The 136296-nt window shown below is 42.7% G+C and overlaps 4 protein-coding genes, 3 long non-coding RNA genes and 2 other non-coding genes across 13 annotated transcripts; 5 read left to right on the top strand and 4 right to left on the bottom strand.

The window, feature by feature from the left end:
- Nucleotides 1-15447: 15447 nt before the first annotated feature.
- OR10V1 (olfactory receptor family 10 subfamily V member 1) lies at nt 15448-19601 on the bottom strand. The gene has a single exon (XM_078383545.1). It carries the CDS (start codon nt 16775-16777, stop codon nt 15839-15841), a length of 939 nt encoding a protein of 312 aa, XP_078239671.1. The 5' UTR covers nt 16778-19601; the 3' UTR covers nt 15448-15838.
- A 12125-nt stretch (nt 19602-31726) lies between these two features.
- Nucleotides 31727-63553, top strand: PATL1 (PAT1 homolog 1, processing body mRNA decay factor). Its single transcript, XM_020792377.3, has 19 exons — nt 31727-31872; nt 41506-41617; nt 42295-42509; nt 42622-42696; nt 45319-45513; nt 46265-46366; nt 47155-47244; nt 47492-47697; nt 47817-47906; nt 49189-49372; nt 49600-49723; nt 52680-52777; nt 52943-53002; nt 54048-54196; nt 56021-56183; nt 59357-59512; nt 60102-60193; nt 61244-61393; nt 62412-63553. Exons 1-19 carry the CDS (start codon nt 31744-31746, stop codon nt 62431-62433), a joined length of 2412 nt encoding a protein of 803 aa, XP_020648036.3. The 5' UTR covers nt 31727-31743; the 3' UTR covers nt 62434-63553.
- An 8656-nt stretch (nt 63554-72209) lies between these two features.
- On the top strand, nt 72210-100523 carry OSBP (oxysterol binding protein). The gene is made up of 14 exons (XM_020792345.3): nt 72210-72711; nt 82053-82261; nt 89316-89566; nt 92551-92749; nt 92960-93059; nt 94365-94419; nt 95304-95435; nt 95676-95921; nt 96310-96430; nt 97057-97160; nt 97369-97464; nt 97822-98000; nt 98144-98364; nt 99307-100523. Exons 1-14 carry the CDS (start codon nt 72356-72358, stop codon nt 99447-99449), a joined length of 2412 nt encoding a protein of 803 aa, XP_020648004.3. The 5' UTR covers nt 72210-72355; the 3' UTR covers nt 99450-100523.
- Nucleotides 90210-90735, bottom strand: LOC144586019 (uncharacterized). The gene is made up of 2 exons (XR_013540701.1): nt 90629-90735; nt 90210-90269 (listed from the first exon to the last, which is right to left on the bottom strand). It is a non-coding gene; the product is annotated as an uncharacterized LOC144586019 (long non-coding RNA).
- A 5409-nt stretch (nt 100524-105932) lies between the features above and the next one.
- LOC140703063 (uncharacterized) lies at nt 105933-106781 on the bottom strand. Its single transcript, XR_012082365.2, has 2 exons — nt 106663-106781; nt 105933-105979 (listed from the first exon to the last, which is right to left on the bottom strand). It is a non-coding gene; the product is annotated as an uncharacterized LOC140703063 (long non-coding RNA).
- A 1052-nt stretch (nt 106782-107833) lies between these two features.
- TRNAR-UCU (transfer RNA arginine (anticodon UCU)) lies at nt 107834-107919 on the top strand. Its single transcript is given in 2 exon segments — nt 107834-107870; nt 107884-107919. It is a non-coding gene; the product is annotated as a tRNA-Arg (tRNA).
- Nucleotides 107920-110405: 2486 nt separating this feature from the next.
- Nucleotides 110406-110488, top strand: TRNAL-UAA (transfer RNA leucine (anticodon UAA)). Its single transcript has one exon. It is a non-coding gene; the product is annotated as a tRNA-Leu (tRNA).
- Nucleotides 110489-110507: 19 nt separating this feature from the next.
- On the top strand, nt 110508-114940 carry LOC110078368 (uncharacterized). Its single transcript, XR_002300425.3, has 2 exons — nt 110508-113716; nt 113822-114940. It is a non-coding gene; the product is annotated as an uncharacterized LOC110078368 (long non-coding RNA).
- Nucleotides 114520-134755, bottom strand: LOC110078317 (lectin). 5 transcript variants are annotated; one of them, XR_013540700.1, is made up of 7 exons: nt 133780-134755; nt 131836-131951; nt 129647-129793; nt 128071-128185; nt 126172-126244; nt 117864-118796; nt 117464-117655 (listed from the first exon to the last, which is right to left on the bottom strand). XR_013540700.1 is itself a non-coding variant. In XM_020792320.3 (6 exons), exons 1-6 carry the CDS (start codon nt 133829-133831, stop codon nt 117607-117609), a joined length of 552 nt encoding a protein of 183 aa, XP_020647979.3. In that variant the 5' UTR covers nt 133832-134755; the 3' UTR covers nt 114520-117606. The 5 variants fall into 5 exon arrangements, 3 of the variants coding, with proteins under 3 accessions (XP_020647979.3, XP_072841556.2, XP_020647981.3); XR_002300415.3 differs by lacking the exons at nt 117464-117655; nt 117864-118796 and adding exons at nt 124581-124763; nt 125175-125253; XM_020792320.3 differs by lacking the exon at nt 117864-118796 and having other exon boundaries at nt 114520-117655.
- Nucleotides 134756-136296: the final 1541 nt, after the last annotated feature.

Below are 136296 nucleotides of genomic sequence, written 5' to 3'. Positions count from 1 at the left end.
AAAAAAGAAACAAAATATCCCCCTCTAGTGGTCGAAGGCAGAATAGCAGCTTCCCATTAGTTTCTATGGACGGAAAAGAGCAGATACGGATTAAATGGTTTTCAATGCATTCCTATGGGAAATGCAGATTTGACTTGAGAACTTTTTGACTTGAGAACCGCCTTCCAATACAGATTAAGTTCTCAAGTCAAGACCCCACTGTATGCTTAATGTATTTAATTTCATAGATTTTTAATTTTAAGAACTTTAATATTTTAAGAGATATATTCTCTATCTTGCTTTCTAAAGATGCCTTTATAAGCTAGAAAATTCTGTATTTTAAGAATGTAATCTAAAACATGCTTTTTGATATTTTGTTGTACTTACGCTCCTATATTTTTTACTGTATTTTGCTCCTGTATTTTAATACACATATACAGTATTTTATATTCAAGTACAACTGTGTTTCCTTAAAAATAAGACAGGGTCTTATATTAATTTTTGCTCCAAAAATGCTCTAGGGCTTATTTTCAGGGATGTTTTATTTTTTTTTTTCATGTACAAAAATCTACATTTATTCAAATACTGTACAGTCATGTCATCTTCCGGTTGCTGCACAATAGTGGAGGGCGGGGTTTCACTTAACTGGGACTTCCTTTTGGGGTAGGGTTTATATTACAAGCATCATGAAAAGTCATACTAGGGCTTATTTTCAGGTTAGGTCTTATTTTGGGGGAAGCAGGAAATTTAAGTTCAGTTTTCATATATTTAAACATTTGTACCTACAGTTCTGATCACAGCTGTAAGGATGTTTTTTAAAGCAACTATGACTTCTGAAAAAGTTACATGAATTAAATAAATAAATATAAATTAAATAAATAAATGTAGGAATAAATTTGGTAGCAATAGACAAGTTGATGTTAAGTGAATTTATTGCAATAATGAAATGCTTATACCTTGATATTCAAATGATATGATTGTGATTATTTGTTTTCATTCTGGGATTAACCTTTAATTGGAATAAATGCCAGCTGTGATAAACAACAGGCTTCTGATCTCTGCCCAGAGGATCTTTGTATCTTTGTAGGACTCCTGGGGTAGTCAAGCACCCTGTCTAGGAGTCTGACACAATTGTATTCAGCAACAGAAATGTTTTGTTTGTTTGATTGATTGATTGATTGTTCATTTGTTGGTTCATTCAATTTATATACCACACATGTGGCTACCAAAGCCACTCTGGGTGGTTCGTAACCAAATAAACCACAGTAAGAGAATAAATAATAAATAATAATCCTCCAGGGATTCCTGGAGGGAGTGGATTATTTTAGACCCATTTCAATCTGGTTTCAGGCCTGGCTATGGGATAGAGTCAGCTTTGGTTGCCTTGGTGGATGACCTACACTGGGAACTGGACAGAGGGAGTGTGTCCCTGTTGGTTCTGCTGGACCTCTCAGTGACTTTCAATACCATCAGCCGTGGCATCCTTCCGGGCTGTCTCTCTGGGATGGGACTCGGAAGCACTGTTTTACAGTGGTTCCAATCCTTCCTGGAGGAGAGAGCCCAGAGGGTGGTGCTGGGGGACTCTTGTTCAACATCTGGCCTTTGGCCTGTGGTGTCCCTCAGGGTTTTGCTATTTAACATCTACATGAAACTGCTGGGAGAGGTTGTCTGGAGTTTTGGGGTTTGGTGTCACCAGTATGGGGATGACACCCAACTCTATCTCCACCTAATTCCACGGTATATTGGATACACTCTTTAATTATGGGGATTGTTACAGGGGGGCAGATGTGTATCCACTGGGGTATGTGGCACGGAACAATTTTCTTTCTAGAAGACAAGAAAGCAATGCATTCTTTCAGATTCTGAAATACTGGCTGAAATCCTGTGGCTTAGCATAGTAAATCATAAATAAAGGAGGCTTATTGAATCAATGAAACTTATAAAAGAATTGACTCACTGAATCTCTATTGATTCAGTAGGTCTCCTCTATTTGTGATTTAGTGGTAAGCAACAGGATTTCTGCCATTGCATTCCCATAAAAGATGTCAAGAGCAAATTATTGTCTAGACCGGTGGTTCACAACCTTGGGTCCTGTGAGACAGAAGGCAAGAGGGATACCCCATTCGTTGGAGAGCCGTCCCTCCTCCACAACGAGGATACGGAGGCAAGACCCCAGCCAGCACCAGAACCTACAGAGAGAGCTCGGCAAGGGACAGAAATAGAGGAACTGAATGAAGAGATACAGAAAACAACGATGGAGGAGGTTCAGGAGGAAAAGGCGAGAAAAAAGAGGGTAGAGTTTGAGGCAGGAACAGGGGAGGAAAAAAGGTAGGAAGGGCAGTTGCCACCAGACTGGGAATGGGTGTGGATAGAGGATCCCTGGACAGGATCATGGGAGAGGCTAAAGGTGCCTAAGGAGGAGGCTGATTATAGAAGGAGAAGAGAGATTTCACCCAGACCCTCTTATTGAGGACAAGTCGTGGCAAGAGAATGGAGGAGGAGACTGAGAGAGGAGAAAGAGAGAGTTGAGAGAGAAAGGAAAGACTAGAATGGAGAATAAGGGAGATGAGGAGGAAGATTAACAGGGAGGACCTTGGGAGAATCAAGACCCTGAGAGGTGAATCCTGTGGAATGACGACCGGGATGTCTAGACTGTGCCCCTGTTGGAAGGTTCGACGGGGCAGACCATAAGAGACTGGGTCCCTTCAGATTTGTCGGGACCATGGAACACTAGTTGTGGAAATCCCTTCCTGTTCAAAGGTTGGAAACCCCTTCAAGACTCGTTGGCAGAAGGAGAAAATACTTAATAATCATGTCACAGACCCTTGTTTATTGTTAAATGCACCAATAAATCTTTCACCTGTTTTGAAGCAACAAAAATATACTCATTTCTTTGAGTCGAACATGGAGCCGAAAGCTGAACTCTCACAGGTCCCCATATGTTATTGGACTAAAACTCCCAGGAACACTTACCACTCGTTGTGCTGGCCAGAATCTCTGGGAGTTACAGCCCAAGAACATCTGGAGACCCAAGGTTTGGAACTCCTGTTCTAGATGTAACTCTGGTATTGGTCAGAATCTGGTATGTCTTTCTTTTAGAAGTCCCACCTTTCAAGAAACTTCTCAAGTACTAACCTGAAGAATCTTGCAATGCTTCTTCTGTTTAATGCATAATTTCCTTTAATACACAAAACTAATATTCCTTTGGGTTTTATGAATAAAAGTATGTGAAAAGTTATTAATAAGGCTCAAGTTCTTATTTTCCTACTTAGGCAGAGGATTTCAAAACAGAGTGCTTTGGGGGCTTGTTAAAACAATGAGACTTCTTCTGAGACCCACACAAATTAACAAAATTCTCTGATGACCACAAATGATGTTTTAGAACTTTACTAGGTCAGGAACTGTATATCATGGAAAGATGTTGGGTTCCCTAAGGAAATAATTAGCTCATGTAGAAAAGTAATTATCTCCCTCAACTTAGGATCTCACACATTTAGTTTACACTTCCAGTTCTCATCCATGGGCACCTCAGAGACCTGGAGAATTAGGCGGCTAAGTTTGTAAAGTTTTAAATTCTTACAAGACAATTCCAGAATCAATAGAGATGCATACAGTGTGTTGATTCTGTGCTGCTGTGTCTCCTTCCACTTCTGTTACACAATACCTGATGGTCATTGTGACGATCGCTCACGTCACTCATCCATTCATAGTCATGAGCTGATTTGCATGAACCTATGAGAGGACTGGAGGGGCGGATTCAGCAGCTACATGAGGTTTGGCGGGAGAAGGAGGAGTCAGATAGGGCTGGTTAGTCAGAGAGAGAGGGAACAGATACTGAGAGATAGAGCTGGTTAAGAAAATAGGCAGAGAAAGTGGTAATGATATAGCAAGAGAAAAGTATGTACTGACAGAACTGTTGATGATTTGCTTTTGTATAATGTTTATCTGAGAAACTTCTGTTATTGTTCAATCTGCTTCACTTCAATAAATAAGTTCTGTTTCTGTTCACAAGTTAAGTATAAACGTCATTTATATTGTGGATTGTGGTAATCCACTGGTGGCAGCGAGAGGAAAACATGACGTGAGCCTTTGTGAGGGAAAGACAAGCAGGGGCCACAAGGGCTAACACCACAGTCATCTTTTTTTCTCCCCTGGCTTTTTCTCTTTGTTTGGCTTCATCGGCTCAGCTGGCTTCTTGCCTACAGTACACTAGCCCTTTTATATGCAAAGGATGCTTGTGTTTCTCTATCTTCATTGATACATTTTCACCTAACTCACAGATTGGATTAGTTGCCAATCTAATGCAAAATCTCATAGACTTTGCTAGACTTGAGAGAGTTCACTGATAGGAAAATGTATAATCTCTTTCTGCCACTACCCTAGTAAAAGCAATGCGTTTTGCTATGGGTTTCATTTCAGTAGCAAATTCCATTCACTTACAATGTGTTTTGCTAGTATTGTGGTGCCAATAGACTTTTACATGTATTCTGGTACTTTAGCAAAAGTAACTGGTGGTCCTGATGTAATCTATAACTGGCAATGTACTGTATTACTATTCAAATTTCCATTTTATGATCACATCTTACATGTCTAGGGTTACAACTAGAGATGTGGGTATCGGTATTCATATACGAATATGAATATCCCCGTGCAGCTGGAGTTAATGAGGGTTCACCCCCTGGGGCTGGACTGTCCACTCATGCATCTGGCAGTGATGGTGGCTTCACTCATCCTTTCAATCACTCCTGGAGACCCACTCTCTTTGTGACAAGGTTCGTCTTTAGCCGGGGGGGGGGGTTGTGTGGTAAAGGCGGGAAAAAGGCGCGGAGGCGAATCCGATTCTTGAGAAACAACAACTTTATTCGTGTGCACACTTAATTCCACTGGATCAAACGGATCCTTCAACACTTCATCTGTTAACAGAGTATACTTCTTAGGTCTAACAACTGGTGGACCTGTCTCTTCGTCTACCAAGGGGCCGGGCCAAACCGCTCGCGATCCATCAAAGGTCTTAAAGGCGCACTCCGGACGGCGCATATGGTCCCACAACAGGGGTGGCGGGCCCAATCCCCCTCCAGGGGCTTCTGCTGGAACTCGGGGCCCGGGCGGATAACTCTCCATCCCCCACCATGGTAGCCCACCGGGAAGACCGAGACCCTCCATTCCAAAGGTTCATATGTCCTACCGCGACCGCTAGTCAAAGGAGGCTCTGGCAACAATCCTCCTTCTTTCAGTAGGTTTGGAAATCCTGGGGTCCCGTCCGCCTGGCTCCTTGCGTCTTTCAGCCAATCTGTCTGCACCCCTCTGTTCATGCATCTGCCCAGCTCACCTTCCCCCAGCCAACTGAACTCCCGCGCAATTTCTCCCTCTCCTTTCACCTCCTCCCACATGATCAAGTCCATCTCGGCTCCTCCCTCATCCACCAAGCACACTTCGGTAGGTCTCCTTTGCAGCTCCTCCTCACACTCTATTTCTACCAGAATCCCTTCAGTACAGCCACTCGCGTCTTTCGGGCTCTCTTCTTCTGGGGGCGGCACACTGGGTCCTACTCCTTCACACTCTTCCTGCTTGGCTAGCCACTCCAGGCAAGAGAAGAGAGATTGAGCCACTGGCTGAGCAGGAAGAGAGCAGAGCTTCGGGAGTGATTGGAAGGATGAGTGAGGCTGCCACTGGATGCATGAGTGGACAGTCCGGCCTCAGGGGCCATACCCTCGATTCTGGGGAGCTGTAGTTAAAAAAAAAAATTAATTACCAAGCTTGGGTTGAGTGGTGCAGGACTAATGCAGCCATTTGAGGGTTCTTGCTTCTTGGTAGCATTTTGCAATTCTTTGGAACCTGCTATTCCTTTGGCAATGGCTAGAAAGCTATTTCGGGGCTGCAGAACATACAAGTCCCATCTGCAATATGAGCTTAGGATTCCATCATTCATCTTTTCATACTTTTAAAAAGTAAATCAGAAAGAATACTGATGATGTAAGCTTGGACAAATGGCAAACTGTCAGTAGTACTGTTATGATTTGAAATGAGTTCACTTCTCATACCTCATGCATAGGGATCTAGTAAAAACCAATGGAAACTAAAGGAGCAATTAGAATGGAGTTTGGTGCAATTTTCATTCATATGGAGAGGTCGGTTTCACATCAGAGTGGGAGCCCAAAGTGTACTGCAAGCAAAAGTAAATAAGAAAAACCAGTAGTAGCTGTGCAGAAGTTAGGGTGTGACTACACTGAACAGTTGAATCTTAACAACTCAGCTTTGCTGTGATTTGATTCACAACCTCTATTATGTTTGGAATCTCAATCAGTGCTCACACAGGGGCTACTGATTGATTTGGGAGTTCACAATTCAGACTGGATGCAATGCAGTGCACATTCTAGTCTATAGCCACCCTATCCCTCTTTCTCTCCCTTCCTTTCTTCCTTCCTCTGGTCCCACCTCTGCCAATCCCTTTTTTTCTCTTGTCCCACTTCTGCCAGTCTTTTCATGAGGCGCAAATGGGGGAAATAATAATAACAAGGACCTGGCGATGAAGTGATCTAGCACTAATCTCATATAAGTAAGAAGTTTTTTTAAAAAAAAAAAAAAAAGAAAGATTCAGAAAGGAATTGGATGAAGGGAAAGAATGTAGAGGCATGTACCCTCAGTCGTGAACACCATGCCCTAACTACCTATTTCACTGAAACACCACCAACTACAGACATGCCCCTGTATCACAACTAACCACTTGGGGAAAAGCCTGTTTTAATTGTTTCCATCTTGAAGCCCCCTCCCCCCATCGAGGCAAATGAAAAAAGTTGCTTTGGGAGCAAAAAGGGCTAAACCAATTAAAACCAACCTTTGCATCATACAGTAAATGAAAAAAATACTCTGAATTCACTTGTCGTATGAGTAATACCATATAAGTACTTGGGTATTTCACCATGTAGTCTCAGCTTTAGTCACTAATTCCCAAATTCCATGCATGCAAATTTGTAGGAATAAACTAGAGGTGGGCAAAGTGAAACTCAGGGATGTGTGCAGACCACAGCCTTCCCCCAAAACTCTTTTCTCTCTTGGGGAAGAAAAAGATGCAGTTCATGGAAAAATCCTGGAGACCCCAAAATATACATTTTCAGGACTGAAAGTGCACCTTTTAGCCACTTCCCACTTCTTTTATTTTCTTCTTCTTCTGTCTTCTAGCATTTTTCATGGTCTATATAGCCCTTGAAAAGTCCCAGAGACAGAAAGTTGATTTCCAGACCTACCAAAGTAAGCAGAACAAGGATATAAGCTCCAGTACCCTAATCTAAGTGTGTGATCACCTGGCGAAACATAGCACAATTTCGACTACTTTTGGAGCCATCTGGTACAATCTATTTCATTATTTCTTCAATGTCGTGGCAACATCACTTCACAGTTTGCTGGCATACCCCTCCTGATTTTGAAAAAGTCTACTGTTACATGTAATTGCACACATCAATCTGTAGGACTCTTGAGACATGCCTTGGACTTTACTTCTGCCAGAATAAATGATTGCTTTTATTTACCTCCTCTGATAGAATCCACATGTGCCAAATCTTTTTATATTTGCCTCTGGTCAAGATACTACATTGTGGACTATTCAGAACCTGCATCTGAGACAGATGGGATACTCTCACTTAAGTTCTACTGGTAGAGAACAGGGCTGTACCCTAGGAACATTCTACTTTTTTAGCCTAAGATGCTCTATGCATTAGCATCAAGTTGGGGATGGACAGGCACACGCAATTATGTGAAGGCCTAATCTGATGCGGGCTGGTGCTACAGGGGAATATGGTAGAATTTCCTGTGTCTCCAATCTCCTCACAACCTCCAGAGCATCTGAAGCAAATTATGGGGTGCAAACATATAAATATATGAGGGTTTGTTGGCTTGCAGGTCCTCCAGAGGACCTGCGAGGAGCTTTAATACTCTTGAACATGCCCTGGTAGGCAGCCTATTTAGGAGAAGGAAAACTCTGATTTCAAACCCCCACTGAGGCGCCACCATCACCGTCCATGCCATGAGGGAACAGGCCGGGTAGGTGGGACTCGTTCAGCCCTGGAAGGCAGCCCATCTAGGAGAAGGAAAACTCTGACTTCAAAACCTCCACTGCTTTGTGGCTATATCCACTGATGGAAATGGCTTCAGGAGTTAACCTCGAGGCAAAATCCCTGGAGTCCCTGAGGCAGTTCCTGTCATTCTGTCAACTCCTGCGATGTTGCTGAAACCAGTTGTATTGGCTCTTGCCTTTCCATTGGACTATTTCAGTGACATGGAGAGGGGGGGATTTGCTGGTTGGGGAACAGCCTATCCTCCATATTTTTTATCCAGGCTTCGTGCCCTGGAGAAGACACTCCTACTTTGCATACAGCGTCAAAACACTAGACGCTGTTCCAAGTCCCCCATACAGGGCACGTTACCATAGTCTCTTGAGACTGAAGGATGCCTATGATGTTTGCTTGCTTACTTACAAAGAAGCTACCCCGAGTTGCTGGTTAAAACCAGTATTATGTAGCTGGAGGAAAAGTATGGGGAGGCCCTTGCTCTGTCTTCAATAAAAATCAAAACCAAGGTTTAATCTTGAATGCTCACAACCAGTTTATGTACATAGGAATTGTTGCGAGCTCGCTGAAGCTTCTACTATCTCAGACCAATTACTCAGTGAGACCAGTGTTACTTTGAAACTTAAACTTGTTTATTTGATCAGTAAAATATAATAAGTAAATCACAAGTTAATAATCAATTTCTCTCACTCACTGAACTCACTAACACAGAGATCCTAACTCTCACTGACTTTCTGGCACACTGTCCCTCAGACTCACAGAACTCCCCCCACATACTCCATACACACCTTTATATCCCAGCCCCTCCCCCTTAGCACCACATTCCATTCCCTCATTGGCTCCTTTTTGACTGCTCAGCTGTGACGGACAGGTGAGGGCGGGGCTGAACGCTACATACCTCCCCCCCTTAACAAGTTGTTTCATGGGGGAAAAGCTATAGTGCTTTACCCTCATGAACAACAAGGAGCTTACCTTATCAAATCATCACAATATTGTGCTCAAACTTACCACAATATTTACACAACATTACACTCAAACTTACCATATTTGAACATTTACAATTAATCAACATCTTACCTGCATGCTATACATTAACTTTGCAATCCAGTTACTAATTCCATTACATACACTTCAATTGTCTATATAGGTGCATACTTAATAACATACCATAACACTTAAAATACTTAAAATACTTAAAATACTCACATATAATTTCTTTTGAATACACAGCATATAACATTTATTAATGGGTACGTGAACATTTTATTGCTTTCACCATTATACTAGAGTCCTTTTTCTTCTTATTTAGTCTTTGGGTCTTCTTGAGAGGGCATCCGCAGCACCATTTTGAGTTCCTTTAATTACACGTACCTCAAAATCAAAGTCCTGAAGAATCAAGACCCATCTCATCAGTTTGCTGTTGTTGGCTTTTATGGTCCTTAACCACAATAATGGGGAATGGTCAGTACAGAGGACAAAATGTCTCCCCCACATATATGGCTTGAGTTTCTGAAGAGCGTACACTATTGCAAGACATTCTTTCTCAATGGTAGAAAGATTTCTTTCGCCTGCCTGCAGCTTTTTGCTCAGGTACGCCACAGGATGAAGTTCTCCGCTGTCGTCCCTCTGGCTCAGCACGGCTCCTAAGCCGGTGTTGGCTGCATCGGTGAAGATGGTGAACTCACGCTGGAAATCCGGAGCTCTTAAGACTGGGTTGATCATCAACGCCTCCTTCAGCTTCGCGAATGCCTCCTCGCAGCTGCTGGTCCACTGGATACTATCTGCACTCTTCTTGCGTGTTAGGTCAGATAAGGGAGCGGCTATCTCGCTAAATCTGGGTATAAACCGTCTATAATAGCCAACTAACCCTCAAAAAGATCTGACCTTTTTCTTGGTGGTGGGTCTAGGCCAGTTGCTAATAGCTTCAATTTTGGCTTCTAGGGGTTTGATTCTACCTCCCCCTACTATATGGCCTAAATATTTCAGTTCGGGGCTACCCAGCTGGCATTTGCTAGCTTTCACTGTTAGCCCAGCTGCTCTCACTCTCTGCAGCACTGTCTCCAGGTAATACAGGTGATTTTTCCAGGAATGACTAAAGATCCCTATATCATCAATGTTAGCCACTGTGAAGTCGCTAAGCCCTTGCAGAGTTTTGTCCATGAGTCTCTGGAATGTTGCTGGTGAGTTTCTCAATCCAAAACTCAGGACACGGAACTCATGTAAACCAAAAGGGCTACAGAAGGCTGTCTTCTCCTGATCTTTGGGGTCTATTCTCACTTGCCAAAACCCTTTTGTTAGATCTAGGCAGGATATGTATTGACATCCCCCTATGGTCTCTATTAGGTCGTCTAATCTGGGCATCGGATATGCATCCGGCTTGGTTACATGGTTTAGCTTCCTGTAGTCCACACAAAATCGAATGCTGCCATCCGGCTTGTCTACCAACACTATAGAAGCAGCCCATGGACTGGATGAAGGAACAATGATGTTTTCCTTCAACATTTCGTCCAGCTCCTTGCACACCTTATCGACATACGGCCCAGAAACTCTATAAGGAGTAACCGCTTGTGGGGGTGCATCCCCTGTATCAATCTTGTGCACCACTCCCTTGGCTAACCCTGGTTTGCTAGAGAAGACTTGTTGGTATTTAATTACCAAGGCCCTCACTTTGTTTTGTTGCTCAGGGGAAAGTAAAGGACTAACTCGGACATCTTCAGGGTTATATTTTACTTTCCCCCTTCCTTCCCAATATGGTAAGTCAAGTTTCTCATTGTCTGCTTCCTTCATCTCAGGCCAGTAACAATTCTGTGATATTCTTTGTTTAGTTTTAGTAATGCCTAAATGAGCAGAAAATACGTTTGAGTGTCCCCTTTCTATTATTTTTTGACGATATTTTAAAGCAACCACTAACTACTTCTGAAGATTTTCCCCTCCCTTCCTGGGATTCACTAAGAACTCTGTACAATAGGTCCTTCTCTATAAGGAACATTTCCGGTCTTTCAGGGGTTAATGGTTCTTCAGAAATGTTCTCAAAGCAGCGTTTCAGCATGGAATCTGCCTTTTGTTCCTGAGTAAATGTATTGCTTTGCTGATTACTAAACTGTATTAACTCAGCTGGGGCCCTATTGTCTGTCATTTTCTCCATAGGACTTTCATTTTCTTCCTCAGCTGTCCCTTCATTTTCCTTTTGGGAATGAGTCAGTACTAAAACTCTCTTCACATGTTCAGAGGTCAGTCCCAATCAAAACCGCCGCTGGCAATAGCGCAGATACACCAGCCCTCCATTTTCCTTCCCACCCTTGATCTCTGATGGGATTTCAGAGACTGGCAGAATAACAGCTGCTTCTCCAATCCCTTTAACAGTCATACTTTCCCCTTTCAAAATGTATTCCTGAGGGACAATATCAGGATGACGTAAGGTTACTTGAGAGCACGAGTCCTTCAGAGCCATATATTTATTGTTATTAACATAAATATTGTCGCCAGACGTTTTAAACAGCTCTTAGTTCGTTTTAATCAGGTAACAATGCTGAATTTCTGCCACAGGAAGATCTGGTTCTCTGTTTTCAGCTTGGGTAGGGAGCTCAGCCTGGGTTGCCATGGCATCTAACTCCTCCCTCTGAGTGGTAACTTGGTCCTGCTGCACACAGTATACAGCTTTAGGCTTAGGCAATTTTTCTTTTTGTGGCCCAACTTCTCTGTTTTTACCACACTGGGTTGAAATGTGGCCCTTTCCCCACACTGAAAGCAAGTTCTAAAGTTCATTTGATCATTACCAGAGCTCTTAACTCCTTTTCCCTCCAAATTTTGGTTTCTGATCTGGTTATGATCTGCGGCCTTGCCTACAAAATGGCCTCCAACCTCCTGTTGGTTCTTAAACTGCCCTCTGGGATTTTTATTTGTGTCCTCCCACACTTTCCTCACAACTTTTCCCTCAGAAAAGCTTGGTTTTCTAATCTGGGAAATAAAATCAGCAGCCTCTCCCGCCTCTTGCAGATTTCTGGGTTTCTTGTCCCTTACTAGATACCTCAGTTCTCCAGGTAGGAGTGAATAAAACTGCTCAAGGCCAATTATGTTTTTAATATCCTGTACTGTTTCAACTCCTGTTGGAGCCATTTGTCTAGATATCTGGTCAAGATTACCCCTAACTGAGAATAAGACTCTTCAGGTTTCTTTGTCAGAGCCCTGAACTTCTGTCTCAAATGCTTAGCATTGATGCCATATCGAGCAAAAACTAACTTTTTTAACTCATCATAATCGTTTATTAATTCCACTGGCATCTCTGCGTAAATATCCGCTAGGCCTCCACTGATTTGAGACCTCATCACCATCATGCGTTCAGATCCCCTCACTTCAGAATCCTCACACGCTTGCTCAAACATAACCATAAATGATTCAGGGTCATCCCCCTTTCTAAATACTGGGAATCTTTTAAGGTCTGCCTTGGACAGATGTCTCTCCTCAGAATTAGATCGGCCATCGTTGTTGTTGTTATTATTAGCTTGAGCTGCCAGCTCTAGCCTCCTATTTTCAAATGCCATTCTCTCCTTTTCTAGTTCTCTTTCCTCAGATCTGGCCTTCATTTCTAGCTCCATTTCTCTCTGTCTAATTTCTTGCTCTCTTTCCTCAGATCTGGTCTTATTTTCTAGCTGTTTAATTTCTTTTTCTATCTCCATTTGTTTCAACCTGAATTCCTGTTCTTGCACCAATTTCCACTTTCTGAATTCGATAGAGTCAACCCCCCCTTGAGGTCTCCATTTCTCGATCTGAGGTAATTTCTTCCTCAGAATCCCCATTTTCTTTATCAGAGCCAACTGCCAACTCAATCGGCACTTTTTCAGTTTTCTTTCCTCTTGTGGAAGGCATGTTTCTTTATTCAGGCTTTTTATTCAGTTTTCAAGCCTCAAATTTAAAAAGTACACTTTTTTCCTTCAGTGAGAGTCTGTGTTATATAGTTGCTTCCCCAGCACTCATCCACTGGAAAGCTAATGTGTCTAGGCCTCTGTCTTCCAGCCAGGCCTTTCACCAAAGACAGAGTTTTCTTCCCTGCCTCAGGCACCAAATAATCCTCAATAACAGCCTCAACCTTTCACAGTTTTAGCTGACTTGAGCCCCCTCAGATTATCTGCCCTTGTTCTTCGCTTTGTCCCCTCAGAACTCTATCCCTTGAGCTCAGGACAAGCTAGCCAACCAGTCACAGATTCTGCTTGGGGTAACTCTTTCCAGGAATGGTTTCCACAGAGCCTGTCCCTATCTTAGCCACCCCAATCTGAGTTTCAGAGCCTTCCCACTAGACTTCCTCCCCTTGAAGAAGTCCTAGGAAGTTACCCACTCTTCCACTCAGATTCCCTGACTAAAAATCTTTTTATGCTCTTGGGCACCTTTGTGTTCCAAGGCTTTACTGGATTAAATTCGCATCCCACACGCTGGACACCAGTTTATGTTGTGAGCCCGCTGAAGCCTCTATTATCTCAGGCCTCCAGGAAGTGCTCACTCTTCTACTCGGTTGCTGCCACCAGTATTTCTATTTCAGTACCAATTACTCAGTGAGACCAGTGTTACTTTGAAACTTAAACTTGTTTATTTGATCAGTAAAATATAATAAGTAAATCACAAGTTGATAATCAATTTCTCTCACTCACTGAACTCACTAACACACAGATCCCAACTCTCACTGACTTTCTGGCACACTGTCCCTCAGACTCACAGAACTCCCCCCCACATACTCCATACACACCTTTATATCCCAGCCCCTCTCCCTTTAGCACCACCTTCCGTTCCCTCATTGGCTCCTTTTTGACTGTTCAGCTGTGGCGGACAGGTGAGGGCAGGGCTGAACGCTACAGGAATGTATGTAGTTTCAAAAAGTGTAAGTACAGTGGTGCCTCGTATAACGAGCGCCCCGTTTAACGAAGAAATCGCATAGCGATGGCTTTTTTGCCATCGCTTTTGCGATCGCACTACGATCTTGCCTATGGGGAAAAATCGCAAAGCGATTTTTCCCCATAGGCACCATTTTCCCCCAGCTGAGCGGCGGGAGCTTTGAAGCCCCGCCGCTCAGCTGGGGGAAAATGTCGGCAGTGGGCTGTGGCCTCGGAAGGACCCCGAAGCCACCGTCCCCTGCCGCTGGGGAAAGCAGCGCGGGGAGGCTTCAAGCATCGGGGACAGGGTGGGGGGGATCGGGAAAGGTTGAAGCCTACCCGCGCTGCTTACCCAGGCCGTTTTCAGACTTCTGGAAGTCCGAGAACGGCCTGGGTAAGCGGCGCGGGTAGGCTTCAACCTTTCCCGATCCCCCCACCCTGTCCCCGATGCTTGAAGCCTCCCTGCGCCGCTTTCCCCAGCCGTTCTCAGACTTCCAGAAGTCCGAGAACGGCCGGGGTAGGCAGCGCAAGGAGGCTTTAAGCGGCGGGGATGGGGGGGATGGGGAAGGCTTGAAGCCTACCCGCGCCGCTTACCCAGGCCGTTCTTGGACTTCCAGAAGTCCAAAAACGGCCTGGGTAAGCGGCGCGGGTAGGCTTCAACCCTTCCCGATCCCCCCCACCTTGTCCCCGATGCTTGAAGCCTCCCCGCGCCGCTTTCCCCAGCCGTTCTCGGACTTCCAGAAGTCCGAAAACGGCCTGGGTAAGCGGCACGGGTATGCTTCAAGCCTTCCCGGTCCCCCCCCGTCCCCGATGCTGGTAGCCTCCCCGCGCCGCCTACCCCAGCCGTTCTCGGACGCCTGGAAGTCCGAGAACGTCTGGGGAAAGCGACACAGGGAGGCTTCAAGCAGCGGCTGCAGGATAGAGGGGGTGTCCGCACCCAGCCTACCCCCACGGCTTGGATCCAAGCTGTGGGGGGAGGCTGGGAGGGTGGTGGGATTGGGATGCCTTTCAGGCATCCCGGGCTTGGATCCCACCCGCCACCGGTTACACTTGGGTAACCGGCGGCGGGTGGGATCCAAGCCCAGGATGCCTGAAAGGCATTCCAATCCCACCACCCTCCCCCCGCGGCTTGGATCCGAGCCGCGGCGGCTACCCCAGCCATGGCTGGACTCTAGGGAGTCCAGCCATGGCTGAGGTAGCCGCCGTGGGTCAGATCCAAGCCGCGGGGGGAGGGAGAAAACCAGATAATCCGTTCCAATTGGAACGGATTAACCGGTTTTCAATGCATTCCTATGGGAAATGGTGCTTCACATAACGATGTTTTCACATAACGTTTGTTTTTTCGGAACCAATTAACATCGTTATGCGAGGCACCACTTTAGTTTATTTATTGTCGTTCTTTGCAGCCACCAGGATGAAGGCATAGGAGGTACAGATCAGAAGGAAGGGTACTGCCAGGACTAGGATGCTACCAACCTCCAAATGCTCATAGGTGAAACTCTTTGCAGGATTCAAATAGAAAAAGAGACAGAGGAGACAGAGGAACATGGAAGAGCCAACATACATGGTTGCTTTTATTCATCACCTTACATGCCATAGAGTACAGTACTTGGATTAAGAGAGACCGTCCCCATTCCCTATCTGGTTTAATCCTTCTCTCCTTGGAACAACTGCATACAAACTTACGATATACCCATCACAATGGTTCTGCAGTGATATTGCTCCCTGCCCCCTTTGCTGCTGTTCTATCAGCCCAAACCTAGTTCTGGATCCAGCTCTTGGCTTCTTTCACACTCGCGTATCCCTCCATTTAGTTTTGGATCTCGTGAGGTTGCCAAAAAGCTACACATATTATCATGGTGGCTGTGGATCACAAGATGGCAATCTGTGCTCTGAATGACATGAATCAGCACCAATATGAGGCCTGCCTCTTGATCATTTTTCCTGGGAAAGCGCTCTTCTTCTCAAGGCTCTGTGGAGTGCTTCCCTCAGTTCCCTGTTTCTTATGCTATAAATCATAGGGTTCAGCAAAGGAGTAACAAAGGTGTAGATCACAGACATCACCCGCCCTTCCTCTGGTGAGTAGATGGAGTTGGGGCGAAGATAAATGAAACTGCAACAACCATACTGCAAGAGGACAACCATCAGGTGGGAACAGCAAGTGGAAAAGGCTCGTTGCTGGCTTTTGGAAGAGTGAATTTCCAAAACAGCCACCAGGATGAAGGCATAGGAGATACAGATAAGAAGGAAGGGTACCGTCAGGACTAGGACGCTACAAATGAAGACGTACACCTGGTGGACATGAGTGTCACCACAAGCCAACCTCAGGATGGCTGGAATATCACAGAAGAAGTGATTGATTTCATTGTTGCCACAGAAAGGAAGGCGGAAAATAAGAATGGTCAGCTGTAGGGACAACAAGAATCCCAATGCAAAGGATGCAGCAGCCAGGCTTCCACAGACTCTTTGGCTCATGATGAGTTTGTAATGCAATGGATGGCAAATGGCCACATAGCGATCATACGCCATGACTGCCAGCAGGACACAGTCTGCTCCTCCTAGGAAAATAAAGAAGAACATCTGCGTTCCACAGCCGCTTATGGAGATGGTGGCGTTTTTCTGGGAGAGGAGATTGACCAAGGCCAGTGGGGCAATGGCAGAAGAGTAGCAGATCTCCAGAGCAGAGAGGTTGCCTAAGAAAAAAAACATGGGGCTATGAAGAGAATGGTCAATCTGCACAATAAGCAGCACAGCACCGTTCCCGCAGAGACTGAGTACGTAGAGCAAGAGAAGGAGCAGGAAGATGGCCAACTGTATCTCAGGCAGCGTTGAGAAGGGGTGGAAATGGAATTCTGTTTGGTTTTCAGACTTCATGGAGGTGGCATATAAGAACTGCAGGGGGAACAAAAGGAGAGAGAGTTAGTTTATACCCATCCGTGAGAAGTTGCCACTTGTTTTCCCAGCTAGCATTATCTATGCAAAGCTTTACATGATGAGTACAGCCAATATGCAGATGGAGAATATGCCTTGACCAAGGAACTCTAAGTCTCTGTCCAAAGAAGACTCGGCTATCAGTTTTGCTGCAGTTGATGCCAAGGTAACACATGTATTGTTGCCTCTTGGACTTGCACAATTTCAAAACATCAACATTGGATGCTGCCCTTGTTGCTGTATGGTGATGATTACTTTCTTGCCAACATCTCAGTGATAAGGATTTTTCAGAGAAAGAGCTACTTCCTCCTATGAGTTTCGTTTGGTAGGGGGACATCAGCCTGAAGACAGCCAGTTGAAGGATGGCAAGATTCTTCCCACCTTTGACCCAGCTTGAGCAAAGTGTACTGGAACATTTAGCAGTGTCAAGAATACTTGCTAAAATCCCCATCCTTGTTTGTTTAGGCTGTCTTTACATGGCAATATATATCAAGGTTGGATTTTCAAGCCCCATGAGATTCCTCATCTCTGGAGGCAAGAGACAAATATGTTTTTCTCCAGATTTCTGCAATTTGGAGGGAAACATCTCAGTGAAGAATTAGAGTCTTCTTCCTTCCTGAAGTGAAACACACACGTTCAGACACACACACTGCAACCACAGAAGGACTGGCTCATTGGTCAAAAAGAAAAAACAACACATCTAATGCTTTTAGCTTTTTAAAGTCCATGCAACAAGGCAGCAGCTGTCATAGTTTTGCACAGGTTGTACTAGTTATGCATACATTATGATCAGAAACATTAACTCTCTAGTTGCAATAAAGAGAAAATATCTCACTCGAAGTGAGGGAGAAATGTTGTAGTTTACCAAAGATTTACATTCCTAGGAGAGGACACATTGGAGATCCTTTTGTCCAGATAGCACTTAAACACCTACAGTACTAGCATAATTTTAGATTATGATAATATTTTAAATGCTGTGTTTAACTCTGAGCATCCTATAGTTACTGGAGAAACATGGAGTAGCAGTATAGTTAATGCAGCATTTTATTATTACATTGTGGTACGTGAATGCAAATTAAATGCCTGTGTACCTTTTTCAACTTTTGGTGGTAGCGGTGTAGTAAATGTGTAAGAATGGATACTTCTCATGACAGTCACAATAGCCACCACCCATTAGGAAAGTTTAATGATACAGGCAAACAGATGTTCATATTAAGTCTTTTATAAAGACTTATATACAAATGTCTTTTATAAACTTAATAAATCTTAATAGTCTATTAATATCAAACCATTCTCTTTTATCATACATGGAATGAGAAATGGCACATGTTCAAGCTAGATTCAGAAAAGGAAGAGGCACTAGAGATCACATTGGCTACTGAAGCATATTTGATAATTTCAGAAGAAAATCAGCCTAGACTTTATGGATTATAGGAAAATTTTTTACTTTAGTTAATGAAAAGCTGTGAGCTGTTCTAAAAGGAGTTGGTGTGCTGTTACATCTGATTGTCCTGATACATAAATTATTATGACACAATATGGAGAAACAATGGTTTCCAATTGGCAAAACTGTCAGACAAAGTGCATTTTATTTCTCTAATTTTTTCAATCTACATGAACAACATACCCAAAATAAAGGTGGATTTGGTTCAGATGAAGGAGGAGAGAAAACTGGTGAAGAAACATCAGTAATTTAAGATACGCATACAAAATCACATTAGTTGGAGAAAGTAGCAATGACTTGAAATGACTACTGATGAAAAAAATGGTCACTATAGAACACTAAGAAGATAGAAATTATTATTATAGAAGAATTACATAACTTTATCATGTTTGGGATGCAAAAGCTGAACAATGGGGGGAAAAACCCCGACAGGAAACAGATTGATTAATTTGAACTGTGGTGCTGGAGAAAAGCTTTATCCTAAGAACATCAGAAGGGCAAATAAATGGGCTCTCAACCAAATGAAGCCTGAATTCTCATGAGACACTAAAATGACTTCACTGAGGCTGTTGTACTTCAGACATAAAATAAGAAGGTAAGGCTCACTAGAAAACTGTACTATATCTGCTGTATCTCAGAGCTATGTTTCCCTCCTTACCAAATCTACCTTAAAGGTTTCAAAGGTAACCAGGGAGTCTTCGCTCATTACTACGTTGTTCTTGCTGTCCTCTATTACCTGGGCTATTTGCCCACCATTGACTCTGTTACAAAACTTCCCAGAAAGGAACTGAATATCAAATAGGAATCTTAAAAGTCATTATCAGCTGTAAAATTCCAGTCTCCTTAGTATAATGGACAATCATGATATTTCTGCTATTGTTCTTCTATGCCAGGGGTTCCTACACCCTTTTGCAGAACAAAACTGTCAGTGGAAAAGATCTGAATATCAAACAGAAGTCATCACTGCTGTTAAATACTACATTGACTCACACAATTTGCAACTTATGAACCAACCAACCACTGTTTCTATATTGTTTTCATATATACATGTATAAACATTTATGGTGTAATCTCACTCTTATATCTGAGGAAGTACATTTTATCCATTAAAGCTCACATTGAAATATAAATCTTTAATGTGCCACAATGTTTTGTTGTTGCTTTTTTATTTTTATTTTGTTTTTGCCTGATAGAAAGCACAGTAATGCCAGGCAACCCTGAAAACAAAAGGCAAAGGAGACATAACATGAGGTGCATTGGCTCAATGAAGTTATTGTCTTGACTTTGTAAGACCAGAGAAGGGCTGTTAATGGCAGGACTTTCTACAAGTCATTAATTCATAGAGTTGGCATAAGTCTGAAGTGACGAGGCAGCATATACAATATCTGTCATAGGCAGCTGCCGGGAGGTCATTCTAGAGCCAAATCTGGAGTTGAATGAGGAAGGGAATAAATGTTATGCAGAACATGACCACAAGACACATTTGACTATGGTCAAAACAAAGAGACAGGTAATGTCAGGAACCAATATAATGATGGCAATTCTTAAATCAATCATGCATACAATGTAGAATTGAAATAAGAAATGGCTGAAGAAATTGTATTACTTTGAAATATTAATTTAGAAGCATCCATGCACTGCAATTCTGTCTGTGTCTATGAGGTCGTAAGTTTCACTGTCCTCAGTGGTATTAACTCTCCAGTAAATGTGTAAAAGATTGCAGCGTCAAATAGCTTTTTATATTACCTGCACCTGCAGTGAGAAGGCAAAAACATTATTGGCTAGAATGTACATTTGCTTTTCAAACGGTTTCTTCTCCCATTTGATTCTGCAACTACTGCTTTCATGGACACACTCTCTGTGTTAATAGAGAGAATCAAAGCTGTTTTTTGAAAGATACATTCTGTGTCAAATATACATTACATATGGAAATATTATAATTGTGTGAAAAAATAAATATGAATTGCTTAATAAATAGTACTGTGTGAAATATATATCATTGTGTGAAAGCAGATAAAACTGTATGAACTCTATATATATAATTGTGTATATGAGAGAAAATGTATGTGAAATTAAATGCCCAGAAAAGTAAGGAAAAGGGGGAGCACAAATATTTGGTGGACAAGATCACAGATCTAGTATCTGGCATTGCCGTTTAGAGGAATCAGAGGCTGATGATTGGAAAAACATTTTGTACAATCTCTGGAAGTCAAAGAAGATAATCTCATGTCAGAGGCACAAGAAATCTTATTTGTTCTGTAAAAAGATGGCAGCAAGAAAATAATGCCAATGAAAAAAGATGGGCAGAGGCAGGAAAAAACCTATTAAAGGCAGGATTTGTCTTTTAGCTTGGGCAGAAGAGATTCCCATGCTGTGTCTATAGTATGCAATCAAATAATTACAGAAATCTAGGACTCAATCCAAGTGGAAATTCACAAACAGCTTGCCAAAACTGTAATGGGTAAAGTAGGAAGGAAGAAAACATGCTGTTGTTTTAAACATTTTATTGTTCAAATCATTGCTCATAATGAAAAGGAACTAGTGAAGTTAGTATAGTAACATGAAGTGCAAATGAGTCATTAAGGGTTAATTGATTTTGAATTGTTGTGAGTGATAAAGATTTATTACTGAAACTTGGGCAGTAATTAATCAAGGATGCTTGATTCCCACATATTTAGCAAAGCCAGCTCCAAAAAACATCTCTGTAGCTTTGACACACTTACATCACTGAAGTGAAGAGACCATTTGGAGTTTTTTAGTAGAAGGAACATGAAAATCTTTCCATTCTGATAAAGGAAACAAGTTCCTGCTCTTTGAATTCTTGAAATGTGATAGAGTATATGTTCTTAATAGATCTCAGAATTCTTGTTAAAAATTATCCTGGAAGTCTGAATTTTGCCCTCTCTGATACAAAGGAATCTGAAACCATTTCCATCCATCCTTTTTTTTGCTGTGTCTATGGAATACTATCAGTTTTGATTTTTCATTACACAATGTTATAAAATAGATTGTGACATACCTGGTGGTAGGTGACAGACTCTAATGGCCTGTATTTATCGCTCCTTTTCTCTTCCAGAAGGAAAAAAAATCTGGAGAATGAGCAATGAAGGCATGGCAAACAAAGCCCACAAATGATCTAGATATCTGAAAAAGGAGGGGATGGAGAAGGAGCCCTGATCTATTTTATTTCCCAGTTGTGGAGTCTCACCTTTTAAAGGCTGCTAAAGTCTAAAGGGGGTAGGAGGAGGGAAACTGTTTTCTCCCCCCCCCTTGAAGTATGGGAGGTTTTGCATCCCTGGAGCATCTAGTACAAGACAGCAAAGACTCTTTGTGAGTTACTGCACCTGAATAAGGGGTTGGGTAAGAGAGAAGGGAAGGCTTGAAATACTGCCATTTGAAAAAAAAAAAAAAAAACACCACAGAATATAAAATCGTTCTTTACTGGGAGGTGAAAAGTTCCACAAACACTGCACCTACCTAGGTGTAATTTCCTTTGAAAGAAGGCCACAAGAGGCTTATAGGGTTTTTTTTTGGTCATACATGTATTTATTCAGTACATGCAGGTTGGATATAATTGGAGACACATAGATTAAATTATTCAGTGCAATGGTATAGCACTAACTTCTGAGGAGCAGATATTCACTGTCATGGGCAACATGGCCACATCACCCAAGGAGAGCCCAAAACTACAGGCAGTTTCGTTGATCCTTATCAACAATTCAGTGCTACTATGAGTAGCAGGTATTTTGGAGACTTAATGGAACACACTTGCCTGTTCAAGACCAACTCACTTCAAAATACTTATTATCACAACAGGAGGATTCTACAGAACAATAAATTGTTGGAAGAAAGAAAAAAACACTTTCTCCCGAACTACTGTGAGGATGTTATCCAATCTCAGAAGCAATAGGAACGCATGAGATCACTGTCCTTAGCTTGTAGAATCCACTGCACTACAGTACTGTCCCACGGCATCTAAGCAGAACCACAACTTAGCAATCTTAGCATTGAGGGCAAACTAGACTATCCTCCACCCACTCCACCTTGAGGCATGGCTGCAAGCCCCACATGAAAAAGGAAGACGTGGAGAATGAGGTTCTTCCCAAAGCACAAAATGTTTATGCTTTCCCCAAAAAAGTGAATACAGCTGGGAAGTATAATTGTTTATTTTCTTAACATGCACCAGCAGATGCATCCTTAGATGATGCTGCCCTCTAAATTTCGATGCCCTGAGACAAAGCCCCAAGAGGTCTATATTAGTTATACCCCTGCATCAAGATATCTCAAAGGTGTGACAAACATGGCTTAAAATGTGAACTGGGCATGTAAGATGCAGTTGTACTGTACGGCTGCTCCCATACCAAGTGACAATCGGTGTTAGAGTGGTAGCGTACCCGTTGAGAAATTCCCACCAAGGATGTTTAGATGGGTCTCATCTCATGGGCAGGCACTTGAAACATTTTTATTCCATCTGGGTTTGTTCCATATATGTAGGTTTGGTTCTGCTCTTCTTAATCTTAATTTTGTGAGCATCTTTATGGTTTTAGTTTGTGCTGCTTTTAGCTGGGGCTATTGCTCACTTTTGAGTTCAATATTTTATTTTGTCTAATACCTCAGCAGCACTTATTAAGAACAAAACACAGTTTATAAATCATTCTGTAAATAAAACAAACAAACACCCTTTGGAATATTTGGAAGCCTTCCTTTGTGAAAGTTTCATTTTGTATGCTGCCTTGGGATGATTTACAATTACTTTTACAAATAAGAACAAACACACTTTGGATATGTACCAGCCCAAACATGTTTCCCAGAGCCACTGATAAGAGGTAAAAGCTGTTCACTAGCTGGACCCACTAAAACAATGACACATTGATTTGGCTGTGTAGAAAGCATATCAGACCAGAACAGAAGCTCTCTTCTGGCATAACCTGATCTGGGCTGAGACAGGCACCCTGACATTGACATAGTAATACAAGCATGACGGGGGAAGGTGGCATAGTTGTACCAGATACTTGCAGCAGTGCACAAAAAGCTAGATCTTATAAATGCAACAGTTCCTTAAGTGGCAGAAAGTCAAGATTGTTTCCTCACACTTTGAGAGGGCCAGCCCTATCATAATACACAGAGGAGCTACTCAAGTAGCACATCAGGTGGGAGGCAGAATGACAGCCTCCTTGCTATTCTCTGTGAGCTTCTCAGCAGTTTCTCTCTGCTGAAGTACAGAATGTGTGTAAAAATAATAAAGAGTTCTGAGGCAGCTTGAAGACTGATACATTTATTCCAGTTTTCCTGGTGTGTGGGTCTTAATAGTATATGCGGTGCATACCACACAAGTTGTCCTGATGTTGTCCGCCATCAGGTTCTTTCTGAATTATGATGACAGTATGAATGATTGATCTCCAGAATGACCTGTCATTAACATTCTGCTCAGCTCTTGAAAACTCAAGACTTCCTTTATGGAATCAATCCATCTCATATTCAGTCTTCTTCTTTTCCTGCTGTCTTCAGTTTTCCCCAGAACTTTTAAATTTTTCTACTGAGTTTTGTCTACTTATGATTTTCTCAAAGTTCCACAGCCTTAGCTTAGTCATCTTTGGTTCTACAGAGAAACAAACTTGTTCTGGGGCACCTAACTAAACCTGCAGCTTCAGGTACCATAGAAACTCCTTGGCAATAGTCATTGCCACTATCTACAAAATGCTATCTCGTCACCACTGCTGAAATATTTGCTGATGCAGTCAACATCTGTACATGTACTGGAAAAGGGGAGCCATCTTGGCTTTTAGTTCAGACAACAAAGCATCTCAGCCACCTTTGCTTTTGCCACAGATTCGGTCAGCCTTACAGTCTGAGAATATGGGGTATTATCCACACCTTCACACAAAACCAGATTTAGAAAATACAAATGTAAAAGCAAAGAGTTCATGGTGAAAATAATACTACTGTAATGCACAAAAACATCTCTGAACTGAATGGAAAGAAGTGGGTAGTGTGTTAACTGTGACAGGCTGCATGAGAGCAGGTAAAATCATCCTTCTTCGCCCTTTACTGCACTCTAGTGGTACAGTACTTCTAGTTTTAATTCTTTTATCAAGCCGATATTAAACGCCAGTAAGAGAAAACAGGAATGAATTTCTACATTTGTTTAAATAAGTATACCTCCCCACATCTCAAATTTGAGACAGCTTACAACAATATTTAAAATTACAATGTACTTTTAAAACACATACAAAACACAGATAAGCAAAGAAAGCTATTTTGAGCCATATAAAAATGCCAAAAGCTGGACTCTTAGGCAGTACTTTTATTAGGATCATACAGGAAGAGTCAGGACATCCTGCAGAGCAGGTGAGCCTTCAGCACACACGCACACCCCTCCATTGCTGCCTTGACTGGCTGCGTTTTCTTGGTGTTCTGAGTGATAACTCAAGCCAGCTGTGCTCTGGCTGCAAGGAGGGCTTTCATCTGCTAGGCCTGAGACAAGATTATTTAACACCTTCAGGGAACAAACAAGGAAACTGGGAGAACTTTTGGGAGCTTCTACTGAGCTATCTTGCCACTGCTATCTTTTGCTCTTTCCTTTTACAGTACTTTTGAGGGTGCTGCTATTGCCAAGCAGAGAAAGAGCCTTGCCTCCCCTCCTCTCCCGCCAGTTTTGCTCTGTCTTCAAGTAAGACCTTCACCTACCAGGTCTGCTGCAGAAATATTTAGGCCCAGGAAACAGCGGGCCTGATGGCTGGGATACCTTGTAGAACAGGTACAGTGGACCCTCGACTTACAGACGGCTCGACTTACAGACTTTTCAAGTTACAGACTTCTCTGGCTGCAAAATTTAGATTCGACTTGCAGCCAGAGAATTGACTTACAGACCAGAAAAAAACCAAAATGGAATAAAAATAGAATAAAAACCACTGGCTATGGGATTAATCGGTTTTCAGTGCATTGTAGGTCAATGGAGATTCGACTTACAGACTTTTCGACTTACAGCCACCATTCCAATATGGATTAATTCCTTAAGTAGAGGGTCCGCTGTACTTATAAAGTGGAACAGAGGTACTACTGTGCTTCCCCGAAAATAAGACAGGGTCTTATATTAATGTTTGCTCCAAAAAAACACAGTAGGGCTTATTTTCAGGGGATGTTTTATTTTTTTCCATGTACAACAATCTAGACTTATTCAAATACAGTAATGTCATCTTCTGGCTGCTGCTCGATGGTGGAAGGTGGGGTTTCACTTAACTGGAGCTTATTTGGGGGGCAGGACTTAGGTGAGCATCCTGAAAAATCATACTAGGGCTTATTTTCAGGTTAGTTCTTATTTTTTGGGGAAACAGTACTGAGCTGTGGCAGAATTTTGAAGAAGCTAATTTCATAGAATTGCCACCGTATGCAAATACACACACGTGTATACCTTGTACAGTAAATGCTATATACTGCTTCTGTACACTCATCATGGGTTATTTCAATTGGTTCCTTTCCCCTAATATCTATAAACAATAGCACATTATAATTGTCATTTAATAGGAATGAATTCACTCCTTGATGTGCAACCACAATTTATTTTAATTGCTTTTATAATTATAGGCGTGTGTGGCCTCAGTAAATGGCAGAAGAGGAAGAGGTTCTTGTGCTGTGCCTTATGCTACTGCCTCATGTTATGTTGTGGGCGTTGAGGCAAGATGAATAGCCAGGAGGAGAGTATGCTTCGCACCATAAGCCAGCTGTTTGTAACATTTAAATGGGGATTTTTAAGAAGTGAAAAGATAACGCCATAGTAAATGTGAAAGTAATTAGTTACTTTTAAAATTCCAATAATTATAATGATAACTGTAACTATTCAACTTTTAAAACTACTTTTCCAAGTTCTGCACTCAGTTTTTTAGCCTGTAGTTCTTTATATGGGATAGCCTCTACCGTGCCCTCCTGGGAAAGGGTATGTGTAAGGAGGCTTTTTGTCTTTAACTGTTAACACTGGTGTGTTTTGACACTGTAGTATCTTCTTCAGAAATCATCATGATCACCATCATCTTAGAACTTTAGAGCTGGAAGAGACCCTACAAATCATTGAGTCCAGCCCCTGTCCAAGAGGCATAGTGGAGAACTGAATTCCCAGCCTGTGGCTCCACAGCCAGTTGCCTAAACCAGTGGTTCTTAACCTTTGTTACTCGGATGTTTTTGAACTGCAACTCCCAGAAACCCCAGCCAGCACAGTTGGTGGTGAAGGCTTCTGGGAGTTGCAGTCCAAAACTCCTGAGTAACCCAAGGTTAAGAACCAGTGCATTAGAGCATTAGTATCGTGCCCTATGTAGATTTTTAAGGATAATATCACTTTACTAAAACTTGGGAAAGACACTTTCCCAAGTGTTTTCAGAAATAAACTTAAAACCTGGCTATTTGGCAGGCTTTCCCTTTGCCATATCTTAATTTCTTATACTTCGCCATCTGGACATATAATATATGTGTTTTTTTGTTTTTTTGTTTTTAAATTTGTTAACCGCCCAGAGTAGACCTTGAGTCTAGATGGGCGGGATAGAAATCTAATTAAAAAATAAACAAATTTGTGGGATTACAACTCCTAGAATCCTCCACCTGATAACATCATTCAGAAGATGTAGTTTTTAAAAAGGTAATTTTTTTTCCCAATCTTTGTTCTGTATTAGAGATCATCATTAGCTTCATCTCATGACTGTTAATCATGAGATTACTAGATGTTTTACTAGAAGGCAATCAAAAGTTGCCCACCTACAGATGATTGTTTTCTTCTTCATGCAACAAGATTTCAGCTGGTGTGACCCAAAGCTGTAAGATTGACTCTTTACGTTAATGTCATATTGGTGTGCATATACATTCTGCCTGTCAGACTTGACTGTATGCATTTTCTTTGGGCTGGACCTACTATTACACAAAGTGATACAGCTGCCTCAGGCAGGAAAAAGCATTAGAGGAAACAATGGGGTGCCATGGGGTCTGCCTTGTACCTCCCCAGGTAGTCTGTTGCCTTTGGGTAGAGTGGAGGGAGGGATGCTGCTGCATTGTCACTCTTAAATATTCAATTGTCAGCTTGTATACATGGAAAGGGAGAAAGGGCCATCTTGTTCTTTGCCTCAGGCAGCAAAATACTTTTGGCTAGCCTTGCATTTTCCTTCAGTAACAAAATAAGAGTTTGTGCAAAAGTAGTTTTCTGGGGCCCATGTGATTGCATTCTTGCTTTTGTGTTGATTCATGCATGATTCATAGGACTGATTGACCAAGAATCTCAGGGCTCCTAATTCCTTTCTGTTGGTTTCAATTTAAGGAGTCTTCAGATTATGCTCAGCAAGCATGTTAAACTAGTTAGTGAGTCTCCTCCCATGGTTTTGTGTTTATTTCTTTGTTTTATTTTAAAGCTTTTATCACACCTTTCTTAGGTCTTCACACTACTTAGGTAATGTGAAGTAAAAAAAAAATACATAATATGCACAATTTACATAATATGCAAAATTTATATAATCTGACCAAGAACTATAAGCTAACGAAAGATATAGCAATTCTCGAAGGCTTTCACGGCCAGGATCTAATGGTTGTTGTGGCTTTTTTGGGCTCTTTGGCCGTGTTCTGAAGGTTGTTCTTCCTAACGTTTCGCCAGTCTCTGTGGCTGGCATCTTCAAAGGACAGCCCGAAAAATCCACAACAACCAAATAGCAATTCTATTGCAAAATAGCATATTTTTGTTAACTTTTAAGGGCAGTGCATTTGATGGAGGACTCAAGACATTGTTCTACCCCATGGCAGCATATTCTGTCCCATTTTGTTCAGCTTCTATACCAACAACCAACTATTTCTTCAGAACAAAAGTTTAATTTATGTTGATGGTCTTGCTCAATCAGACAGCTTCCAGATGGTAGAACATCTTTTAAAAGACGCAATAGAACAACTTGATGCATATTGAGGTAGAAATTAACTTAGTTACAAGTTCTTTAGAGTCCACCCCTTTCTCATTAACTGGCACTCAATTACTCACTCTGAGACATTGTAGTAGAAAGAATAAAACATATTTATTCACTTATAATTGCTTGAAATGGCAGACTTTCTTTACTGCACAAATATTTACCAACCAGATCCACAGCAAACAAACAATTGATACCAACAGAGAGGGGAGAAGGGGGGGAGGGCACTCAACGGAAAAGGCACTCACCAGAGATGTGTGGCTTTATTTAAATTCAAAAGCTGGAAGGGAATATTGGTGAGTGCCAGGTAGACAAATTATCACCTTAACCCAGAAAAGTCCCTCCCAGCCACACAACCTACAGACAACATGCAGGGTTGCAAACAAAACTACAACAATATGTCAGTCAGTTTGCAATATAAAATGATGCTTATATGTCCATCCCACAGCTGTGTCCAGAAAGTGCACCTGACTGTAGACTGGTCTAGCACAGGCTGATGTTAGGAGGAAAAGTTATTGAACCTCTAAGGGAACATCTCTGTTGCTTCCCCTCCATAAATCCAGATGATAGAATTGTCATTATTATTAATGTAACTTAGAAAGAATGGATGTCAGAATTTTGTGGCTAAATGAGCTGTGGCCTCCTTTGGAATTGACAACTTGAAATCCATCCTTGTATGGCATGATGCTATAAAGTACCTTCACCTCTATGGTGACAAGGATGGCACTTGGGGGAAGATTGTGAATGGACTGTAGTTCCTGTAGAAGTCTGTTGTGTTCCTCACATAGCTAGGACAACTTTCTTGTTTTGCTCTTTTTGTGACTAAATGGTGGTAGTAATAGATAGATGAAGAGGTGTCAGTCCAACATCTAGCTGCTTGAAATGAATTTGGGTTCCCAATGCTAGCACCAATGGAACCAATTACCTCAGTAGGTGGTGAACACTCCAGTGCTAGAGGCATTCAAGGGAAAATTGGATAACCATCTGTCCAGTCTGCTTTGATCTGGATTCCTGCATTGAGCAGGGGGGTTGGACTCGATGGCCTTATAGGACCCTTCCAACTCAGTTATTCTATGATTCTAGTATAATACACCAATGGATACTAAGGGAACTTGAAGACGTAATTTTAGAGGCTCTGTCTGTGAAGTTTAAGAATTCTTGAGCAGGTAAAATTCTTGAAGACTGTGCAAATGCTTCCCATCATAAAAAAAAGGAGGTGGCAGGGGAGGATGCAAACAGTTTTACATCAACACCAGGAAATAATTAACACAATTAAACAGTCTTTGACCACTTGCCAAGCAATGAGATGATGATTAACAGCCATAATGGGTTTCTCGGTAACAAGCAATTTTGGATTAATCTTGGCAGATGAGAAAAATGCTGCAGATTCAGCATATCCTGATTTCTGCACTTATACTGTATTATTGTAGCCAAAGTGTTAATATGTGGGTTAGACAGTGCTATTGTCAGATGGATGTGTAGTTGGTTGAGGAATCAGACCCAGTGGTTCCTTGTCATTCTGGAGAGAAGAAGAAGTGAGATGCTGTAGATCCTGTTAGAGGTGTGGTATTGTTTAACATTTGTATAAATGGGTTAGCCTGCAGCTACACTGAAAATGGTATAGGATTTGCTACAGAAGTAAAATGGATATGTTCAAACTTTTCAGAACTGATCACATGATGCAAAGGTCATCAACCTGGCCCTTTTTTTGCTTCAGATACAGAGTTCTTTATCCTGCTGCTGGGGGCTTCTACTTTTTAAATGCTATCTGAAGGGTGCTTTCTTCTTGGTCAGTTGGTTTTTCTCTCTGAAAGGATGGGGGCAGGACTGCGGGTAGGATTCTGGTGACATAATAAGCTGGATGTGATGTTTTTCAACTGTGGGAACAATCATCCTTGGAATCTTTCTCCCCAGTCACCCTGAAGTATTTTTTAAAAATGTACAACAAACTACACTAGATCATCTAACCAATATATTGATATATTAGTTTAGTGCTAGATCACTTCGCCCTGATCCTCCCCAAAAAGGGAGAGAGATAAAAATCAGTATGAAATAAAAACAACTCTAACAAACTACAGTAGACTACTATGTTTCTGCCATACTGCATGTGTGTATGTTTTGATATGTTATGGAGAATTTTGAGAAATTGTCTGTTTTCCTTAACACTGTGCAAAATTTTAAGCAGCCCACTAGCTTTACAATGGACCATAAAAGGAGGGCTGGGAACCAGCAGAGGCCAGGGCTGAAGGAAGTGGGGCTGTAAGGTGACTGTGGCTCACACTACATCAGACTGAGCAATCAGTGTGGACAAGGTAAAATAGGGTCTGAATCTAATCACAGCAAAGCTGAATTGCTCTAATTTGGCTTGCCAATGTAATCGCAGCCTTCGGTGAGTGACTAGGTAAGATTTTTTTCATTGAAGTTGTGGATTATATAAAAGTGGATTGGGAGGGAGCCAGTACTTCAGAAGGCAGAATCAGGATTCAAAGTACCTCGACTTACAAATGTCCCTAGGTGAGAATGATTTGAGTTACGAACGGCTCCGCTTGCAAAAAGTTGCTTCAACCTGCAAACGGAGTAGGTTGAAGCAACTTATGAACCAAAAAAAGAGAGAGAAAAACCCTTTCCTGCCCTTTTTTGACCCAAGTTCACCTTAGGTCAAAAGAAGAAAAAAATAAAAAATTCGCCCCCTAGTGGTAGATAAGGATTAACCGGCTTTGCATTACAGTAGTTCCTATAGGAACTAATGCTTCGATTTAAGAACAGCACCTCCACTTAAGAACAAAAAACAGCAGGTACGGATTAAATGGTTTTCAATGCATTCCTATAGAAAAGTTTGCCTCGATTTACGAACTTTTCGACGTACCGGGGTGGGGGAATGTAAAGTTGTATCTTTGGGCAAGAAATGGTTGTCACATAAGCACTAAGCAATTTTCTTTTTTTGCTGCAACAGAGGACAAGACATGCACCTACAGATTCAAATTACAAAAAAGACGTGTTGACTTAAGCGTTGCTCAGAAGAATGACCTTTTAGCAAGTGGTGGTTCGGCAGTGGAATATAGATGACCTTCCTAAGTGACAAGACACGCTTTCCTTGCAGGTTTTTTTTTTTTTTTTTTTTTTTGGATTTATATACCGCCCCATAGCGCTACAAGCACTCTCTGGGCGGTTTACAATTTAATTATACAGGCTACACAAAAGGGCCATAACAGGACATGTAAGTATTGCACAGTTTCTGACATTCCCATGCGATGCCGAAGTGTAAACAAAGTTAACTCAAGATCGATTCACGCAATTGCGTGTTGAAGATGCCAGCGATAAAGCACCGCCCCTTGAAGGGTGGAACAGGCTTCTTTGCCCTGCGAAACAGAAAACTACGCTCTGTCCTTTTAAGCCGGCACTGCGCCCAACGGGGTGAAAAGAAGACGAGTTCTCCTTTTAATAGCGGGACCGACAACCCAACGGTGCTGCTTGGGCGCATGCGCCTCGGCTCTAGCTGCGCAAGAGGAAACCTGCGACGGACTTCTGGCGATTACGTCATGACGCGGGGCACGTCGTGGAGGGGGCGGGGTCCCGGGGCTGGAGCAGGGTCCGCGCGGAGCCTCCCGGGCGCTGGGGAGGGACGGAGGGGAACTCCGCGCGCCCCGTCAATCATGTTCCGCTACCAGGTGAGAAGAAGCCTCTGGCCGACGCGGGGCCTCCTCCTCCCGCCCTCGTTCTTCCTCCCCGCGCGCCAGGGAGGCGGCCGAGAGGAGGATTTCCCCCCCTCCTTGCGGTGACCTTTGACCCCCCCAGCTTCGGGGCTCTTCTCTCCGCGGGGCTGCCCGGTCGTGCCTGCCGGGCGGGGGGGGGGAGGGAGGGCAGGGCCGGCCGGGGAGCCCGGGAGGAGGCGCGGCTGCGGCCAGAGACACCCCCCTCGGGAGGGCGTCCCCCAGCCGGCGTGCGGGTGAAAACCCGTCTAGACTTGGCTGGGTGGGTGGGAAGAGGCAGAACGTGCCCAGGTCCTTCCGTGTTGTGTCTCCCTCTCTTGTCCCGGCCTTGCCCGCCCCGCTTGGCATGAAATCGGAAAGAGAGACACGGAGTTGTCGTCGTCGTCGTCGCTCGCTCGCTCGCCCGCCCCAACTCCGTAGGGCTAATCCCTCCGCAAGCCGATCACTCGTTTGCCAGCCCTAGCGGCTTTCGTTTGTGCGGGGCCTCTTGAGGAAGAGCGGCTACTCTGCCCCCCTCGCTGGTGTTTCCGTTTTCTAGAAAAAGGGAGGCAGGGCACACGTGGAGTTGGCCCCAGGACTGCCTAAAATGCGGAGGGACCGTGTCGGTCATAATGATAATAATCATGTGCCATCAAGTCAGTTCAGGTTTAGGGTGACCCTGATAGGGGGAGAAAAGCCTGAACCCAGATTTGGCCGGTAACAACCCTTTTCAGGGTTTTCCAGGTAGGGAGTGCTCAGAAGTGGTTCGCCATTCCCTTCTTCTAAAGGCTCCCTGGGACTGAGCAGCTTGCCCAAGGCCACAGAGGCTGGCTGTACTCGGAGGAGGCACACCAGGGAATCGAACTTCCAACCCTTTGCTCCACAGCCAGAGGTTGGGAGCTAGCCAGCCAACAAGGCCCACAAGTTAATTCTGGGTTGGAGCTATTGTACAGTTGTGACCATGAAGCACACAGGTAGAATTGCTAGGCATCTGTGAGCTATAGTCGGCAGTTAGGATCCTGAAGGATTGGTTTTGTGTGTGTAAGATTGATGTTTTTAGGTAAATACAGTGTCTTCATGAACAAAACAAGTTTATATTATTGCTTTGTAAGACTGAGCATCATACCTTTCACATATTTACACAAGTTTGCCTTTGATTATCAGGGTAAGAAATTGGGTGTTTCTGTGCCATCAAATCAGAATTGACTTATAGTGACCCTAATAGGGCTTTCAAGGTAAGTGAGGTATTTAAGGAGTGGCTTTACCACTTCCACTCCAGTCACGTTTCCATGCCTGAGTAGGGATTCGAACCCTGTTCCGCAGAGTCCTAGTCTGTTGCTCTATCCACTACATCACACTGGGAATCCAGTTTCCAGAGAAATTCGTTAGATTGCTTTTAATTGATAGAGTGAAATAATAAAACAGTATCAGCTGTCAATTTCTAGAAAATTTTCACTTTTTTGGATGCTTTTTCTGTAGCATTTGCATGTGAATTGTGCTCACGAAAAGGGGGTGTAGAGAGCTAGTGAGCTCTGTGCCAGTAAAATCTGTTAGTTTTCTGGTCAAAGAAATGAGTGGTCTTGAGCTTTTAGGAAACAAAATGGAATACGTTTACAGTTCCAGACTATAAACCCGTTTATAGTCTGGCATGGGAACCTTCACTTTCTATGCAGTGGATTACATTCTCTAGTTTGGACATATTCGTACAGAATACTAGGTTATTTAATCCTTATATAGTGTAGTAACTAAGTATCCTCCAGGTTCTTGGTTGCAACCATGCTTGTGGAGCATTTGAGGCTTGTCCAAAATGCCAGGTTATCCATCCCTGTGAGAAAATCTTTTTTCTGTATAACTTGATTGACTGAAGCTCTTTACAGCGCTCAAATGTGAAATCCATCGTGCTCTTTCCAGTTTTAGTTTTTTCCATGACAAAGCATGTCTGTAATGGGAGACAAAAGAAAGGCATCTAGAAACATTTTTTTAATTCTAGCAGGCAAAGAGAAGTGGAATCCAGAGATCTATTTTAAAAAAAAAAAAATTCAGTCCTTAAAATACTCCAACCCATTTTGGCTTATTTATTATTTCTTGGACTTCTTCAGGGACCATGAAAGAATACAGATACAGTACACCCATTGATTTTGAACCACAGTGTTGTGGTTTATTAAGTACCAGACTAAAAAAAATTGTATCCCAAGGCATTTCACCACTTGCAACAGTTGGCTCTGTGGTATATGCATTAGCTGTCCTTGCAGCAAGCTTTGCATAGGAGAAATTTCCAAGGCTCTTGATGTGTGTACAGAAGAACATGATGGCAGTATCAGACGTACGATGCTAGAGACCCCCTTGGGTTCAACTCTCCTTATAGAATACTACAACATGCCACTTAGATTTTGGAGCAGTTGATGAGATGACACAATCAGTCATAAGATTTTACTGAAAAGAGAGACGAAATGGATTGGATATTAAGATTGTGAATCCTTGAAATCTACATGAAGAATTAAATTTCCTCCCTTTTCTCTAGAGCTCTTACTGTAGTATACTCTGTTCATTCCCTGGGTCACTGTATACTGAGTTGAGACAGTATAACCCTGAAAGTACCTGCTGATTCCAGTACAAAAGTAAATACTGTAATAAAATAAATCAAAATAGTATGTCTTCCTTTCAGTACATTATCACTTGCCACTTAGTGAAATTTGACATTCTTGTATGTGCTGATGCCTTACTGATGTAGGCATGGCTGCAACTGAAAATGAATTAATTTTGATATTTTAGGGAAGTAATAAGATTGCCATTGTTTTGATCATAATAGCTATATTCTTTTTCTTCTTTCTGAGCCACCAAAGTCCGTAAAAAGCTTTGGCCAAAGTGAGTCGGGCTGTTCTGAATGGGTAAAACATACCTTTACCTCTTGAAATTACATTTGCCCTTACACGTTGTGTGTCTGAGTTAGCTAAAGTATGGATTAAGCCTTTGAGCAATTCAAATAGTATTTCCCTGGGATGGTTCTATGTCCTGCAAGAAGAGTTTAAAAAGAATTTTCCTTTCCTTTTGTGTGTCTCTGCTTTTTGTTAGTGTAGTGAGGCTTCTAATCTACATACATGACAAAGCATCAGTTTAATAAGAGACTGTGTTAGATACTCTAAATTGGTTAATGTAAAATGTAAGAGTGTGATCTTGTATGGTGTAAGCAGAGGAATAAAAATACTGTGAAAGTAAGCCTTTCCCTTGTATGGGTACCAGGAATATTGTCAGGCACTCTTAGTTATTTATACTTTCCCCACGTACACAAGAAGGGAAGGAAATATTTTTATTCTATTTCTGTGTGGAGAAGACTTTTCTCACACTATCTGTCCTCTGAATACAATGAGTACTCTGTTGTCATGCTTCTGTGTCATTTCATCCTCTCCTCTGAGGTTACACTTCTGTGCCTCACCTTTGTAGCAAGCAATGGAGTAATGGCATTTCTTCTCCTTTTCCTTCCAGGTAGTACACCTTGTGCTACAAAGCTAGCTATAGAACTTTGCTAGCCAGTACTGGATGGTGCCTGTGGCAAGTGTGACACACCATCTATGCCAGCCACAGCCACCCTCCTGTGTTATGAGCTTGCTCAAAGTTATTTGGTAACTGCTTCCAAGGCAACCAAAGTTGCAAGAAGGCTCCTCATGTTTTGCATCAGGGCTTGAGCTGGGAGTGTTAAAGCTAGGTCAGTTTCAGTAAATATCCTTTGAATTCACTTATTTTTCTTTTTACGTGCACAAATGAAATTAACGCTCTACTCCAGGAAGCATTAGTGGAGCTTATTTTTTTATATAAGTGAAACTATTATTCCTGTAAGATAGTATCTCCTCTACCCAATAACTTGATACAGAATTCTAAGGGTATAAGGTCTTTGAAAATGCTGACATGCAGGAATAAAAAATTATTATGGTGCACTGAGCCCCAAGATAGAGCTGTGTTCTGTTAAGTAACTTAAAGGTGAGGAACCAGTCAAATACCGTCACTATGGTTAAAAATGTTTTGAACCCAGGAGTGCCAATATGCAGGTGACATGTTACCTACATTTTTTCCTGTTAATTTTTGAAGAATGTTTAAGTGTATGTTGGTCTGGTGTTAAGGATAAAACCTAAAACACAATCTAACTCATGAATAATTTACATATATACATTCTACAACATGGAGTTGCAGTAAATTGTTGTTGTTGTTTAGTGGTTAAGTTGTGTTCAACTTAACCACTAAAGATCATGGTCCAAGATCATGGACCAGAGCACGCCAGGCCCTCCTGTCTTCCACTGCCTCCTGGAATTTGATCAAATTCATGTTGGTAGCTTCGGTGACACTGTCCAACCATCTCCTCTGTCGTCCTCTTCTCCTCTTGCCCCCACATTTCCCCAACATCAGGGTCTTTTCCAGAGAGTCTTCTCATGAGATGGCCAAAGTATTGGAGACTCAGCTTCAGCATCTGTCCTTCCAGTGAGCACTCAGGGTTGATTTCCTTCAGGATGGATAGGTTTGTTCTCTTTGCAGTCCAGGGGACTCTCAAGAGTCTCCTGCAGCACCACAATTCAAAAGCATCAATTCTTTGGTGGTCAGCCTTCTTGATGGTCCAGCTCTCACTTCCATACATCGCGAATGGAAAAACCATAGCTTTGACTATGCCGACCTTTGATGTCTTTTTAAGATGCTGTCTCCTCCCAAGAAGCAAGCGTCTTTCAATTTCGTGGCTGCTGTTACCATCAGCAGTGATCATGGAGCCCAAGAAGGTAAAATCTGTCACTGCCTCCATATCTTCCCCTTCTATTTGCCAGGAGGTGATGGGACCAGTGGCCATGATCTTAGTTTTTTTATGTTGAGCTTCAGACCATTTTTGGTACTCTCCTCTTTCACCTTTATTAAGTGGTTCTTTAAATTCTCCTCACTTTCTGCCCTCAGAGTGGTATCATCTGCATATCTGAGGTTGTTGATATTTCTTCTGGCAATTTTAATTCCCTCTTGGGACTCCTCCAGTCCAGCCTTTTGCATGATGTATTCTGCATATAAATAAGCCGGGGGGAGAATATACAGCCTTGTCGTACTCCTTTCCCAATTTTGAACCAATCACTTGTTTCATATCCAGTTTTAACTGTTGCTTCCTGTCCCACATATAGATTTCTCAGGAGGTAGATAAGATCGTCAGGCACTCCCATTTCTTTAAGAACTTGCCATAGTTTGCTGTGGTCCTCACAGTGAAAGGCTTTTGCGTAGTCAATGAAGCAGAAGTAGATGTTTTTCTGGAACTCTATGGTTTTCTCCATAATCTAACACATGTTAGCAATTGATCTCTAGTTCCTCTGCCCCTCCAGCTTGTACTTCTAGGAGTTCTCAGTCCACATACTGCTGAAGCCTACCTTGTAGGATTTCGAGCATAACCGTGCTAGCATGTGAAATGAGTGCAATTGTATGGTAGTTGGAGCATTCTTTGGCACTGCCCTTCTTTCGGACTGGGATGTAGACTGATCTTTTCCAATCCTCTGGCCACTGCTGAGTTTTCCAAACTTGCTGGCATATTGAGTGTAGCACCTTAACAGCATCATCTTTTAATATTTTAAATAGTTCAATTGAAATGCCATCACCTCCACTGGCCTTGTTGTTAGCCAGGCTTTCTAAGGCCCACTTGACTTCACTCTCCAGGATGTCTGGCTCAAGGTCAGCAGCCACACTGTCTGGGTTGTTTTGGACATCCAGATCTTTCTGGTATAATTCCTCTGTTTATTCTTGCCACCTCTTCTTGATGTCTTCTGCTTCTGTTAGGTCCCTCCCATTTTTGTCCTTTATCATGTCCATCTCTGCACAAAACGTTCCTCTAATATCTCCAATTTTCCTGAACAGATCTCTGGTTTTTCTTTTTCCGTTATTTTCCTCTATTTCTTTGCATTGTTCATTTAAGAAGTCCCTCTTGTCTCTCCTTGCTATTCTTTGGCAGTCTGCATTACATTTTCTGTAACGTTCCCTATCTCCCTTGCATTTTGTTTCCCTTCTCTTCTCTGCTACTTGTAAGGCCTCGTTGGACAGCCACTTTGCTTTCTTGCATTTCCTTTTCTTTGGAATGGTTTTTGTTGCTGCCTCCTGTACAATGTTACGAGCCTCCATCCATAGTTCTTCAGGCACTCTGTCCACCAAATCTAGTTCATTAAACCTGTTCTTCATTTTCACTGTTTAGATTATACCTGACTAGCCCAGTGGTTTTTCCTACTTTCTTCAGTTTAAGCTTGAAGCTAATGATCAGAGCCACAATCAGCTCCAGGTCTTTTTTTTTTCTTTTCTGACTTTATAGAACTTCTCCATCTTTGGCTGCAGAGAATATACTCAATCTGATTTCAGTATTGCTCATTTGGTGATGTCCATGTGTAGTGGACACAACATTTCTTGTGTTGTTGGAAAAGAGTGTTTGTGATTACCAGCTTGTTCTCTTGACAAAACTCTATTAGCCTTTGCCCTGCTTCATTTTGAACTCCAAGGCCAAACTTAACTGTTGTTCCTTTTACCTCTTGACTCCCTATTTTAGCATTCCAATCCTTATAATGAGAAGAATATCTTTCTTTGGTGTCAGTTCTAGAAGGTGTTGTAAGTCTTCATAGAATTGGTCTATTTCAGCCTCTTCGGCATCGGTGGTTGGTGCATAAACTTGGATTATTATGATGATGAAATGTCTGCCTTGGATTTTTGAGATTGTATCCCAGTAAAGCTTTTCCCACTCTTTTGTTGACTATGAAGGCTAATCCATTTCTTCTACGGGATTCTTTCCCACAATAGTAGATATGATAATCGTCTGAATTGAATTTGCCCATTCCCGTCCATTTTAGTTCACTGACGCCCAGGATGTCGATGTTTATTCTTGCCATCTCCTGTTTGAATACATCCAGCTTATCAAGGTTCATAGATCTTACGTTCCAGGTTCCTATGCAGTATTTTTCTTTGCAGCATCGGACTTTCCTTTCACTTCCAGGCGTGTCCGCAGCTGAGTGTCCTTTCAACTTTGGCCCAACCAATTCATTAGCTCTGGAGCTACAGTACTTGTCCTCTGCTCTTCTTCAGTAGCATGTTGGACACCTTCCGACCTGATCTTTTAGCGTCGTGTCTTTTAGCCTTCTGTTTCTGTCCATGGAGTTTTCTTGGCAAAGATACTGGAGTGGCATTGCCAGTTCCTACTCTAGGTGGATTGCATTTAGTCGGAACTCTCCACTATGACCTGTCTGTCTTGAGTGTCCCTGCATGGTATAGCCCATAGTTTCTCTGAATTACTCAAGCCCCTTTGCCACAACAAGGCAGCAATCCATGAAGGGGTAAATAGTTCTTTTACAAATGTGATGTTTCAGTGTGGTAGTTACTATTTTATTCATTTAATTAGCACATGTAACTTGATGGTTGAAGTATTTTTACTATTGTAATAGAGTTAGCCTTTAAGTACTAGATTGTTACATTTATGTGAGTGGTCAGTTGATCAAATATATGTATTTTTTGCCCAAAAGCTCGACTATAGAGTAACACATGTCAGAAAATGGTGTTCATCTTGGATAGATATGTTGCCTTTCTCATTCTCGCATATCTTAACACACAGCTTTTGTTCGCCAGTGCCTGTATCACTGAAAAGTAACCACACAAGACAGGGTACTTGTTCAGAGTGGTTTCTGTTTTTTGTCTTGCCTTCAGTTTCTGTTCATTACACTTTTAGTTTTGTTTTCTTTACATAGTCAAGATAGGTAGTGTTGTTCAAGCTCTAAGGCACAGGAGTGCCTTATGATGGGTTTGTTCTGCAATGCCCAGCAGATCTTGGCAGCATAGCTGATGATGGGGGATTATGGGAGTCATGGCCTATAAATATTGTGAGGGCCACAGTTGTCCATTTGTGTTCGAACTATTAAAGATAAAGACTGGCTTGTGCTTGTGACTTGAAGCTGTGATATCACTTTCCTCCAAATGCAACTCATACTGACTCTTGAGTGGAACCACTCCCTATAGAAGACACTCTGACACAGAAAGAAGAAAGTGGGAACAGGGTGATGTTAAAGCAATTATTAAACAGTTATTTGTATTCAACGAGTTATAACTATTGTCTATGGAAGAAATGACACCCAGGTTTTAGACCACGAGCCATGTAGTCTGGAAATATTTTTCTTTAAACCTTGATGAACCTGCTGCAGAGTCAATTATCTGTGGGCTTCAACATTATGTGGTAGAGCACAGTGTGTATCGGCATTCTTGTAGTTGTCTGAATTACAGTTCAGAAGAAAAGGCTATGCTCCCCCTGGTTCTTCCAAACAGAAATAGAAATACACTGACCTTCTGCTGAATACAGTTTGGCACCATGCATGTTCTGCTAGATATCTCATACGTGTCCAGAGACACGTGCTAGGTGTTGAAATATGTTACAGACAGCCTCAACGTTCAGTGGTGGAACACATGGCCCATATGCAGCAATTTCTAGATTTGATCCCTGAGATTTCCAGATAGGACTGGTAAAATGAACTGCTGGATAGCTCAGTGGCTTAGGCATCCGGCTGCAGAGACTGGGAGCTTGATTCTCCACTGTGTGTCCTTGAAAGGGGCTCAACTCAATGATCCATAGGGTCCCTTCCAGCTCTGCAGTTCTAAGAGTCTTAAGAAATGAGGGTCATTTCTGGTTTGTGTTCACAATACTTATCTAGATGGACCAGTGATCTGAGTTGAGATGTAAGGTGGTACTTTAGTGGGACATTAAAAGTGGTGAATTAACCTGAAGATTTTGGACGCTTTTCGCCTGAAGAATCCTGAATAGAGATGGGCACAGAATGAACCGTGAAGCAAAGAAACCCATGTGCTGTCCTGTTTTGTGGTTTGTTTTGTGATTTGAGGAACACACCTGCCCCAGAACAAAATGAAATGCTGAATTATTACCAGTGTTGGTAATTTGTATGTGGGATATAACTCAGACATCCCAAATCCAATCTTCACCAAACTTGGACTGACTTTTGGGCTGGCTCTCCTCCCCATCCCCTGCAAGTTTGGCAAAGATTAGGTTTTGGATGTCTGAGTTATTGCCCCCCCCCCCAAAAGCAGGTTCTTCAAGAAAAGTGCTCTTTAGCATCTGGATAACATCTGGAAGTCGTGAAACACACCAATCATAAAACAGTTCATTTTGTTGGAAAGTTTGTGGTTCATAGTTCATGAACAGAGGTGATCCACAAAACATCATGAGCAGCCATTTTCCCAGTTTGTGCACATCTCTAATCCTGAATCTTAGCAGTTGAAATTGCAAATTCTGCGTTGTGTCTTTCCCACAAAGTATTTAATTCCAGTTTAAAACATAAGTAGCTTTCAGCTGAAAGAAAAACTGTAGGCAGCGTGGTTTTGTAGGTGGGTGTCGCGTTCTCATGGTTTTTGTGCCATATTAGTCTGGAGTGATAGGTGCACTGCAAAGCAGTTTTGCACATGTGTTGGATAGGTGAAGATAGTCTTCCAGCTACTCAAATTATGATTTGTTGGGATTTTGTATAATTAAGTTTCTAGTCTACAGAAGAATATTTTGGCATCATGTAGAAAAAGCTGAAATGTTTTTCTAGCTCTTGAAATCAGTGTGTGGGTTTCCTCCATTTTCAGTCTCTTGAGGATTGCCCTTTAGATGAGGATGAAGAAGCCTTTCATCATTTGGCTGAGGAAGATGAAGATATTGACCAGTTCAATGATGACACATTTGGAGCCGGTGCCATTGGTGAGTCTGTATAACAAATGGATCTTACCTTTTTAAGCATATACGTGGAATGTGATATACCGTGGTGCCTGGCTTAATGATTACCTCGTTAAATGCTGAATCCGCTTGATGATGAGGTTTTTAAATTGCTATAGTGACTGCAAAACGATGGGAGAAAATCAGTTTACGATGATCGGTTCCCTGCTTTGGGAACCGATTTTTTGCTTAACAATCGTTTTAAAAACAGCTGATCGGCAGCTCTCAAAATGGCCACCCGCTGTGCAGAATGGCTCCCTGCTGTTTTTAGGATGGATTTTTCGCAGGACAGGCACCAGAAAATGGCCGCCCTATGGAGGATCTTTGCTGGACGATTAGGTATTTAGCCCATTGGAACGCATTGAGCGGTTTTCAATACGTTTCAGTGGGGTTTTTTCCCCGCTGGAAATGGATTAACATTGTCAAGCGAGGCAGCATTGTAATTCTATGGAAATTCTATGTTCCCTTCTCTTCCGGTGGAAGATCTTGTGGCCCAATCCTGAGTTGCACTCCTGTCATTTAGACTAGGGCCTGAGGCGCCCTTTACTATTTATATATTTTGCCTGTGAGGAATAGATGGATGATGCTGTCTTAGAAGGAGGAATGAGAGATGTGGCATGAGTGCTAGCTAGCCCAATATCCTTTCTGTCCTACCTTTGTAGATGATGACTGGCAGGAAGCCCATGAAAGGCTGGCAGAGCTGGAAGAAAAGCCTGCGTCCTCGGGAGAGCAAGTGGATCAGGGAGTTACGGATGAGATGGACCTGCTGGGGGACCATGAAGAGAATCTGGCAGAGAGGTTGAGCAAGATGGTGATTGATAATGAACTGGAAGATCCTGCCATCATGCAGGCTGTGCAAACACGGCCCGTGGTGCAGGTGCGTAATAAGTAACGAGGGGCAAGAAAGGAATAATCTTGCTTCTGGCGGGCTGTCCTGCTTATAGAGTGCTTTCAGTGACCTTCCTCGCTGTCTTCCTTCTTCCCAACAGCCGGGTGGCCTCAGTTCGAGCATCTGGGATGGCCCTTCAGTTCTCAGGCGCATTAGAGGTCCCCTTCTCACTCAGGTGCAGTGCCTTTCATTTTTCTCTTGTTCTGTAGAAAAGAATGTAGATTTTCTAGACAGCCGGATGTTTTTCTCACTACTTCCCTAATTTAATGTTTTCCTACTACAGCATGCTGTGCACAGCTCATAAGGTTGCTTCTTTGGACTACAAAGTCCTAAAAAGTAATTTTTCCAAGTCCTGAGATACACTTCTTCCCAGGAAGCCTTTATTTTTACATAGACAAACACTCAAGGGAGAGGATGGAATAGAGGAGAAGGCTGGGGTTTTGGCAAAGTTGCCGCAAGCTGTCCTTGAGGAAATCATGTTTGAATAGGTTGTATCTCATGCCATCGTCTCTAGTCATGGTGGGCCTCGTCTCCAGAATAAGATCTCTCATGGTGCCATCTCTAGACTACTTCATCATGGGTGAATGCATGGGTAACCAGGCTTGTGGTTTGGAAATGTGGGGGTCATGGCGGTTCTCTGGAAGAGCTCTGTTTTTCAAAACTACTTTGGCATTGCCTGTCAGGATCTGTCATTCAGAGAGGCTCTGCTGGAATGTAGGAAGCCCAGCTGGGCTGACAAACCAACCCAAGGTAAAATTAGGATTGGATTTTATTTAAATCAAATCAAATCAATTTAAATCAGTTTAAATTGACTAGCCAATGAGCATCTTATTTAAACAAAATCTGATTTAAACTTTAAAAAAAGATCAAACCGAACTTTTAATTTTTAAAAAAATTTAAATTGGGTTTTTAAAATAAAGTGCTTACATGGGACCCCCGTATCCAGGGGGGAATGGTTCCAAGCCCTCCCACATTTCCTGAAAACCATGGATAATAGTGAATGCCCCCACCCCCTACTGTTGTTACTGCACCCACAAGAAGTGGCCTGGGCCAGCTTCCAACCCTCCACCTACCTCCTGCAGTGACAGAGCGCAAAGGGGCTGAGCCACCAGCAGCGGGGATGGGGCAAGAAGTGCTCTTTCTAGCTCTGCTTCCTCACCGAGAAGCAGCCCTGAGGCAGCAGTAGAGGAGGAGGGATTGGGCCTGCCTGCCTGAGACTGAAGGCCCAGGTAAGTGGGCCAGAAGCAGAACCGGGGGGGGGGGGCAGATGTGTGTGAAGGAAGGCAGCTTCGTGTGTCCAGGATTGGGGAGAAAAGGGCAGGGCAGGAGGCTACCACCTTCTCAAGAGGTGGCCTGGGCCAGCGCCACACCCTTCCTCCTACCTCCTGCAGCAGGCGAAGGGGCTGACCCACTAGGATGCTGAGGAGAGGCTGTTAAGGTTTGGGAACCACTGTCATAAAAAAAAGGGGGGGGATTCCTGAAGAGAACAAGAATTCATCTTGGTCTCCCTCTAGTGGCCAGTTCTGATAAACCATGCATTTTGGGGAGGATTTCTTTATTTCAATATTTTTAGTACAGTACAGTTAGTGTTTTCATACCATGGACAAGTTGATCAGCGGATATTCACCCAGAGGATACTGATCCAGCAGATAAAGGGTTCCTACTATATTGACTAGAGATTTAAATCATTATTTAAAGTGTGATTTAAATTGATTTAAATAAAATCCACCCTGTTATTTGTTACACTGAAATAGTGACATGGTTCTCTCTGTTCATGCATTTGAAATGAAACTTCATTATGCCTTGGTTGCCAAACAACAACAAAAGTAATCTGTTAAAGAAAAATGAAATTGCTTGTCACTTGTTACTCCTAACCTCTGGGTTTTCTTTGGTGTTGTATTAGGAACACAGGAGGCTGCCTTATACTGAGCCAGGCCATTGGTCTGTCTAGCTCAGCATTTTCAGCCCTGAGTAGTAGCAGCTCACGAGGGCTTCAGCCAGGATTCTTTTGTACCCTGGCTGCTTATCAGTGGTATTTCACAATGGTATCTTAGCCAAGTACTGGCTAGACCTGGTTTGCTTAACTTCTGAAATGAGATGAGATTGACTATGGTCAGGGTGATATGGTGGTAGATTCCATTAAAATGTTGATTTACTCCTGTAAGAATCTGGAGCTCCTGGCATTTAGGTTTGGCAAAAGCTGATAGCAGGCTACAGAAGCCCAGTGTTAAAACAACAATTCACCTTGCAAAGTTGTGTAGACACAATGCAGGGCATCAAAGAGCTCCTGACTGACAGACCTGCCCCTTTCTTTCCTGTTTGTAGATTTGTCTGACATATCAGGAGCTTTCTCATCATGTGGTGGGAGACAGGATAGCAGACGGAATAGTCTAGTTTTTCTTGGATGTGCATATGCTGCACAAAAAATTGGTGGCTCAGAGAAATCTTACGAGCAGATCATTCTCTGTACAGAGCTGTGTTTGCTTGCTGCGTTACAGTCAGTAAGAGTATCAAAAGAATTATTATTCTCTCACTAACTCCATGAGGTCCACTTTTCTGTATTGGTTAAATGTCACATAATTTATCTCCTGCTTTAAAATGGGTATGTGCTAAGCTATATTCCACCTCTGTCTTCTCTGACAGAGAAGTGTCTAAAAACAGACCTTGGAAAAGTTACAGTTTTGGATTCAGCTCCCAGAATCACCAGTCAGTGGTAATTACAGTTGGGTGATTCTGGTAGATGTTGCAGAGTATAGTCCAAGTAACCAGCAAATGTTTCTCCACTTCCTGTTTCCAGGAAGTGCCCTCCGTATCGGTGTTGGAATATGCTCTACCACAGAGACCTCCGCAGGCCCAAGAAGAAGAGCAGGATGTCTCGGAGCGGGCGCTGCCCAGGCGATCCTCCTCACCAGTCATTGGTAGCCCTCCTGTTAGGGCTGTTCCCATTGGGACACCACCTAAGCAGCCCACCATGCCCACCTTCAACCAGCAGGTATTGCTCCCCGTTCTATAAGGAGGGAAGGTGGATCTGAAAATGGCGGCTTCATGGATGAGCTGAGGAGGAAAACAAGAGGAGGAAGAATCCGTGGCATGCTGTGATGTGTAGGGATTGCCACTGAGTGTTTAGCTTAGCCCCCTTCAGAAGCACATTGTGTGCTGTCAGTAGTTGTGCCTTCTTGGAGGGCTTGTTTCCTTGCGCCTTGGGTGCTGCCTGGAGAACTAGATGTTACAGTTACCCTTACATCTTCTGTCCTGTCTTCCTAAATGAAAAGTGTAAATGCCTGAAATAATGGTGTCCTGCCAGCCACTGTTTGTTTCATAAAAGGCAATGCAAAAGAATCAGGCAAAGATTTGACTTCTTTCTCCTGGTGTACAGAATGTGCAGTGAAATGGGGGGTCAAATATCCCACTGTGAAAATTCTCCTTTGGCTTCTTTGTCATGGGGTGGCTTGTGTGTTCTCAAAGCTGTGCATATAATAACACTAGAAAGCCATCCTTGCGTTGCCGCCATGGGACAAAATAGGGTGGCAATTTCTGCTTTTTCTGTCTGCTCTTCCTTAGAGCTTTCCCAAAGCCACCCTCCTATCAGGAGGGAATAAAGTTAACTTGACTACATCAGCTTTGTTAATGTTGAGAAAACCTGTTTTCTAGAAGATAGTCTTGGAGAGAGTAGTTGGTGGTGGGTTGAGGCTTAAAGCAGATCCCTGGTTTTGATTTTGCATTCTTTTCTTTCAACTGCCTAGATCCTGTGTCCAAAGCCTGTTCATATCAGAGTCCCAATTCAGCAGCGTTACCCAAGCCCATTCAATGAGAGGATGTCTCCAAACCAACTCTGCAATATGACGGTAGTTTTGACTGCATAGTTATATGGGCTGGCTTGTTCTTTATCTTGTCTTGCCTTTTCCCTTCCTCCAGCATTCCTCACTCCTCCTCATGTGCTTGAAGGCCAGCCCTCGTGAAGGTAGCCTTGAATGTCTTTGGTCTTTACTGTGTTTTGAAACAGTCTCCCAGACCTAATTGCAAAAATCCTCATGGGGCGCCTTTGTGCATTTCAAAAGGTCTTTTTGTCTGTTTGTATATTTATAGTAATAGAGATAATACTCCCGTAACTTGTTTTTCTGTCTTAAAAGAAGGAAGTTTGAATAGAAGAGCTTAGATCCTTGTTTATATTTTGTTCTCATGATGTTTTCATGCCTATTCTTTGGGTTGTTTTTTTTTTACAGTAAATCAGTTTTTGTCAGAAATAACTCCAGAATAATGACAGTTTTGAAATGTAGTATTTCTGGCTGTTCATGATTTACTGATTCTGCTAATTAATTTAGAAAGGCATGGCATACTTTTAAAGGGGCCTTCATGCTGGTCCTCCAGTCTTTAAACACCTTGTTTAGTGCTGTACTGAATTCCTTTGTTAAACTTCCTATCTCCCTCCTACATCCTGTTCTGTAGGATGAGCATAGTGAGTAGACCACATGTTAACATGCACCTCTGCTTCCATCTTGCCTTCTTCAGACAGTTCTAATTTCTGTAGTTTTCTCCTCCCTCCCTCCCTCTCTTTCTTTCTTTGCCCTTGGAATGTTCATATTGGGTTACTGATTGTTTTTAGAATTGTTGTCTTCCATTTCTCTCTTCCCAGAACTCTTCTCTCCTGGGCCACCCATTCCCTCCCAGCGTAACTCCTGTTCTCACCCATCTTCAAAGAGCACAGCTGCTAGGAGGAGCGCAGGTAAACACTAGATTATTGTCTTGCTGTCATTCTGTCTCCTTGTGCTGTTGCACATGGTATCACATAATTACTGTTTTGCTTTTTTTCTGCACATGTTTTTTCTCTCTGTATCTGCCTTTTGTGTTTCCTTTGCTTTCCAGGTCATATATTCTGGGAATAGAGGAACTATCCACAAAGGTCTCTTTTGCATTATCCAGCAGATAGAAGTTTTTGTATTGGCAGTATTTTCTTCTTCTTATCCTTACAGGCAGGGAGGATGTCTCCCAGCCAGTTTGCACGGGTCTCTGGACTTGTTAGCAGCCCTCTGGCTTCCATGAATCCCAAACTCCTCCAAGGCAGAGTTGGGCAGATGATGCCTCCATCCAGTGGGTTTCGTGCCTTCTTTGGGGCCCCACCTCCACCATCATCACAACACCACTCCCCATGCCCTGGAGCCCACTTGCAGAATCTAAGGTATTCCTCCCCACTCAACTTATTCTGCCTTTTGGAATGGGAGGGATTGGGGGGGGGGGAGCCTGAATGAATTGTCTTCGTGATTCTTCCGTTTCCTGAGAGAGACCCTTTTTCCCTAGGCCTCCACCACAGATGTTCAGGCCAGATACAACCCACCTTCACCCGCAGCACCGGCGACTCTTACATCAGAGGCAGCAGCAGAACAGGAAGTGAGTTTTGGATGCATCTGTGTGCTTCTGCTGAGGTAGGGAGGGAAAGCTGAAATGCCTCACAGTGCAAGCAGCAAGGTACTATTGGGATTGTGCATACTCAGTCTCAAGGGAACACAATTTCTGATCCCTGAGTAACCTGTGCAGCTCACATGCTCTGACATACAGTGGTCAATAAATATGCACAAGCTGGATTTTCAGTGCAAAGGATTAAAAATGACGGGCATTCCATTAATGAATGGAATTTGGTTGAGTGAAGACTGTCTTTTATATTTGGGGTCCACAATAGGCTTCTAAGCCCAGTCAAAATGACTGCAGTAGCCACAGGAAAAGAATTATTCCTTCATGTTTGTACAGTTCATTGCTGTTGGATGGAGATGTACAAATGAGTTTTTAAAGAGTGCATACAGGGAAAAAAACCAAAACAGAATGGTAGGAGTCACCACGTTCCACCTGTTTGTCTGTCCTGAACCTTTGGTACACTGCTGGTGGGGAGAAAATGCTGGACTTCATGTATGCCAAGCCTTATCTAGCAAGACAATTCTTACATTCTTAGATGCACAGAACACTAGAACCCCACTCTGAGTCTAGCATTTCTGTGTTTCTAATCTTTTTTTGGAGTCTGCCTACAAATGTGTTGACTTTTTCCTCTGTGTTCAGGACAAGAATCTTGCTTCTTCAAAGAAAGCAGATAGATCTCCTATTCTTCCGATAAAGTCCCTGACACAGTAACCTCGCTTCATACCTAGAACATCCATATTCTTGAGCATCTGTTCTTCAGAGGGATTTCTGAACAGCAGATAGTTATTCAAATCATTGAGAGGGCAAGGAAGTCATTTCATGACCTATCAAAACAAAACAAGGTTGTGATTGGGTTGAAGTTTTCTTCATCTTTATTACCCTACTGAGGCTTTCCTACCAAGACTGCAGCTCCCATCAGTGCTGGCCAGGATAACCAATATTGCAGAATTCTGGAGGTTGCATTCCTAGAATCTGGAACACTGTACTTTGCCCAGTCCTGATTTACTCCCCTTATGAGTTTGGAAATGAGTACACTGGCCTTGCATGTTGCATTGATCTAGGGCTGATTTTTACAACCCACACAAATCTGCTCGAGTTTGCCTCTTCTCTGCCCTGAAAATTAGCCAAGATGTATGTATGTTTCTGCCAAGATATTCCTTGTAAAGCACAGGCTCTTTGCTGTAAGTGGTACTTATGTAGCAAAACACAGTGCACAACTGTTCAGTATTGTTTTTCCTGAATTCTACAACACTCCTTTCAGTCAGCACCGGAACATAAATGGGTCAACTGGGGACCGAGGGAACCACCGAATTAACCATCAAGAGCAGATCAGGAAAGACCCATATGCCAATCTCATGCTGCAACGGGAAAAGGACTGGGTGTCAAAGATCCAGATGATGCAGCTGCAAAGCACTGATCCATACTTGGATGATTTCTACTATCAGGTTGGTACTTCTGTAACCTTGCAAAATCCTTGAGAACCCAGTCCCTGATAATGCAGAATGGCAACAGACCTAGCAGTTTTGCTCTGGATCTGGTTGTGATCCAAAAAAAATTCTTTGTCTTTCTTCAAGATCCGTAGTCACTCTTGGTTGTAATGGGGAAGGTAAATACTCTTCTTTGTTAAAAGTGCTGTGCTGTTGTGATTCTTACTCCCATTTTTGTGTCTTAGAACTATTTTCAGAAGCTGGAAAAGTTGTCTGCAGCTGAGGAGATGCATGGTGATGGTCCAAAAAAAGAGCGCACTAAGTTAATCACCCCACAAGTGGCAAAGTTAGAGCATGCCTACAAGCCAGGTAAATGCTTTTTGTGCACTGGGGGATGGGCCAACACATACAGTAGAAGGATGGAGCAGAAGTCACAGCTGGAGTAGTGGGCAAGACTACTTCAGAGCAGGGAAGGTTTGGTTTAAATCAAATTGCCCAGAATCTTACTGACATTCACATAAAGTATGTGTGACTTGCCACTGTGAAAAAATTCCCACATGCCACAGCTAATTGTGGGTAATTGATGAGCTGCCAGGATGCATTTTAGTCACTTGCCTGGTTGCATACTGACATCCTGCACAACCGATGGCCACCCCAGCACCTCCTGAATTAGGTCTGGTGAGCTGCAAGATGTTATTCATTTATTCATTCAACTTTTATACTGCCCATCTGTCTACCAAGGCCATTCTGGGTAGTTCACAGTATGATAAAAGAATACAAAACCAAAATTAAACATAACAATCCACATACAAAAACATCACAATGACTAAAACTAATTGATTGATTGATTGATTGATTGATTGATTGATTGATTGATTGATTGATTGATTGATTGATTGATTGATTGATTGATTGATACCCCACCCATCTAGTTGAACGACCACTCTAGGTGCAGTACGATCAAGATAGCGGGACAGATGAGAGAAGCACTGAAAAGCCTCTATGCTAGGATGCTGTGGTCTCTGGGAAAGCCCGTCTAAAGAGCTGTGTCTTCAATAATTGTTTATAAATTCCCAGTGAAGGGGCCAGGTGAACTTTGGGTGGGAGATTGTTCCAAAGGTGGGGGGGCGACCACTGAGAAGGCCTGGTTTCTGGTCTTCACTTTCTGGTCCTCTCTGGAGGAGTCAGTGCTCTCAACCGAAGATTAAGTAGGTTGGGTGAAGTTTCCATAACAATGGGCAGCCCCATGTAAACAGCATTGTAGTAGTCTAATCTTGAGACTACCAGTGTATGGACCACTGCCGTAAGGGACCCAGTATCAAGGTAGACACCTGGGTGATTTGCCTCAGGTGGAAAAAGACAGAATAGACGGCAGAGGCTACCTGAGACTCCAGTGACTGTGCTGGGCCCAGATGTATACCCAGACTGCAAACCTCCTCCGTATTGGAGAGAGTATCCCCTCTCCAAAGGAAAGGGAGGCCACACAACCACAGACCCTAAGGGTCACTCACACGCAGGACTTCAGTCTTGTCCAGGTTGAGCCTCAGTCTGTTATCTCTCATCCACCCCAGAACAGCATCAGAAGAATGGAATGAGAGATAGAGCTGAGTACCATCTGCACAGGAAGCTCCAAGACTCCTGATGACTTGCCCCAGGGCCCTCAGATAGATAGATATTAAACAGTAATAGGGAGATAATTGACCCCCGTGGGACTCTATAATTAAGAGTTCAAGGAGTGGAATCATTTTCCCAAGCTGCACTTTCTGAGGGCAGTCCTCTAGGAAGGGCCGGAGCTAGGACAAAGCGGGGCCAGTGATCCCCTAACCCAGAGACCCTCCCCCAGGAGGATACCATGGTTGACTGTATCGAAAGCCACGGAAAGGTCACGGAGGACCAGCAGGGACATCTTGCCTCTGTTGGTCTCCCTCAGAAACTCATCCTGCAGCACAATCAATGCTGTCTCCATGCCATGATGCAGTCTGAACCTGGATTGTGATGGGTTGAGGTCATTGGTCTCCTCCAGGAGTACCTGTCTCATGCAAATCTTATACAGCTATCAGTATGGTTCCAGCCACTGATTTAAATAATGGCTTAAATTGCTACAAGTTCAGTTTATGTGTTCCCCCCCCCCTCCCCGTCTGCAAAAATTACACTTTTGCTTTCCATAATCTTGGTATATTTCTCAGAATACATGATTTTTCACAATTGCCTTGCCCAGTTGAATCCACTTCCAATAATGCTCTATTCATTGACATTTTCAGGTTCTGAAACTGCTTTTCCAGACACTGGAAGTGTCAATGAATAGAGAATTATTGGAGGTGGAGTCAATCTGGGCAAAGAGATTGTGAAATATATATACTAATATTATAGCAAACAGGAGTGCGCTTTTGTGGACGGGGAGAATCACGTGTGATTAAATCAAAATTCACTCGGATCCCTACCACCATCTACACTTTCAGAGCAAGAGAGGTAAGACCTGATTCTGTCTATATAGAGGGACAGGAGCTAAGATTGCCATTTTAAACCAATCCGCAAGAAAGCTACTGAAAACAATAATGTTTTTGTATATTATTCGGTTCTTCATACACCACCTTATATGATTTGTTACATGACTTATACAATATTAATTCAGCCTATATTTCTTTCATATTGTATTTATTGCCATGCCCTCCCCCCATTGAGAGTGGCTGGCATTTGCTAGATGGAGAATTACAGTAGATAGAAAGGTTAACCTAAATTTATACAGAAGCCTGCAAAGCTCCATAAAACTGAGGCACCAGTTCAAGAATTGCTGGGTGCCAGACTGCCCCGTGAGTTGAGGTTTCATCACTGAATGGCACCCAGCATTTAAAAACAAGCAATGTCCTGCAAGTACAGAACCCCCATTCTGGGCAAAGAGGAGAGATCTGCTTATTGCTGTGCTAATACTTTTCTCTCTGTCCTCCCATGCTGATGATCTCTTTGCATTAAAAAGAGTTTCTTTCTTGTCTGCAGCATAAAAGAGCATCACCCATAATGCTGCCTCAGAATATTACCACTCTGTCCCATGTGTAAGCGAGACCTAATAGGCCTTGGTGGAGGGAATAAATGTAGACATGGGTATGCATAAACAGGAATAGTAGGAACCTCACAGAGATAAGGTATTTGCATAGTCCCTATGCACAAGTATTCAAGTCAATGGCCTGACGGCACTGTTCACTTGGAGTGAAAATGTAATTGATGGGAACATGAGGCTCTATGAAGAGATGGTAAGCTCTCCAGATAATATTGACTCATACAGTTCCACCTGCAACCTGCATTGTTGTTTTTCCTCTTATGCTTGCAGTGCAGTTTGAAGGCTCCCTGGGGAAACTCACCGTCTCCAGTGTAAATAACCCTCGGAAAATGATTGATGCTGTTGTGACGTTACGAGGTGAAGAAGATGTAAGTTTTCTTTGCTGTAGTGACTTGGATCCTTGATGGGCTTCCTGTCTGTGTTTCTTTTTTTTCATCCCAAATAGGGAATCTCTTCATTATCCTCCTGCTCAGACGAGAACTTTTCTAAGCAATAACAACTTTTCTTACTATCTTTTGCCCTTTCTTCCTTAGGAGACAAAGGAGAAACAAGTTAGAGATAAAAGACGCCAGACTCTCTTCATGATTGAGAAGGTGAGCTTAGTGTTAATTCCTGCTCAGTACTAAATGAGAGCCAGAAATTCTGTGTCTTAATAGCACAGCAGCTTAACTGAAATCAGTGATGGTTTTCATGACGCAGGAAACCATGAGTTTAAATACACCTTTTCCTTTCCTCTTGACTGTAGGTAAGAGGTTACTATTTAATTACTAGCCCATCAGATGGTTATGACATGCTTATATCATTTATTGGGTGAATACCTTACTTACACAGTGCATTTTTGCAAACAAGTACCCTGTTTACCCTAAAATAAGACCTAACCTGAAAACAAGCCCTAGTATGATTTTTCAGGATGCTCATAAGTCCTACTCCAAAAATAAGCTTTAGTTAAATAAAACCCCAAGCTGACTGCCAAAGAATTGATGCTTTTGAATTGTGGTGCTGAAGGAGGCTCTTGAGAAGTCCCCTGGACTGCAAGGAGAACAAACCTATCTATTCTAAAGGAATTCAACCCTGATTGCTCACTGGAAGGACAGATCCTGAAGCTGAGGCTCCAATAATGGCCATCTCATGAGAAGAAAAGACTCCCTGGAAAAGATCCTGATGTTCGGAAAGTGTGAAAGAAAGAGGAGAAGGGGATGACAGAGGATGAGATGGTTGGACAATGTTATCGAAGCGACCAACATGAATTTGACCCAACTCCAGGAGGCAGTGGAAGATAGGAGAGCCTGGCGTGCTGCAGTCCATGGGGTCATAAAGAGTCGGACACGTCTAAGCAACTAAACAACAAGTGAAACCCCGCCCTCCACCATTGTGCAGCAACCAGAAGATGACATGACTGCATTTGAGTAAAGGTAGATGGTTGTACATGACAAAAATAAACCATCCCCTGAAAATAAGCCCTAACGCGTTTTTTGGAGCAAAAATTAATATAAGACCCTGTCTTATTTTCGGGGAAACAGTATTTCAGAAATCAGGTCTCTCAGCTAGACTGTGTGCTTCTAACACTAGAATTATATAGAATGTCATGTGACATGTAGCTATCATGTCTGTATCTAAGCCCACCTTTTTGATCATCAGACTTATAGCCTCCTCCTGGATGTAGAAGACTATGAGAGGCGTTACCTCTTAAGCCTGGAAGGTGACAGGCTAGCTTTGATGGAGGAGAGGAAGCAGAAGATATGTGACATGTATGACAATCTGAAGGGGAAAACACCCAACCAGGAGAGGTAAGAAGCTGTCCAGTATAACAAATTAGTACAGTTTCAAAGAAGTTAGAGCTTCCTCCAGATTTAGCCTCTTCAGTTCTTTTTCAACAAGGGGCCTTTTTTTGTTCTTGCTGGACTCCTTATAGCAACGGTGAGCAACATGAGCTTGTAGGCTGCATGTATCACCTCCAAGGTACTTGGGATGGAAAGTGCTCACCCTTGCTTTACATGCAGGGGGTAAGAGGTGTATCTCAGTGCCACTTGGAAGCAAGAGAACAGTTTGCTAGTATTTTAAAATTGTATGAGGCAGTGGAAGTTTTGGAGATAAATGATAAATTGACAAAAGGAACAATGTAAAATGAGTAGGAGCCACGAAACATGTATCAGTAGTGGTATCAGAAACTAGCTTAATTCTAAGATATAACTGTCTTTCAATGGCTGGAATCCTGTTGTGCAGTTATGAAAATAATGTAACTTTTAGAAGTGAATTGCCATAAGTTTTTAAAACTCTCTGTATACATTATCTATTGCTTCCTGAATCTCATGACTTGGTGTGCAACAGTTAAGGTTTATGGACATTCTTTAACTTACAGCACTTCACTTCCAAAGGTTATGCTATTTGCATAAATAAATGCACAAAAGGAGTTTAGCCATCATTTCCTTCTGCTGTAACCGTGTGTGTCCAGGTGTGCAGGCAGTAGGTAGTAGGCTGCCAGCTTCAACACTTTCTTGATAACATTATTCTCTTTTTGATCTGAAAAGGATGAGCTGTTTCATTTCAGCAGTAGACATGTGCATGAGAAACTAGGGAACTCACCATTTTAAAGGCTCAGCATATGGGGACAAACATACCTGTAATTCCTTCCAGAACTGGAAGAATGAGATGTTTCTGGAAAGAGCACTGCAATAAAATAGTTAAACAGGTCAGAACAATTTTTACTCCTGGAAGGAAACAGCACGAAAAAGACTGTTGGACTAATTACTTCTAAGATACTGAGTAAAAGCAAAAAAATTATAATACACTTACTACTGTTCTATTTATTTATCTAAAATAGTTATGTGCCACCTTTCTACCAAAGGATCCAAGGCAGCTTACAGTATTAAAAGAAAAAAAGTTGAAAGTCAAATAATAACTTATCACAATATTTTAAAAAGCATTAACAAGTACCATATTAAAAGTCATAATAAGAACTATATGAAAAACACAAGGCTCGCTTCTTTTCCCTTGTCCATTAGTAACCTGGTAGCAAGTGCTGCTGCTGCAGTTGTTGCTTTCTGTGTTGGTAGGGCTTACAAAAAGTACTTCTTCCTTTTGTGTGTGTGCGTGGGGGGGGAATTCAGCTTCTTTAATCCTCTAGCCATCCTGGCCTCTAAGGGAAGGACTCTGCAAGTTGTACTCCAAAAAATTAATTTTTCCAAGCTCTGCAATGTCCGGTTCTAGGTTTGGGGAGTTTTCTCTTGGATGTGCTTCTCACACTGCTCTAGTGTCGACCTGGCTTTTAAAATCCTTTGGAAGTGGTTTTATCATTAAAAAAATTAGTTGATTGCAACTGTGGTCATCACTGTACCCACTGCAGTCTTATTCATGCAAGTCTCCTTTAGGTTCAGAATGATTTTGCAGAGGTTACTAGATGTCTGCCACCATGAAGAATGAGGAATGCTTTTTGAGATGGATTGGTTTTGTGTAAGCAGGTGCAGCCACAGCTTGAAGAATGACTCGAGGATACAGAGAAAAGGCCTGCTGCGCCTGTTGCTCGGAGGGGAGTTCCTGGAAGAGGGAGGGGAAGGTTGTCTTCTCTTGTGATCTGGTTCTGTCTAACAAGGATTTGCATGCTGTCTAACCAGCAGGCCAAGCGATGATCCTTTTGTGCAGATTATGTGCATTCGGAAAGGAAAACGTCTGGTAGCCCGGACCCTCCCTTTCTTGTCCACCGAACAAGCAGCAGACATACTAATGGCAACAGCCAGGAATTTGCCCTTCCTAATCAAGAAGGACGCTCAGGATGAGGTAAGTACAAGAGACGGACATTGCTCCAGAAGGAACACCTTGCTTATTAGCAGTATTTCTGGAGTTCACTTCAGTATTTTCCATCCTCTCTTAACCAAGGAAGAGGAAACTAACATGACACCATTAGGATTAGTTGATTGCTTTGGATTAACTGAAGTCAACATTCAAGTAGGGTGCTAGGGCTGCAATCCAGGAACACTTTTGTAGGAGCAAGCGCCAGTGAATTTAGTGGGACTTACTTCTGAATAAACATGGATAGGATTGCTATTTGCATTTTCAGTGTTTTTCTTTTCCCAAACTGTAGTCACAGATGGCCCACTTTTAATGTTCTGGGTAAGGCAGCCAGAGAACATCCTTATTCCCATCTCCTCCTCTTATATTATTTTCAAGGTAATGGCCAAAATCCTGGTGCTTATTGTAAGCCAAGTTGTAACTTTCAGTCTGTTGGTTTCTAATACACAAGGCATCCCCGCTGCTATCCTTGGGACAGATGCATGGCTTGGTGTGTGCCCTTTGAATTGCAACAAAGATGCTTTGTTTACCAGGAAGGAACAGACAAAAGGTTATGACTAACTGGATTTTGGCCAGTGACTTATTTTAACTTTTAGCAGTAGATATTTCACACGTTAGTTGTTCTTTCTCCATCCTGGTGTTAAATACGTTATTCACTGTTCTTCAAATGTAGGGAAGTAGTACCAAAGGAGTAAGTCTGAGAAAACTATATGAATCAAAAGACTAATAAAAAGTTCAAGGAAGACAATGTAGACAGTACTTGCTTTCTAACAACATAAAAATGTAGGTGGAGAGTTTGTTTTGTACCCTTTATTTCCTCCTGTGCTTGTGTCCTTTATATGCTATAACAAGTTATTCTCAGTTTTCACAGAGATGATACTCTGTTTCTGCTTGTGTAAGAAAAACAAAAGTAATGTGGCACCTGAAAGACTAACAGATTCACTTCAGTATGAGTAATCTTAAACAATTACTGAGAACCAGACAATACAAAATGGATCAGAGAAAGGGGACTAGACCCTGCTAGAAACCTAAGTGCCATCTGGGTCATCACATCGACTCTTGCAGCACCACTAGGTCCCAATGATGTCACCTACAACATTAGGGGCTCTCTTGCTTGTTCATCTGGTAATGTGACCTATGCTATCCTTTGCTAGCAGCAACCCCACTACATTCCACCCTGTTTCCTCAAAAATAAGACCTAACCTGAAAATAAGCCCTAATATGATTTTTCAGGATGCTCGTAATATAAGCCCTACCGTCAAAATAAGCCCCAATTAAATCAAACCCCGCCCTCCACCATTGCGCAGAAACCAGAAGAAGATGACATGACCATATTTCATATACATTGTTGTACATGGGGGGGAAATCCCCTGAAAATAAGCCCTAGTGTGTTTTTTGGAGCAAAAATTAATATAAGACCCTGTCTTATTTTTGGGAAAACACGGTATATAGGTCAGATAGGACAGTCTCTGTGCAAGAGAATAAATGGACACAAACCTGACATCTGTAGCGGCAACATAATCAAACCCAGTTCCAGAATGTCTCAGTCTGCCAGGACACTATGGCCAAAATCCTCTTGCATAGTAATTGGTAATGGTAATTTTTGGAAGCAAATTGCCCCATGTTAAGAAATCACTGTAGACATTATCAGTTGCAGAATGAATCATTCAACTCAGCATACAACTAGTAATGTCTACAGTGATTTCTTAACATTGGGCAGTTCATTTCCAAAAGTCATGCTGAAGTGAATTGTGAAAGCTCACATTGAAATACACAGCACAATTCCCCACAGGTGTAGCACTGTGCACAATCCCCAGCTTACAGTTGTGCACATCAGCAGTCTCCTCTGCTGAAAACAACAGCACTTCTGCACATGCAGGAGGGTGCTGAATACTCCCTTGCACAATGCCAGAACAAGGAAAACTATGCACACAATGGACCCTTTTGTGCAGATGGTAAAAGGACAGGATTCTGACCTTATTCTTTTAAGTTGCCGCAATACCTCAGTTTTTCTTTTGTTATACTGTAAATATCACCTTCAGTACATACAGCCATGGCCAAAAATGTTGGCACACTTTCAGTTCTGTCAGAAAATGCAGCCCTTCTCTCAGAAAATTGTTGCAGTTGCAAATGTTTTGGAACTCACGTTCATTTTGCAGTTTGCAAAAGAGAGTGGCCCAAAATTCCAGTAGAGAGGTGTAAGAAACTCATTCATGGTTACAGAAAGCGATTGATTTCAGTTATTTTTTCCAAAGGGGGTGCGACCAAATATTAAGCTAAGGGTGCCAGTAATTTTAGCCAGTGCATTTTTGGGTTTCTGTGTGGGATTGTATCAGATTTGACTTTTCTTCTCTGTGTTTGTGTGTGTGTGTGTTGTTCCAATGTAAACCAAAGAAATGAACATGTGAGTATCAATACATTTGCAACTGCAACAATTTTCTGAGAGAAGGGTTGCATTTTCTGACAGAATTGCAAGAGTGCCAATATTTTTGGCCATTACTGTATTTCATTTTAAGACCTGCAGCCAATGTAAATTTTAAAAAAATCTTAATACAACCTTATTAAAATACCATTTGCCTCTCAAGTTAGGTTAGGCTAAGGGTTAATAAAGAGATCCCTAGCTACCAAAGGGTCAGGGATCTCTTTATTCTGCCCTGGCTTCTCATATCTCTGCTGTTTCCAACCTGCACCCTTCAAGTGTTTGGGGCGGCCACTCATATTATCCCTCATTGTTGGCCACGTTGGTTGAAGCTGATGGGAGTTGTTGTCTAAAATGTCTGAAGGGACTTTGTTAGGTAAGGCTGCTGTATGATCTTGTGCTAAATCCTTCCCTCTTGGGAAAACCTGGTGGCAAATATTACCTTGTATTAGATCTCTTGAGCTCTTTAGCAAGATTAGTTGGTGCTCTTGATTGAGATGAGACTTCAGTCTTGGTAACTTTGATTCATTTCACAAACTCTCTATATGAGTTCTCTCTTTGTCCTTCATCATTTGTTTCGTTAATATTTTTTTAGAATTTTTTTTAGGATGATACCACTTTACTTCTGCAGGGCATTCAGAAATCTTTGGACTTGCTTTGAGTCCCTTTCTGGCATTCAGCTGTTCTTGTAGTCCTGTGTATAAACAGTGTGGCTTAAATAAAAAGAAATCTCCTTCCTCAGGTGCTGCCCTGTCTACTGAGGCCCTTCTCGCTTGTTCTCTACCATCTTCCACTGGGAACAGTGGCCAGCATCCTGCGGCAGCTAATGAATCTACCTCAGAACACAACAGCATCTGCCCCTGCCAACCTGCATCTAACGGCGGTGCTCCAGAACAAGGTGCCTGTTTTCTTCTGTGCCGCATAATGTGTTATGTGTTGGTTCTGATTTAGAGCTGTACTGCTGTGGATGCAGGAGATGCTACTGTTGGGTACTAAAGACAGATGGTGTTTCTTCATCCTCTTTGTTAACAAGAACTTGAGGATCTGTTGTGTAGCGTATTGGTTCCAGACTTTCTCTTTCCCTGCAGAGGTTATTGGGGAGAGGAGGAAAGCGACATAACTAAGAGATCAGGGTATTCCTATCTGTGTTCTGCTCTTCTTTGCCCAAAGTTGCATGGGAAGAAGACTGCTTACAATCACAATACCAGAAGAGGTTCCTTTGCAACCTCAGCTCACTAATGCTCTTGGGATCACTACATTTCCCTTATATCACAGAATAATTTGTAATGCCCCTGTAATTACTTATTTTATGTAATTGTCTGTGGGGTTTTGTATTTTGTTTTTTTAAAACTGTTCTAGACTTTTAAATCCTACATGGGAGTTACTTAAACTTTTAAAATCAAAGAGATATAATGTAGAAATCAATTTTTACGAGACATGTGTGTGCACGGAGTTGCTCACTGAATTCATCTTCTTTTTCCCTGCAGTTTGGCCTCTCCCTCCTGTACCTGGTCTTGAGCCGTGGTGAAGAACTGCAGAGTTCAGACACAAATGCAGAGCTCACACAGGACAACCAGTGGTGGGTCTGAGGAGCCTCCACCAGCAGGAATTCTACATTCAAACACTTTCTTTTAAAATAACATGTTTAGAGTGTGGCTCTATCACAGTTTTATATACTGGGGTAGTGGCGACTGTGTACATCGTGCCCCTCCTTCAGAGAAGCTCCAAAGGGTCTTTTGTCCTCATCAGTTTCCTATGAGCTTAATCAGACTGGGCATATGACTTGTTCAAGGCCTTCAGCTGACTATCACCACTGAGCTGTGGTTTGAATCAGGATATCTGTTCCCTGCCCTTGGATGCCCACCTGAGAGAGGTTCAGATGTGTCAGGGAAGCTGAGAGCGAGATCCCCCCCCCCAGGAGACTAGGCAGTGCTCTGAGTCTAGACACCCTGCAGGGTCATCCCATTATGGAATGATCACAGCACTGTTGAAAAACCAGTCTAAGATGCATTCATACTCTTCAAGAATTAATGGTTGCATCTGACAGAAGGGAATCTATTTCTGGTGGAGAAATTCTGAAGGGTGCCACTGGAAAGTGACACTGGCAGAGGATCTTTAACAGACAGCAGCAGTGGCACTGAAGCTGACTCTTGACAGTGCTATGCAGAAGGCGCCAGTGGCAACTTGGGGCAGGAAGGTGTACACAGGACAGAGACCTTGGATCTATGGTGATTGCAAGCAAGTTCCAATAAGTTGGAGCCACCAGTGTATTCAGTAAGCATTCCAGTGATTTCTATCAATTTCTCTTTCTCCCTCTAGGTTTCTGTTCTGTGTACTTCACCTGCCTGCCTAAAGTTGGTGCTGTCAGAAACTTAGCATTGTAATACTCCCTTCCACAGTTGTTGCTGTCATATCTAAAAGGCTGCTGAAGGGCAGAGAACATCACATGAACCTTCTTTTTCTTTAAAAAAAAATCAACACATCTTGTTGGCTTAATCTGGCAATAAATTAATACTGTAGACATGAAAACTTAAGTGATGTTGCTTCCAGAGCAGACTACTTCCATGTCCTGGATCAGACTGCGCAAACCATGTTCTGACCTCCATCCCTCGTACTTTGTCTTTGGCAGGACGGAATTAATGTTCATGGCAACTAGAGAGCTGCTCCGAATCCCCCAGGCAGCCTTGGCTAAGCCAGTGTCAACTCCCTCCAATCTCTTATCCCTCTTCTCTCGCTATGTCGATCAGCAGAAGCTGAATGTGCTAGAAACAAAATTGCAGTAAGTATGTCTTCTTATCCATATACTGTATATATATATAAAAGAGAGAAGTGATAGCAGAAATAAAAGAGAAGGAAAGAGGGACATTGATCCTCAGAGATGCGAGACAAAGTTCTCAAATCATGAGGGGAGGTGGTTTATTTTTATCTAATGCCGGTATGATCCCCATGTGGTCCAAGAGTCATAAGCCCTCCTGGAGGCTCAAATACAACCCCACACATATGCAATGTCAATTTTATGGAGGGAAAGTTCCATTGTGCCCTGTAGTGCTGTGAGGGAGCAATATTTGTACATACGTACGTACATACATACATGTGTGCATGCGTGCACAGAGATGCTACAAGGTGCCAAGGGGTTTCTCCATTTAAAAAAAAATTGTGAGACTTGGGGAGGCCTTGGATGTAATGAAAACAGGATGCCGTTCTCTTATCAAAGTTAAAAGAGAAATATTACATGCTGACAAATAACCTTGAACATTTCACAGAAAAAATTATGGTCCATTGATGAGCAGTTGTGGCCTCTGGATCCCTGGAGATTAGCCACCCTAAATCTAACCACACAGTAAAGTGGAATGAGATAAACCTGAACGTGAAGCAGTCGTAGTAATGCATTGCTAGAAGCTCATCAATAGCATGAGGTGCTCAGTCTTCTGTGCCTGGGAAGAGAATTCACTTCATCTCAGGCATCTCATCTCTGAAGACATTGGCCAAAATCCTGTTGCTTAGCCTAGTAAATTCTGCTAGAGTATGCCTGCTGAATTAGTGGGGATTTCATTGAGTCAATTCCTCCATTAGTTCCATTGATTCAAATAGGCCTACTCTAGTGCAAGTTAATAGGTTGAGCTGCAATTTTGGCTATTGTATGAATACAAAACTGGATAAAATGCTTTTCTGAGCATCTTCTGGACCTGACTCTTTTTCCTCCATTCATCTACAGCAGAAACAAGATGCTTTATCTTTCTAGTCAATACTACTGCTCCCTGTCTGACACGTTTTGTTCTTAACTTCTGCTATTTCAGATTGATTCAAGAAATACGGTAGAAGGCCTCAGATGCTGTTATGCTGGTTTCCTTCATTCATCGCTGCCACCTCCAAAGTATTTTAGTGGGCAAAGAGGAGGCAGTGCCTTCTCCGAGTAAATCCTTGTGGGATTATGTTTCTGGCCCAGCACAGAAGATTGCTCTCTTGCTCTGAGCTTGGCTGGGGATGTGCTTTTCTTCTCCACCCCCTCATTGCTGGTTTGCTGTTCTGCATGTCCTCTTTTCCCATCACATTTTCATAAAGATTTTCCTTCCCTTCCCAGACCCAGGTTTTCCACCACTCTGCTGCTAGGCTGACAGAGAGTTCTGCCTGTCTGCTCTGTTGCTAAGATCACTGGCTGTGTGTGCGGGGCGGGGGTACCTAATCTAGCTCTGTGTCCCTTAATGGTGGTAACTGAGAGACCAGATGCTTCTGTGTCTCTTCTATGTTGGAGTGCTTAAATGCTTTTGATTGGCCCACTGGTAATCTTTCTCCTCTTCCAGTGCCAGATACCATATTTATAGCAACACCTGCTCCCTACAAAATAGTAACCTTTCTGAACCTTGTGATGAAGCAACATCAGTTTTGCACATTTGTCTAGTCTTCCTGAGACTTATTTTCTGAGTTCTTTGTCTCTGACCTACATCTTTGCTTCTCGCTCCAGCTGGCCAAGATCCCCTGTAGACTAACCAATAAGGTACCAGGAATGAATTCACCTGGAACAGATTAATCTTAGTGAATTATAAACTGCTAGATCCTGCTGTTTTCTTGCTACTTTTTTGGAATGTGGTGAGATTTTAATTTTTACTTTGCTTTTAAAAAACAATTTGCACAAGTAGGTATTCTCCAGCCAGTAAATCCCTATTACTAACTGGTGGCCTCTCCACACTATTTTCCTTACATCTTCCTTCCTCCTCTCCTTTCAGATTTCTACCACTTATTTTCCTTTATATTTTCTTACCTTTTCTTGATCCCTTCTTCCCCCCTTACTCCTTTCAGTACACACGATCAAGTGGTCCATTATTATTATTATTATTATTATTATTGTGCTTTTACTTTGGTTTGGTTATGATTAATGAAAAATTTCTAAATTTACATTTTTATAGGGTATTGTAAATAAAAAAAATTCTATACTTGTGGAGCATGCGTGTTGTGGTGTTATGTATGAATTTTGATTTTCTGTAAAGTGGTCCTCTCTGTCGCAGACAACTTAATGCAGCAGCGGATTTGAGTGTGGTTGAGGTGGTTGTGCTTAATACAGGAGTGAAATGCAAATAAAAGCTTCTTGATCTGTAGCAGAAAAATGCAGTATGAATGGATAACTGACAGGAGCGAGCAGAACTAAGAGCACTGCAATGGAAGATGTTCAACTTGACTACAGTGAATGTAGAACACTAGGGGTCAGGTTTGTTAACTTTTGTTCTAGGTTGCTACCATCACTAACTCATACATCCTATTCTTGCTACCAGTGGTTTCTAACAAAAGTATGTTCCTCAAGATTTGTGCCCTGGGCACAAGGATCGTGTACAATGGCACATGAATAGGTTTTTAAGCTTCCCCTGTTACCAATCAGCTTAAAAACAGTATTTTACTCTGAAGATCTAGAGAATTGCTAGGGGAGGATGTTGCCACCTTTATACCAAGTTTCCCTAAGCTTGAGGCAAAGGCAGCCTTCTTGTCAAAGGATACAGATGTTTGTCTAGCTGCTGAGTCACATTTTCTAGGACTGCCAGAGAGCCCAAGAAAGATGGCTGTACTTGTGATCTCAGTCAGACTTTACAGGAGCTAGGAAATAAGGCTGGCTTTTCAGAGAATGAAAACGGAGTCCAAAATTGGCTTTTCTTTCTTAGTACAAATTTGAACCAAGCCAAAAGCAGAAATTGGTTTTATATGTTCAGTACCTTAAGGAATTGAAATGAGAGGACATTAGGCCAAAAAAAAGGGGTGTGGGGCAAATAAATAAATATTGTGGAATGATTGTTATTATTGCATTTTTTTAATGCATTTCAATGAGGATTTAAGATAGTTTGCCCTTTAAACAAAGATGAAAAACTAAGGTAGTAATATTAAATTTGTCCCAGGGTTTTAATGGTCTCTCCAGGGCACATTGCCCCCTCTAGACTTTTCAGCCCTTCTCCTCAAGCTATAGGGGTACTGGTGAACATCAGCCAATGTGGATTTTGACTCTCACTGATGACAGCATCCCCAGTACTAGTTTACATTTATGGGGATGAGGAGATAATACTTTTTAAAAGGCTGAGATAGCCAATGCATTCTCAGCCTGGAAAGTAAGAGAGAAACAAGAAAAAAAATTTTAAAAAGAAAAAAATATGGACCCAGTATTGGTGTAAATAACAACAGCCCATTGTCACCAAATGTGATGGAAGCCAAACCAGATATATGTCTTTCACATTACCATGCCTCCACCACATAGAAATGCAGAGAACCAGGCAATACATGTGGCGAGGAAAATTCCATCCTGCAGACTAATAATACACAGGTTGCCTGGAGCAGGAAAGCTTATAATTTTTCCTTACCCTTACCTACACAGCTACCATAATACTGCTTAAATAAGGGGCACTTCCAGAGGAAGCCTCCCATCACAGAGAACTATGATCAGTCTAACTTCCATTTTGGAATGTTCCTGTGTCTCCATTCCAACTCCATGCTAAGTCTCACTCTGGAAATAAGTGCCCAACACTTTGATTATATTTCTTAAATAAAAAAAAATCCTTTTATTGAATTTTCAGTAAAAGCCGGGGGGGGGGGGGAATTTGATCTTGACTCTTACTGAATAAAAATGAACTCACTGTATAGACATTATAACAGAACTTGACATGGTAAGAAGCAGCCAGAAAGCTTGGAGACTACAGAAAAGACTGAACAATGACAAAAGGACACAGTATCCAAATATAACCCCAGACAAATAACATACTGTGGCGTCTGCCCAGGTCATGACTATCCATATGCTATCTGCATAGATCAATGGGAGAGCTGGAGGGTGGGGTCACGAGATATAAGAAACTTAGCAGGGGGAGGGAATTAGGGAGTTGAAGAGATTGAGAGAGAGTTTTGGAAGTTTGGGTGGGAGTGGTGGTTGAAAGTGGATGAAGGAGGATGTTTAAGAGTTAACATTGCTTGAAGTATCTACTTCTGTAACAATAAATTTCTATTTGGTTCTTTTAAAGTGACATATGGCCTGAACCTCTATCATTAATAATAGATAATGTTGATGTAATTAACTGGTGGCAGCTGAAAGACACGTAGCGTGAGCTGTTAGTTTGGTGAAACAAGCAGGGGCCACTTGGGGATCATGACACATACCAACAGGGAAGACCAACCAATGCATAATAAAAATAATCCATTAAAGGGATATTCAGAGTGAATCAAATGAACATAATCCTAATCCTTGTCCTCATTTTAGAACTGCATTGCTGGAAGGAACCCAATGGATTGGCAAGTCCAGGCCCTGCCAAGGAGACACAATGGGGAATCAAACTCCCAATCTTGGACTCCGCAGTCAGATGGCTAAACTACTGAGTATTCAGCAGTTCTGCTGGTGTTTCTGTGTTCATACTGCCTTCATATTGGTGGAACTAGAGGAAGCCAGAACAAGATGCAGAAGTGGCAAAGCAGCAGGACTCAATTATATGTGAATTGAGCATTTTGAGCAAACCACAAAGGAATGGCTCCTTCAATTCTTTAATAGATACTGGAAGAACAAACAAATTCCAAAAATATTAGTGGAAGGCAACAGTAAACACTACACTGAAATCGGGCAAAGAACCATCAGATCCCAAAAGCTACAAGCCAATCTCTCTACTATGCCACTTATAAAAAGTGTTTGAACAAATAATATTAAACTGTCTAGCCCCTAAAACTGAACTTCTTCAAATTCCAAATATTTAAAGCTAAACACAATAAGTATACAAGGCTCAAACAAACACCACTCTAAAAAATGGTAAACAAAAGCAGTATTAAAAACACATTCAAAGTAGTAAAGCATAACAATCCATTTAAAAATCCCACTCAGGCAGCCAGTCACCAAGGGGAAACTTGTGTGAAGAGAAAGGTCTTTGCCTCTTTGCATAAGAACAGCAAAGATGGGGCCTGTTTGGCCTCCTGTGGAACGGAGCTCCACAGTGTGAGAGGAGCAACAGAGAAGACCCTCTCCTGTATTCCCACCAAACATACTTGTGAAAGTAATGAGACTGACAGAAAGGCCTTTCTTGAATACCTGCACAGGTTCATAATGGGAGACATGGTCTTTAAGATAGTTTAAGGCCCAGGTCATTTAGGGCTTTATAGGTTAAGACCCGTACTATGAATAGTGCCCAGAAATTGACTGGCAGCCAGTGGAGCTGCTGTAACATACTGTAATAAGTATGTTATTTTTGGTTGCAATGTTCTGTTTGGTGTTTAGACAATGTTTTTTGGAGGTCAGCATTCAGTCCAGAGTGACACTCAAATACTATGGGGTAAAGTGATGCTCCAAAATCTTGCCTTCCCAGCTAACTCAGCGCTTCCTTCTATTATTTAATTGGAAGGCACAGCCTAGGGTTTTTAAAGAGTTTTGTTTCAGCTGGTCATTTTTATAATATAAGAAAATATATTCTAATGCAGAAATTATGTACCTGGTGCTCAATGGCCTCAAAAGTTTCCCCCTGGACTATCAAGGCAAGATCATTGACATACTGTACAGTAGATGAAACTCCTGGAGTATGGAAATGTTGGTTGGCCATTTGTGTAAATGTTAACAAGTAATGGTGCCAGTCTTTGCTGGAGGGAAGGTGGAGTACCACAGGATATGAAGGATGCAAACATCATCACATTGTATAAGAACAAAGGAGACAGAGGCAACTTCAATAACTACCGTGGCATCTCTCTTCTCAGCATTGTAGGGAAGCTGCTTACCCATGTTGTGCTGAAGAGACTCCAGGTGCTTGCAGACAGAATTTATCCAGAATCACAGTGTGGATGTCAAGCTAACAGACCCACCACTGACATGGTATTCTCCCTCAGACAGTTGCAGGAGAAATGTAGGGAACAACAACAGCCACTCTTTGTGGCCTTCATAGATCTTACAAAGGCTTTTGATTTGCTTAGCAGGGACGGCCTTTTTAAAATCCTTCCCAAGATTGGATGTCCACCTTGACTCCTTAACATAATCGGGTCCTTCCATGAGGGAATGAAAGGCACTCTAGTTTTTCATGGCTCAACATCAGATCACTTTGACATCCGAGGCGGAGTGAAACAGGGCTGTGTCCTCGTGCTGACCCTGTTTGGGATCTATTTTGCTGTCATGCTGAAGCACACCTTTGGAACTGCAACAGAGGTGTCTTATTTCCAGACTAGATCAGATGGAAAGCTCTTTCATCTCTAGATTGAGAGCAAAGACCAAAGTCCAGCTGAAATGCATGCAGGACTTCCTCTTCGCCGATGATGTAGCTGTTATCGCCCACTCTGCTGAAGACCTCCAACAACTCATGAATCACTTTAGCAAGGGCTGCCAAGATTTTGGATTAACAATCAGCCTAAAGGAAACACAAGTCATGGGCCAGGGCGTGGATTCACCTCCCTCTATTACCATCTCCACACAAGGATTGGAGGTTGTTCATGACTTTGTGTACCTTGACTCAGTGATCTCTGACACTCTTTCCATAGATGTCAACCTGGATAAATGCATTGGCAAAGCAGCTACCACGTTCTCTAGACTAAGAAAGACAGTATGGCTTAATAAGAAGCTGACAACATATACAAAGATCCAGGTCTATAGAGCCTGTGTCCTGAGCACACTCCTGTACTGCAGTGAGTCCTGGATCCTTTGTGCACGGCAGGAAAGCAAACTGAACATGCTGCATATGCATTGTCTCAGACGCGTTTTTGGTATCACCTGGTAGGACAAAGTTCCAAATAGAGTAGTCCCAGAATGAGCTGAAATTTTTAGCATGTATGTATTATTGAAACAGCGTCTACGTGGGTTCGGGCATGTTGTGAGACTGGCTGATGGTCGGATTCCAAAAGATCTCCTGTATGGAGAATTAGTGCAGGGAAATTGCCCCAGAGACCACAACTGCAATAGAAGGAAATCTGCAAGTGGGGTCTGAAGGCCTTAGGAATGGACCTCAACAGATGAGAAACCTTGACATCTGAGCATTCAGCCTGGAGGCAGGCCTCTCCCATTTTGAAGAGACACTTGTCCAGCAGGCCGAGGCAAAGAGGCAGTCCCGAAACCAGCAAAATCAGGGAGCTAGACAGGGGACAGATTGTATTTGTCTTCAGTGTGGAAGGGATTGTCACTCTCGAATTGGCCTTTTCAGCCACACTAGATGCTGTTCCAAGACCTCTATACAGAGCACATTACCATAGTCTCAAGACTAATCTAATGGTGCCAGGATACTACCCCGCCTGCTGCTTCCTAAGAATACATGAACACTACCTTTAGAATGTTGTTTGTTACACAGTATCCAAGATGGTTAATTCTAAAAAGTAGACACAAATGTCCATATTTGCCAGATAGTTGCTCCCAATAGAATTCTTGTAAATTTAGAAAGCTGCATTATAGTGAACAGTGGTATGGTGTCTACTAAGCTTTTATATCCAGGATGCAGACATCATATGTTGTTTGGCAGTCTGTCCTGGAGCTTGCCAGGAGCCAGGCTGGGCAAACAAGTTAACAGACTCTGCAAGGAACAGCTGCTTGCATTGCCAGTCAATATTAAAAGAGGTGGTCTACACCAAATGGGGTGGCCTTCCCTTTAATTGAAAAGCAACCTGTGAAGAGTAAAGTGAGTTGTAGAAGAAAGATTATCAGAAAAGCCTTTCTGTATTAGGTCTAAGTTCTGCACTCTCTTTGTACAGCAGCCAACTGTTTGCCAATGAGAGGCATACGGTCTGGACATGAATGTAAATCTATGAACTTACTGCATTCCTCAGGAGCAAAAAGAATGATCAACAGCAGGAAGACCTTTGACCTCCATGCAAAGTGAAAGAGCTGTGAGGGGCAGCACATACATAATCAGCCAATACTGAGGACCAAACATACTTTTTCCTCTTGTAGTGGTGGTGGGGATGGCAGTTTGCGATACTCCATGCATCTGAGCTGTGACCCTGCAAGTTGTTAATGCTCAGGAATTGTTTAGAATTAGTAATGTGCATAAATTATTCTCCGAGTTGCAAAATTAAAGTGTTTAGTGCAAAATGCCTTTATCCAATACCACATATTCTGCTCCCTGAAAGGTTGCTATCAACAAAATGAAATCAGATCTATTAGAAAGAACTAGTAACTGTGTAAGATCCAACAATTTGTTGGCACAGCCAAGGCATATGTGATGGAAACCCACATCTGTGGCACACAGCCTTATTGCTCTATGGGGCCAGGGCAAGGATATGTCACAGCTGGACAGAGAAGGGCAAGATGACAGTGAATGGACAGATAAGGATATGAATGAATAAGGGGGGGGTTTGATAACACAGCAAATTTCCAACACAATTGATATTCTTAACACAAAAGAACCACTTAATGTATTTGTTGAACTTTTGGGTTTTTTTATTGACTTTCCTTCAGTGTTAAGCTAGCATTAGTGGTCTGGTGCTGTTGAAAGCTGCAGGATGCAAAATCAAGAGAGGACTCTTCACATGTTATCCAGATCAGCCACCCTGATCTCCATCTTTCTGAGAAAACTGATGAGTCTGATTCCAGTGAGGCCACTTGGGAGAGGCAGATGCTGAGTTCCCCCAAACAGCTCCTTCCTGGGACAAGAGCCAGTGTGCTGTGATGGTTAAAGGATTATACAGTTAAGTAAGAAATGCATAGATGTGTATATAAAATCTGGTAGCAGTACAGTATAATAAATGTAAATGACAATTTAAATTAACTTAATTGATTATAAAGTTAAACATTTAACTTTTAAATGTAAATATAATTGATGAAAAATGTTCAGCTTTTAATATATCAATCTTGTCCTACTAATCTTTTCCCAACTCTGGAATGGTAAATGCACGTGTACTGAGAAAGTGACTCTAATTCTGCCCATTTTGGATGTTGATTCTGACCTGGGCTCATGCTATCTTTTACAGCAGGGTCCCCAACCCCCAGTGTGTGGCCCAGTGCTGATCCGTGGCAGGACTGGGCTGTGGAGACAGACCCCACCCCCTCAACCAATCCACGGTTCAGAAAAGGTTGGGGACAACTGCTTTAGAGGTGTAATAGGAACAAAGAGAGGCTCTCCATCCATGCTTCATCCATCAGCCAGCAGATCCTGAATATGGGATAGCATCCTAAAGTTTTTTAAATCCATAGCAACATGTTAAAAAATCTATTATCATCTTTACTCCCATTCCAATTTGTATCCCAAGAGCAACTGACAGTACTGTGTAAGCAGAACAGACAGTAAAATAAGCTCCAAGATTAGAAAGAGACAGAGTTCAGGATTGCTATCCATATGTAAACAACGTGGTCCCAATGTAAAAAGATTCAGTCCTTGAGAAATATTTACTCTTCCAATATATTTACCCTTAAAGTAATTAGCACTATTCTCATGACACAGTCATTTTTCCTGAAGCTTCTTACTGTAGTAAGCAAGCATGGGAGCAAAAAGCAGTTGAAATGCAAAGCTTATCTGTAACAAACTGGGGCCTCTTAGTCCCAAGCTGGAGAATCACTGGAAGCCTGATATTTGCTCTATTCTGCATTGAGGTCCAAGTATACAGGACTTGCTTCACTCTAGCTGACAGTGTTGGTACATTATTGGAAGTCAGATGTGGGCACCTTTAGACACTCCAGTGGTTGTTGGGACTGCAGCTCTTAGCGGTCCTAACCAGCACAGGCCAGAGGTGCTACCCTACAACATCTAGGACACATGTTGCCCATCCAAGGGCTAAGGAAAGGTGTAAGTGTAGGTAGCAAAAGAGCAGCACCCACAGGAAAGTGGCCTCCCAAGGCCTGCTGCATGGCACCCCCATCTATCTACTGTGATCCCTATTAGCAATCAGAGCCGCTGTTTAGGCTGTTTCTGTGCCCTTGATAGGTGTCCATAAATCATATTCTGAGCAGGCTTGGTGGTAGTAGGAAAGTTCCTCTGGATTTCCTCAGTCAAAGTGCATCAGCTTCCCAACCATCCTGAGCAAACCCATTGTGTGTACATGGGCTTCAGAAGGTCATTTGACATAACCTTCAAGGCCTAAAAAGTTGTGAATTCTTGGTTTATAGCCACAAAAAGCTCTTCAGCCCATTTATAAAAGATCAAGTATAGCAGAAAGGAATACAGCTTGCTTTCGAGTAAGTAGAAGTGTATGGCGGTGAGCTGGGGAGCCATTTGCCCAAGGCTGCGTCCTGCATCTTAATGAAGGCTACCATCTTGCTTATCGTTTAGTCAAATAGAGCGGGATCCATATTAAGTCTTTCTTCTTGCGAACTTGCATCGGATAAGACTGTGCAGCAAGGGTACAAGGTCATTAACGACTGAGGCTCCGACCCCTCCTTTTATGTAAGCACCCACGACCGCCAACACTGGAGTGTCATTCACACCTAGAAACAACAGTCTCCGTTCTACAATGACGTCAGATTAGACACCCCGCCCCGCGAAGCTTCTTATGGGCTGCTATCTAGAAATGGCAGAACAAAAAGCCAATAAGAGGAGCACTTTAAAAAAACCCGGTAGAAGGGCAGTGACGGCGCATGACCGGCCAGTGTGCCGACAAGTCCCTCCCCCTGGATTTTTCCGAACCAGTGGCAGCGGGGAAGGGCGGCACCAATCAGGACTCCGGCCCCCGGAGTGGGTGTCGCTGCTAATGGAGAGGGCTGGGTGACGGCCGTACGCGTACCGTTGAGGGGGGGAGGGAGAAGCCAGGAAGGAGGGAGGTGCTCAGCCTCCGGCCGTTCCTCATCGCTCGTTGGCAGAACGGGTTCGAGCTCGCGAGGGCGGCGGGGCTGCGCTGGGAGATGTCCGAATTGCGAGCAGCGGGACCCGGCCCGGGGACAACGCCCGGCGGAGCGAGCGGCCCCGTTGCCTCCGGACAAGGAGGGACCAGTGGGCCTGGGCCGGCGACTCCACTGCCCTCGCCTGGGCCAGGTGGTGGAAGAGGCGACGGCGGCGGAGGAGGGACACTGGGCCCTGGGGGACCAGCCCCAGGGGGGGTGGCAACGGCTCCAGGGGGGAGTTCTGCTTCCGCTTCCGGGTCAGCGAGCTCAACTTCCGGAGCTGCTCGCGAAGGGTGGCTTTTCAAATGGACCAATTACATCAAAGGTTATCAGCGGCGCTGGTTCGTGCTGAGCAATGGGCTTCTAAGTTACTACAGGTGAGACCCCGCCTCCTCCTGCCGGGCCGGCCTCGTGACGCGGAGCCACGCCCATTGTCTTGTTGAGCCACGCCCAGTTTCCCTCCCGAGGCGGGCGCTCCCCTTTTGCCCCTGTCGCCGGCCTGCCCGGGCGCCCCGCCCCCTTCTGTCCGGAGTCCAGGGCGTGCGTGGTGGTGGCGGCATTAATAATAGCCTCCGCGATGGACTTCCTTGCTACGTGGCACAAGGGCAAAGGGTGCCACGTCTTGAGGGTCTTCCTCTATCTACCGTCCCTGCCCAACTTTTGAGTCAGTCTTTTTTTTCCCGTGGGAAAATAAACGAGGGAAGAATCGTGTCCTTTCTTTCCTCTGCCTCTCTCTGCTCGCTCTTTTCTCTCATTTAGGCTAATTTAGAACATCCATTGCTTGCTTCTACACCTCATGGCTGGCCCAGAAAATCCGTGTGCTCTGGCTGGTCAGCCTCGACCTGCTTGGCAACCCTGGCAGTGCCCCTGGGCCTGCTGCTGTCAGTGCTGGAAGCCAAGAGCAGTTGGAGAGCTGCAGGCTGGCTGAGGTTGCTTAGTATTTTAGGACTTGCTTGTGAGATACTGTGTAGTGTGTTCTGCTTGGTATCTTCTACCTAATGAGTGCCCTGATGAATAGAGTGATGAACTAGGGCTCAGATAACCTGGGTTCAGAACCCTGCTTGGCCATAGAAACTCACAGAGTGTGTAACTGGTAAAACCAGTTGTTAAATATCTCACTTGCCTTGAAAGCCTTATTATGGTAACTATATTGATTCTGACATGACAGCACATGGCACACCCACCTCTTGATCTTTATTTGTGAGAGAATGTTGCACAATTCAGAATTATGGATGTATATGAAATATAGGTAAAACTAAAATCAAATTAAATGTTAAAGATTAATTAAAATGTTTTTTCCAGAAGTGGACTACTTCAGTAGCGTTATCTCAACCATTTGCTAAATCTTCTTTTGTACACGTGATGGGGCATAAATTGCATGCATGTAGGTCCTGCATTCATTGAATTTCTCCAGTCTAAAAAAAATTGTCCTGTATCCAAGTAGCCCCATTTTACTTGATTATTCTTTGATCTTCCTACTTTGAAGTCTATTCAGTGACTTCCAGATGGTCCAACTAGAGTCTTGTCCTGGTGGGTGGAACTCTTCAACGTTTATCTACTTGGCAAGGTTTTTATACTCCATAGGTTTAGCCTAGCTTCTTCTGGTTTAATATTTAGACCTTGAGATGTATGCACCCCAATGAGAAAGTAGCAGCAGCATTGACATGACAGTGTAAGATGGATTCAAAAATGGGTTGTGAATCATAGATTGCTAAAAGCCTAGTATGCTAGATGTGGCAGCTGTAGCAGTAAAAAACTATGACTAAACAAATGCTATTACAGGCAGTGCTAGCAGTGAGGCTCATGTTACTAGAAAATGATTTGTCTTTACATTGTGTATGATTATATAGGAGAGAGATTCCTTCCAGTATATTTAGAGCTCCTTACAAAGCTTGTTTGGTAAATATGTCCTAACTGTTAGGACTGAGAGCCAAGCTAAAAAGAAAAAAAGGGGCAAGGCCACATTTACAAGGTGGATGTGGGAACTAAGGAATAGTAAAGTCTTAGTAGTGGCTTACAAAAAGGCTAGGATACTAGTGTTATAAACCACTGTTGTAATAATGGCAATGACAAGATCCCATTTACTGTACATTACTTCCCCATTAGACTGTAAGTCCATAGATGCTGATCTTTCAGCTTTCTCAAGGGATGTTTTGGCTATTCCAGAAACCAGTACTTATTATGCATTACATGCTGCTTTAAATGGCTCTGTGTAACTTTCAGTGCTGTGTTATCTCCTTGCCCCACCTTTGTTCTTTTCTATAAATATTAATTCATGTTGCTGCAGTGGAATCAAGACCTGAAATGTCTGTTGCTTTAGTCCAAGTCTTGTGTGTACCTCTTTTTTTAAAAATCAGGTGATCTGTATGAGTATTTTTGTATGCTTTATCCAAGCTCTTAGTGCGAGAACTGCTAAGATAAAATCAGGATGGTCTAGGGAAAGGCTATTATTCCTTTTATATAATTAGGTTAATGAACAAATTGTTTGTATTTAATTGTAATTTTTTTTATCTTTTATCAGTCACCCAGGAAGTATCCTCAGTTTTGTGCACAAATATGGTAAAATTCAAAGCATAAAACCTTATGGAATGCTCTGAGCCTTTGGAGTGACTAGTTAGGAGAAGGATTAAGTTTTCATTTTTGCCTAGAATTTGCTTATATAGCTGGGTGGCTCTGTGGTCCAAAGGGACAGTGAACATAAATGGCAGAGGGATGAATAGCTAGCACTCACCATGGAGAAGACTGTAGGGGACAGAATTAGCTCTACAATCTTTGTTTCCCTGTTGATAGGCATGCTTGAAACAGTCTTCCACAACACTAGATACATCTAAAGATAAAACAAAAATGTTGTTGGTCATAATAAATCAGCTTGGAAAATTTATTATTATTTTATCTAAAATATTTTTACCCCGGCTTTCTCCTTAAGAGGACCCAAGGTGGCTTACATCATTATAGGGCAATATTTAAAGCCAAAAACAGTACGTATACAAATGCTAAAAAGAGTCAAGCAAATACCACACTAAAAATGGACAAACAAAAGTAACACCAAAAACACATTCAAAGCAGTAAGGTACAACCATCCACAAAAAAAAAAACCCCTCTCAGGCAGCCAGACATTAAGGGAAAGCTTACCTGAGGGTAAAGGTCTTCATCTGTTTATAGATGGACAGTATAAATGGGGCTGCCTAGCCTCCCGTGGGAGGGAGCTCCACAATTTGAGAGAAGCAATAAAGCAGTTCACAGAGTTCGTTAAACTGCAAAATAAAAGCTACAACCTCTTCACATTCCACTAGGTCACTGCCACCCTAATAGTATCACGATGGCAAGCATGGAAATGGAGACTAAGAACAAGTCTTCAACAAATAGATTGGAAGAGATATGGAAACAGAACTACAGTATTCTCCTCAGCTTCTTCTCGTATGGAAATGCAGTGGGTTGACAAAGGAAAAATGGGGTGAACTTTTTGGCTCTGTCTTTTCAGCCATCCATAAGTAATTCTGTGTCCCTTATAGATGCCAGGCAAGCTATCAAATATGAGGTAATACTAAAGCTTTCCGCTCTTTAAAGTGCCACAAGACTGTTCTGCTTATCGTAACAGACTAATACAGCTACTTCTAGCTTTCTTTAGTCATTAGCATACTATGCTTACCATATGTGGAGTGTAATTCCACTGTTTCCAGTTTTGTTGCTCCCCCTCATATGGAGAGCAAGGAGACTGAATAGAAGAGTCTCTGTCATTCTGGGGGTTTTCCATGTGAGTTGGAATACTAATTTTCCAGGATCCCAACTTATGTAGAGATCTTCTTGCTCCTCTTCAGAGTCCTCAGTCTCCACTTGTAACACAGAGATGAAACTAGAAAGAGGATAGTAGGGCTGGCATACTCCCTTTTGTCTGTTGTATGTATACAGAGTTTCCTAATGACTGAAGAGGACTCTTCTGACAGTTAAAAAAGCCAGCTTTTCCTTCTCCAAGTAGTTTCAAGACTACAAGGAAGATCTCCCTCCTCTATTTAGGAGAATGCTTGCTTTTCACGCTGAACTGAAGGGCCTATCTGTCCAGCAGGGTGATTTCCTTTGCCAAAAGTAGCTTTTTTTTTCTCCCTTTCCCCCCTTTTTTCCTTTAACTGTATCTTTCTCTTGTAATGCACATGGTTCCCTGCTCTGTTTTGATAATAGAAATCTGATACTCATAATAATAAAAAACATTTTAAAGACATTTTTATCTTTTTAAACATGTGCAATGCATTCCTAAAAATAGACTAGTTTAAAAGGAAATGTGAATTTAATACAAGCAAACACATTAAAAGTTACACATTATTTAAAATCTTAAGGCCTTCCATTAAGTTCATTGATATGAAGCCTGAAGAGGAGACTGTACCAAAAATATTTACATTTGGGGGTTAAGCAGTATAAATGATACAATGTTAAGCAGTGTGGGCTTCCAAGTAGCCCCTCAGGATTCTGAACATTGTATCCTGTGTACCACACAAGAAATATCCAGTGTGCCTATGTGGGGGATGTTACTGCTTTCTTTTCTTTTACAGCAACTGATCCTTATAACATATGCAGTTTTAAGTCAGAAATATTTCTCATTCTGCCACTTATGCGGTATGGATTGCTATTTTTGCCCTAGCAAGTACCGGAGTGTTATCCTGGAAAGCTCTGGAGACATGTTACAGCCTGATTTTATGCACATTTACTTTATAGTAAATCTTTCTCGGATTGGGAATGCTTCCAGGTAGCATTTACATAGGATTGCAGATGTCATGTTAGCAATCATGCTTAATATCCTTGTGTTGAAACAGAGCACAGTAAAATCTTTCTAATTTTCAAGAAGATAAAATTCTCCACTACAAAAAGCATATGGGTTTCAGGAAGAAAGCTTTGGATTATTATGCTCATAGATCTTCAGGAAAGAAAGATTTTGGATTATGCTGCTAGATTACATAAAGATTCTACTTAGTGGCAAATGATTTATTTGTTTATAGCCGTTAGTGCAACATGAGGGACAGGGATAGCTCATGGATCAGTGGGCACACTCCACCACCAAATTTCAAAGGGGATGTATGCAGTAATTTAAAAAATGGGAATTATAATTAAAATCAGTCTACCTTGCCCAGTTCTGTATTCTGGTTAAATTAAACTGGATGCCATAGTAGGCTTTGGAGTGACATTTTGTGAACCCTGGATCCATTGAGTTTTTTCAGTGAAAAAAGGCAGTGGCTTTTTGTTCATATATGTGATTGTATGACATCTTTGTTGGAGTGTGTATTTGAATTCCTTTGCTCCTGTCAGGCTTGAGTTGTCCTATATTAATGGACCATATGCTGTTCTCCTTTCCACATTTTAAGGAGGGATACTGTATAATGCTTTTGATTTCCCATAGGAAATAGTAAGCTGAATTTGTCCAATATATGACCAATGTCTGTCTTCCCCTCTACTCAGAACTGGATGTTTTTCAGGGTAGTCAGTTTTTAATTTAGGGCACTTCTACACTACAGATGTAAAGCAGTATGACTGCCTTACCTATCATGATCTCTTGCAACATTTCTTTGATGGCAGGATGTTTTTCCAGTGGATTCCCAGTGGTTGGGAACTGACAATCAAAATCAATTAAAACTTGCAGTGTAGACATGTGTACTTCTGGGATTTTGTCTTGTTCTAAGGAACATACTTTGCTGGCATACTCGGAAACTGATGTATTTACAGATTGAATGAAGTTACAGCTAATTAAGTCCTTCAGTGTTGTGTGGAAGTAGTGGTTTGATCCTTGACTGAGCTATGCCTGACACATTAAAAGAAGGTTCAGTAGCTCTTGGCCTTTCCTTACGAGGACTGGATGATAAGACACTCTCGTGAAGTCAAATTTTAAAACAACGAAAAAAGTTTATTTGTTGAGTCCAGATGTGCAAATATTTTGTCTCCTGGTTTATACCTGGCATGGAAAGCATGAGCTTTAGTAATGCTTAGGAATAAGTACTTAGAGCGAACACCAAGAAGTAAAATAACTAGGCATGCCTGCTCTCAGAAGCCCTAGTTCAGAGAAAATCTCAGTATGAAAGCCAGCTATAGACACTTGCCATCTGCAGTCCAAGGTAAATGCTGCCTTCAGTATATTACCTCATTGTGGAGTGTCTTCCACTCTTTATGCTGTTACTCACTCTAAACTTCTATTGTTGATGTGGCTGAATTGGATGGGGGAGCTTGTCCCCAAATTTTAGGATGAGATATCCCCTCCTTGCTCAGACTAATGGCTGTCTGTGATCTCTGTTGCTATTCTCCAGACCTTTCTTTTAGGCCTGCTATTGGCTCTGCTTTGTCAGTGATCACCTTTAAAGTATGTATTGCATCCAGTTCTTGGGCATTGACCTCTATACAAACATCCTGTATAGTAGCATGGAATCAGCATTTTCTAAAGTTCCTGTTTGCTTAAAGGAATGGTTTTAGAGAGAACGTTCTCTAAATCAGACCAGGATGGCTTGCTTGTAAGCCATACACTTGTAGCTTGGCCTGTATTATTCATAAAGTAACTAGACTCAGGAGGATAAGAATAGCCAGCAACACGGGCTCATATTTCCCCATGGATGTGGCTGGCTAGGAGGAAGGAATGTTCTGTTAACTTTTTATCCAGACACTCTAGGCGCGGAAGAGCTAACCAATGGCTTCTGTAGTGACGCATGCCGGTAGTTTTCTGTATCAGATCAGAGCTGGGTGTGTGTTTTGTTTCCATGTCTCGTTCTGTTCTGCAGGAAAAAGGTGATAGCTCTGCCTTGTACCAGTTCAATACACAGGGAACTTTGTTCTTGTCTTTGTTTGGAATCAGGAAGGGACTGAGTGAGCAGGGAGGTATTCTGAAGTCACACTTAGTTATTTCTGTGAACTTGGAAGGGCAACAGGTACAGTCTTGGTGATCTGGAATTTTGAGAAAAGAGGGGACTGAAATAAATTGTTGATGTGGTTGACTGTGGGTGTCTTTCCCGCAAGTCACTACTGCCCCATTAGCATGCATATAAGCACACATGCAGAGATACATATATGTTACATATGTATTCAAAAATCTGTTCTGAAAAGCACAGGTACATTACTGGTTGCTGCGAGAGAATACTGTACCTGGAATTCAAGGGCATCTAATTTATATGTAGTCCCATTTTCTAATGTGTTATCCTTAGGTGCTGCTGCAAATTCTTTCTTACCTGTTTGGTTAGAGGCTGTTTCTCACAATCCAGTTTCCATATCTTAATTTCTGGGAGAGGGATGTTCTGCGTTTTGAGTATGCCCCCCCATTTGTTAACTACTCCCGTGCCAAATTTCAGCTTTCTCTGTGTTACAGAAGTACCCTGACAAATTCTTTGTGACCCTGAATCAGTGACTAGTTCCTGAGTTTAAATGTTTGCATAAAAATGTATATGCATGCTACATTCACTCCTCTTGTGTACGCATGTAAATGTGTGCACACATACAAAGATACTTATGAATATATATTTTTCTCTCAGAGACCCAACAGTTGCTTTGAATATTTATTTATTTAATTTAATGTAATGTAATGTAATTTAATTTATATGCCGCCCACACTACCCAAAGGTCTCTGGGCGGCTTACAACATTTAAAATACAATAAAAATTCAGAACAATTAAAATATATATTATAAGCATTAGTCTCTGTCTGCTTCTGGCTTTTATGCTGCCAAACACTTGCAAGTCTGCTTGCATCCTGATATCAAATGCAAAATCCTCTGCCATCTGGCTTGTCGACTCTGCATGTGCAGCTGGGTCAGCCAGCTTGGTAAAATTATCAGTGCCAGCTCTGTGCAGTTCAAGATATTGCCCTATTAATAGAAATGCCGGCTGGTTTATGATCATAGCTAGAGAGAGGAGACTGCCCCCACTTGAAGTGTGGGTGCGTCATGCTGGCCTGAAATATCCTTTGCATGTGTAGAGAGGTGGGGGGAAGTGGCCTCGCAAATAAACTTACTTTTCATGTTTTCCCTCAGTATTGCCACACTTGGGAGGCTTGTAATAAATGCCTTGCTCTGTGATTTTCAGAGATCACAGTGGTTTAATGATTTTCAGTGTATGTGTCAGTGCCTGTGCCAGCGTGCAAAATGTATGTGCAATTTCATGATAGATTAAACAAAATAAATGACCTGACATGGTGTCGTGTATCTTTTGGGGGACTGGAGTTTGAATTGACGAGCCCCACCTCAGCTCTTCTGGCAAATAATTTGATGGTTAAAACTGTTCCTATACCCCTCTGGACTTTAAATGACAATAGAAAGATTATGTGATTGAAGACTCCAGTACTGTGGAGGGAAATCTGGTATCTGGGCCCCTGTGGTCCTTCATATATGATTGGATTCTTGTTCTTACTAGCTCCGGCAAACTTGACTCATCCTGAGATGCTGTGGGGGGGCAGGTGTTCATTTATTAACATCTGGAATACTACACATTCCCCAGGCTCATCCAGCACACCAAAAGCTAGAATATTGGGGGAAAGCAAGGTACTGTCCTTCTCCCATGATGCCTAGTTTTCTGTTCAGTCATGTAACACCACATGTAGGGTAACAGCCCAAGAACAGTATTGCTATAAAGTTTATTGTTTTAGCTGGATTATATTTAATACTTCAGCTTTGGACTGATGTGCTCTCTGATTCACCTCTGCCATAGACTCATGACCCAGGTTACTCGTTCTCATTTGCAGCATTGTATCTATAAAATGAACAGTGATCTACTTCATAACGTTGTTGAGTAGGTTAAAGCAAAAGAAAGAAGTTGCAAACTGAAACGATGCTATACAAATGACATCAGGTGTTAATAGGATGTTGGAAGGATTTGATAATATTGTAAGCCACCTTGTAACGTCTTGAGGAGAAAGGTAGGGGATAAGTATCTTAAATAATAAATGTGTATATGTATGCTTGGGGGGGGGGGATAAATAGGCTGGAGGTGTGCTGAAGTGACCAAAACCTTGGGACAATTGAATACTTAGTGGGCCAAATTATTACTCCTGCTATTGTAATCAGTCGTATTAATTTTCAGTTTCTAGTTCTGAAGCATTTAATTTTCAAAAATAAAACAAAGCACATGTGGACATTTCTTTCCCTATTGCCATCAACAGTTGTAAATCAACCTTTTAATTGGAAGTTCGTTCTTTTGATTCCATGAAAATCATCTTGTCATTCTGTAGTTTGTGGATATGAAAACCTTTGTTCATATGGCAACAATAATAAACTACTTACAAAGTAGGGAAATGCAGTAGGTTGTATCTAACTAGTATATTCCATTGCTCTTTGATTCACTAGAAGCTTCCATCAGTGGAATGAGGAGGAAAGCAATATGGGCCAATTCCTTAAATGCTTCCCCACTGTAACCCTGTAATCTGCTCTTGAAGGTTGAGGAACGAATCTGTTGAGGGACAGGGCTGCGATGGAGATGAAAATCACTTCCCTCCCTTTTCTGCTGGTGGAAGCCTTCTCAGTATCATAGAGTATTCCAGCAGTGGAGTGACATCAGTTGGATACAACTCAGTGTTGTGTCTTATCTGTGTTACTGTCTTGTCTTTCCTGGTTGCTTTGGGAGGGGAGAAATCGAGGGTCTAATTATTAGTTCCCAGGAGGAGAATGGATTCATTTTTCTCAGTCTTGCCTTTTTCCTATCAGTATCATTGATTAAATCTGTCATCCTTCTGATTGTTCATTACTGTGTCAACTTGCCTCCTACAGGTCAAAGGCAGAGATGCGACACACTTGTCGTGGAACCATCAATCTGGCCACAGCAAACATCACAGTGGAGGACTCCTGCAATTTCATCATTTCCAATGGAGGGGCACAGACCTACCACTTGAAGGCCAGTTCTGAAGTTGAGAGGCAGCGCTGGGTCACAGCCCTGGAGCTGGCCAAGGCCAAAGCAGTCAAGATGTTGGCAGAATCAGGTAAACGGCATGCTCGGACACAACAGATGTAGAATGGCAGAACTGAGGGAGCTTATTGTGGGAAAGGAAAGGGTGGAGCTTGTTGTGGCAGGCCACTCTTACAGGAAGGAGTAAACACGGGAAAATAAAGGAATGAGCTCTTTTGAACAATGTTAGGTTTGTCTAATGACCCTTGTGCAAACGGCAAGCTGCTGCAGGGCTTCAGGAGGCCAGGATGAGTATTTCTCTCTTCTTCCCATCCCACTCCCATTTGTCTTTTTGTGACACTGAGGTTTCTCTTAGTAGGTGGGCCTCAAGAAGTGCTCCCACCCCTCCTGCTTGAAATGCATTTGGTTAAAAGAGAACTGTCTAGCAGCCTATTCCAAGCACACAGTTAATATAAGTGAATGTCTCTTCCCCTTTGTCCTCTTGATCCTGTTTAGAGTTCCAGCTGCCTGAGGCAAAGTTTTCTGCCAAACACCAAATGTTTGTTACTCAGACAAATGGCCCTGTGTCCTTTGAATCCTGTATGTGACATACCAAGGCAAGAGGCCATTGGGGACTCCTGTGGGTTTAGCCAGATATTTCTGGAAAATGGGCTTCTATTTTTAAGTATCATATTTCTCAGAATCTACTTTTCAGGACATTGTGTGTTTCAGGAGTTAGGACCAAATCAGTTCTGCATAGTACCCAAAACCTGAGATACAGTATACATAAGCTGAAATCCAGGAGCATAATTGAACGCTGTGCTTGCCTGATGATGTCACCAGCCATGATAGTGTTTTACAAAGTAAAATTTCCACTCGCACACTCTTCACATGTCCGGAGGCTTTCCTGAGACCCCTTTCACTGTGAGGAATTTGTCATGGGCTGCAGGATGGGGAAGAAGTTTTTAATTTCTGAAAGTTGCTGCTGCTGTTACAGCTGTGAAGACTTCTGGAAATTAAAAGTTTCTCCTGTGGCCCCCAGTGGCTTCCCCACAGCAAAAGGGATCCCAAGGGAGCTTCTGGGTGGGTGGAACATGTTTAATTTTTGTGAGACTCCTGCAGATGATGACATCATCAGCCTTATGTGATGTATGTTAAAGAGGCAAGATTTCAGCCATTGTAGGTAACAAGATGGCTTCTGAGTTGAAGCATCTGCCAGTAGCTGCTGTATCTGATTAGGTAAAACAAGGGCCATTTATATAGGATACAGCTGTGCAAAACAGTAGCTGAAGTGATTATAGGCCTTCAGTTTCCTGGAGTGATTGTGCTGCTGTGGTGCACATGGTTCTTATCTAGAATTTTCAGGGCACTTGCCTCTCTGAACTGTATCTAGTTCTCAGTGGTTAGCATTTGCTCTTTATGGAAGACAAAAGAAGTGGAAAATTTATTGTTGGCTGGTTTGTTTCATTTTCATGAAATTTTAAAGACTTGGCATCTAGAAAATGATGTGTTTGGCAGCATCACAGGGAAGACCGTCTTCCATGTTTTCAAAACAGAGTGTTCTCTTTCCCATAATGTTATTTGTGTCAGGGTTCTAGGCCTCAGGCTTCAAAGGTGCAAGCATTGAGCTAACTCCAATTTAAATGAGTTGTGACTAACCAGTCTCACTCATTTCAGCAGACTTATTCTGTGAAGGGCGGCATATGTTGGATTTAGCTTAGTAGTGCTGATTTAGCTTTTCTAAATGTTCAGCTCATTGTTGCTAATTTTCGCTTTCTGTCGAAAGCTCAATGAAAGAGGGAGACACGAATTCATATACTGTAGGTTCTGAGCATGGCACAAAAATGTGAGAACCTCAAGTGCTGATTCTGAAAACCACCTGCCTTTCTAAATACTTGCAAATACTGTGCTGTCCTGACTTCTTCCCCTTAGTGGTATCCTGCTTCATAGCTGTTCTGCTGATTGCTTGCAACAGATATCCCCCCCCCCGTCTATTCGGTAATTCTCTTTAAACAGCAATTTTGTTTGTGACTCATTTCTTGTGGGTAATTACAAAATGCAAGACCAAAGCAAAACAGTTTTTAAGATAAACCTTTGAGTTTTCATTTCGTTTTTAAAAATAAGAGGAAATTGCAGGCTGGTTTGCTCAATCACACCAAAGGTCCACCCAGTGTTTATAACCACTGGAAGCTTCTTATCTTAGAACCCCTCAAAGTTCAAGGCTAAAAGCAATGGCCCTTCCTTGATGTTTGTTCATGGTACTTGATATTCAAAGGTAGACTCTTCCTAAAAAAAAAGAATGTTCCTTTTTTGTCTCATTGCTAGTAACTCCAATAGATGTATCCTGCATTCATTTGTCTAGTCCTTAAAAGCCATTTAACCAATAATAAGAACTGCTTCTTATGGTAGTGTATTTCATATGATCATTACTAATCAGATGAATACTTTGTCATCTTACTTGAACCTATCAGTATTTGTCTTGTTTGATGAACTCAGGTTCTAATATTAGGAGAGAAAATAATCCATCCCTTCAGCATCCTTAGTTGTATTATTGTTAATTGTCATATAATGTCAAGTCATCTCTGACTTCTGGCAACCCTATTGGTAAGTGATGCCAAAATGTTCTGTCATTAACAACTCTGCTCTGCGCTTGCAAACTCAAGGCTGTGGTTTCCATTTTTGAGTAAATCCACTTCATATTTCTTTTTTATTCCTGCTCTCTAACTTTTCTCAGCATTTTGGTTTATTCACTATTTCTCCTCATAATGTGCCCAAAATATAACAGCTTCAGTTTTGTCTCTTGTTGCTTCTAGAGAGAGTTCAGGCTTGATTTTACCTAGGGCACATAAACACACCCTTGTTTTTGTTCTTTCTGGTGGTTCATGGTCTCCATAAAGCTTTCCTGTTGCACCATATTTTGAATGAATAGATGGTTTTTTCCTTTCAACTTTCTTCACTGTCCATGTTTCGCACTCATACGTAGTAACTGGGCATAGATTATCTTCGTCTTGTTCTCCAGTGACACATTCTTACATTTGAGAATCTTTTCCATTTCCTTCATACATAGCTGCTCCTTTGAGTCTCTGTCTCCTTTTGATTTCTTGGATGCCATCTCTATTTCTATTGATAACTGAATCAAGTTGTACAACATCTTAAATAATTTCAATTTCTTCATTACCAACATTAAAGTTGTATAGTTCTTCTGTAAGCATGATTTTTGTCTTCTTAATGTTCAGCTGCAATCCTGCTTTTGCACGTTCTTCACCAGGAATTGTTTCAGGCAATTGCTGGTTTCTACCAGTGATATGGAGTCATCTGTGTTATCTTAATTGATAAAAGATACATAAATAATTATCATATCTCCTTCATTTGAATCCAGTCCAGCTTTCTCTGTTATGCATACAGATTGAATAGAAAGGGAGATTAAAATATGCCATGACCTTTGCTATGGGAAACCATTCTGTTTCTCCATATTCTGTCCTAACTATTGCTTCTTGTCTACAGTAAAAGTTACACGTGTTGAGGTACATCCATTTCTTTTAGAAAAATCTTAGCTTTTCATGATCCATATTGTCAAAGGCTTTGCTATAGTCTCTAAAGTATAGATTTTGCAGTTCTTTGGTATGGTTTGATAGTCAACACATATTACCAATATGATCTCTAATTCCTCTTCCTTTTCTGTATCAGCTTGGACATCAGGTGTTCCTTGCTCCATATATGGTAAAGGTCTCTGTTCCAACATATTGAGTATCACTTCGTTTGCATGGTAAAATAATAAAATGGGCCTATAGTTGCTGCACTCATTGGAAACTCCTTTTTTGGGAAGTGGAATGTATACTGAACATTTCCACTTTGTATGCCACTATTTTGTTTTCTATATGTATTAGTGTGCTTCTTTTAAGATTCTGACAGGTTCAATCTCTGTAACTTGAAATAATTCTGTTGGTATCCTGTCCACTCCTCATGACTTATTTCTTCCAAGTGCTTTGAGAGCCATTTTCATTTTGCTTTCTGTAATTGCAGGCTCTCTTTGTCTTTCTATAATAATTACTGAAAAGTTGCTTTTAGGAATCTGACCTTATTTCTGCAACCTTTACTTTTGCTTCTCATCTCTTGTTGACAATTTAAAAAACATGTTTTTCCTCAGACATCTGTGTTTTTTTTCTTTCTTTTGACTACAAGAATAGTCTTTTTACATTCTTCGCTGATAATATTGATATTGTTCAGTCATATCTTACATCATAGCCCCTAACTGCTTCTGCTACTTCATGTATCAGTATTAGAGCCACACTGTTTCTTCTGATTGTTTCATTCATAGACTAAAAACACTTTGTAACTGTCTGACTGAAAATAATCCAATTTCATTCAATTTTGGTTTGCTCACACCATGTACTGCATTGTTTAAACTTTTATTTTCTGGTTTTCTGGTTCCCTATTTACAATGATTCATATTTCTCACATTCCATGTTCCAGTTGTATATGTCATGCAGCACTGGACTTTCCTTTTGCCTCCATGAACATCAGACTAGGCTTCCTTTTGGCTTTAATCTAGCTGCATCGTTAGTCTGTTAGGCCATTGCTCCTAGCCTTTTTGACACCAGGGACCAGTTTAGTTGAAGATCATTCTCCCAAGGACTGGGGTGTGTGTGTTACTTGTTATGCAGTAGGTTGTTGGAGGATATCTTTGAATCGTGCTCATAAAGGAAATGGTGAGCAGGAGGTGAGCTGCAATTGAAGCTCCGCCTCCTGTTAGATCATCAGCAGCTTAGAACCTAATAGAATCGCAGGCTCCTATTAGATTCTAATGCCACAGGCATAGCTGATCTAGCAGCAGCAGGAGGGGAGCAGGGAGCGAAGCTCCGCCTCCTTTCAGATCAGCAGCTGCATTAGAACTTAAAAGGAGTGCGCTGACAGGAGGCGGAGCTTCACTCAATGCTCCCCTCCTGCTCGCCGCTCATCAGACCCAGCAGTCCGGTCCTTCCATGGCCACGGACCAGTAACGGTCCATGGTCCAGGGGTCGGAGATCCCTGTGTTAGACTGTCCATACTTGTGCTTTGCTCTTTCCAGGTAGCTGATTGATCACGCCTTCTCACCTGGGAGTCTAAGCCTCCAGCACTGTTGTATTTCATTTTGGATTGTCTCACTATAGCTGCCACTCAGGAGTTTTTCCATTATCATTAGAATTATCAATTATTTTACGCTGATGTATAACCATTATTCCTAAGAGGGTGGGTGCATTTTTGTTTAATGCCTATGATTTAACCATTCTGCCAGGAGTGGCACTGTTAGGAATAACAGCATAGCCTCCTTATAGCATTGCTCTCATCTTCCCTGACAGCTTCAAACTCCCTCACCACATAAAAGGGGTGTGTATATACAAGAAAAGGGGCCCTAAATGTATAGACCTCTTTTAGTAAAACTAGTATAATGTCACTTCCTTTCCTGCCATTCCTGCTTACTGTTGGTTGTACAGAGTAACATTTGATGAGTAGAAGAATGTGCATGCTCATCTAGACAGTTTTTAGGAAGTCACATGATGGTCTTAACAATTTTAAGAAACGGAAGGGAAGATCAAAAGTATATTTGCGAGTATACATGTGAGGACATGATTTGCACCAAGGAATTCCTGCATTCAGTAAGCTCTGGTATCCTTGGTTTGGTTAGTTTATATCTTAGTGTTTCATTTTGGAATTTCTGATACTAAAACCAAGCCTTGAAAGCTATTGCTCTTTGCAAGATCCAGAGTGTACCAATGATACATTGGATATCTCTGCTTTTTCCCATCCTTGCCAGCAAAATGGTTTTTCAGATTGTTCTTTTATTGTTATGTAGTGGTGGTGCTGTGATTTAAACCATAAAAGCCTCTGTGCTGCAAGGTCAGAAGACCTGCAGTCTTAAAATCGAATCCACGCATCAGAGTGAGCCCCCGTCGCTTGTCTCAGCTCCTGTCAACCTAGTGGTTCGAAAACATGCAAAAATGCAAAATGCGAGTAGATAAATAGGTACCACCACAGTGGAAGGTAATGACGTTCCGTGTCTAGTCGCGCTGGCCACGTGACCACGGAAGATTGTCTTCGGACAAACATTGGCTGTATGGGTTGGAAACGGAAATAAGCACTGCCCCCTAGAGTCGGACACGACTGGACAAATTGTCAAAGGGAACATTTACCTTTACTTTACCTTAGGATGGTAATCTCTGTGAACTGCTTTATTGGTATACAAATAAGGAGAGATAAACTTAAATTAATAAGTATCTGCAGTATAGCAACTAACAGCTGGCCAGATAGTTTAGTGAGTTCGGTGTCTGGCTGTGGAGTCAGAGGTTGGAAATTAGATTACCTGCTTGCCTCCTGCGAGTAGAGCCAGCCTTTGCAGCCTTGGGCAAGCTGCTTAGTCCCAGAGTGGTCTCCACAGGAAGAAAATGGCAAGCCATGAGTATTGTCTACCTAGAAAACTTGGAAAAAGTAAGAATTGACTGGATGGCACACAGCAGTTACTATAACATTATAGCATTATTATATTATGATAGCACTTAACTCACAATTTCCTTGTTAAAGGATTAGAATTTCCATCCTTCCCTTTAGTTGAACTATTCCACCGAGAGAACAGAATTGTTTGGTGTTTTTTTAAAATCAAGTGTTCTAAATTGGAGGAGGAGCACATAGGCTGCATGTGACTCTCAGCCATGCTTATGGTCTTTGTGCTGTATATCATTGTCAAATGCACTGCAGCGGTGGCAGCAGAATCACTGCTTTTCTCTCTCTCTTTTTTGTAAACAAGGTATGCTTGAGTCACATACCTTGTTTTTAAAGAGAATCAACTTCCTGGAACCACAAATCACCTTGAAAACACTGTGTGTGTTTCTGGTATGCCTTGACTCATTGCTAAAAAGTGGTGATTCTTGCCACTACAGATTCAGTACCCGGAAGAGGTATGACTCCAGCAGGTTTTGACGTGGGGAGGGAGGTCAGGGCACCCTTACCCTCCAGCATTTGTCCAGACTTAATCTAGGAATTTTCTTTGTAACGCCTGTGCATGGCTAATATTGGGGATGAAAGGGAGCAGAGATGTCTGGAGTTGGGCCTGGTTAAAAAATGGGCTCCTGCCTTGGCTTGAAGGGGTTACAGCTGCAGTTTCTTCTGCACAGATGAGTCAGGTGATGAAGAATCCGTCTCTCAGACGGACAAGACAGAACTGCAGAACACCCTGCGCACCCTCTCCAGCAAGGTGGAGGATCTTAGCACCTGTAATGACCTGATTGCCAAGCATGGGACCGCTTTGCAGCGCTCGCTCAGTGAGCTGGAGACCCTGAAACTGCCGGCTGAGAGCAATGAGAAGATCAAGCAGGTCAACGAGCGAGCCACCCTCTTCCGCATTACTTCCAATGCCATGATCAACGTAAGTCTGCCGCCAGACATTGGCTGTGAGCCTGCCTCACGGGGAAGGGCGCTTGGATGGGATAGGCTGCGGATCAGTGGTTTTGGGTGTACCTAATAACAGAAGTTGCAGAACCAGAGTCTGGTCGTGCCCTGGGCTCCACATTTGGAGAGAGGATCTGATGAGCTTTGTCATTAAGCTTTTGGATTCCTAAGCAGCCTGTGACACAGCATGTTAGCTAAAATATAAGCCCTTTAGTTAAAAAACAAGAACTGTAAACTAAATTCCTGCTTGTCCTGAATCTTCTGTAACTGCCTATAATTTTGCAGCTCAGTGTGGCCACACTGTGGCCAGTTTGAAGAACAGCATTAAAAACATGACCTGATCTGAACTAAGGAAGGGAAAAAAATGATAAAAAATGCCAATCGACAAACAGTGCATCAAATGTAGTTTATGTTTCGAAACTGGAGAGCAAGGGGAGAAAAGGGTAAGCTAGAAGATGGCAGCATGGAGAAAAAGTCTTTAGAAGAGTGGTGGAGGGCTAGACAGTGCCGTGATTTGCTGACTCTGACAGCTCTCATCCATGACAGCACAATTGCAGCTTTGTTCCTCATTTACTGTATGCCGTCATCAGGCCAGGGTTTGAAGGTTAGGATGGAGGCAGGGTGGTGGTTGGAGACGGCACATCTCCCAGAGGACAACGGATCCCTGAGCAATCAGAATCCTGGAGAAATAATGAGCTGTGCTTTATTAGTCCCATTGAATACAACAGGATGAGCGTCTACATGAAAGTACACATTGTGTAGCCGTGTCCTGGATCCTTAAGCTAAATGTGAGCCAATAGTTCAGTTGAGCAAAGGCCCTGCTAAGGTTTGACAGGCAGTTTCATTGCCTAGCGAGTCCTACTGATAACTCCGAGCAACTTTAAGCACAGTCTTAAAGTCAGCCACATTTCTGTTCACAGTCCAAATCTGTCAGTTACCAACTTGCCACCATTACATGTTGGTCTGTCTGAATTCTGAGATGGATTGAGGATCTGGTCATTTACTGTTAGGAGTCTGTTTAGCATATATCTGTACCTACCTTCCATTTGAGTAGCATCTTCACATCAGTCCCCTTTCTGTAGGTCGGGCATAAAACAGTTCAGAACTCTAGGAAGACTTTATGTTTTGCAGGCTGGGAGCAAACTGTTAAGCAAAGCAATTTGTTAAAATGTCAGAAATATTTTTTAAAGATATATGAATCTGCATTCTAACTAAAAGACTAAGTTGCTTATATATTAATACCACAGATCACAATGAAAAACTTAAATGATAAAAAACTGTAATTTATCTCACTCATAACTAGAGAGCAAAATCCTATGTTCTTCAAATGGTCACTGTCATTTTTTAAAAAAAATACTGGAAAACAGCAATAATTAACTTCAACCGAGATGGATTCTTAGGCCAGGCCTTCCCTTAGTGAGGAAATACTGCAGCCTTATACAAAAGTTACTAAGCTGCAGACTTATTTATTAGCCTGCTAAAAACCCAGTATCTTGTTTTTCTGTGCTGGACACACAGGAAGAATGACTTTTTTAAAAAAAGAAAGAAGGTAAATTATCTATGTAGTGAATGAAGAACAGACTGAGCTGTCTGAGCTTTGAGCCAGTGTGGAATTCTGTGCACTCATCGGCATGGAATTCCTGGTTGTCTGTGGCTGCCAGTTAAGTTATATATAGGGCTGGAATACTATTCTTTGAAGAAGGAATGACATCACAATGTCCTTTTTTAAAAAAAGTCCTCAAGTAGCAGTGGGCAGTTTATACTGTGAAAGGCTTTAAACACTGAGGATTGTTTGAGGCATGAAACGGAAAGTAGGCTTTAGAAAGTACCATAACAAAGATTGCCGTTCCTGATGTGCAGAACCCCTCACAATGTGTTGAAATGGGTAAGATAAGAATTATTTTGGCATTCATTTAGGTAGAGATCGTACAACCCAGAGATTTGGAACTACATTTTTCCTTTGATGGAATTAATATTCCATGTCTATGCATTCATATTGCTGCTCTATGATAACAATAAGGAGAACTCTGTTGGATCGAGGCAGCAGCTCTCTAATCCTTTGTGACCTATTTAGTTCAGCATCCTCTTTCCCAACAGGAGGAGGATATCAGGACAATAGACCTGTCATTCTAAAGTTGTTCTGAATATGAGACCACCACACACCTACTGTGACTAGAGGCCTGGTCGTTATCTCATCCTCCATGAATTTGCCTAATGGTTTTTAAAGCCATCTAAGCTATCGATAATTTCCTAGACTTCCCAGATGCAGGGGTTACTGAAATTTTTCCTAAATAGTCAGATGAAAGCTTTCTGGTGACATGTCTGAGTTTAGAGTAGGACCTGGGAGGATTTGCCGTCTTTCACGTCCCCATCTTTCTCCATAGATGCTGTTATTTTATGTTCATCCCCGTAAGGACTGCTTTTCAGTATTCTTGTTTAAATACTACCCTGGTTTTTATTTAGGGCAGCTTATTAAAAGTAACTTTAAATGTCTTCTGATTCTTCATGGAATTCAACTATAATTCATAAGGTCAAACGGTCACATTGCATACACCTGCGTAGTCTTCTTGCACCAGTTGGATTGCTGGATTATATATAAGTTTGTAGTGTTATATGTTCAGGGTCTCCCATAACAGCATAACTATCCTGATAAATTCCAAGGGACACATTTCTTTGCAGTTTGTCTTAACCAACAGGAGAACGTTGTGTATCACTTGAAGAGTAATAATAGCTGGACTTATATCATAGTGTAGTTTGACCTGGGCAGTACAGAGAGGTGTCCCTCTTGTGGCAAAAGGAGAATAGAGAACCTTGTAAAGACAAGAATTACTCTTGTTTTCTTGACTTCTTCAAATGTTATCCCTAATAAAGGTGGCAGGGTGACATTTGAATTGTCAGAATGTCTTCAGCTGACATCCCCTGGAGTAGTAAATGCTGCCTCTTCTTGGGGTTCCCCCATAGGCTTGCCGAGACTTCCTGATGCTGGCCCAGACACACAGTAAGAAGTGGCAGAAATCTCTTCAGTATGAGCGAGACCAGCGCATCCGTTTGGAAGAGACCCTAGAGCAGTTGGCTAAGCAACACAATCACCTGGAAAGGGCCTTCCGCGGAGCCACAGTCCTACCTGCAAATGCCCCTGGCAGTATGGACTCCTCGAAAGGTAGGAGCCGGCGGCTTTGGCCCTTGTCTCTTCCATGAACCAAGCCTTAGCAAGGGGTAGCTCTTCTGACGTTCTCCTCTGCCAGTGTCAGCCTCCCTTGCCTTGATATTCCTCCTCGTCAAAATAACTTCTGCTGGGTGACTTGCGGTCCCTTCATGCTTAGAGAATCAAAACCAAGGAGGTTAACATCAACACATATTCCTCTTTCAGATCAGTGTTGCTCATCAAAGGGAGATATGAGTGATGAAGATGATGATAATGAATTCTTTGATGCACCTGAAATTATCACCCCTGATACCATGGGCCACAAGTGAGTGATCCCCAGCTTTGCATGCCTCAATGTTTGGCACTGTGAATGTGTTCCCCATGGGCTTTGACACCTTCCCACCTGTATCACCTGCCTGATTTACTATAAGCAGGTCCAGAAACATAGGCTATGGCAGCAAGAGTACTGGATCAAGCAGTGGGAACCCATGCTGAGGCAATTTTCTACTGCCTTGGGTCCTTTTTGAGAAAGGCAAGATAAAAATAAAATTAAATAAATTGTCTCCTTTATTCATTTCTAGTTGGTTGTTACTTCAGGGTTCTGGTTTTGACGCAGAAGGCTCTGCATGCCTTGGTACTGCAGTGCCTAAAGGACTCAAAATGTACCTACACTCGTACCTTAAGACAGTCAGTAGAAGCTGTTCCCTGAACGCTTCCTCTTCCTGAAGCTCAGGGGGCATTATGTGCTCTTCCCCCAAGAGTCTTCCCTGTCACTGTGATGGACATTTTCAAGTGCCAAACAAAGCCATCTTATTGTCTTTGACTTTTAAAGTATTTATTGTCTTAATGATCATAATATTTTAATTCTGTTCACAATATTGGGTTATTGACAAACATTTTAGACTGTTTATATTAATGGCTTAACTATCATGTTACTTTCATGTGTACATTAATGAGTACAGTTATTTGTATTGATTTCATTAGAATATTTTTACATAAACATGCATTTTATATCTACAGTTCATACTAAGAATATTTAGTTTTACAGCAACTCAGAAAGACAGTAGATAATGCCTAAAGTCCTGTGGCTTAGTATAACACGTTGTGCTAGAGTAGGTCCATTGAATCAGTGAAGAATTGATTAAGTCAATTCCTTTGTAGATTTCATTGATTTAAATGAGCCTATTCTAGTTGTGGCTTACTTTAGTATAGTAAGTCATAACTAGAGTAGTCGCAACTGAATGAAGGGAATTACAGAGGATTTGACTCACCAAATCCCCAGTGATTCAACGGACCTACTCTAGTGCAACTTGCTATGCTAAGCAACAGAATTTCGGCCCATCAGTGAAACAATTGGGTAGAAATGATGTTCCACTGACCACTTCCTAAAAGTAATTACCTTGCCTATTGGCAAAATGAAATGAAATGAACCAAGATAGGTTGCCTTAGATCTCTAAGAGGGCCATAGATCCTTAATATTTGGTACTGTGCCAAGTGATTTCCAATTCTGCCAGTCTAGATCCCATAACCTTGTTCTGTCAGTTTTTTTTCTGGACCATTTTTTGCAGAGTATTTCAATTGGAGCACCTAGTTCTTCCTTTCTTATGGTGTATCTTTCTCCTCCCTTTAGAAGAACTGGCAGCAACATCAGTGGTGCTAGCAGTGACATCAGCCTCGATGAGCAGGTATTCTGCCTTATGATCTGAGGGGAGGGAGAAGGATAAGAGCCTTTTCACCAGATGCTGTTGGGATTCTATAGAGGAGGATACTATATTATATGAGTCCTTCTCAAGCTTCAGGAACAGCCCCACAGCTTATCTATTATGCAGGTTTCTGTCTACTAAGTTAAGCAGCATCTGAATGTAGGAGGAGATGCACAGGAAAAATTAAAGTATTGGGGTGATAGAATGCGTTACTATAGGGGCTGGCATTTTGCAGGGTTCAGGGGCCATTTTCTGCTCACAGAATGTTTTTGTGGGGCCTGCCTCACATACCACCAAAAATGTGGCTTGATATTAACTTCCAGATGAGTATTTTTGAGGTTGCACACTGCAGGTGTCCCTGAAACTGTCTTGAAAAATGTATTACTACTCCTGAATCTTTCAAAAGTAGCAGTTCGCCTTCCCCTCTCCTCTGGGGAAACAGTTGTTGTGAGGGTGGGGCATTTGATGGTGCTGCAAGAAACAAAATGGTTTGGGAGGGGAAATCACTATACTTTGCCCACTCACACTCTAGGTTATTAGAGTTATTATCTTTTTCTTGTAGGTATAACAGGACCTCCATATGCTCCAAGATACACCTTTAGATTGAGTTCTGTGAAGGTTAGGGAGAGCAGGTGTGATGTTATTAGGGATGTTAGTTTTTAAATAAACCTGTTGCTTCTTAGAAAGCATAAGACTTAATACATTGAGGACACTGGTTATGGACTGGGCTAATCTGTTAGTACATAGATGAGGTTGTTTAAATAAGCTTTGAGCAAAGCAAAGTAGAAAATATTTAGGGGACTGTGTAGGGTTTGCTGAGTGCTGTACCCCACTATATTCTAACTCGTTTTCTCTTCCTCCTGAAGTATAAGCATCAGTTTGAGGACACCAGAAAGGAAAAAAGAACACGGATTCCGTACAAACCAAATTATAGCCTGAATTTGTGGAGCATCATGAAGAACTGCATCGGCAAGGAACTCTCCAAGATCCCCATGCCAGTAAGTCCCCCTGGCTGGAACCTGACATCTGTCTTGTGCCCTGCAGAGTTGGAAAGGGGGGGGAAAGGATGGGCACCCCCACCCACACTCTGTCCTTTCATCACAAGAAGTGGAACTGACTGCCCTGCAGCTCATTTCGTGGCTTTGAGACTTGGGACAATTCCCAACTTCCTTCCCTTGCCTTTCCTTCCTTGTTCCAGAAAGGATCTTCTGCTAGTAATTAGCTTCTTCTGTTTCTAGGTTAACTTCAACGAGCCCTTATCTATGCTGCAGCGCCTCACGGAGGACCTGGAATATCATGATCTGTTGGACCGGGCAGCCAAGTGTGAGAGCTCCCTGGAGCAACTCTGTTACGTAGCTGCTTTCACTGTGTCGTCTTACTCCACCACTGTCTTCCGCACAAGCAAGCCATTCAATCCCATCCTAGGGGAAACCTTTGAGCTGGACCGGCTGGAAGAGAATGGCTACCGTTCCATTTGTGAACAGGTGAAGAGCAGGACACATTCCCTGTATGGCCTGTTTTCTGTGAGAGTTCTTGTGGCATTTTCAGTCCTGAGCATATTAAGTTCCATTGAGGAGTGGTGAATATGCTTCCAAGTGAATGCCCTTCAGTCCAAGCTAGTTATCAGAGCTAAGAAAAGTGAGGTGGCTTGGTACTTTGTTTTTTGCTCTTTTGAGAAGGGCAACAGCTCCCAAAATTTCCCAGCTATGGCCTGTGGCTGTCTTGACTGGAATATTCTGGGAGCGCAAAAAGTAACTCTCATATATTCAGGATGTTACCTCTTTACTTCCCCTTTTGTTACCCTTAGCATTTGAATTACTGGGATGGAATCTGCTGTTTTTTCCCTTACCTGTTTTTGGTCACGTCCCCTAGGTGAGCCACCACCCTCCAGCTGCTGCTCATCACGCCGATTCCAAGCATGGCTGGACCCTTCGTCAGGAGATAAAAATCACCAGCAAGTTCCGTGGCAAATACCTCTCAATTATGCCACTTGGTAAGTTTTCGCCAGCAGTGGCATTAACTTGGTAAGTTAATGCCACTGCTGCAAGTTGTTGTTGCAGATGTACATGGCAGACTAATAGGGGCAGTTTGGAAGGTTGGATTTCATCTCTGCTTGCTATGTTGTGTCAGATTTTGGGATCGGCAGTGTTTTCCTAGCTAGTATTAGGCTGTCTGGGAAAATTTCAGGCCCTACAATGAGGGTACCTCAAGAAGAAGGGAATGGTAAAGTACTTCTGAGTACTCTGTAGCTAGAAAACCCTGAAAAGGCTTACCATAAGTCAGAATTGACTTAACAGCACACAATTATTTGTTATTTTTACAGTGAGAGTTAGTCAAATATAATACCTTCATTAATGCATTCTTCCTTTCTGTATCCCCCTTGGAGATATTTAGAACAAGTGCTTATTTCAAAACTTCAGGAAGTAGACATCTAAAGAACTAAATATAATGGGCAGCCAGGGGGAAATATGCCATGACTGAGCAGCAATTAGAACCTTGGTCTTCAGTATCCAAAGCAAATGCTCCTGTTCAATGGATTTGTTCTGTTTTACCCCAAATTCCAGCAAAGATGCTTTCATCAGTATGCAGTTGTCCTGAGTACCATCTTTTTATTTCAAGGTACCATTCACTGTATCTTCCATACGACGGGCAATCACTACACATGGAAGAAGGTCACCACCACAGTACATAACATCATAGTGGGCAAATTATGGATTGACCAGGTGAGTCAGAAAGTGGGGAAGTGGATGGTAGGATTATATTGCAGCCAGATACATCTTCTGGGGGTAGTTCTGAAAGCCAAGATCTTAAAGATTTTTTTTCCTGCGTCTCCCATCAGTTTGATACTTTTGGTCATTCAGCTGTTTTCAGTTATTTCATCAATGGTGCTGACCCTCCTTGACTCTGCCTCTTGTTTTTTCTCTCTTCCAGTCTGGTGAGATTGAGATTCTGAATCATAAGACTGGTGAGAAGTGCATTCTCAAGTTTGTTCCTTACAGCTACTTCTCAAGAGATGTGGCGAGGAAGGTAAGAGACATTGTGCTTCAGCCCTTCTGGTATGGCAACAACAATGATGGCCCTTCTTTAAAAAGAGACAGAGAAGGGGAGTTGTTTGGAGAAGCCATATGTGCACCAATGACTTTTATTAGTTGACCAGCATACCTGGAAGGTGGGGTTTTCCCCCCTCGTTCTGAAAGTTTGGATGCTGGTTGCATGGTCCAATGGAGAACAGCCTATTAGCAGAGAGAGGAATGTTTTTCAGCTAACCAGAGGAAAGTTAAACCGTGGTTAATCTCCTCCATAACAATCTGTGTGTAACCTTGCCGCAACAGCAGTGAAAAAAAGAACAGTGTCCCATGACTCTGGAACTTCTTCTTGTAACAGGTCACTGGAGAGGTGTTAGATTCCTCAGGAAAAGTGCATTATATGCTATTGGGTACGTGGGATGAGAAGATGGACTGTTTCAAGGTGATTCCTGGGATGGAGAATGGTGGTGAAAGCCGACAAAGAGCACACGAAGTTGAGGACGGCAGAATCATGCTGTGGAAGAGGAACCAACTCCCGTGAGTAAGGGTTTGGTGATCCAGAGGTGTAGAGGGCGTGGATGCGTCCTCCAGCTTGCCATCCTCCTATGGTGGATGGCATGTGGGGATTTGACTGAGAGGCTTGCTGCCCCCTTGACATCTTCTTTCTCCTTCCTTTACAGAAAGAATGCGGAGAACATGTACTATTTCTCAGAGCTGGCTTTAACGCTTAACGCCCCAGAAAGTGGCACTGCTCCAACAGACAGCAGACTTCGGCCTGACCAGAGACTCATGGAGAATGGGCGTTGGGATGAAGCCAATGCCGAGAAGCAGCGCCTAGAGGAAAAGCAGCGCATTGCCCGCAAAAAGCGTGAAGCTGAAGCCATGAAGGCATCCGAGGATGGTAAGAGTTATATTATTTGCACTTGTAATTTTGAAACGTGTAGCAAAACTTTTGCCCTGTACGTGTTTCTGAGGTTTTTCCTGGGGTCCTAGGCAACAGACTCCCCAAATCAGAAGCAGTTATGGGAGTTGTAATCTGAAACATCTGGAAGGCCAGAGATTCCCCCAGGGGCTATAATAGGACCAAATGAATTACTCATACAATCACTACATTGCAGAGCTAAGGGACCTCAGGGATCACCTAGTCCAGCGATGGCGAACCTATGGCACGTGTGCCACAGCTGGAACGCAGAGCCCTCTCTGCAGGCACACAAGCCATAAGTTGCCAGATCGCTACCCTTGGCAGCCAAACCTGAGGAGGCAGCTGCAGCCTTGGTGCTAGCGCCCCGACAGACAGTGGGCCAGACATCTGGAGCAGCTGGCACTGAGGGGATGGGGTTGGGCACGATTGGAGGCAGATCTAGAGTGGGGTCTGGAGGCACCTCCATGCCTGGGATTCCCCCTTCCGCTGCCGCTTCCGCCACTGCCCCTTCTGCTGTCACCGCTGCCCGCTGGGTTTGTTTTTTTCCCCCCAGTTTGGGCGCTCGGGCTCAAAAACATTCACTGTCACTGACCTAGTCCAACCCCATACAGCGAATCAGAGTCCATTGATTCTGGCATTTATTAATTGCTGGCTACCAGTGCCTGTTCAGCATTCCAAGCAGTGGGTTTTTCTACATATGCTGAGATAACTTTTTCACTGGGAATATTGGGCATAAAATTGGCATGCACAGATTCTCACCTTCATGCAAAGCATGCATTCTTCTATTAAAGAGTGGTTTCCCTAAGTGGGAAAACTTGGCATTATATTCCTGGGGAGAAAGGCCAGTCTAATGCCATTTTTGCATCTTTGAGGATTCTTTGCCTTTCTTCCCCTTATTCCTTGCTGCCTTCACCTTTTCAGGAACTGCTTACGATACCTATAAGCCATTGTGGTTTGAGCGAAAGAAGGACCCCGACACCAGGGAGGTGGCCCACGTGTACAGGGGAGGCTACTGGGAGAGCAAAGAGAAACAGGACTGGAGCATGTGCCCCGATATCTTCTGATGACTGGAAGCAGCAGCAGGACTATTATGCAGATGGGGAAGAGAAGAGGGCTGGAGAGGAGCAGCTGATCATGTGACTTCCTGCTTAGCGCTTTCCTCACCAAATCTGTCTGTCTTAACCAATCACTTGTTTTGAATCAATCACCCAATGCAGAATCCAGCAGAGGTGATTGGCTGGGTTGCCTTAGCTGATTGAAGCTGACATTGGTGTCTGGATTCCTGGAATGTGGATGGGGACTAGTAGGAGTAAAAGACTGCATCCGTTGTTTCTCCACCACAAGAGTATCACTCTCCTTATGAGCCCCTTGTGTTTGGGGGTAAAGAGGGGAACAACACTGTGTTGTGTGGATTCCCACTCCCCTTCCCATTTTCAAATAGGGACAGGCAAGACTGTGAATGTATGCTTCAGTTTGAAGCATTTGTTGGGAGAGACCCAACCGTGACCATAGGGAACGCTGTCTCATTCCTTCTTCCCAAGCCCCCTCTGGCACCCTAAATGTAAGTGAGACTTCCGAAGCATTGAGGAGAGGTGACAACCCAGTCCTTTCCTGGAACCATCAGGTCTCTTGGTTCACATGGGTAGTGAAGCAACTGCTTGGGTCCTAGCAGGGTAGTGGGGGAGAACTGTGGTCTCAGTGAAACCGTCTTTTGGGGCGGTATCAACAGACATTCACCTGGTGGTAGGAAGTTGAAGTTTCCACTTTTCCTTCTCGGCCCCACTTTTCATACCAGGCTCCAGCACCTTCTCCGTGTGCACTTGGGCGGGAAGCAGTGGTGCAGGATAGAATCTCCCTCTTCCTAAAAGCCCTGGCCTAAAGCATTCTCTGGCTTAATGCACACCTGTTTATATGTATATTATATATATGTAGAGAGAGAGAGAGAGAGAAATCTAATTTTGGTTCTGATTTTTTTTTTTCTGTTCCTCCAGCCCTGCAAGAACTTCTTTTGTAACACGTTGCCCTTTCTGTTTCCCGTCACTGCCCCCAGATCTGGGGAGATGTTCTGCAGAAAGTGTGACAGTAAACATTGGTTTGTCTTGCCTTTAATAATAAAAAAGAAAGAAAGAAAGAAAAAATCGTCTTTGAGGCAGAGCCAGATTTCAGTGGCATCCATCTTCAGGCTCCTCACCCTATGCAGCCCCAGGCAACGAATCCATTAATTCCCTTGGGAGATAAGGAGGCTGTGGGAGCTCCCCAGCTGGCCTTGGGACAGCTCTTTGATTGCAGCTCTCAAAGCTGCGTCCCGAGACTGAAAAGGTGCTGCCACTGTAACCGAGTGGGCTCAGGGTCCAGAAGCTGCCCTCCCCCACCAGGACCCCACATGTGGGGAGGGGAGGAGGTGTTGGTGGAGGACCACATGGCAGCCCTTGGCTAAGAATCACACAATGAGGTGCCTTCCTTCTGTGTTTTCTCTCCTGTTTTCCTTTTTATTTTGATCCTTGACTTCCAAACTTCAGCCACTGAAGGAGTAAGAGTCCAAGGGGTGCTGGCTGGGAGAGAGGAGGCCACCTGCCCGGCCTTCCCACCAGCAAAGAGCGATGCTGCTCGGTGGGCAAGAAGGGGCTGTGGGCGGGGTCTCTGTACCACTTGCTGCTCGAGTAAGGTGTGCAGCCTGTGCCGTGCAGCAGGTGGAGGCTGATCCTTTCTGGCGTAGCAGTGGTGTGGAACCTTTGCCGGGGAGGGGGGGAGAGAGCAGATGTTTTGGATCTCCAACTTTTAACAACTCCAGCTAGTTTAGCCAATGTGAAGGGATTATGGAAGTTTCAGGTAAATATTTGGAGGGCTGAAGGTTCCACACCCCTGCTGGAGAATAGCAGGCTTTAAAAGAGAGAGAGAGAGAGAGAATATCCCTGCAATTCTATTTTTGGGGTTATTTTTGCCTTACTGTCTTTTTTCCAAGAAAACTAAATTAAATAATAAAACCTGAAATATCCAGAGTGTGTGCCTGTGTGTCATTTCACTGTCAGATCTGAGGGCTTGATGGCATACTATATCCTTACGTTCCCAACACACAGCCCAAGGTAACCGGCCCTGGATGACTTTCGTTCCCTGCCATGTCCTTGGCCTTTCTCTTTATAGCAGCACTCAAGACAAGACCACGCATGCATACAAACCGCTCTGACTTGGGCTTAGCACCTGTATCAGTTGATCCTGGAAAGGGCTGGCTGTGAAGACTCATGGGGCGCCATCTGAAATCCACTGCGCTCGCGCTTCATAGAACTGCCCTATTCTTTTAGGGAAAATAAAACTCTTGGTCACTCAATGAAGCTAGGCAGTGGTTATGTTGTGCTCAAAGGTGTGCTACATGGCGAAAGTTACTGGCGCAGAGATTCCTTCAACCTCAACTGCTGTGTTGTTAAGCAGTTTCACCTGGACACTCTGTAAGGTCCTGTAGGCTGGGACCTGATTGTTAAAACTGGACAACTGTTCATTTGAGTAAATGAGCCAACATGAAGCCCATCATTGCACCAGGGACTTAATGTAGAACTCTTAAAGAGAGGAATGGCTACATGGTTCCATCTGTTATGTGTCTTTCCATTGCCCAGTTTCTTGCATGTAAACTCAACAGGCTTCCTTGCGTGTAAAACTGGCAACCCCTGTTATGTAGCTGTGGCTTCTTCAGACCACATGCGGCTTGTTCCAAATAAATTGTACTCTGTTATAAAGAGCAAATACTATGTTGCTGCACAATGAGATAGATTCCTCTGCATCACAGACAAATCTAATTGTGTTCATGTTTGCAAACAGTCTTTAAAAAAAAACAATTTCAAAATTTATTTCTATCCTACTCTGAGTGGGTTCAAATTTGGGAAAACCCCATTCCCCTTCTTGTTCCCCAAAAAGTGGAGATAGTCCTTTTTTTTTTTTTTTTACAAACACTTTTGTTTTCAAACAATGGAGTCCTATGAAGAACAACTTCAGTTGGACCAATGGGTCCCTCAGTTTTTTCACATTTAACATAAGGTCCCTTAATTCAGGCATCACTAAAGAGTTCACCATCGGAGGTTGACTCCAAACCGTTCATGATCTGAGGGCTTTCTCGTAGGCCTCCTCAGAGTGGGACATACAGTGCCACAACAGGGGTGCCGAGCCCACTGTCCCTCCGTGGGTGTTTCTGGCTGAGGGATCACCACAAGCCTGGCTCACTTCTTCCACCAATCTTCCTTCTTGGGATAGACCTACACCATCCATTCCACTGGTTGTGTTTCTCCCAGCTGTACTGCAGATCCTTTATTTCCCTTTTATTCTCTTTTCCCTCTTTTCCTATCTTACTCCCCTCAGGTCTCACGTTGTGATATTGCTGTCTCCTTTCTATTTCCTCAAGGGGCAGTTTCATTTTAAGATGCTCTCCTGACCAGGGGTCTTCTATTTCTAACCAACCCCATCCTAGAGAAATGTCTTTCTCTTTCACCTCCTTTTTTCTTTCTTTTCCTCCTCCTCCTTTGCTACCGCTGTCTCCCAGTCTAGCTCCTTTTCACCTTCTAAATTCTCAGCCCGTCACCAGATATCCTTCTCCTATTGGCTCCTCCCTTTTCTCGCCCTCCTCTCGCTTTGCTTCTTTCCTGTTGCTTTTCTCCTCTGTTTTCAATTGGGCCATTTTTGCGCTGGAGGGAACAGCCCACACTCCTCTCGGCTGCTGGTTAGTGTTTCCTTCTCACTAACCTGCCTTTTCCTCAAAGGGGGAAACAAAGTTGCTCACACTATAAAGAAAAAGTACAAATAAAGCAAATCATAATAAAAACCCCATATAATCAAGTTGAAACATGAAAACACTATTGCGTTTAAACTGTTTAAACACACCTTAATTAAAACAATAAAAGAGTAAGCACTGTCACACGCCTGTTTAATGCCTTGCTCTCAGCAATTGGTTGCCATAGGCCTAAGTCAACAGAGAGGCCTCTGCCGGCTGGTGGAAAGGAAAGGCAACAGAGAGGAGCCCATCCTGTCTCCTCTCGGAAGGGAAGTTCCACAACCTAGGGACAGCCATTGAGGGATGCCCTAGGTGGGGGAAGAGAATGGACTTGTGTTGCAGGCTTTCAGTTTGTTCTGTGAAACTGTAGGTCTTGCCTTTTTCAAGACAAAATATGTACTGAAAACCATGTTGCTGTGTGGTACGAGCCCACCCTTGCTCACTTTCCACGGGTTAAACCTCTGGCACCGTTTTCCCTGTAACCTGCTGCTTCCATCCACTGGTGTGGCAAGAGGCACCGCTACCCTATCTAAAACTAGAAGAAGAAATACTTGCATATATGACAAGCGCAGGAAGAATTATGAACACCTGGGAACACTGGCTTTTTGGCCCAGTAACTCCTGGGACCAATTTCCCGGTCGGCATGGCCAGGGGGAGGGGAAGAGCTGCCCTCCCCTAAAGGAAATGGGTGGGGTCCGTGAGAGCTGCTGGGCACCATGTGGGTGACCCAAATCAAAGTTCTTCTAGTTGGCTTGCGTTTCCATGGCAAGTGGTTTTGTTCAGCAAAGCAGCTAAGCATGAATCATCTTCTATAGTCTCTCCTTCCCTAAATATACCTATGATCACATCGTAAAGAGTTGCGGAAGACCTCCAACTTTAAATGAAGGGATTCTCAGATCGGGGCAGACCTGCCCACCTCTGTGCTTGGGATTACTGAGACAATTCTCGGCCAAGTCCCTGACAACGTTTGTGCACTTTTTAGGTCTCAGTGAGGACCCACTTTGGATAAACAGAGAAACACAAAAGGCCAGGCCAGGCCAGGCCATGGACTGAATGGTGCAAGCAGGACAGAAAGGCACCAGTGGATGTCTATGGAGCTGGGTGCTTTTGTCTTATTTTCCCACCAGCTTTACTTCTGCCAGGAGAAACGCCAAAAAATGAAAAAAAAATGCCCACAGCAGGGCCAGGCCATGGACTGAATGGTGCAAGCAGGACAGAAGAGCAGCCGCAGTCGCCTACAGAGATGACACTGTGTTTCATTTTCCTACTTCCAATCCCCCTTCCCCCACTCCGCTGAAAGCTCCTATCAGCTTTATAAGGCAGCCACTAGGAAGCCAGTGAATGAGGAAGGCCTTTAAAAGGACAATCGGCATGGCCTTCCTTGAGGTCTAGAAAGCAAGGCAGGGGCCATGTTCTCCCGCACTTTCTGTCTTCCTACATTTTTCTACCCTTTCGATCCTTCCCTACCGCTTTCTGTTCCTTAGATCTGAAATCAGAGATGCTGACGCCACAAGGCTTTGCTGGTGTAACCAGCCACTTTGAAGCAAGGCAAGGATGCTGAAGTCAAGAGCACACTTGCATTGTCTTCCTGGTCTGTATTTATTTACCTACGTACCCCCCCTTTCTCCACTTCCACCAACGGCAACGACCCTTGAGTGCTGAGTTTACCACAAGGGATCTGTGGGTGTCTTCCTCCATCTCATTAATGACTCTATCCTCTTTGGTCTTTACTCTTGATAGCCAGAGAAATGAACAAATATGCCGGACTCCAAAAATTTTCCCATTTGTGTGACTGAATCCTGTCACGAGCTATAATCTGGCTTTCTGATTCATTTAACTCAACTGTTCTTCCCAGTATTGTGCCTCCTATGGATGAGGGGAATGAACAATGGCCTGATGTCAATCATTGGTTCTCCACTTTGCAGACAAGATCGCTTGGATCTGCTCTGACTTAGATGGTGGACTTAATGTGAGTGCTGTTGATGAAAATTTGGTCCCCGCTTAACCTGTTGTAATGGATAAGTTTCAGACTGTGCCACCCGAGAATGTGGACAGGATCTCTGGAGAGGTGTGTGCTGGACCCTTGCACTTCTTGGCTAATAAATGCAGCCAATGGGGAATCAGCTGAGTGGGGGAGGAGAGCGGGGAATGCCTCCCAGTAAGTAAGTGGGAGGTCCAGGGAATGTTCTGTTTACGAAATGGAGGCATTTGAAATGGTTTTTAAAATGTTTTTAAACTTATTTTTAATCTTGATTAATGTTGACTTGTTTTTACTATAGTGTTTTGGAAGTATTTTAAACTTGTTATTATTGTACAGTTTTAACTGTTGTGAGCTGCTTAGGTCCCATATGAGGAGAAAGGCGGCATAGAAATATAACTAAATAAACAAACAAACATCTAAAGGGCCATGGAACTTCTCCCCCGCCTAGCTACTAATTATATACAGTAGTAAGAATACTCATGCCTTGGCTCATTTTATCTTTACCAATGGTAAGGAAGGAATTCACATTTTACACAACACCTGTTTTTACCATGTGGATCTACATATCAGTGATGAGTCTCAAGGGAAAAAGAAGTCCATGATAGATTTACAGTTTCCAAGCAAACACAAACGACAAGGTTACCTTTCAGCTCCAAAAGCTCTCTCAGCAATGGGGATGGCACAACATTTGGGCTTTCTATGGAGATACTGACTGTGCTCAGGGAACAGAGAATGAAAAATTATTGGTGCCAAGGAGGGGTGGGTGGGAATGGCGACTTTAGATGTCCTTTTACCTGGATTCTCTTGGTACCAAAGTCAGGCCTAGCTCCTCAATTCGCTTTTAGCACCACAGTTTCATCCTGGAAAAAAAGTGGAACAAAAGCTTCAGAGCATGTGTAGAGGGCTTCCCCCTCTCCTCCAATTCTGCTGGTGAAGAAGTAGAATTTCCAGTCTGGTTTGGGTGCAATAAGAAAGAAAAAATAAGTGGTGAATAACAGCCACACACCATCAATGGGTGAATTCTTATGACAGGAATGAAGGGAAGAGAAGCCATTGCTGAAGGCTGGGGAACACAGTTAGCTAATCAGGTACTGGAATGTAACTTTGAATACGGAGACACTGAATGTCATTTTTTAAACTGGACTGTTAATCGTGCAGAGAGTGCACACTGCACTATCAGCCAGTATATAAATCAAAGACATAAATAAATCAACTAATAAAGTTTATTTTTATATTTTTAAAGCTTATAGACCACTTGACTTAGATAAATCACTACTCAGGGCACTTTATGTAATAATGAACCGTACAACCAAACCAAAAAACAATCAAAAGGAAATAACCTCATTTATCCTTAACGAATCAACATCAACCAAAAAAACGACCCTCAGCTCACCCCGACATACAGTAAAATCCCAACCAAATTACACTAAATCATAGGAAAACAAACAACATATAATCCCAATAGAACAGAGAATTATAAAATAGTATCAAAATACAAAATACGGGTCAAAAGAAAATGAATGAATGAACGAACAAAAAGAACCTCTTTGTAAGACTCATTATTTTCGTTCGAGCAGCCAAGCTAACATTCTCCTTTGCTATTTACTCCACGAACACAAAGTAATTCTTCGCCTTGCGCGTCGTTAGCGCTCGCTACTTCTGTCGCCCTCAGCTTCCCAGGAAAAGACTGGCCTCTCGTTTCCTCTGGTGGCAACGCCTGATGTTGCACGTTGAAACACCGAAAAATACTAAAGACAAAAGGGGGAAAAACGTCTCCGGCCTCAGAGAATTGGTGGGAAGGGTATTGAAACGCTTCCCTCAAAATGGCTCGAGAAACACATTTGGAAAATCACTTCTGCACGTGGTTGACTGCCTCAAAGGCACTTTCGCCATCAGTTTTGCTCCTGTAGATTCTGCTCCTCCCTTCATCGTCCTTGTAAAAAACACCCGGGCAACGCGTTACCCGGAGAAGTCACCGACTGCAGTGAACTACTTTGCTTGTAACTCGGTGCCTCCCAAGGCCGGGATGTGGGTTTCCCTTTCTCTCTGAGGAACCTCGCTGGGAAGCGGGGCTGGGACCTGCTCCTTTGCCGCGGAACAGACCCGGCCCGCAGCCCGGCGGAGGAACGCCCGCCTCGGATTCCCGCCCTCGGAGCGAATCAGCAGAAAGGCGCCTCCTTGGTGGGAGGAGAGGGAGATAGAGGGAGAGAGAGGCGGGTGGGCAGCGCAGCGCCTCTAAGCGTGGGAATGAGGGCCCTTCCTTCGCTCCTCCGGACCCTCCCTGACTCCTCCAGCCGGATGAGTCCGCCGCCAGCGCCCTCGAAGAGAGAAGTGGGCCGGGCGGGACGGAGGGAACGCAGCGGCTGCAAGAGGCCGGGCTGGCACTCGCGGAAGGGATTACGCGCGGCGCTTTGAACCATACGCCGTGCCTCGGAGAGTGCAAGGCCGTGGCTCAGGTCTCTGTCCCCTCTGGAGACCCACCTGGCGATCGGATTGCTTTTTGTTTCCATTGCTTTCGGATTAACCCACCACCACCACCACCGATAATGTTGATCCGGTTCCTTTCTGGAGTCCACTCCAGATGTTAATGCCGTTCCAAGCCTTCGCCACGTCTTTTTCGCTTTACTGAGAAGTCTTTTTTGCTCCCAGCGGCACCTGTTGCTTCATCTCAGGAAACTATCACTTTAAGAGCTAGGGGAAAGCGCACATGATATGGCTCTGTGGCGCAATGGATAGCGCATTGGACTTCTAGCGTGATTGAGTCATTCAAAGGTTGTGGGTTCGAGTCCCACCAGAGTCAAAAGTTTTGATGAAAGAAAATGACAGGGCGCAAACTAACGACACTATGCCTTATAGAAATCGTTGGGAGTCACGCTGATTTCCTGGTGAAATAAGCGAAAGTACAGTGTATGAACCTACGCATGAAAGACCTGAGGCTGGGTGGTTTGCCTTCCCCACCACCACCGTTTGTTTAAGGGAACGCTAATGGCTGATTTGGAGCGGGAGATCCCAGAAAGTGCCGGGGCACACACACACACACACACACACCCAGCTCTGCTCAAGTCAACGTAGCCGCTTATGAAGGGTGTACAGTACAGGCATTTCAGGCAGGTCTAAAGGTGCATAATTAATGAATGTAATATCTGGCTTACTTTTTCTAATTTTAATCTTGCACCCCCACCCCCTTGGGGTCTTGGCAGGCCCAAATGGGGCAGCTGGAACCAGACCCAAAGAAGCCCCCTCCCTGACATTTTTGATTGATCCACTATGGTGCAACTCCCATGATCCTCAACCAGCATAGCCAATAGTGAGGGATGACACAAGTTGCCGTCAGACATTTCGTGGGTCCCAAGAGTGTTGGGGAACCTTGCACACCCTTTTGTGACAACATGGGTGGAGGTGTGGACCAGCCGAACCTATGAGATTAGTTTATCTTGAGGAGGGTGAAAAAGTAGGCACCCCAACTCTTGAGTAGTTAAGGGACTGGGTTCACAAGCCAATTGGATACCCTTATGGTTTCAAAGATCACTTGCGTACAAGACACCTTATACTATCCATACCAGTCATTTTGATAAACTCGTTTCGGTTCCTCTGTGCCACCCCATTTAGTGCCTTTGCAACCCCAGGTGGATAGTGAAGTTGTTTCACTTCTCCCAGCTTTGTGTACGCCTGGAATGGTTTCTTAGCTACTTTTAGGGGAGTACTATAAATGGGCCTGTATAGAGCCTTGGACAGTTCTGTGGACTTCAAACAAAAGATGTAAGAGGTATAACATGGAAACAACGTTGGCATTTGGAAGAAGAATAAACAGAAACAACTTGAAAGCTGTGCACTTTGAAGGAAGTACAGAGGCAATTTCATCTGTTGGAAGTATTGGATCAAGGTTGGACAAGAAGGGTTTAGTTCCAAAAGTTTCCAGGCTTTTGCTGATTTTTAAAATTGTAAACATTTGTGTCTGATCTCCAGAAGCTAACCGAGCAGCTGAGGGGTTTGTGTGAAATAGGGAGTCTCCCCAAATCCAGAATGTCCAGATTGGCCCAAGACACTTGTGACCTCCATCTTTTATGCCCAAGTTTGTGCTGCTCTGATGGGGGCAGGGAAGGGAGATTTCCACGTCCTGTCACATCGTGTCTTCTAAGCAAAAGGAACCGGTACAGCCACGGAAGTCCAGATTATAAATGAGAGACAAAGTCTCAGGATGTAGAAATTAGAATCAACTTCTTTATTCTGTGTTCGTTAAATGGGTAGCTTAAAAGCTCTGGCTCAACGCGTTTAGGGGAAACCTTCAGGAGCTAAGCATAACACAAAACCACATGTTAGATATTGATTCATTCACATTTTCTTTTGAAAAGATATATATATACACCTGACTTGGGACTCTCAATTTTACATAAATACATACATTTACACTGAGCACATTAAGCATATAAAACATATTAGACATAATATAAAACACATACCGACCTTCTTTATACTCTCTGCACCTTTCTTTGGTCTACACCAGCTCCAACACTGATTGAAAGTGTTGGCACTGAGAAAGGAGGCATTTGTACACAGCTTTTTCCCTTTTTAATAAAAACCTTTCACAGGGACTCTGTCCAGGATCCAGAACACCAGATCTTTTATTGTATGGTTCATTTCTGTAAAATGGCCAACTAAAGGACTACCTAGTCGTTAAATTACTAAGCGGCATAGCGGACCCGCAAATGTCGGAAACAGGGCGCATTCTAGCAAAAGACAGGGCAAAAGCCGCTGGGGGCGGATTTCACGGATCGACCCCATTGAAGGGTGAAGGTCGTCTGGCGTGGGTCGGCGCCCTTCCTCCCTGCATGGATGGGCCCAGGGGTGGGAGGGGAAGAAAGCCCAAAGGAAGTCTGGGGGCCGGGGCGGCAGAAGCAGCAGACCGGGCGTTTTGCGCCCTCTGCACGGCGAGCAGGTGTTTTCTTGGGAAGCGGGGTTAGCGGGTCTTATGGCCCCCCACTGGTGCTTGCTTGGGGTCAGGCATGTCGCGGGCGGTCCCCTGGGCGACTAAGTACCGAGAGGGCGCCGGAGCAACTGGGAGGGCTGGGAAGAAATGCGCGAGAAAGCCGACCTCGCGGGGGGGCGGGGGGGCGGTGAAGCGCGGCTACCGCCACGTGGGCTGGAAGGGCGAGGAGGCCAGGGGCGCGGCGGCGGCGGCGGCGGGGGGGGGGCGGCCCAGGGCGCGTCCTGCTGGGTGGTGCATTCCAAACAATAAACCACCGAACAGCGTCTCATTGGGATGACTTAAAAGAAACTGCTGTCGTTACCAGAATGGCCGAGTGGTTAAGGCGTTGGACTTAAGATCCAATAGACATCTGTCTGCGTGGGTTCGAACCCCACTTCTGGTAAAGCGTCCTTTTACAATTCCCACCCCTAGAGTTCCCAAATGCGGAAAGGCGGAGAGCTTCTTTCCAAAGTAGCTGCGTTTTACTGACCGGGTTTTTTTTTTGGGGGGGGGGAGGGCACTTTTCTTTCTGGCAGGTATTTCAAACTTGGGCTAGGATCGCAAAGGAGAGCGCCGTTTGAAGGGCCAGAAGGAGCCCCTCCCGGCCGGAGCCGGTGGCGCAGTCATTTGCGCTTCCGAGGAAACCGAGCGATCCCGAGGTTGGCGGTTCCAGGACGACGAAGAGCGAACCTTTTGGAAGACGGACGGAAACAAAGAGCACCACGAATGAACCCCAATGTTCGCCAATAAATCGTACCAAGTTGAGCTGAGTCTCCTCGTGAAAGAGCTTCCTCTAAATGCGTCTACGTGTGGCTGACAAGCACCCAGGAAAAGGCAAACGCCTTAGCAGTTTTTGCTGCTTTTTTGTTTGGATCCACTCCAAGCTCTAATGTGGAATGCAGAAGGAGCGAGGCCGTGCGTGGATCCACCCTCGGGGCTTTGCGTGGGAAGTTTGTACAGTATCTGCATTTTTCAGGCGTGGGCTTAAGAGCCTTTGACGTGCAGGGAAATGTACCACCCGCACTCCGTACCTCATGTCCTGGGAGCCTGCCTGAGGAGAAAAGTCTTCGCCTGCTTGCCGAAGGACAGCAAAGACGTCGGGAAATGGCGGCGTGAAAAAGATGCTTTTCGCCTCTTGATGGAAGGATGAGAAGGAGGAGGGCGAAGGGCTCCTCCAGAGGGGAGAGGGCATTCCGCCAGAGCTTGGCCCCCAGGCAAAGAGGGCTTTTGCTGTGGGAAATGTTTAGAGCGTAAACCTGCCACCAGAGAAGGACCCGAATGGGCAGAGATGCTGAAGTGGGCGAGAGGATGTGGCCGCAATCTGTTTCCTTCTGGTTCTGCCTCCTGGACATGAATTTCTGGAGCATATCTAGAAATGCTAGAAGTGGCTACAACATGCCGAGGAGGGGCTACAACATGCCCAGGGAGCAGGCCGAGGCAAGCATTCCCTCCTCCTTGCTTGGAACGGGTCGCCTCTCCCAAGGCTCACCTGAAGGCTTCCTGCAAATACCGAAAAGGCTTTGGAATGAGAGTCAACAGTTCAGGTTTCCCATGATTAGCTTTTGATAGATAGAAAGGTCAAGGTTGGTGCAGGAGGATTGCTACTCCGGTTAGGTAGGCCCTCTTTCCAATCTTTCGTGTGTTCTGAAAGCCCTGAACCACCAGGAGGAAAGGATCCTGAGGACACTCACCATACCTAGGAAGACAGCCTGACCCAGAGAGGAAGGGAATGTGCTGGGGTGGGGAAATGGTCAGATGACACCGGAAGGTGGGGTCCCGCAGCCTGACTTCCTCCCCCCCCCCTTTCTTTCTCTCTCTCTTTCCTATTCCAAGTGAAATTTCGCTGCAATTAGTATTCCAGTTGAATAGACCTGGAAGCCACAGATTTCCTGAACTTCAAAGGAATACAATAATATAGTATTTGCAAGTCAAACTAAGTCCCACCAGCAGCATGTGAATCTGGATCTTTCAGACCCCCCTTCAGATGGCTTGCAAGTCCGATAAGAATTCTTTTGTCCCCCCCCCCTCCATACTATCGCTGCTGTAAACCCAACCCGCTGAGAGGCTACTACTATATTTGTTCCGCTTTTCATTGTGCAGTAAAACCTATATACCATTGAGTGTGTACTCCAAAACGGATATATTTCCCATGCTTCGGAGGTGTTCACAGTTTGGCTACAGGGTACCCTACTGACGTCACTGGGGGGGGGGCAGCAGTGCTGGCAAGCGCCGGTTCCCCTGCAGTTTGCCCAATCAGCCTCCCCTCAGAAGGAAACCAGTCATGGTTCACCCACCCCAAAGTCTTTACATGGAGGTGGATCTACTGTACTAGGAAACTATTGAAGCCTATGCTTCAGGGCCCCTAATCCCAGATGAGTCCCAGAAGTGACTTTAGTTCACATTAAAAAAATGGTGATCTGTCATGGAACAACCCAATTGAAGGCGATAACAAGGGTTCTCCAGACTTCTTTGCAGGTTTTGAAAGGGCCCCCACAACAGTTCAAGTTTCAGGGCCCCAAAAGTGTAGGTCCATCATTGCCTTTATAGTATTTCCAATGTGGGCTAGGAGCTTGGTTTTCATTTTAAATGAAGACAGAAGTTCTTGGGATGGGGCATTCTACCCCAATACCAATTTGGGCACTTGTGTGGTTATCTTAGGCATGAGGAACCACAAAGCAACTCTTCTGTTTTCTGACATTTTATTTCTCAATAGAGGAAATCTTAGCCCCTTGGTTGGCAAATAGAAGTAGTGTTTTCTTATTGAAAGCTATCCCTCATTCAAGCCCGAATCAGAAGCACTTGAAAGCCATCCATGCTAAACGGTGCCCCTTCAGCTGCAACAGCCCCCCCCCGCCTGCCAGGTTGCTCCAGGCCCTGTGACGCATCCTTCCTTGTGACTGGCCTCCTGAGTGGCGCTGTGGGAGGCGGCCAGAAATTCTTCATTTCTCTTGCTACAATGTTGGAGTAGGAATGAAAATGTGAGTAGGAGGTCTCAGCAGCTGATTGCTTGTGGTTTGGTCATGAACAGGTGCAACTGTGAGGAGTCCTCTAAAACAGCCATTCTCAATGTAGGACATGGCACATTTGAAGGGGGCCACAGGCTGGAAATAATTCTTCACACAGTGCCTTATAAGGTTCATTATGCAACTAATACAATCCTGATTTGGCCTAAATTTCATATTGTATTTATGGCCTTGGCCAAAAAAATAAAATAAAAATAAAAATAAAAAAAAACCAAAGTTTGAGAATGGCTGCTCTATAAAACTGAGAAAACAAGAGGAGGGCTTGATGTATGCTTTCGTTTCCAAGGGAACTGCTAACCCTTGGCTAGTGGTGGGAGGTGATTTGTCACCTTCTATGAAAACAGCATGTGGCAAAGAGCAAAAGAGCCTCAAAGTTTCCTGAGGCTTTCCATGACCATAAGATTAGAAGGTGGATCCCTTTGGCTTTCAGCTCGGACTTTGGGCCTTGCCTGAGTTTCATGCCTGTCCCTCCTCTGTCCTTGCCAGACACTGACTGGACGCTGCTATGCTTCCAGAGGAAGATCCACCTTGTCAAAGGCACAACACATCAGAGCCGTCCCCAGCTGCTGTGGTTGTCCCCACTGCAGTTGGGGAGTGCAGATCTCCAAGTAAGTCCCACAAGGTTATAGGGATCACCGGGGGGGGGGGGCATGGCCAGCTGGATCATCTGTGGCTGTCAATGTGAGCTCTCTGTCTCTCTTCATTCCCTTCAGGATCGTCCTCCAGCTGCATAAGGTGCTCCCTGTCTGCATCCATGGACTCCCTGGAGTCAGCTGATAGACCCAACATGTCAGTTACGGATTTTGATAGAAAAATATGGAAGGAAAACTATAAGAAATCTGAGTGGGGTGCAAAGATGTTGCTTCAAAATTTGAAAAGGCCTTTTTAAAAGTGCCTCAGAGAAGAGTATTAAGAGTGAAAGCATTACTAAAAACCCACACCTGGAGATACAAGTTTATATTATGAAACCAAAACATGGCCAGTTTGTTTTCAGTGCACAAAGAACTGAAGATATGATGGCAGCAGCTCATCCATTGAGTTTCATGACAGTGTTCACAATAGAAAAAGTAAACAAAATGTGAACAGAGACAAGAACAGAAAAAAAATGGAAATACTTTTTATGTTGTTGCTTTAGGTTATACATACCTATAATTAACAAAGAAATACCACCAAAAGAGATGTGGAAAAATCTGTTGAACAAATGAGAATAACCATCTATTGCACAGAAGAAGCTTTTACAAAACAGTGTAAAAGAAGGAAACAAAGAATGTTATTTTAAGTAGTTTTTTTGTCTAAGTGTAACCTCAAAAGGTATAAAAACAGGTTTCTATCATGTTTATGAGAAGATCTACTAAAAACACTTGCTTGAAAAAGGGGAAATATCTCAAAGGGAGTGAAAAGGTGACACGCATTGTTCTCATGGAGTGAGACAGAGAATGGGACTTATGCCTAGCATAAGGACTGCACATGGCAAAGAGATTCCACTGCATCAGATTATGAAGTTTCCTCCTTTGGCTGGGAAGGCTGAGTGAGCTTTTCTTTTTTTAGAGAAAATATTTTTCTCTATATTAATATGCTTAGAGCTAAGTAATGCTTTTAATTTTGTATATTTCTACTTTTAAAAAGTTTAAATACTTTTTAATGCCTGTTACTGAATGTTATAAGGCTTTTTTGATTTTTATGATTTTTTATTATTATTTTCCTAAGAACTCTGAAGTGCTATAGAGATGTATTTTCTACCTTAATAGGTTATAAGCTCCTGTGTTTTAATGTTTTTGCATTTTTGATTCAAGCATGATTAAAATTCTTGTCTGGATTTTGCATAGCTTTAAGCTTACAACTAAGATGTATTTTCTGACAAGTATTTGTTCAAATCTTAAGTTCAGTTTTTATGGATTTTTAAGTATTTTAGGCTTATTGTTTTGCATGTCTGTATGACTCTTGGATTTAAGCATATTTGCCTACAAGTCAAAGCCTTGAAGGACTGAACCTAAATCTCACTATCTCAGTCTTACCCTCTTTCTCTTTCTCCCCACTTCCTCCTGTTTGTTTGTTTGCTTGTTTCTTGGGCTTGGGGTGGAGGAAGAAAAGAGGTTGATTCACACCCACCAACTTTCTTCCTTTGTTCCTTTGTCTTTGGGGAGCTGTTCTGTGAGAGCAGAGAAGTCTCTCCTTGCTCTGCAGGGAAATGGTCCTCCAGCCCTCTCCTCCAACCCCGGATTCCTCATTTTTTATTCTTTTCTGGGAATGGAGGAAGAGGTTCTGGGGATGGAATTGAGTTACTCAATTGTCTTTGTAGCTGGGAATAATTTTTAGTTGTTGATATATTTGAGGGGAGGAAGGGATAAAAAAGGGCTTCTAGAGTTAAGGACCAGCTCCTTGAGGCACAGGAGGCAGAGACCAAAATTTGCCACGGGTTGCAGAGATTCTACACTGCAGAAAGCAGGCAAATATAGCCTCTCAGGAAGAACATATTTGTTTCAGATAAAATCAGTGCAATTAAAGCATTTAACTAAAATGCCCTACATACTCACTCAGCTTGACCATCTGAAATCACTGGGGCTCCCTTATGGATAGACGCAGAGAAGGAGGTTGGAGAACTGTGAGTTTATGAGTGGAAGAAATAAGCCCCTGTTTAGGAATCTTGCTGCTATCATACTTTTTCTGAGAGACTAGCACAGAAAAAACTTTTTTTTTTTTTTTGGTTAGGGATGCAATCACAAGACAAGGGAATTTCTATGTTTTTAAACTGGAAAACCATTGTTGAAAAGAATACTACAAATGATGGCTGCAGAAGGCACAGCGCACAATCTATCCCATGGTACAATGACATGACATTATCCTGTCTTTGCTGTTGCACAGGAAGTAACTAACTACAGTAAGAAATGGGTGGGATGTAGGGAAGACAGATGGGGGAACTAAAAAGTACAGTTGGGGGGTCAGGGTGTGATGGGGCCATAGAAAAACAGAGATAAGCTCTTCCATCTTTATGATACTCTGAACTTGATCTACGTGACAAGATAGGAAGATACTTTCTCACTTGCTCTCTCTCTCTCTTTCTGTCCGTCTGATTTCATTTAAAATATTTTACCCCACCTTTCTCACTAAAAAAGACCCAAGAAGGCTCACAGAATTAAAAGACAGTATTTAAAGCCAACAACAGTGAGTATACAAATACTAAAAAGGATCAAACAAATAAGATACTTACACAGCTGGAAACTAGCTAGCTGCAAATAATCTAGCTCCTTGGAGCTAGTTCTTTTGGGGGAGGGCAATGGTCATGCAACACTTAAATTGCACTTTCAGCACTTTCCCGATCTTTTGGATGTGAGAGTGGGTAATGTTTTTGAGTCATTTACAAAAGCAGCTTTTCAATGATGCTTTAAGGTCTCTTTACATACCACTGCTCAGTGCCAGAGCACTTTCTTTGTGTGTAGACGTTTGCAAATTTAACGCTCAGCTTCTCCAGACAGGTCTAGGAAAGGATCCTGCCCCAAAACATGAAATGCTATGGCTGCCGAGAGTCACTGTTAAAAACACTGGGTTAGATATATCTGAAGACTGGGTGGCTTCTCATGTTCCAGGCATAAAACAAGGAAGTGCTCCTGGGAATGTAAGAATTGGTGCCTCAACAGCGGCCATTTTATTTTTCTTCCTTCTCCTCTTTATCTGCATCCCATTTCCATACTGCTTTTTTTGCCCCTCCCACATGTGCAACTAAAAAGCAAAACAAAACCAAAAACACTACCCCACTCATCAATAAAACCATTAGAACAATAACCATAACGCAAATTATTGTGCGGGAAAGAATGCCTTTAAAAGAATTCCTTTAAAATGCTTTCAAACAACATTTATGGCAGGTTATTAAGCTGCAAATGTCCTTTACAGGGAAAGATAAGGTAAGGAGAGGCTTCAAAATTAATTTTATCATACCTCACCCATTAACACATGGCAGCCCTTTTCTCAGGTCTAGCTGCTATCTGGTTGGTGCTGTGGATCTGCCCAGTGTATCATCTACACCAGCAGGTCTTAACCTTTTCTTTACCATGAACGTCCTTTAAATATCTTTTGTTGTTGCAGACCCCCAAGACTTAACTCAAGATTTAAAACCCTAAAGCGCATCAAATACGTATTTATTTAAAATTTATCATGAAATTTCATATTGATAGATACTGCTTGCTATAACTGTGACACTTTTTAAAATGACTGGAAGAAGCTTCATTTTGCTTTGAAGAGATTGGACCCTCATCAACATTATCAGTTCTTTTATATTTCAAATTCAGCCAGCGATCCATTGTGAGGCTCAGCCAAAATGTATTGTTACAAAATTCACAGCAATAATATCAAAAAGTCACTTTACCCAAGAATAACCGAGCAGTTTTATTAGCAGAAATCAAAGAAGAAACACGAACATGAAGTTGGTCTGAGCACTCACTGACACTGACTGACTCCGACTCTTTCTTCCCAAGGCTTCTGTCTGCGCAGTAGCAAGAAAAGGTCACTTGCTGTCTCTCAGCCACTCAGCATCACTTACTCGCATGTTATCACTGTGTGCAGAAATATCAAACAGTTGTTTGCTATCAATTTCCATAACTGATTTTCACTTTTGTTTGCTTTTATTAGGGACAGTAGGTTAGAAAAGCCAAGTTTTACACAAACAAGCAAAGGAAATTAAGATTTTGTTCTACGTTTGCTTTTCTTTCTTGCTTTCTTTCATTAGTTCTTTCTTTCTATTTTAACTGAAAAAGATCATACCATTTCTTCAAGCTTTCACAGATCCCCTGTGAGGACTTCAGAGCCCCTGGGGGTCCACAGACCACAGGTTAGGAATGTGTGAGCTACACACTACAGAAGCTGGCAGGTTATTTCTTTCTTGGTCGCTAGAGGGAGGCAGAGGGTATTGAAACAAGCTTTCAGGGCAAAATGCACATTAGTGGGAAAACAGTAATATTTCATCATCATAATGAACAAATGCACAGTCTGCACTGGAGGAAGGAAAAAGTAATGGCAAGTCGAATGCACATATTGAAGTTCACTATTCAGAGCTTGTCTAGATATGTTCACATTTATTTATTTATTTATTTATTTATTTATTTATTTATTTATTTATTTATTTATTTATTTATACTCTGCCTTACTCCTTGAAAAGGATCCAAGATGACTTACAACAATGAAAGACAATATTTAAAGTTGAAAACTGTAAGTATACAAAGGTGTTTAACATCATTAAATGATTATACTGTATTTAAAAATTATGAACAATGAGTAAAGAGGCATCTTACATCAATTAATAGGCAATATTAAGGCAAAGATCAATAAGTATATGACAATTTAAAAATGTCACTCTGAGAAATGGAGAACACAAAAATGAAAAGCAAGTAGTAAACAACAGTCCAGTCAAAGCAGTAATGCATAAAAAAATCTATCTAAAAATCACACACAGGTAGCTGGTTACTGAGGGAAGCCTTGCCTGAAGAGAAAGGTCTTTGCCTGCTTGCGGAAGGACAGCAAAGATGGGGCCCATTTGGCCTCCTGTGGGAGGGAGTTCCAAAGCCTGGGAGCAGCAACAGAGAAGGCTCCCTCCTGCATCCCCATCAGACACACCTGTCAAGGTGGTGGGACCAAGAGAATGTCCTCTCCTGATCATGTTAACACCCAGGCTGATCTTCTGTATTATCTGGATAGAAACTGGATTTGGAAGAAGGAAACAGCAAAACAAAACAACTAGACAGAAGTTGGCTTTGTAGTCCCTCTTTCCCTCACATCTCTTTACAGATCTGAGCATGTATGTTTAGCAGATTTGAAGTGTGAGCTTCTGGCCTGTGTTCTTGGCTAGTACAGCATACATTCAAAAGTGTGGTCTTTCCAGTTGTCACCAAGACTTTCAGATTTCAAGGCCAGCTCTTGTGGCCACTTCCTCCAGAAGAGGCAGCTATAGTTATCTAATGATGAGTATGAAGTGTGAAAATAAAACATACTACAACAAAGGAGCAGAGGGGCAGCTTAAGATCTTTCGCTACCTGAGTACCGTGCACTTCTCTGGATGAATGTGGGCCATGATCCGCCAGGAAACCCTTGTCTAGAAACCAAATTCAACATGGGGGCTTCTGTTTCCTCGCAGTGACCGTGGAAGTATGCTTTTCTGAAGCACAAGATCTGTGCATATGGTGGGAAAGTGCTGATTGATTAGTTGAGTTCCAGGAGTGCAATCCAGTCTGATTGATATTACCAAGAGGGCAGCTGAATCCTAACCTTCCCCAATCTATGCATATGGGAAATATCTTGAGACTATCATTGTCCTGGTCTAATTTGCGCATGTGTTGGGGCTGAGTCCCTGAGGCTATGCAGGTTTGGATTTGGGAGAAGTCACTTTCTTCCTCATGCCCCTCCTTTTTTTTACATTTTTATTGATTCATTTTATTTTTCTGGTGGCTGATCTTAATCAGCAAAACAATTCTCTGGAAGTGGTTCTGCTGGCAGAATGGGTTTGTGCATAATCCTAACCTCCTAAAGTCAGTAAATCTTTGAGTTAGGACTGCACTGTTGTTTCCTTATTAATAGAAAGCCCTTTTTTCAGGGAAGGTAATGCTAAGCATAAATCTCTAACTGATTTTGAATTGTAAGGATGTTCTGACTGCAGCTGGTTGAAGCCCTCAGTGGTTTAGGAATGTGGCTGTGGAGCCAGAGGTTGGGAGTTCAATTCCCCGTTGTGCCTCCTAAAAGTAGAGCCAGCCTGTGTGGCCCTGGGTAAGCTGCACAATGCCAGGGTGTATTGAAGGAGGTGTCACACCACTCTATTTCGGGGGATCCTCCATGTTTCAGTGGGTTGGTAGGTGCAAGTATGTAGATGAGGGTATCCCTTTATATGTCTTATGTGACATCTAACATAACTGGCCAAAGTCTGACCTAGAGGCAGAATACTTTTTTGTTTTAATTTGGGGGGCAGGAATTATAGGAAACTAGATATTTTTCTCAAGCCTGCAAGGTTCTACCAGAGCTGCCAAAGTCTATATTTACTTTGATTGAGGGGAAGTATAGTGTCTGGCAAATAAGCTGTGATATAAGGCTTAGGAAAATATAACACAGGACCTTTAGAGGGACAGAAAAAGAACCTTTTCTTTTGACTACAGGAAGCAGGAGTTGTTCGTTGAAATAAATGTTGTGATATAAAACTGCAATTGTGTGCACGCACGCACACACGCACACTCTCTCACACTCAAAGAGTTTCATTGGTTCCTTCCTGCCTGGTCATATTTTTGTAATGGCCTTGGAATATGGAAGCAGTAAGAAGGATGGCGTCTGGTGAGACCGACTTACCAGTGGAGATACTAAAATGAACTGAGAGCAGCAGGTGGCATGTCCCTGATATGCAGCCAGCTCAAGACAAGGCCTCCAGGGCACAGCATTCCCTTTGAAAGCCATTTGATGTGACCAGTGACTAAGAGCTGCATCTTAAGAATGTATGACTTTACTGTATTCACTTACAGCCATGGAAGAATCTGGCCAGCAAGCTTCTGAATGGTTCCACATAAATGGCAAGAAGGAAAGAGATTGTGTTTTGGCGTTACTCTGGGTTATATTATTATCTGGATAGACTACATAATGTTAATTGAGTTGCCTATGGCATATAAAAGGGTACTATTGGAATTATTTTTGTTCTTATTCTAGGTCTAGGGCATCTGCAATGTACTTGAGCTACCATAGCCTATGAGAAGAGTGTGCAGTTAGATCAGATAATTATGACCTTCTGTGATAGTAGTGTTGGGCACTTTTATCTCAAATTTTCATACCTTATGTAAAGAATAGATGATTAACCAAACAATCTTATAGTTACAGATATGCTGCTCAGGAAACAGTCAACATTCAATGCGAATCCAAGGCAGACCTTTCAACATCACAGTAATCCAAGTTTATGCACCAAGCACCGATGCTGAAGAGGCTGAAACTGACCAATTCTATGAAGACTTACAACACCTTCTAGAACTGACACCGAAGAAAGATGTTCTTCTAATTATAGGAGACTGGAATGCTAAAGTAGGGAATCAAGAGATAAAAGGAACAACAGGTACATTTGGCCTTGGAGTTCAAAACGAAGCAGGGCAAAGGCTAATAGAGTTTTGTCAAGAGAACAAGCTGATCATCACAAACACTCTTTTCCAACAACACAAGAGCCGACTCTACACATGGATATCACCAGATGGGCAATACCAAGATCAGATTGATTATATTCTCTGCAGCCAAAGATGGAGAAGCTCTACACAGTCAGCAAAAACAAGGCCTGGAGCTGATTGTGGCTCTGATAATCAGCTTCTTGTAGCAAAATTCAAGCTTAAACTGAAGAGAGTAGGAAAAACCACTGGGCTAGTCAGGTATAATCTAAACCAAATGCCTTATGAGTACACAGTGGAAGTGAAGAATTATACAAGCATCCAATCTCTTCATTTTTGAATAAAAAATAAACTTTCTACTTTTTTAAAATTGTTTTATTACCCTCTAGCTATCAACTTACATTTATGTTTTAGTTTAAATCTAAGTTACTCCAACACTATCAGGAAACCAAGACCAATTGTAAAATACATCCCCTCTTTCGTTCAGCAAGCCTGAAAAAGTATCCATTTCTGTCACTTGCCATATTTTCTCAGTATGCCTCTCTTGTTTCTGTGGCTCTGTTTTCTTCCAGTTTTTGGAAGAGAAGGATGTATCCAGGACAGTAATCCGATTTTAACATCACATTTTCTGACTGGGTAACTCTTTATCCCATCTATATTTCCTGGCATCACACTCAATAAAACAGTTCCGGAGTTAATACAGTTTCATTTAACTGTTGTTTAACATCTGATGACTTCCATCAAATCTTCCATCTCGCTGAGATGCTCATTTACCTGCTGAAATCCTGTTATTATCATTCGCATGGTAACCTGCCATTCTTTATCTAACAAAGTCCCCAACAGTTGATATTTTAATTTTTCGGAGGCCATTTCCGTATTTCCAATGAGTATGGTCTGTATAAATAATACTATTTAGTTTCCACTATTTTATCAACAAACCAAACCCATCATCATAAACCTCCCCTAGGTACTTCCTCCCCTCCTTACCCAGATATTATAATATATAGACCAACTTTTAGCCCAACAATTTAAATTACAACCGTAGCAGTATTATCAGAGTCCCACACAGCCAAGAAAAAGTCCAGACTAAACAGCAGACACAGGAAGTCAGTCTCTCCAATAGATATCTGCCAAGATGGCTCCCATCTCCGATCTGTGCTCGGGTGAATTTTCAGAGGGAAGAAATATCAGGTTGCAACCCAATTTTCCTTCTAGGGCTCGCCAACTGCTTCAGAGAGACCTCTTCTGGTCTCCCCTTCAATCCACCAATTCTAGAGGGACCCCAGACCGGGCAGTTCCAGCTTTTCCTAGGGGCTATTTCCGGAGGCTGCTGGCAGCACCATGATGAAACTCCGCCTCCCTAGACAGCATGTTAAAAAGCAGAGAATCACCTTGCCGAAAAAGGTCCACATAGTGAAAGCTATGGTTTTTCCAGAAGTGATGTATGGAAGTGAGAGCTGGACCATAAAGAAGGCTGACCCCCCAAAGAATTGATGCTTTTGAATTGTGGTACTAGAGGAGACTTTGAGAGTCCCTTGGAATCCAAGGAGAACAAACCTATCCATTTTGAAAGAAATCAACTCTGAGTGGTCACTGGAAGGACAGATCCTGAAGCTGAGGCTCCAATACTTTGGCCATCTCATGAGAAGAAAAGACTCCTTGGAAAAGACCATGATGTTGGGAAAGTGTGAAGGCAAGAGGAGAAGGGGACGACAGAGGACGAGACGGTTGGACAGCGTGATTGAAGCTACCAACATGAATTTGACCAAACCTTGGGAGGCAGTGGAAGACAGGAGGGTCTGGCGTGCTCTGGTCCGTGGGGTCACGAAGAGTGGGACACAACTTAACGACTAAACAACAACAGCTCTACAATATCCTTTCAAGATGTTGTAACCAGAACTGCACCTAATATGTTTCAGGTGTGTTTATATATAGCGAGACATATATGGCTTGTTTAACTATGTAAACAAATTAACTATTTTATTTTGTTTTTATATGATTGCACATTTTAGCTTGCTGTAAACCATCAAGAGTAGTGCATTGCACTAATGGGGTGGTATATCAACTAACCAACCAAACAAACAAACTGCAGGTGGACCTGGATATCCAGGTTCTTGCAGTGAATTTCCTCAGTTAAAGCTGATGTACCAGCTTGTCCTGTTCCTCAAAATGTCTGACTTGACTACAATGACCCATCACATATTTATATCCTATTTCGATTATTGCAACATTCTTTATGTGGGGCTGCCTTTGGAAACAGTTTAGCAACATCAGGCCGTTAAGAATCCTGCGTCCAGACTGCTGACTGAAGCCAGTCACAAGGGCTATACTCTTCACATATCCCTGCCACCCTCCTGGTCTCTCCTTTTGGAGAGGGCCTTCTTTCAGGTTCATCGTCATCATAGGCACATTTGGCGAGAACCTGAAAGAGGGCATTATTACTGAGTGCTCCTGAGTTTATAGAGTTCCCTGCCTTATGACTCTGAGGTTAGGTTGCCCCCCCCCTTGCAGAAGTGTATTTTTAGAAGTAGATGCAGCATATTTTTACCATTATTTTTTAAACTGGGTCTTTTAAATGTCTTTTAACTTTTTAAACTAATGGTGTATTAAACATTATTTTGGTTTAATCCTATTTTAATGATAACGTCTTAATTTATTGTGATTTTATACATGTATTTTTTAAAGTATTGTATGCTTTGTGTTACTTTATTAGAAGAAAGGTGGGCATAAATCAATACATGTGACTATTGGTACTTATTATTGTTATTACTCCTTCCCAAATGATCCCTAGCTCAGGACTTCCTTCTTTCCATATTGGATACATTCTTTCAGCAGTTCACTGGACCCCCCAAGATGTTTATCCTAGTTAGTCACCATCAGCCCAGATGCCATCAGTGTGTGTGTGAGATACAAATCTCCAGAGAGAAGCATGCCAAACATCAGTCTCTGTTGGTCTTGAATTGCACCGTTTTTGATAAAAGCCGAGGAGGTTTAAAAAACTGTGGGTTTTTTGTTTTGTTTTTGCTTATTTTCACCATTGAAGGTTGAGTTCTTCTCAACCCCTGCCAGTAGAAAAAGATGGAAAGCAGAAGGTGAAAAGTCACAGATCTCTTTCTCATAATAGTTCTTGAAATATCTTACAAGAAAGGGAATGGGTGCACTGAGGATGTCAGGGAGAGAATGACTGGATTTCTTTCTTTCTTTTTATTTAGAGCATTGGCCCCAAAATGGGGGTGGGTGGAATAGAAAGAAATTTCAAGATTGTGAGATTTCCCTTAAAAATTAATACTATTTTAATAATTTAGACAGAATAGATATCATTAGGAAAATTTGGAACTTTTTGAGAGAAATGATTCAAGCACACTTGGAATTTAAACTTGTTTTTATTACACTTTTGTGTTTATTTTCCTATATAACTGTGGGCACGTCATTCTCTTTCCTCCACAGAGACTTCATTTGTTTCTGTTGGAAGAAGGCTTAGATTTTGCTTTAAGATTCACTGCTGCTGTGGCAGTGGCTTCAGCTGCAGGGAGCTTCTTGGCTAGCCCTTTAAGAGAAAGCAAAGAAAAGATTGGTTTAATATATATGACATTTTTTCACTATATATATACTATTGCTGATTCCCTGCATCAGTTAACTGATGCAGGGAAATAGCAATAGTATACAGTATATATATAGTGAAAAAAAAAGTCTCCCCATATATACTCTGCTGAGCAGTGAAAGTGATTAATTTGTTAATATCCTGAAGTAGCTCACAGATTAACCCAATTCATAATATTCGCAGGAGCCATTTCGGTGTGAAAGGTCAGGCTTGATTGTATTAATCAAGCCCAGCTGTTCCCAAGTGGCCCACACTAGATCATTCACTGATGCTAGTGTAGCCATCCTTCAGTGTGCATAGAAGTGCAAACTTAAAGGATAACACTCTTGCTCCTTTTGCAGATTCACAGAGACTTACATGGCTCAAAGGAAAAAAGAAATGGTAAAAGGAGAGTTTTCCTGGCACCTGCACAAACTTCTACTGGAGACTTGTGGCCCTAAGGATGGAGGGAGAACAGCATATGAGCCCTGTTGTCTCACAGGGTTCTCGTATGAATCTAACCAGCCCCTAATTGGAATGTCCTGGTTGGCTGGTTTGGGAGAAGGCCAAAAGCCAAGCTTTGCAACCATAAGCTACGTCTTTGAGTACATGGCACCTGAGTCTGGTACACTGTGTTTGGTTTTACTTCCTGTAACATAGTGGTAGACAATCTGCGACCCTTCTGATGTTGCTGGAAAACAACTCCCATCATTCCTCACCTCTGGCTTTTGCTGATGGGAATGGTAGCCCAGCAACATCTGATGGGGTCAGAAGCTGTCTGACACGTAATGTGCTTAGCAGTGGTGAATGGGAGAGGCTGGATAGGGAAATATATTACAGTGGGTTAGTGCTTGCAGGAAGAAACTTCTCTGCTATTACTGTAGTCAATAAGACCGTGAGTATAGCTCCATGAGTTGCAATGCCTGGCAGTGGAGCCAGAAGTTAAGAGTTCAAATCCCTGATGTGCTTCTCAGGAGAAAAGCCAGCCAGTATGGAACCTGTGCGTATTTTATACCTAGAAAACCCTGGAAGGCTTGATATGGGCTACAATTGACTTGATGGCACATAATCATCATTATTATTGTCACGTTTAAAGCAATTAAGTAGCAGAGAAGCAATAACAACAAAACTAAAAAACTCTATCCCTTTCTTCATCTATTAGGTTTGTTAAAACATAGTGAGAAGGAGCCAATCAAATTCCACAGAAACTGGATGGCTTTTTTCACAAATTATCTTTACTTGAAAGATCGTTATCTAGCAGCTACATGTGGGACCTGTTTGCTCTTTGCCTGTTTGTATGCAGGCTTTCCAAATAGCTCAGTGGCTTAGTAGAAATAGTAGGTCTAACTTGGAGGAAAGTAAATACAGTTTTTACCTATCTCTCAGGTTGTATTTGCAAACAAAAGGGAAGTGCCATGAAAGAGCGAAGTCATTCCAGGTGACGTGTCCTGAAAAAGACAAAGAGAAGGCATGAATATTGGAGGATTCCAGAACACAGGGTGCTTTAGTAGCTCAATGACCAGCACACACTCTTTGCAAGCAGAATGTCCCAGGTTCAATCCCTGGCACCCCCAGATAGGGCTGGGAAGAATTTCTGCCTGAAACCTCAGAGAGCTGCTACTGCTCAGTTTTGAAAATCCTGGGCTGGGTGTACTAAGGGCCTGACTCTGTGCAAAGCAGCTTCCTATGGCCATGAAGGATAGTTAAGCCACAAACACAGAGAACTCTGTTAGGTGAGGTTCTAACAGACCGCACAACACCAGAACACCATACTAGTATAAATTAAGCTAACCATCCCCAACCCAGTAGCTTCCAAATGTGTTGGAACACAATTTCCATCATTCTCAGCCAGCATTCATTGAAAAGAGTATGAAAGTTATAGCACCCTACCTGATGACAGCAGGCTGGAAAAGGTTGCCTTAAATATATGCCATCATAGCGTTAAGCAAAGAGTAAAATGTTGCATTACTATAGCAAGCTAAAGGAGAAGTTTTCATTCCTTTAATGTGGTTGCTAAAAATAACTTTGCCATCACATTACCCAGAATCCCTCGGTTAGTATTATCATCACTGTTGCTGGTTTAAATCCAGGCTTAGCAGACACCATGCTTAGATTGCTTTGCTCAATGATATTAATTTCAATTATATTTAAGACATGATCTGCACTGTGGTCACAAGATGCCTCTATTTATGTAGAACAAAGGATAGAAAGGTGATTGGTTATCAGATGGTTCTCTCCCCCCCACCCCGATTGCATATATCTAGTGTTCCTGCCATCTCTGTTCTGTTACTGTATAATTAGGACTCCATAATGCATTCAATCATATTCCAGGGTTTTTACATTTGTCAACATATTCCATCCTTGATTTTCTTGGCATTCATTTTTAGAACATATTGACTACTTATTTCATTGACTTTACTGAGTAATCTTTGCAGACCATCCCAGCTGTCAGCTAGTAATACTGTATTGTCTGAATATTGGGGTGTTCTTGACAACCTCTCCATTAACAATGAAACTGTCACTGGAATCTGCAACTGCTTCTCTGAAGGTGTCAACATTCACCTCCGGGACAACAGCCACTCACTTCCACTGTTTATTACCATTATAGGTTGTCAATTATATGAATGTCTCTTGAATGAAGACCTTTGCTTGCCAACCACATCAGTTTGCCATGTTGGGCATCATTTAAGGCTCTCTCGTGGTTAATAAAGTTAAGGTCCAGGTTCATGTTCATGCATCTCTCCAGAACTACATCTACACAGTACTGTATAGTGGTTTCCTGAGTTCAGATCATCATCTGCATCCAAATTGCATAAATTTTGCCCCTTTTCTTTTCTTTTCTTTTGCTTTTGGCCTCCGGTTGGTATTGGTGTTGCTGCCAGAAGTGGTTTAGAGATGATTTCATTCCTCTTGTTTCCTCCTCCTCCTCCTGAAGCTGTTCAGGTTTATTAACCACTAGTGTTAGTCACCAAAGTGAGCTCAAAGGCCTCTTTGGACTCAGTTAGAAGTCCAGTCTGATGTTAAAGGGAATCATTTTGATGAGGGAAGGATAAGAAAAAAATCCCATCATGCGTGCTTTCTTTCTCCCTTCTTATCATTCTGTTCCCAAACCATGGATGTGTCTGCACAGACTGGGCTACCAAAAGCTTTTTCATCCACCATCTCATTCCTGTTTCCATTCCCTGTATAAAAACCCTAGTCCCCATCTACTCAGACACAATATTTAACTTTAAGAGAGAAGGGGTTCGTATGGAGGTATGGAGTAATTTCTCACCATTTTGCAAGATCCAGGACCCCAAGTAGTGTTCTCCAGCCAGTCCATCAGGTTGATTAGGAGGAAATGTCTGGAAATCAAATCCTGAACCATCTGTCCACACAAAGGATCCCTCCTATGAAAAGGTTCAGAATTAGTGGCCATACATGGAAAAAAGCCTTGCCAAGTCTTCCAAAGAGTGGAAACTGTATTTGCTGCTCCTGTTAGGTCAGCCAATGAGGGCTCATTTGGCTATCTTGATCAGACAATCATTACCTCCAGTCCAGGTATGGAAGCTTTGCAGATGTTACCTTTTAGCCCAAGGCTGTCATCCAGTGACCATACAATTAGGAGCATGGTGCACTGAATTCAGCAAGATCAGTCTGAATAAACATGGATAAGATCAGATTTGCAACAAGGACCATATGTCATCCTACAGAAATATAAACCTGACGGTTTAGTTTCTCATTTTTCTGAACCTAAATTCATTTCAGCTCAACTCAATATCTTTTTTGAACTCTGCACAGACATTTATATGCATTTTCTTGTCTACATATTAACATAAGCACTGTTCCTAAAAGACATATTTTTGCAAGCAAGTACTCTTGCATAGAACGTTCCAATAAAAAGTAATTTCCAGTAAGATATGCATATTTGTATCTTAATTTACACATTGGCAATGCATTTTCAATAGGGAGACTCTGTGGAAAATCTGAGGAAATGCTAATTTAAGTGCATGTCTGTTCTTTGGTTTGGCTGTTGGTTTGGACAACCAGTTATGCTCATTCACAATTGGTGAAAGTATTTTGTGTGGAAATTTGGGCTGCATAAACTTATCCCACATTTCTAGATGGGAGGGAGGAGAAAACCTCACTTACATATAGAAAACATACAGATAATGGTCTGAGCAGGAGTGATGCCTCTCCCTATCATTTTGAGATGGACGCATTTCTCCTACTCAGACCATTTATCTTTCTGAGCCAGCTATAGAGATCTTGTTAACCTCCCGAGAGAAGGCTGAAGCTTGAGGTTAGTACATCTTGGGACATTTCCAGACCAATTTTTTAAGTTTAGGCTAAGTAGGTTTGCCCATTCTCAATGTATTGGTGAGGACTCAGAAGACGGTTAAGCTACTTCATTTCTCAAGACAAATCTCAAGATGAACAGGGCCAGAGGGTGAGGAAGCTTGGCTTTGATGTGTGAGACAGCTTTAAGGCTTGAATAGCCATCTCCACCTTTCCCACCAATGTTAATTGTATGTGTATTGCACTTGTGCCATTTTGGAGCACCAAAGAAGCAGGAAAAAAGGGGAGCTGACAGGGTTATTTGGTGTAAGGCGGAATGTGGAGACTCCGGAATCTTGAATCTCCTTGAATCTCACCCCCACATCCCCAGGAGCAGGATATCGTAGGAATACACAATGTGTGGCCCTCCAGATACTGTTGGACTGAAGTTCCCATAATCTCTCATCATCATCATCTGTGCAGATTAGGGTTGATGATCAGCACACAAACATTTGGTGACCGGAGATGCTGTTGACTTGGCAACCCTAAAGCTGACCTTTTAGCTATTTTCAACAGTTGCTCCTTATATTTACCTTGAAAGTGTCATGAGCACCGATCCAATAGGCCTTTCCATTGGTGTGATCCAGCGGTTTGCCCATCAAGTGAAAAATGAAGTCATTTTCTTCTGCACTGTGGATAGAGGCCAGGTGGGAGTTCCTGCCATAACTGTGACAAGCCATCTGAGGAGAATTCACAGTGAAATTTACTTCTCAGTAGCTTCTGCAATGTCTTCTTCACAACAACTTAGCATTTATATAAGCCCCAGCCACTCACATGTGAAATACTGCACTCAGATTTTGCTGATCAGTAAACCTGATGCCAGCCTATTTTCAAGCACTTTAAAAAACCATGAGTATTCTTCTTCTGCTGCTGCTTTTTGCATTATACTATTATGCTTTATTAGTATAAAACTGGACATAATTTCACTGCTCATAGATATGGTCTGACCAACCACCAGAAGAAAAAAAAAGTAAGAATATTGTTGTCAAAGTAGTTTAACTGTTTCACCAAGAAGTATGACAATCTTTGAATTACAACTGTGTTTGTGTCCATCAAAGACTTACATTTATTATTTCACTTTTCCATTTCAGATTTTTCTATTTCAAAAATTCAAGGATGTGGCACAGACCTTTATGAATCTACAGTATATTTGTAAATCTGTGGTTTTAAATATCACATTTGATCAGCTCAGTTACAGACCAACTTGTTAAGGAAATAACATGGTTAGCTACTGAGGCTCTTGGGTGGTACTTTTAGGGCAGGACTTTGGTGTAGACATTCAGAGCTTCTGGGTGCTCAACAAGAAACAACAAGAAGGTCCAAAATGCAACAATCTGGCTTAACTATACAGTACTATGAAATGGGTAAAGTAATACATATCACACACTGTACAGTTGAGAAGGAAGTCCACTATTTTTGAACTGCAGGAGTGGGTGCTACCGCTACTCAAAACAAAAATAACTGGCACTAAAGTAGAAGATGATGGGTGGAGAAAAGAAGCAGCTCTCTCTCTCTCTCTCTCTCTCTCTGAGTGTGAGTGAAAATGTAATCTCGATAAGCAGAGGGTTTTGGAGGATTGTGCTGATGATAACAACAGTGTGGAGATAATCAGAAAAAAATGTTTTATTTCTAAACATATCATTATGAATCAACAGCTCCCTCAGTCAAAGATAGCTCAGAGGTTTAGGCATTGGAGGTTGGGAGTTTGTTTCTGCATGAGGAGGGGAGTGTGCTAAGCCTACATCCCTGTCACGTTTTTCATTGTTCTCCATATGCAGAGAGGGACTTCAGAAGAGAAGAATGTCCCCTATATGATCTGGACAGTCTCCAGGCGTACAGGAATCTCTTCTCCTCAGAAAGTTGCTGTCCACATGAGCAGCTTTCTGAAAAGATGAGGGGATGGAACTAACACACTCTCCCTCCTAAAGTGTGTATTTGACTTACAATAGGAATAGGGCTAGAACTGGATTTCTTGAACTGATGACAGCCTTAGCATTTTAAACATGGCTGTATGAAAAAAAAACTACACTAATATCTGCTAGTCAGGAGTCTGCATTTGGCCAGTGTCATATCTAAAAAGAAGACCTGACAGCACTTGTGTTCTTTAATGAAACATGACGTTAAAAGTATATCCACCATTGCTGACAATGGCAGAAGGTGCCCCATTGTCCCCTGACATCCCAAATGTCTGGTCGTGCTTGCCTACGTTGTGGCATCATGGCATTCCACCTTTCCTGACCACTTTTCCACATCACTGGTTTTCAGGGTAGGTCGGCAGGATCATCACGATGCAACACTGTGACAGGTGCAAGTAGTTTATTTACTACCAGATAAGATGGTGGGAGAAGGAAAACTAAATGTTTTTCTATTTTTCTTAGCAGCAAATGGCTGCTTACCGCAACACTGAGTTCTATCTCAACTTTAGGGAAGCTCATGATCAGAATCCCTTCCTCAGAGCACAGGTGACATATACTGTAATCAGTTTCATTTGTCCTGTTGACTGCCCCGCACATACACACACAGATCGAAGGTACCAATTGTGTTTCTATGAAACCTGTTACCTATGTTTCCCTGCACAAAACAGCCCAATAAAACCCACTGAACATGTGTTACCCAGAAGGGACTTTAGGTTTTGGAAAAATGGGGCTAGCCAGGGACATTGGCTTGCTCTGCCCCTCCTTTCCCCCACTGCTAACCACTCTGACATCCATCCTTCACTTGCCTCAGCGTCATTCCAGTTTTTTGGTTCCATCACAGCTTTATAGCAGGAGTCCGCATACTGCACCCAGCCTGTTGCACAAAAACCACTGGAACAGAGAAATGTTTGGGAACGGGTATCTGATGCAAAGGGAAGATGGAGTTAAGAGTTAAATGGAAGGATCTGGCTGCCACATATTTCTGTGTAAATATACACTTCTCAATCATTATACAATCCTATTTCCTCCAAGTACAAGAATTGCCAAATATTGAAGTGGTAGGCTGCGAATCAGAGAACACTCTTGCATTCTACCCAGTTCATTCTTTAAAAGTTATGCCAAATAACATGTAATTCACTCCAGTAATCACTATGCAGAGATTTTGGAGCTTCGAAGCTTACTATGGCCAAAATCCCTTCTGTAATTCAGCATAGTGGAAATGACATTACCAGCAGTGTCAGATCACTGCTAATTAAAGAGTCTCTGTTTCAATTCCTCATTGTTTCAACTTTATCTCATTGTGCATGAATCATGTGCATTCCAGAACTGAAGCAAGGACTCTGTCGTTAGTGGCTGGCTGTATCCGCTAGTAGTGACATCATTTCCCCTACACAGTTGCAGAAAAGGATTTTGCCCTGTTGGAAGTAATTAGTTACATTTACAAGGTCCCAGGAAGTTGCTAGTTACCAATATAGATGTATAATAAGGAGCAATTAATCTTCTCATTTTTAAAAAATAACTGAAATACTCATGTAGTTTAAATAGTTACTACTTTTAAATAGTTACTATCTCCACCTTTGGAATAAAATCCAGCCTCTTTCCACCCCATCTCATTGTTGCCTCAATACCTTCCACAGACCACAAAGCTCAAGTAGCAGAGGGCAGCACTTGAACCAGAGGAAATTCTCCACCATCATATAGTGAAGTTATCCATTGTTTTGTTAAAGTTGTACTACAGGTTAGTTATACCTGCATTATTAGGGAAATTATATAATAATAAGTAACTAGTTATTTGTAACTAGTCACTTCAAAGCTCTAGCTTTCCTTTCTAAACATTGTTCCACTTCATGGAACAATGAAGTTGTAAACACTTTCTGGTTCACAACCCATCAAGGCATAATTATTAATCAAACAATACATAAACAATATACAATAAATACAAGAAAAGCCCTGTCACTATCTAAAACATTTAAATAGAATTAAACAAATATAAAACAAATTTAGACATCTCATGTCAATAGTTAAACACTAGTAAAAGGCAGCTTTAAAATAATTCTGTTTTTAATTAATTGCCTAATGATTGAGAAGGATGGTGCCTGACAAACCTCCGTAGAAAGTTTATTTTAACAAGAAGGGGCCATGACCAAGAAAACATGGTTTCTTTCAACTCTTTTTGTCTCCTTGGGTGTCATAGTTTTTAGCATTTTAGCATCTGTGTTCCAGGGAAATAACAAATGGGGGTTATTTTCTATATGTTACATCCAAACACCCACCAATCCTGGAAAAAGAGTTGTGGACGAAAGAGTACTGCAATATAAGGAGGACACTGTACAGCTTAAAAGGAATCTACAAGTAGAATCTTACAAATCTACAGAGTTTAATGAAGCAGTTTTATATGCCAATAACAGAAATGTACAGCCCTTCAGATATTGCTAGACCATCATACCTCATCATACCTTATCACTGGGCCCTCTAGATGTCATGGGACTGTGATACCACAACATCTAGAGGGCCACACACTTTCCATCTCTTCAATCTGGAAAAGAGCTAATTGATCACCTTAGCAATGGGAAGAGAAGAAACCTATCCTTCTCTAATACCAAAAAGGTAAGAACATGAAAAACAACAACAAGTTTAATAGCTTGCATGATATATGGTGAACTTTCTTCTAGTTTTAAGCACTTTGAACAATATTTTACTGAAAAGGGAGACTATAAATATTGTTCACAGCAGAATCCATCTAAACTTACCGTGAATGGAGAAGATCAAAAGAAGGGCACACAGAGATGTCCAGGATCCCATTCCTAGTAGAAGCAACAAGACAATGGAAGGGAGTAAACAATGCAAACCAAGGCTGCTTTCTAGCTGAAGCAGCTCCTAGTGTCTAGAGACTCTGGGCACCTGTATTTCAACAGCAGCAGCTCTGTAGCAATTCAGAAGTTCTTTTTATGCAAATTAAGTAAATTTCCCTTTTTGCTGCTGGTTCTTCTTCCTTATTTGATTGCAAACATTTACAGCTTTCTAGAGTCAGCATCATGCAATATATTTTTATCACCCATATCTGAGGTTCAACAGATTTTTTCCTTATTAGTGTACATTTTATGAGATGATGAGGGTAGATATTGGTCAATATTTGCCAGACAAAAAGATCTAGAATTAGGCTTTCTTTTAACCCTCAGTAGCTAATCTAACAAGCAATGTTAACTCAAGATGAATTTCTAAATGAGGAACATGGAACAAGTGAGGAAAATTAAGCTAAATAATGCTGAGAAACAAAATTCCTAGGCTCACATTAACTTTTTGGTGATTCTAGGAGATATTTCTCAAAACCTATCTTGGTAATGTTTAATTTTATTTGTAAAGTGTATTGGTTATGTTAGTTTGGTGTTAAACATTATTTTACTTAAAATATAATGGAGATATTGGCCAGAATCCCACTGGTGATTTATGCATGCACAATTTAAATTGTTTAACTCACCACAGTGAATCATCATTAAGTAATGAGGCGCTAATCATGTTACTAGATGCATTCCTGTCTTGTAGTCAGACACCTTGTAAAGTGACCAGGGATTAGTTAGCTAGTGTCAATTCCCTGCAATTAGTTATATTGTGCATATTATGCAGGCATAAATCACCAAGAGGATTCTGGCCATTAATGTCAAAGCAATAAAGTACCTTTATAATTAGTTCAACTGAATCCAGCAGGATGGATTTGGAAATGAGACTAATTGCCATGTAATCATCAGACACAAAAGCCTACATCTCTTTTCTAGTTCCTAGCAGAGTAAATCCATTGAATGAATGGGATTTACAGAAGTGCTGGCATCATTCTGTCATTAATTGTGGGTTTAGCAACTGAATGTAGGCCATAGTACTTTCTGGTCTTTCAGAAGGCTGGAAAACTCCAGGTTGTATGGCTGAAGTAGCTGCTAGTCCACTCCTTTTCAAATGAGGGATTGGCAGCAGAGTATAACTGCCATTGAGGATATGGACAGGGTGCTTGGATCTGTCCGTTCTACCACCACTCCGCTCGACCCTTGCCCATCCTGGCTGATTGGAAGATCAACCAGGGGGGTTTGCACCTGGGTCCAGGAGGCCGTGAACGCCTCTTTGAGAGAGGGAGTGGTCCCTACCATCTTGAAAGAGGTGGCAATTGAACCACTCCTTAAAAAGCCTAACCTGGACCCAAGGCTGGTGGTTAACTACTGACCAGTGGCAAACCTCCCTTATTTGGGCAGTGTTGGAGCGGGTTGTGGCCGGGCAACTCCAGGCGCTGCTGGATGAAATGGATTTTCTGGATCCATTTCAATCGGATTTCAGGCCAGGTTTTGGTACAGAGACTGCCTTGGTCGCCCTGTACGATGACCTTTGCCGGGAGAGAGACAGGGGGAGTGTGACCTTGTTGATACTCCTGGACCTCTCAGCGGCTTTTGACACCATCGGCTATGGTGTCCTTCTGGATAGGCTGGGTGGGTTGGGAGTTGGGGGCACTGCTTTATGGTGGTTCCATTCCTTCCTGGCTGACCATGTCCAGAGGGTGGTGCTGGGGGACAGTTGCTCTGCCCCATGGTGGTTATGTCATGGGGTTCCTCAGGGCTCAATACTGTCCCCCATGCTGTTCAACATCTACATGAAACTGCTGGGAGAGGTCATCAGGAGGTTTGGGCTGAGGAGTCAGCAATATGCTGACGACACTCAGCTCTACCTCTCGTTTTCCACCAATCCAGGTGAGGCAGTTTCTGTGCTGAACTCGTGTCTGGACCTGATAATGGACTGGATGAGGGTCAATAAATTGAAACTCAGTCCAGACAAGACGGAAGTGCTGTTAGTGGGTGCTTAGCCAGACAGGCTGGAGGGCCATCTCCCTGCCCTGAATGGGGTTACACTCCCCCTAAGGGACAGGGTCCGCAGCTTGGGGGTGCTCCTGGACCCCAGTCTAACACTGGAAGCCCAGGTGGACTCAGTGGCCAGGGGCACCTTCCTTCAGCTGCGGAAATTATACCAGCTACGGCCCTACCTGGATGAGTGGAGTCTCATGTCAGTTACACAGTCTCATGTCAGTTACGTGGGGCTGCCTTTGAAGACGGTCCAGCGACTGCAACTGGTCCAGAATCGAGCTGCGCGGCTGGTGAGTGGTGCGTCCGCCAGGGAACATATCAAGCCGATTCTGTATAAGTTACATTGGCTACCTGTTGCTGCCCGGTCCCAATTCAAAGTGCTTGTTTTGAAATAAAAAGCCCTAAACGGCTTGGGCCCTGGATACCTGA

This window comes from Pogona vitticeps, chromosome 1 (genome assembly GCF_051106095.1).
Source record: "Pogona vitticeps strain Pit_001003342236 chromosome 1, PviZW2.1, whole genome shotgun sequence".
Classification (NCBI taxonomy): domain Eukaryota; kingdom Metazoa; phylum Chordata; class Lepidosauria; order Squamata; family Agamidae; genus Pogona; species Pogona vitticeps.
The sequence above is the reverse complement of the archived record's forward strand: the minus strand, read 5'-3'. Positions and strand labels throughout refer to the sequence as shown.

What these genes read in the sequence shown, in the direction of transcription:
- OR10V1 (XM_078383545.1), bottom strand. Translation starts at nt 16,777, where the DNA reads ATGAAGTCTGAAAACCAAACAGAATTCCATTTCCACCCCTTCTCAACG.
- PATL1 (XM_020792377.3), top strand. Translation starts at nt 31,744, where the DNA reads ATGACGCGGGGCACGTCGTGGAGGGGGCGGGGTCCCGGGGCTGGAGCA. An exon ending in ATTTGGAGCCGGTGCCATTG is followed by an intron (nt 41,618 to 42,294) that starts GTGAGTCTGTAT and finishes CTACCTTTGTAG; the next exon opens with ATGATGACTGGCAGGAAGCC. An exon ending in AGAGCATGCCTACAAGCCAG is followed by an intron (nt 49,724 to 52,679) that starts GTAAATGCTTTT and finishes TTATGCTTGCAG; the next exon opens with TGCAGTTTGAAGGCTCCCTG.
- OSBP (XM_020792345.3), top strand. Translation starts at nt 72,356, where the DNA reads ATGTCCGAATTGCGAGCAGCGGGACCCGGCCCGGGGACAACGCCCGGC. An exon ending in CAGTATGGACTCCTCGAAAG is followed by an intron (nt 92,750 to 92,959) that starts GTAGGAGCCGGC and finishes TTCCTCTTTCAG; the next exon opens with ATCAGTGTTGCTCATCAAAG. An exon ending in CCTCTCAATTATGCCACTTG is followed by an intron (nt 96,431 to 97,056) that starts GTAAGTTTTCGC and finishes TTTTATTTCAAG; the next exon opens with GTACCATTCACTGTATCTTC.
- LOC110078317 (XM_020792320.3), bottom strand. Translation starts at nt 133,831, where the DNA reads ATGGGATCCTGGACATCTCTGTGTGCCCTTCTTTTGATCTTCTCCATT. An exon ending in TTTGATCTTCTCCATTCACG is followed by an intron (nt 131,952 to 133,779) that starts GTAAGTTTAGAT and finishes CCTTTGCATCAG; the next exon opens with ATACCCGTTCCCAAACATTT. An exon ending in AAAACTGGAATGACGCTGAG is followed by an intron (nt 129,794 to 131,835) that starts GCAAGTGAAGGA and finishes AATTCTCCTCAG; the next exon opens with ATGGCTTGTCACAGTTATGG.